The sequence below is a fragment of the Muscardinus avellanarius genome (assembly GCF_963383645.1).
Source record: "Muscardinus avellanarius genome assembly, chromosome: 5".
NCBI classification, from domain to species: Eukaryota; Metazoa; Chordata; class Mammalia; order Rodentia; family Gliridae; genus Muscardinus; species Muscardinus avellanarius.
Window position 1 is genome coordinate 30,252,275 of NC_137790.1, and position 144,179 is coordinate 30,396,453.

Below are 144,179 nucleotides of genomic sequence, written 5' to 3' on the forward strand. Positions count from 1 at the left end.
TGTGTCTTTGTTCATAGCTGCACAATTTACAATTGCAAACTATGGAACCAGCCAAGATATACGTCAACCAATGAATGAATTACAAAACTATGGGATATGTACACAGTGGAATTTTACTCATCCATAAAGAAAAAACACAATCTTGTCATTTACATGTAAATGGGTGAACTGGAGAACATTATGCTAATGGAGTTTAATCAGTAACAAAAAATAAAAAATTGAATGCTCTCAGTAATATGTGGAAGCTAGGGAGAAAATGAGTCAAAGGAGGAACTCTAGATTAAAAAGGAGATACTATAGATAAGCAGATATGGTGACCTAACTGAGGGGGATGGGAAGGGGGAGAAGGAAATTCTGTATGTATATGATGTACATTAACAAACATATCAAAGTCAATCACTAAGCCAAACATGAGAAGGAGGGAGGGGGAGGAAATGGAGAAGGAATTGGGTAAACGCTAATTGGGTCATGTGTGCATGTATGCCTCTACCATCTTGTACTCCATTACAACGGGGAAAACAGGGGTAAGGGGGCACCAAGTACAGTTTAAATGTATACCATTTATTTTCGATAAAAAAATATGTATTAAAAATGTATGACTAGAATGCATCAATAACAGTGTGTGTGTGTGTGTGTGTGTGTGTCTGTGTGTGTGTGTGTGTGTGTGTGTGTGTGTGTGGTTGGTACTGGGGTTCCTGGAAGCCCTTCTAACTCCAGGCTACACTCCCAGACCTATATTTTTATATTTTTATTTGGAAACAGGGTCTCTTAGAGCCAGCATGGCTGGCTTCGAACCTGCGTGGTCCTCCTGTCTCCACCTCCCAAGCGTGGGGATTACAAGCATGCGCCACCATGCCTGGCATCAATAACAATTTTAAAACAAGCATCTTATTTCCATGCATGTCATTCTATGTTAATACTAAAGGGATCTAGGTAAAATTTTAGTCTTTAAGCAGCTTGCTCCACAAGAATTGATGAAAGGTTTCATCTAAATGCATTTTCAGATGTACTTGCATTTATTTTTTTTAAGTTCTTTCAGCCAGGCATGGTGGTGCACGCTTATAATCCCCGTGCTTGGGAGGCGGAGACAGGAGGATCCCACAGGTTTGAAGCCAGCTGCGCTGGCTTAAGAGACCCTGTTTCCAAATAAAATAAAAGTATAAAAAATAGGTTTGGGAGTGTAACCTGGAGGTAGAAGGGTTTCCAGGAACCTCAGTACCACCAAAAATAATTCTTTCAGTGAATATTTTTATGTATCCATAATATTTAGCACCATTGTAGAAAGTAAACATACATCAAAAGCCAGGAAAAGAAAATATATTCCTTGCCTGTTTACTTCTTTATCTTTGCTATTTCTCAAACACACCTTCTAACCAGCAAAAGTGTTGGTCCATTGTAAATAGTGTAATTAGACATAGGAATATTAGGTATGTCATTCATCCACATTCCAGTCCCATTATTAATTAATTATGGCTGTTTTTTCTTGAATTATCTGAGTGTGATCTTAACATTATTTTATCACAGTATTCACATAACCCATAATAATCATTCACAGTTGCCAAACAAGTTAAAATAACTATTTCAACATCAGAGTCCAATGCAAAATGGAGGGGATATGCTATTACCCTCACTGCAACAAATATGGGGAAAAGTGCACACATCCAAAAGTCAAGTGTTCAAAGACATCAACACAGGCAAGAATCACAGTTCTGAATGAACTATCTCCAGAGTTGGAATAGTTCTTAGGAAAGATGAGACTAGCAGTTTTACTTATTTGGAGCAGTTGCCAAGTCTGTACAAATACTAAAGATCTAGATGACTTAAGCAAAATTCCTACCAGAAGAAGGAAAAACTAGCAGAACACTGGGTGGTCACTGGCACTGGAATCTCAAAGTGCCCTGAACATGAATGTGGGAAGGTATAGAGCATCGTGCTTTCCTGTAGTACTTATGAAATATCTTTTTAAAAGTGGTTTGCAAGAACCACAGGACCTGTATCTATGTCTCTCTAATTACCAAGACTAAATTTATCTCAGGCTGGAATCTAGCCCTTACCTAACTAAATTCCCAATTGAACTGAGGTGATTTACTCCCATTCTATCTATATAACAGAAGAAAGGGTAAATCCTATTTGAAAGAAAGTAACATTGACCTTCATATCTCATCCAAAATGGGAAAATGTAAATGAATCTAAAGTGGAAATAAATTAGATAATATAAAGATATTCATAGATGCCTTCAGAATGCCGAATGAAGCTTTAAAATAACAATGAAATTTTTAAATAAAAGAGATATAAGTAAATAAGAGTAATATAAAATAAACGCAAAGAAACTGCATCTGGAAAAAATGTGAACCGCTCACAAACAAAGAGAAAGAGGAATTTTAAAATCAAGAAGTGGAAAAAGACACAAGATCTTCAAAAGGAAGGATGAGATTACAAGACAAATAACAGAAGACATAGGTAATGGAATGGTATCTATTAATTGTAGAAAGAAAGAGAGAAACAAGATTCTCAACCAAAACATTATTATATAATAAAATTATATTTCAAAACAAAAGGTCAAATAAAAATGTTTTCAGGCTCTCACAAAAACACTGAATTTGTTGCCAACAGAAATATTAAAGAAAGTAATTTTGGCTAATATTAAGGGAAGCAATTATCTGGTTGAAGAAAAAATGTAAAAATTGAAATCATGAGAGATATAAAGACCATTTCAAACATTAAATATATAGACAACTTAAATACTGATGTATTAAAACAATAGTACTAATTATTAATACTATTAGAGTGCTGCTGATATATATATAATGCAGTCTAAGTATTAATATATTATATGTGCAATTTATGAGCCCAATGGTTCAAGGGTAGGAGTGGTAAGTGGAACAAAAATTGCTGAGATTCTTACATTATTTAAGACATAATAAAATGACTAAGTATAATACATTAAAGATACATGCTAAAATTCCTAATACAATCACTAGACAATGAATGGGATTTTAATCGGACCTAAAAGAGAAAAAATACATATTGACCGATCTAAAGGAAAGCAGAAAATAAAAAATTGAGTTGAAGGACATTTTTAAAAGCAACTTGTAGATTTCTATCCATTTATTTATCTATACCCACAACTATATTTAATATGAATGGACTAAAAATTCTCAAAATTCTAATCTTATCAAACTGCATTAAAACTCAAGCACAACTACATAGTACTTACAAGAGGTACTGTAAGGACATAATTGGATGAAAAAACAAAGGCTTTAAAAAATGTACTAAGCATAGACTAACAATAGAAAACTATACTAACTATACTAATTATACTAATATCAGTCAAGGCAGAGCTTGAACTAGGTACAGCAAGCAAGTAGACGTGCATGAGGCACTTACATGACAGCGTGAGTTCTAAAGGGTGAGGCTATGACACAAATTTAATGAGATACTTCCTCTCAGTGTTGTGCAAGTGCAGGCAGTGCCAGAGGGTGTTTACCTTCGTTTTTCTCTAGTTCTGGTCTAGGGGAAAAGTGGACTCTACATAATAGTTATTATGAATCATAAACAGAGTATTTAAGGATGACAAAAAGATAATAATCTTAAATTTGTATGTGCTTAAAACTGATCTGCAAAATATATCAAGCCAAAAGTGACATAACTTATACACAGTCAAGTCCATTATCATTGGTACATATTTTTAATATACCACTCGTAGTAACAAATAAAAAAACACTGCAACAAAAACAAAATTATAATATAGAGAGTTTTAAATGACCTCTAAATAGTATTTCTGAAAAATTACATTCAGAAACTGCAGGCTACACTTTTTAGGTAATCATGAATTATTTATCAAAAATATATTCTAGACAATAAATTAAGTCTGAATATATTTAAAAAGATTAAAATATACAGAATATGTTGTCCAGCCACAGCAAAATTATAGTAGAAATATTAACAAAAAAGTGACTAGGAAATCCCTCAATGCTTGCAAATTAAGTAGCATACTTCTAAATAACCAGCGCTCCAAAGAAGAAAAAATGATGGAAATAAGAAAATACAGTAAAACCAATAATAATTTTAAATTAAACTATTAAGTTATGATTGTTATTAAACTACTGTTTTATTTATTTACCCAAAGTTACTGAATTAATATGTTCTATAACTTGATTGATTTTTACTTGATAAGTTGCTTGGAAATATTTCTGACCACAACACAATAAATTTTATGTTTTGTTATAGCTGCATAGTACTGCATTATTTTATTTTATTTTATTTTATATATTTATTATTATTATTATTATTATTATTATTATTATTATTATTATTATTGGTGGTGGTACTGGGGTTCCTGGAAGCCCTTCTACCTCCGGGCTACACTCCCAGACCTATTTTTACATTTTTATTTGGAAACAGGGTCTCCTAAGCCAGCGCGCGTGGCTGGCTTCCAACCTGCGTGATCCTCCTGTCTCTGCCTCCCAAGCGCGGGGATTACAAGCGTGCGCCACCACGCCCGCAGTACTGCATTATTTTATAGAATGGTAATTGTTGATGAGGTAATTCTCAGTTACTTTTTAGGAAATAATTCTACTGTAAGCAATTAAGATGTGAACTTTAATACGAATATATATATATATATATATACATGTATATATATATACATGTATATACATGTATATACATGTATATACATGTATATATACATGTATATATATGTGTGTATATATGTATATATATATGTGTATATATATATATATATATATATATATATATACATCCCCAAGAGTGGAATGTTTAAAATTTCTTGTGTTCTCTATAATAATAACGTATCGAAATAAGTAAATAAATAAATAGGGTTTGAGAAGTGGCTCGGAGTCAAAACACCCGTGGGTTCAATACCAAGTACCACATATAAGTAAATACATAAATAATAAATGAAAATGATATCTAGTTTGTTGTTCATGTTTTGCTTTTAATGGCTGACTTCAGGGCTAGTAATAGAAAAGATACGTCCCTGCATTCTTGGATAAATTGCACTGTTTGAATTGTTTTGTCCCCAAAATAAAAGCAGAAGTCTGGGGGATCCAATTGGAACAGGGACCGAGCTCAGGGTAATGTGTAGAGACACCAACACAGCCTCCTGTGGCCCGCCCTGCAGAAAACTCTTGCAGGGGGCTAAGGCAACAACCTAACATTTTCCATCCTCCCTTCTACCCGCTTCCTCGCTGGAGACCGGCAGACCAGAACTACACTTCCCAGAATGCAAAGCGGAAGAGTGTTTACTTCAAGCTGGCAGGCGTACAGCAACTTCCCCGCTCGCTTCCCGCCCCCGTAGTGTGATTGGTGCAGCAGCCCATACGTGGGCGTGTCCCTCTAAATGTCACGTGAATATGGCGGCTCTGCGCCCCGCGCCCTCACGGTAGTTGTAGTCCTTGCAGGTGTCCGAACAACGGCCGCTTATGCGACGTCAGCGCAGGAGGACTACACTTCCCATATGATAGCGGGGCAGCAGTGCGGCGTGGGGGCGGAGCCTCAAGGCGCGTACAGTCATCCCTAGCCTCTTCGGCGGGACTGTAATGGCCGGAGAGATGACGATCTTAGGTCAGTGTCCAGGGTTTCCCTGTCGCTGCGGTGGGTGTCAAGGCGCGCCGGAGAGGCCGGGGTGGGTAAGGTGGTGGTCTGATTTTCTAGAGTCGGCTGGAGCCGCAGGAGGGAAGCCAGAAAGGTGACTTAGAGGCGATTTGGGGCTCTTCGGAGCAAGTGGGGGTGGGGACGCCTCTAGGAGAGGGCCATTTGTGGCCAGCCGTGTACCTCTCAGACACGTAGCTCTTACGGACCCAGGCTTTCCTACAGAACCTTGGGTTGGGATTTGCTGGCTTTGTTTAGGGCTTTGGGAGGCTGCAAACCTGTACCTCCAGGACCCCTTTGTGGGGGAAGGGGGTGGAGCCTCAGGAGCATCCCGCGACTTAGACCCGGGGACACCGAGCGCCGGTGGCTGGCTGTGGGGGGATTCAGGCCCGATGCTCTTTCACCAGCTCAGGATGGGAATTACTATCCTCTGCCTAGAAGCTGATGAACCGCTTCTGAATTGTGCCTGTGGGTGAAAGAGGGAAGTGGGATTGGCACTTGATTTCATTTGAGTTAGGTATTGATAAGGATGAGCTAACAATTAGCAACACAGTCCTTCTGACTGACGTATGGGGTTGTGTGTAACGTGAGTGTACAGAGATGGATAACACAGCCTCCTGACACCAAGTAAGAGACCGATTCTAAAGTTCAGAGTGATGTCTTCACTCATGGTTACATTTACGCATGGCATTTGTTCCCATGTGTTTGGTTTCTTCAGTATTTGCTGAGCATCTGTTATTTTGGGGGTGGGAGCTACAAAATGGCAAAACTTGCCTTCAAGGAGCTTACATATACGTTGCCATCAGTGTTGCCTGTTTTCATACTTCTTTACTTGTCTAAGATATGTCTTTAATTTTTATTTAAATATAGAAAAAATTAAATATGAATTGTTAGAGTGACAGTACCTAAGCACCTTGGAAAATCATTGTATCTAATTTATCCATTTTATCCTTTTAAAAGGGGAAAAGAGGTATAAGGATAAAATTTTAGCCTTACAATAATAAATATATTGCTGTGAGAATACCAATAATGGAGTTTCTTTTAACAATGACAATTTAAGATTTTTATAAAGCTATAAAATGTAAGTATCAACTGATAAAGACAATTGGGTTATATCTAGTTTTTACCTCAGATGTCATTCCTGTCAATATCAGCACAGTTATTACTGAAATGTTTTTACATTTTATCCCTACACGATTCTTTTAGTGAATTACACAAACATACAATTACAGGGTTTTTTTATTTTTATTTTTAATTATACAGAGCCAGTTTACATTATGAAAAATGTTGTTGTTGTTGTTGTTGTTGTTTGGTGGTACTGGGGTTCCTAGAAACCCTTCTACCTCCAGGCTACACACCCAGACCTATTTTTATATTTTTATTCGGAAACAGGGTCTCTAAAGCCAGCGAGGCTGACTTCAAACCAGGTTGATCCTCCTGTCTCTGCCTTCCAAGTGCGGGGATTACAAGCATGCGCCACCACACCTGGCTATGAAAAATGTTTTAAAGAAGTGATATTATTCTATAAAATAAACATTTTGAGATTTATATATTTAGTCTTGTTTCAAAGAGTGATGTTAAAGGTACTTTGTTATGGTAATTTACATATTAACAATGTTCTGACAGGATATATCTTTCAATTTGCTTGTTTTCAGGATCAGCTGTTCTGACTCTTCTGTTGGCAGGCTATTTGGCACAACAGTATTTACCATTGCCCACTCCTAAAGTTATTGGCATTGACCTGGGCACCACCTATTGTTCTGTTGGAGTATTTTTTCCTGGCACAGGAAAAGTGAAGGTGATTCCAGATGAAAATGGGCATATCAGCATTCCCAGTATGGTGTCTTTTACTGACAAGGATGTATATGTGGGCTATGAAAGCTTAGAGCTGGCAGATTCAAATCCTCAAAACACAATATATGATGCCAAAAGATTTATAGGTAAGATTTTCACCCCAGAAGAACTGGAAGCCGAAGTTGGCAGATACCCATTTAAGGTAAGATATTAATCTAAAATATATTTTCATGTTGGCTTATTTTACTGTTCCAGTTAATGCTTTGGCTTCACGTTACAAGACATTTTATTAAACTGACTTAATCTATATGGAAGTTGTATTATCTCACTTTAGAAATTCCACAGCAGCTCTAGAGTGAGTTATTTCAGTGACTCCTCAGTGCTATTAGGGACTTAAGACCTTAACATGGACTTCCTCTACCATACTCAGAATGCCTCTTTAGCTCTTTTATAGCAGCAGGAAGGTTGATGATTGATACCTCATGGACTGTATGTATATATTCTGTGTGTTCCTATTTTCATACATAAAAAGATCATACTAGGCGTGGTGGTATTTTCCTACTTAAAATCAACGATATGTCATAGACAATTACTTGATATCAACTATATGTCATCGGCAATTACTTATCTTTAGTAGTCCTGTAGAATAACTAAATTGGTTGGCCTCTCTAGCAATGCACCTTTTCTTATTTTCCTGGTATACCACTAATATTGTAGGTTCAGTGAATATTCATATATATGAATTTATATATTTATATATATATGAATATATATATTTTTGAAAATTTTCTGATTTGAATTGTAGAAGTAGAATTGATAGGTCAAAGGTATACATGTCTTTAACCCTTTTGGTTTATATTACCGAATTGTGTACCAGAAAGATTAGGTGCTCTTAACTATAGCTTTTTAATAATACAAATATAGTCTCTAGTTATTATTGTCTTATAATATTTGTCAGTCAGATAAAAATGATATATTGTATTAAGTTTCATCTCTGCTTTCTAGTAATATATCTTTTAGAAATTTGTTTATTGGTGTCATTATTTTTTTTAGTGAATCATTTTTTGTTTTCTTGTCATATTTAAGTGGTGATTTTGGCTGGAAGTTGTCAAAATTTTAAATTCTTAAGTGTTAAAATCATCTTTTAATTTTTTTTAAAGAGGCTTTGGCTTTTACTATGCTTATTGTGGCCTTTCCCATCCTGCTTATTTGTTTTGTTTCACCTTTCATTTTATATGACTATTTGTTGGTTTGTTGCAGGATTTCTTTTGGTTTTTGTTTTCTTTTAAACATTTAATTCTTTTTTCCATGTAGGCTTTTTCTTTTAAGATATGAAGTGAAATTTTAATTAAGTTTAAAATTATTAAAAATTATTTTAAATTATTATTTGTATTCTGCTTATTGAATAACCCCATTCAAAAAAATCCTCATTTTCTTAATCTTTTAAAGGGAAAAAGGTGTTCTAGGTTTATTCTTATTTAGCTTCATTTTGGAGAGATTATTAATTTATAATCTTTAGGTAATGATAACCTAAAAATTAGAGTTTTAAATTATAGCTTTGGGTACATTAATAACTGACCTAAGAGTTATTTTAAGTTACTTTTTTTTTTTTTTTTTTTTTGGTACTGGGGATGGAACCCAGGGGCCTTCTACCTCCGGGCTATACTCCCAGACCTATTTTATATTTTTATTTGGAAACAGAGTCTCTTAAGCTAGTGCGGCTGGCTTTGAACCTACGTGTTCCTCCTGTCTCAGCCTCCCAGGTGCGGGAATTACAAGCGTGCGCCACCACGCCCAGCTTAAATTACTATTTTAAGTTTCTGTTCAGCTGACTTAATCTACATGGAAGTTCTATTATAGGTGGGCCCTGATGGTACTGGCATCTTTTTATATTATAGTATCTGTATAGCTTGTTTTTGTTTTCCCAGACCGGAGAAATACTTTTTAGAAAATTATATTTTTTTATTGATTGAAACCCAATGATTAGGTCTACAGTGAATGAGGAAAAAGTCTTATAATTCTTTAGAACAGAGCCTAGCGTGGTGGCGCACGCTTGTAATCCCAGCATTCGGGTGGCTGAGACCGGAGGATCGCGGACAGCCTCAGCTACCTAGTGAGGACCTCTGCAACTCAGTGAGACCCGGTTTCAAAATAAAGAATAAAAAATAGGGCAGGGGGTGTAGCTTGGAAGTTGAATGCCCCTGGGTTCCACCCCCAGACCCGCAAAAAAAAAAAAAGAACCGGTTACTTTATTATTTTATTATTGCTATTAATTCAGTTTCTTGGTAAAACTAGGATAGTATGTTTAAGAGTTAGTCTAGTTTTTTAAATGTGTGCCCACCTTAGTAGGTATAATGAGGTAATAATACACAATATTTTCATATAAATGATATTTGATTCCTCCATATGAACATAATAAAGTACTGAAACCATTATTCTTAATAAGCAGTAGATAATTATTTCAGGTATAAATAATTTTCGGAGAAAGGGGAAATTCTGAGTTACATACATGTTTCAGCCACTGTTAATCCATACTCATGAGGTTATCCCTTTTATCTATGATTTTGCTTTGATTGGTTTAGCTTTCTATGATTTCAGTCACCTGTGTTCAAGCACTATTCAAAAATATTAAACAGAAAATTTCAGAAATAACTGATTGATAAACTTTAAATTGTACACCATTATGAGAAGCATGATAAAATCTTGGTGGCTGCTTAGTCCCACCCAGAACTTGTATCATCCCTTTGTCCATTATATAGACTGCCTGCCTGTTGGTCACCTGTTAACCATCTGCATCATCAAACTGACTGTCTAGGTCTCTCAGTGTTTCTGTTCAAAGTAACCCTCATTTTTCTAATTAACGGCCCCAAACTACAAGTGTAGTCTAGATACTGGCAGTTTGGATATGCCAAAGAGAAGCCAAAAATTGCTTCCTTTAAGTAAAAAAGCGTCCACTGGGAATATTGCAACACAGCTCTGGTGGATAAAGGGAGATTCCTACATCTCATCATTTATTAAACAAATAATATAGTGAGACTATTCTGTTTTAATTAAATGCTCAGTGATGAAATTTATCCTGCTATTTGAAAATTGTAGTGTACATTTATTTTATTGATTTCAACTTATAACATTTAATAAATTCTAATCTTGCTAAATACACTGGATATATAATAGTGAATTTTGTGACATGGTAAAGGTAAAGGTGCTTTTACTGAATGAACCTAGTATGTATGCATCTATGTGTGTATATATCTGTTACTTTTATACCACCTCTTATTTTATTAGTTTGTTTTTTGTAAATCCTATTCACAGGTTTTAAACAAGAATGGAATGGTTGAGTTTTCTGTGACAAGCAATGAGACTCTTAGTGTTTCCCCAGAGTATGTTGGCTCTCGACTGTTGTTGAAATTAAAGGAAATGGCAGAGGAATATCTTGGAATGCCAGTTGTCAATGCTGTCATTTCTGTACCAGCAGAATTTGACTTAAAACAAAGAAATTCGACAATCGAAGCTGCCACCCTTGCAGGTAACAGCAACCTTGCTTGAGTTGTATTTTTCTCAAAATTGTGCTAGGATTAAAATCTTCCATAGTAAGATTTATCACTTTATAAATTGCTTAATTATAGGCATATAAGCAAATTGCATAGTAGGTAAATTAGGTGAATTTTTTAAAAAATTGGGGAGTGCTAGGGATTGAACTAAGGGACATTCTACCTCTCAGCTACACCCCCAGCCATATTTTATATTTTATTGTGAAACAGGGTCTTGTTAAGTTCCTGACAGGCTCACTGAGTTGCAGCAACTGGTTTCAAACCTGTGATCTTCCTTTTAGCCTCACAAGTACTAGAATTACAGCATACACCACTGCACCCAGATAGATGGATTTTCATATTAGCTTATAAATAATAATTGTGAAAGCTCTGTGATTCAGTGTAAATTGTGTGTATTGGAATAAGAACCAGTCATATACACTCATAACAAAGGTTGAGCGAGAACATAAACACGTATTAGCAGTGAGAGGTTTTTTTCTTTCTAGACTTTCTTTAAAGTTAAGGGAGATATAATGTTTTCAAAAAATATGATGTGAAAGTTTATTTAACACTATGCAACAAATACTGAGTTCCTCCCAAATTGCACAAGTAAGTCCTTGTACTCAGGACTTTATATTCAACTGAAGGAAACACAAGCATAAAATATGTTTAATATGCGGCTTCTTACCCTTACCATTATTGACATTTGAGGCAGGATGGTTCTTTATTGTAGGCAATGGTCCTGGGTATTCCAAAACATTTAGTAGAGTCTCTTGCCTCTGTTCCCTAGGTACTAGTTGCTTCCCCCTCCAAGAAATGACAACCAAAAGATCTTCCATACCTCTTCTGGGGATAAAAGTACATGTTTGGAAAGCACTGATACAGTATTCATCAGAAAGTAACATGCTATGAAAAAAGAATAGGAAAGAGGGACAAGATTGTTGGTGGTCAGAGAAGGGTGGCTCATGGTTTTAAATACGGTGCCAAGTAGGTCTTAATGAGGCAGTAATGTTTAAGCAGATTTGAAAGAAGTGATAGAGTTAGACATGTAGACTCCTAGAGGAGTCTTATAAGGAGACTCTTATGAGGAGAGGAAAAAGCCATTAGAACTGACATAAAGTTGGAATTTGATAGCATAAAGATGATAGGAAATTGGCCAGTGGGATCAGAGTAGAGAGCTAAAGGGAAGAGTACTATGATATTCAGAAGAATGTTTCAGATTTTGAGTGTTGTTATAGTTTCTGAAACGTTATACCATATTACTTTCCAGAGCACTCTTAAGTATAAAATTCAGTTGAAAGTAGGAATTTAGTTCAAGGAAACCTAATCTTTTACCTGCACAAGATAAGATTATCTCATTTTCCACTACAATTAGTTTAGGTATACAATGATTAAAATTTTATTGCTCATTTATTCCTAGTATGAATATTAGTTTTTGAAATTGATTATTAATAAGTAACTTATTTTACTAAATCTGGATTTTTCTTTATATAATAGTCTTCTAGAATAATTTAAATGATACCATTTAGAAGACTATCACTTATTTCTGTTGCTATTTCTTTTGAGTTTGTAGATTTTCTTTTTATTACTTAGTAGTTTGTTTTACAGAAAAAATAAACATGCTATGAGGTTGAGTGGAAAGGGATTTCTTCATAGCATCCTCTCCTGAACTATTCTTCTCTCCAACCAATCTTACAGGACTGAAGATCTTGAGAGTAATAAATGAACCCACAGCGGCAGCTATGGCCTATGGTCTCCACAAGGCTGATGTTGCCCATGTCTTGGTTATAGACTTGGGTGGAGGAACTCTGGATGTGTCATTGCTGAATAAACAAGGAGGAATGTTTCTAACCCGTGCAATGTCTGGTAAGAAAAAACACAAGAGAACTGAAGAGGTTTAAGCAGTTTTCCCTAATATACCTAATGTGTAGTATGTTTCTTTTTAATTTTTTCAGAAATATTAACTTCATTTTACAATCTTCTATGTATATATTATTTATGCCACCATTTATGTATATTTGTAGCAAAAAGTTGAGTCTTAAAGAAATGACTGGGCATCCAGTAAATTGTTAGTTGAGAATACTGAGCTAATAGGGTTTTTATGGTATGGTAAAGGGAATAGAGGGAAGAAATCTTCCTTTAAAATGGAAAATGGTCAGTTTGTTTCATTTCTCGTGTATTATAAAATAGGCATCTTGCTGGGCGTGGTGGTGCACGCTTGTAATCCCCATGCTTGGAAGGCAGAGACAGGTTGTGCAGGTTCAAAGCCAGCCTCTCTGGCTTAAGAGACCCTGTTTCCAAATAAAAAAAAGTATATATATAGTAGGTCTGGGAGTGTAGCCCGGAGGTAGAAGGGTTCCATCTTCAGTACCACCAATAAATAAATAAATAAATAAATAAATAAATAAATAAATAAATAAATAATAGGCATCTTGAGAAAATTTAGTTTTTATGTTTCCTGAGAAATAATAAGATTTTGCATTTTAAATCTATTTTTCTTTTGTAAAAATTTACTTCAGTTTATGTTAAAGAATTAGTCTGTTTGAAAAAGCTGTAGATTAATTTTCTAAGAGCTATATTTTTCTTTCTTTTAACCAGAATCTTGAAATAAGTTAAATGTTTGCATTATCCTTTTGAAATTTTTTCTACTTTTCAGCTCTTAACTATGTAAATAAAAAAATGAAAAAGAAACATAAAATACCCATTGGTATTTTTTAATTCCAAAAAGCACTTTTGTTGAGAATAATATTTAGTGTTTTAAAATAGCTACTTAGGATAGTCTGTGCTTTTAACTTCTATTTTCTGGAAAATTATCTGAAATGACTAATACACTTCCTTTTACATCATTTAAAAATTGTAATGTTTTAACAGTACATAAATATAAACTTTTCTAAATTTTTTACTTAGGAAACAATAAACTTGGAGGACAGGACTTCAATCAGAGATTACTTCAGTACTTATATGAACAAGTCTATCAGACATATGGCTTCTTCCCCTCTAGAAAAGAAGAAATCCATAGATTAAGACAAGCTGTGGAAATGGCCAAATTAAATCTGACTCTTCATCCCTCTGCCCAGATATCCGTATTACTAACAGTGGAGGAAGAGGACAGAAAGGAACCTCAGAGTGGTGACACTGAACTGCCAAAGGGCAGACTGACCCCAGCAGATGGCCACCATATAGACAGTTGCTTTGAATCTGGGCTTTCTAAACAGAAAAGTGTAGAAAGCCAGGTTTTATTTGAAACAGAAATCTCCCGGAAGCTCTTTGATACCCTTAATGAAGATCTCTTTCAGAAAATACTCGTGCCCATTCAGCAAGTATTAAAAGAAGGCCATCTTGACAAGACTGAGATTGATGAGGTGGTCTTAGTAGGGGGCTCTACTCGCATTCCTCGAATCCGCCAAGTCATTCAAGAGTTCTTTGGAAAGGATCCCAACACATCTGTAGATCCCGACCTGGCAGTGGTGACAGGAGTGGCTATCCAAGCAGGGATTGCTGGGGGCTCTTGGCCTCTCCAAGTCAGTGCTTTAGAAATTCCCAATAAGCATTTACAGAAAACCAACTTCAACTGAATTCTGGAGGAATGGTATGTGATCAAATATAGATATGTGATTGTGCGTGATGATCTCTTCCCCTTTATTGGACCACCTCCTCCAAAAGAGAAATTTCTAAAGTATCTCATAGATTTACCTAGAAGATACCATTTAGATACAGGAATATTTTGCATAGCATTTTGCTTTAGGATTGAATGTGACCAGATGGATTCTATTTGGTTGGGGAAAAGGTCTCATCCCAGCATGTACTTCTAAAATGACAGAGTTGAGAAAAAACTCTTTATTAGAGGAGCATAAGTGGCTATATTTTCTGGATTCTGGGAATAGATAACCAATGCACCTAACATTCTGTGAACATTAAATAATGACAAGTATAAGATTTCCAGTTTTTACTAAATTGTATTAGTTGGAGCTAGTAATTTCTTTACTTGGTAATCACATGTAACTCTGTATTTGAAGGACAGTGTTGATGTCAGATATTTAGATTGGCTTGGAGGAAGTAGTATTAGACTGCATATAAGATATTCAATATCGGCCATATAACACATTTACTCTCACAAATTCATTATCCAGTTTTGTGTCATATTCACACAGTCTACATAATCCAGATTCTTTTAATGTATTTAATGGACCAGTATATTTTCTTTTTAAAATAACAATTTATTCAAAATTTTCTATACCAGATTGTAGAAATACCCAGTTTATATTGTAATTCCTTCATCTCCTGTGCATCACTCTCTGCTTGGGTTCCATGATTCTACCTGGTTATAACACAGTAGGAAATTATTAATTGCATTTTGAAAATGTGTTAATGTCACACTAAAGCAATCGTCTCATATTCGTTATCCTGTTTTTTTCCAGTTAAATATTTATTACCTACTGTGTTTGTTTTATGTTTTTATTTCCTTGTTTATATTTTCAGTAAGCCCTGAGTAATACAGCATGGATTTGAGCTATCAAATGTTCCTCGATTCATTTTTACCAAGTTTCTTGCCCCATATTTTGTTCTTTATTAGGAAAATATATTGAACTGTGAAAGCCCTGTTATTATTTTAAATTATTATTATTATTTTTGGTGGTGGTACTGGAGTTCCTGGAAGCCCTTCTACCTCTGGGCTACACTCCCAGACCTATTTTATATTTTTATTTGGAAACAGGGTCTCTTAAGCCAGTGCAGCTGGCTTTGAACCTGTGCGATCCTCCTGTCTCCGCCTCCCAAGTGTGGGGATTACAAGTGTGCGCCACCACACCCGACTCTTAAGTTATTAATTTTTAAGTTAAAAGGTTGGTGTGTGGCAAATCATCATTTGTAAAAATTGTGCATGTGTTTTATTTTGTTTGTTCCTTTAAGAAATGCCACAAAAATCAAGAAAAAAGGCAGTTTGATTTCTGTGGTGCCCATATTATTTGAATATATATGTATTTTTTTCTTAATAGAACAATGCTTCATATAATTATTCAAAAGTATATCCTGCTTATCATTTTTACTGATGTAAAGTGTATTTTGCTTTATCTAGTGTTGAATTTGAAATATTAAATTTTCAATCACTGAAGACTAAAACTAAAGAAATTTGTTTCAAAAACAAAAACATTTCAGCCTTTCATAATAAAAAACTGAATAGTGTTATTTTTATAGATAAAAGTAATGTTAGCATTGAAATTACTTTAAAAACATTTCATTCATAGTTTTGTGTACAGAAAATGTAGTACGTAGATAGAAAAATTTTAAATGTTATATTTCATTTTAGAACTAATAGAGAAATGTCAATGACAAATTCTCCATTGCAGTATGAAAATATTCAGATGTTCTCTTGGACTTTGTATAAATCATTAGTAAATTTTATAATTAAAAAATATCTTTTGAAGGATCTTCAGAAAAATGTTCAGTTTATCTCGGTTTCCATATAAAGTATAAGTTATCAAGCATTCTAAGATTAAAAAACTTGAATCTCTGAACCTGTTAATACTTTTAAAAGAAAATTATACAAAATAAGAAAGTTAATCACTAAATATGAAATTTAAATAATTTGTGTTTGAAAAATAGAATGGCAGTGTTGGAATTTTGGGGCAATAGTTTAGTATATCCTGTGTAGTTAAACTTTTTTAGAAAGGAAGAAATTTCTGTCTTTTTTTCATATTTTAGGGAGCTATATATACATAATTGTCACATCAGTGTCTTTGGTTTAAAAGTCAAGAATATATCCTGACAAGGGTATAACAATCTGAAATCATTTTTTATAAAACAAACTTGAATTGTGCATTTGACTAGTTTTTTTTCCAAGTACATAACTTTTAAAATACTAAGTGTCTTACATGATTAGAATATGTGAATGTGTAATTTATTTTGTATCAGCAATGTTTTGGTACTGTGTTTTCACTCAAACCACTAATGAACGTATCAACAGATCATACTGTACTGAATATTATTGTGCAAAAGAGATTGTGCCTCTTAAATTTGTGTGTGTATAGATAATTTGTGTTTATTGTAAATAAATACCATTTTGCAGTTTGTTTTTTAAACTGTGTACTTTTTTTCTATTCAGGAATAAATTGGAGTACATTTTTGAGACATAAATATAAAAGAGGATAGAGTTGATTTCATGCTCATGGCCCTCACCCTGAGTAGTTATTTTCTAGTTCCAGAAATGTAGTTTCCCTGCATCCTGACCATCTCTGGGATTTCCTGATTACTTTCTACTAATTTCCCTAATTTAGAAGAAAAAGTTCCTGCATCATATGAACACTATTCCTGGAATTCTAAATACCAGTAATATAATTTCCTAATAAAGTTTGTTATTCTTTGGACAAAAAAAATATCTAATTGTTTTTTGTTTTTCAAAATTAATTTGATTAAGCCGGGCGTGGTGGTGCACGCTTATAATCCCTGTGCTAGGGAGGCGGAGACAGAAGAATCGCGCAGGTTGGTAGTCAGCCTCGCTGGCTTAAGAGACCCTGTTTCCAAATAAATAAAAAAGTATAAAATAGGTCTGGGCGTGTGATCTTTTAAAATTACCCATAAAGATGCCAGACTTGATCCCCTTCAGCACTAGTTCTTGGAATTTCATAAACTACCTTGCTGAGAGACATATATATATACATATATATATATATATATATATATATACACACACACACATACATACATATACATATATATGTAAATATAGTAATACTTCCTTTTAAAATTTTACTTTATTATTTTTATTGGTGCACTATATTCTCATATCACAATGTGGATCATATTGACAATGGCATATATTCTCACAGTACATGGTGTTCCCCTCCCCCTGCTTCCCCTTTTCCCTCCTTCTCAATACTGAGTGTCCAGATTAACAATTTTATATTCACATGTATACATATATTTGAATGTAGCTTTTCCATTAATTAACCTGAGCCATCTTTTCCTATCCTTCCTTTCTAGCTTTGTTGAGTTTTCCCCTCCATTATCTGGAGCATCTCTCTTATCCCTAATATCCCCTAGTTTGGGCATATTAGAAAAACATGTCACTTCTCTTTCTGTGCTTGGCTGATCTCAGTGTTCTTCGGGTCTTTCCATCTTCTTGCGAATGACATGATTTTGTTGTGGTTTTTTTTTTATTGCTGAGTAGAATTCTATTGTGTGTATTTCCCATAATTTTGCAATCCATTCATCTGTTAATGGAGACCTAGGTTGGTTCCATATTTTGGCTATTGCGAATTGTGCTGCTATAATATAGTATGCATTGTTACTGTAGTTCTCTGATTTTAACCCCTTTGAAAAGATACCCAGGAGTGGTATAGCTGGATCATATGTGGACCCATTCCCAGTTTTTGAAGGAAACTCCACACTAATCTTAGTGGCTGAACTAGTTTGCACTCCCAGCAACAGTTTAAGAGTACCTCTTTCCCCACATCCTCATCAGCATTTGTCATTATTTGACTTCTTTATGCTTGCCACTCTTAGATGGAATCTCAGCATAGCTATGATTTGCATCTCCCTGATGGCTAATGCTGAACATTTTTTCATGTATCCTAGCCATTTGTATCTCTTCTTTTGTGAAGTGTCTGTTGCCCATTTCTTTTTTTTTTTTTTTTTTTTGTCAGTACTGGGGATGGAACCAAGGGCCATTGTACCTCCAAATGATACCCCCAGTCCTATGTTTTATGTCTTGTTTTTTTGAAACAGGGTCTCACTGAGTTGCAAAGGACCTCGCTATATAGCCGAAACTGAACACGAACAGCAATCCTTTGGTCTCAACCTCCTGAAGGCTGGAATTAAGTTGCCCATTTCTTAATTGGGTTATTTGTTTTGCTAGTGTAGAGTCTTTTGAGCTCTTTGTATATTTAGGATATTAGTCCTCAGAATAGTAGCTGGTAAAGATCTCCCAATCTATAGGCTTTCTCTTTAGATTCTTGATGGTTTCCTTTGATGAGCAGAAACTATAATTTGATGCCATTCTACTCCTTAATTCTTGTTTTAATAAAACAAGCAATAAAAACTAACAATAATATGAGTAAAGCAAAGACAAAAAAAACCCCAAAAATATGTATAAAAAATAAAGTAAAAAAATGAATTAGGATTTGGGGGAGAAAGGGGTCAAAGAAGTTTGCAGAAATGTTTTCTAGGAAACAGGAGGATGGATCCCATTCAATCTTAAATGCCACAGAAACTGAAATAGTTAGAATCCAAGCCATTATTCTTCCTTCAAATTTCACTCCCACCTTCACCCCAACTTGCCTTAGTCTTCATAATTCTACCACTGACCTGCTGATAAATCTTGTTAATTGTGTTGGTAAATGTTTATATCACTAAAAAAAAATAAAAATTAAAACTAGCAACAGTGAGAAATAAAAAGCAGTACTGCTAATTTACACATATAAGGCCTGTATAATGTCTGTCCATTGTAGTAGATTCTGGAGTATGTTCCAGTATCTTCCATTTGCTTCGTAACCTGTTGTCACCTTTTGGACCCACTTTATGAGTGTTTACACCCCCCTCTTGCCTCTGACAGCTTTGTGCTCAGGTGTCAGTGCAATGGGTATCACTGTAAATGAGTTCCATGTAAGCACAGGTTTCTGTGTTTTCTTGCCCTGGGCTTTGCTCTTTCTGGCCCTGGACTCTGCACTCTCCAGCCCTGGGCACTGTGTTCTCTGGCTCTGGGCTCTGCTCTTTCAGGCCCTCAGCTCTGTGCTTTCTGGGCTCTGGGCTCAGAGACTTCTGGTCCCAGACCTGCACCTCTGTACCTGAACCCGTAGAGGGTGTCCAGTGCAATCTCAGAGCGATCCCCCTGTGACCCTGTGTGAGTACTGTACCCTGAGCACTATGGGCCTTTCCTTTGTCTCTGTAGGTTCTAACTCGACTACTTCTGGGGTAGGCCTCCAGATCTTAGCCCACCTGTTTTCCTGGAGCTGCTCTGGGCAGTCCTTAGCTGAGAAACTTGGTTAATTTACTGTCCTGCGGGCCTGGATCTCTGGAAGGCACAGTGCACCACTGTGGGTGCCGGCACATGACTTTGTAAGCTTTTTCTCCATCCCTGAAGTGTGGTGCTGGTCACTTAAGATGTGGGAGCTCTCCTGCTGCTTTCTGCACTTCAAGACCTTGGCTTACTTGCCAGAATTTCTTTGGGCTGCGGAGCTGGCAGTCATGGTTCAGGCCAGTGGCCCCAGATGGTGCCAGCTGCCACACCAGGCCAGTCGCAGGCTCGGACTTTTTGCTGTGGATCTTGTATTCTGAGTATTGGATTTTATTCTGCTGTGATTCCTTTCTTGTGTTTTCGTTCATATGTATCTTTGTTGCTTTGTTTTTTTTGCCAAGGAGCTGTCTCCTCTGTAGTTGATTTTTGTTTATTACTGCTACTGAGATGTGCTAGGTCCCACGCTCTCCATTTATCAGATTTCTCGCCCTTTTTAAATTTTAATAAATACACAGTGTCTCATTTATTGAGGTAATCAGCCTCTGGTTTGGCACCCAGTCATCGTACCTCCTGGTAGCCACCTTCTTGTGTAAGTATTTTCCCCTTGAATTTGGGCAAGATTTAAGGACACTGTTAATGGAAAATACAGCAGAAGTGCTGGGTTGTTTCTTCCAAAATTTGGTTTTAAAAAACAAAAATGCTTCTATCTTGAGTGTTCATTCTTGCCTGCTGGCTCACTCTTGGAGTTCAGCTTCCTTGCGAAAGGCCAGCCTGTTCTAGTAATTGCAGGTGAAGAGAGGCTATACGGCAATCGGAGCCTACCTGGAGGCAGCCCTCAGACAGCCCATACCAACTTCTGCCTTTTTTTTTTTTTTGGTGGTGGTACTAGGGTTTCTGGAAACCCTCCTACCTCCGGGCTACACTCCCAGACCTATTTTTATACTTTTTAATTTGGAAACAGGGTCTCTTAAGCCAGCGCAGCTGGCTTCGAACCTGTGCGATCCTCCTGTCTCCACCTCCCAAGCACAGGGATTACAAGCATGCGCCACCATGCCCGGCAAATTTCTGCCTTCTTAAAACAAACTAGTTATTGTCAAGACTTTGATGTTGTAGCCAGAGTTGGTAACTTGGATGCTAAACTAATGAAAGATCTTAAAACAGAACCAGCCATCGGCGTGACTTCTACATATATGAATGACCACCACACCTCAAACATTTATTTTATTTATTTTACCTATAATGACATTGATTTTAATTTTTCTCCTTCATTCTTAAGATTCTAAGTGTCTCTTCTAGGAATGAGACATCATGGCAAAGAAATAGAATCTTGCGGCTCTAGATTCTAAATCTTACAGCTCAGTGTCCTCTTTCACCAAAACATTTTTGGTGAAGTCGGTAGATAATCTTATATTCTATAGTGAGTATTGATAGTGACAAATGTTTTATAGATTAAGAGCATTATTCTATAAATACCCTTAGGAAATGAAGCAAGGTTGTATGTATAATTTTGCCCAGGATGGAGAAAATGTGTACAAAAAATGTTGATGGGTCTTGAAAAACTTGTAAAAATATTTTACTTAGACGGGTGTGGTGGTGCACACTTGTAATCCCAGCACTTAGGAGGCTGAGACAGAAGAATCAGGGTTTGCGAACAGCCTCAGCTATTTTGTGAGGCCCTTTGCAACTAAGTGAGACCCTGTTTCAAAATAAAGAATAAAAAATAGCTGGGGTGTAGCTTGGAGGTAGAATGCCCCTGGGTTCCATCCCTAGTACTGCAAAAAGTATATATATTTTATTTAAAATATATTGAAAGATTGAAAGAAAAAATGCCATTGAAGTTTGAACAATTCAGATTGGAAAGGCAAATCAGACAGATAATGTTGTTCCTATTACATAAAACCATAAAAATAAAAAATGTTTCCTAAAATATGATTAGTATTACAAATCTACAATTTTCTTATGAATTAACATCTAATACATATTTGACTGAAGTTGATCCAGCCAAATAATATATTCCATAGAAAATACCATTTTTAAACAAAAGCAGAGTAAAAGTATTGCAAAAATTATTTTTAAGTAAAGCACATCATAAAATTTAGTCAATATAGAATTACCAAAAATTTTTTCCAAAAGCAGCTCAACAAATTATTTTTCTGTAATTTACTGATTCATAAAAAATACAGTAACTCAGTACACACACACACACACACACACACACACACACACACACACATATATATATATTACTCTACAATGCATGCTCATTATTCTACAAATATTTGCTGGGAGTCAACAAAGTGAAAGGCTCTATGCTTGGAACTATCACACAAAGATGCTTAAAACTGAGGACTTGCCTTCCAGTAGCTTTTTTTCTAGGAGAAGACAGAATTGAAGTAGAGTTTGGTCCCTTCCATGTTCAAGGCATACATGTTGGCTAAGAGTACAGTTGAGATACATGTAGGTCAGACTGGAGGGCAGAGAAGGGAGACCAGTGACACTTCATTGAGGAAGTAACTGTGGAGATACTTAAAGAAAAAATGGCACTTAGTACTTGGAAGTGCAGAAAAGGCAGGTGTGAAAGGAAATGGGAAGACTGAGACCAGCCCAGTCCAGTTCAGTTCTCTAAAGAGTGTGGGGTGGATAGCCTGGCAAGCTCTGCTCCTAGCAGCTGACTTGAGGTTTTCACCACCCTCCGCAATCTCATGCCATAGCTTCTTGGGGAGTGATTGCACAAACTCTTCTAAGTGACACAATTTCAGCACCTCCCACAGCTCACTATCAGAATACTTGTCTAGGGGATCCAGGTTCATATGAAGGGTTCCAGAAAAGAAAACAAGGTGCTAGAGAATAAAGTAATCCCTTGGTAATATTTCTGTCGCATGAGACATAAATACATTTTTTAAAAATCAGACTCAGAAAATAAACAAGAAAAAAAGCAAAACAAACCCAATATAGTTATCAAATAAATTTTATATTTATGAAGCCAGAGTCAGAATAAACTAGAATCTCTTCTTATCTAGGGTTTTGCTTTTCATGGCTTCAGTTACCTGTGCTCAATTAAGGATTCAAAAATATTAAATAAACATTTCCAGAAATAAGTAATTTGTGAGTACTAAGGTGCACACCATTCTGAGTATTGAGACCAAATCTCTGGCCGCTCTACTCTGTCCTACTTAGGATGTGAATGATCCCTTGCCCAGTGTATTCACACTGTATATTCCACCTACCCATTAGTTATACATGGAAGTCTTAGTTATCCAACTGTCTTGGTATTGCAGGGGTTGTGTTCAAGTAACATCTTATTTTACCTAGTCATGGCTCAAAAGTAATGATGTTGGCTATTCTGATGTAAAAAAAGCACCAAAAATCCTTTTTGCATATCAATGTCCTATATCTCAATGATGTCAATTAACTTAGTGTTATTTTGTTTTTGAAAACCAAAAAAACCAATCAAGCCCACACACACACAAACACACACTTAATTTTGCAAAGTGCTTCCTAACAGGGAAAATGTAGTCTTATGGGCAAAGTGACATTTCTATAGTCCCAGATAATTAGGTGAGGCAAGGAGAGCACAAGTTTGAGGCCAGGCTGGACATCTTAGGGGGACCTTGTGTTATAAAGTGAAACAAACAAAAGGCTGGGGATGTAGCTCAGTAGAAATATGCTTTACCAGCATGCATGTAGCCCTGGGTTAAATCTTCAGTACCATCAAGGAAGAAAGAAAGAAAGAAAGAAAGAAAGAAAGAAAGAAAGAAAGAAAGAAAGAAGAGGGAGAGAAAGAAAGAAAGAAGAAAGAAAATAATAAAAATGTAAAAGTTCTCATATTAGTAAGAAAATAAAAATATTGCATGCTGGCATTACTAAACTCTATAGTATCAGTGAAATGCGACAAAGGAAAAATAAATTTGTGGTAGAAGGTTTTTGTGCTGTTTTTTCAGTTGTGTCTCAAACTGAAAAAAACAAAAAAGCTCATAGCTCATAAAGAAAACCTTAATAAATTTCAATTTTGAGAAAGGCCTCCTACTTTGCCTAATTTATAAATTCAGCTTTCTTAAAAAAAATGTATGGGCAAGACTGAACACAGTATATGAAAGATTTGTTATTAAACTTGGTTTTGGGCAATTACTGTGGTTTTTACAATGTATACCCCATGGATAAAAAACAAAGACTACTATAATTCAGACAAAATTGTCATAAGCTTCCAGATTTTCCTTATCCTCCTTCTATTATTGTCAATATCAATAATTGAAATAATGATGGTGATGATAACTGATATTTATTAAAAGATATAATGAATATGAAATATACTTTGAATATAATATTATCAATCAGCCTACCAGCCAAGAAATATAGGAAATTTCTACTTTATAGATAATGAACTAGGAGTTCCAAAGAGCTTTTGTCCAAGACCAAACAAAAAAAATAAACAGTTAAGTAGAATACAAAATAGATGAAGGTCAGCTTCTTTCCACTACACCAAGACTCTTAATAAAACTATATTTTATTATATTTACATTTAGTTATAAAATACAAAAGATTGATTTTTCCTTTTTACATGAATGTTTTGGAGAGAATTCCAGATTTTATATATAAGCATGTCTCTAAACAACATGACAATGAAATTCTAGATTTTGAGAGATAGTGAAAAGTATTTAATGCATTTTGAAAAAGTAACTTATGATTCCCAAATTCAACTGAATAAACCATTTTTTCCTGAAGGCATATTCCTGAGCCAATCTGGATGCTTATTAATAATTAATCTAATCCCAAAGAAGAAAATGTCAAAGGACTTGAGAAAAAAAGTTCTAAGAGAATTATTTTTAAAATATTTCTAAATTTCAAGTCAAGAGTCAGTCTTTTACACAAACTCAGTAAAAGTCTCAATAATTTATTCTTCTTTAACATACCGGTGCTTTACGGTATGATTTGCTAACTCTAATTTTATTTGCATTATTATAAAGGAAACTTTTAAATTGCTATACTGATTTTTAAATAGATAAATGCTATTAGGAAGAATATTTAGAGTAAGAATATCTAACAGGATTCAATTACTTAGCAAAGTTTTGTAATACATTTAAAATGATCTGGCTTACAAAAATATTTATATATTTGGGATGAGGGAAAGAAAGGAAGAAAAAGGAAGAAAGGAAAGAAGGAAGGCAGACAGGCATTCTATAAAACTGTGCAAAGAAAAAATAAATGTCATTCACTCAGAGTGAGTTAGCATAGATTACCGGCAGAAAAACAATTGAAAAAATCAGGCACCCATTCATGTTAAAACCTCTGAAGCAATTAGGGAAAGAAGGAACTTGCCTTAACATTATAAAGGCTATATATGAAAACCTTAAAACCAACATCATACTGAACAGGAAAAAACTAAAATACTCCCTTGAAAATAAGGCACACATCAAGGATTTCTACTATCACCACTCCAATTCAATATACTACTTCAAATTCAAACTAAAATATTAAATCAGAAGACTTTTAGAGATGGTACATTTAGTAAAGTAGCCAAATACAAAATCAACTTTTCAATATATCAGTAACAAATCTACTGAGAAAAACTCTGAAAACAATTCCATTAATAACAGCCTCAAAAAATCTTAGGACTAAATCAAACCAAGAAGATAAAAAGACCTCTACAATGAAAATTATACAACACAGAAAAAATTAAAGAACATATTAGATAGAAATGGCTTTTTAAAAAAATACATGGCTCCTATCTTCTTGGATCAGCAGAATAAATATTGTCAAAATAGTCATACTGCCAAAATGATAAACAGATTCAATATAATCTATATTAAAATATAAATGACATTTTTCATAGAACTAGAAAAAAATGGTCCCAAAATTTATATAAAAAACAAAAAAGACTAAGGATAGACAAAGTAATTGTGAGAAATAAGAACCATGCTGGAGGTATCACAATAAGTAATTTCAAATTATTTTAAAGAGCTGTAATAACAAAAACAGCATTATATTGACACAAAAATGGACAAATAGAATAACAGAATAGAAGACACAGCAACAAATCTACACAGTTATAGCCATCTAATCCTTTACAAAGATGTCATAAATGTATATTGAAGAAAAGACAACTTTTTCAACAAATAGTTCTGGGAAAACTGTACATCTATGTGTAGAAGAAACTAGACCTCTATCTCTCACAATGCAAAAAAGTTATCTCAAAATAGATCAAAGACCTAGAAATCAGACCATAAACTTTGCAAATTCTATTAAAAACATAGGGCCAAGTCTTCAACATATAGTTATAGGCAAGGAACAAGAATCTATAAATGTGAAGGCATCAAATTAAAAAAAAAATTATTCACAGCAAAAGAAATATTCAAGAGCATGAAGAGAGAGCCCACAGAATGAGAGAAAAACTGCAGATATTTTTCTGACAGAATAGTAAAATTCAGATATCTAAAATAAATAAAGAGCTAAAAAAATTTAACACTCCCTTAAAAAATAAGTAATGAAATCAATAAATGCACAATTGAACTTAATAGATATTTTCAAAAGAAGAAATAAAAATATCCACCAAAAATCTAGAAAATATGTTCAATGCCATAAAAATCAGGGCAGTGTAATTCAAAACTATACTAAGAATACATTTAATTCCAGTTAGAATGGCGATCATATTTGCTGGGCATGTGGTGACACACACTTGTAATCCAGTGCTTGGGAGGCAGATCCCGCAGGTTCAAAGCCAGCCACATTGGCTTAAGAGACCCTGTTTCCAAATAAAACATAAAATAGGTCTGGGAGTGTAGCCGGGAGAAGGGTTCCATCCCCAGTACCACACACACACACACACACACACACACACACACACACACACAATGACGATCATCAACAATACAAACAAAAATAAATGCTGGCAAGGATGTGGGGCCAAAGGAACACTTATACACTGTTGGTAGGATTGTATAGTAGTATAACCAGTATGGATATCAGTATGGAGGTTCCTTAAAAGAATAGGAATGAGCCGGGGTGTGGTGGCGCGCCCTTGTAATCCCTGTGCTTGGGAGGCGGAGACAGGAGGATCGCGCAGGTTCGAAGCCAGCCTCGCAGGCTTAAGAGACCCTGTTTCCAAATAAAAATATAAAAATAGGTCTGGGAGTGTAGCCCGGAGATAGAAGGGCTTCCAGGAATTCCAGTACCATAAAAAAAGAAAAAGAAAAAGAAAGAAAGAAAGAAAAAAAGAATAGGAATGGAACCACCATTTGATTTAGCTATACTAAGTCTTGGTATTTGCCCCAGAGAACTAAAGTCAGCATGCTGTCTTGATAACCTGCATACCCTTATTTATAGCAGTGCAATTCACAGCAGCCAATTTATAAAACTAGCTTAGGTGTTTGTCAACAAATGAATGAATAGAGAAAATGTGATATATAAACACAGTGGAGTTTTACTCAGTTATAAGAACAAAAATACATCATTTGTGGAATAATGGATAGAAGAATATCATGCTAAGTGATATCAGCCAGACTCAGAAAATCAAGGAATGCTCGGCATGTTTGTTTCCCATATGTGGAAGCTAGAAAGAACAAAGAATAAAAAGGGACCTCATGTAAAATAAGAGAAAACCAGTGGAGCATCTGAAGGCGATTGGGGATGGGATGGGAGGAGGGAAGGCAAAAGGTAGGTTTGGGGAAAGAAAGAGACCAAATAATGATATGTAGATATATGAACATATGTCAATATTAATCTCACTATCATGTATAATTATAATATGCCAATATCCCCAATAAAAATATTAAAAAAGAAAGACTACTGGCAAAATAGGCCTCCCCTGTGGAATTATATTAAGTTTACCATGAGGATCATGAAGTCCAACAGCTAATATGTTGATTCTATCAATAATAATTTTGCCTCCTGATCTCTCCACAATTCTGAACAAAGAATTTCGTAAGGTAGGCATGGTGGCGCTTGCTTTTTACCAGCGTTTGGGAGGCTGAGACAGGAGGATTGCGGTTTGAGGACAGCGTCAGTTACTACTTAGGCCCTTTGCAGCTCAGTGAGACCCTGTTTCAAAATAAAGAATAAAAAATAGGTCTGGAGGTGTCGCTCAGAGGTAGAATGTCCCGGGTTCCATCCCCAGTAATGGAAAAAAAAAATTGGTAGTGTTGATTTACCTGCCTCATGCCAATCTGCCATGAATCCAAACTGTAATGAATGATCATAAACACTTTATTCTGTGAATTTTATAAGAGAACAGGGTCTTTTCTCAGGCAACACATAATTTTAGGTATAAGGTCAATGAATTCTAATTTTGCCATCCAGACTAATCTTGACTAGTGTAGAAGATGTGTGTAAGCTAAAGATCATTCCTTAACCAAAAACTATTTTTTAAAATTTTTATTGGTGCACTGTAGTCACCTTAATGGAGTACAAGATGGTGGAGTCATATATATACACACATCACCCAATTAGCCCTTACCCAATTCCTGCCCCATTCCCTCTTCCTCCCTCCTCATTTTTGGCTTAGTGATTAACATTGATATGTTTGTTAAAGTCCAACATGAAGATTAGAGAATTTCCCTCTTCCCCCTCCCATCTTCTCAGTTAGGTCACCTTATTTGCTAATCTACAATATCTCCTTCTTTGCCCAGAGTTCCTCCTATGACCCATTTTCTCCCAGCTTTTGCATATTAGGGAGAGCATCCTATTTCTTATTTTTGTGACTAATCTCATTTATCATAATATTCTCCAGTTCCATCTATTTTTACATAAATGATGCAATTGTGTTTTTTTATGGCTGAGTAAAATTCCATTGTGTATATATCCCATCTATTGCCAAAAACTCTTAACTAGTTGGAAAGACTCTGGGTAAAGCATGTTTTCCCTTGCATTTTCCATAGTTTAGTTATTACTTTACTGGAGAAACCAAGCAGCTCCAGCAAGAGCATATCATTTTTGAACCATTTCTGAACACCAGCCATGTGAGCATCACTGAAGGATAAGGTAGATTGACTGTGACAGTCCAAATAGGACCTTCTCTACTTTTGTTTCCCCAGAATAAACAAGCAAGCCAGTAAATTAACTAAAAAAGAGGACTGAAACTTCTGCTAGATAATCTAAAAAGTACAAATGTCTGTAATTTTCTTTGTTGTATCAAATAAAACATTATATTAAAAGTATCTATAGGAAGCTGGGCATGGTGGCATGCACTTATAATTCCAGTACTTGGGAAGCTGAGACAGGAGGACTGTAGGTTTGTGGTCAGCCTCAGATACTTAGTGAAGCTCTACAAAATTAGTGAGACCCTGTTTCAAATAAAGAACAAAATAAAGGGCTGGAGGTATAGCTCAGAGGTAGAATGCCCCTTGATTCAATCTCCAGTACTGCAATACACACACACACACACACACACACACATATATGAGACACATTATATTTAAGGATGTTTGACTTTTGGCTAAAATAACAAGCTTGATAGTGATTGAATACATTCTTTTTGTCATTCCAATTAAAACAATATTTTCTGGTTATCGACTTCGGTCTTGTTAACAAGAATATTAGGAAAAATATTAATGTGGCTGATTTTCCCAAATAAAGTATTTTAAGTCTGACAAAGTACATCAGAACAAACAGAAGTCTTTTGAATTCATTGTGGTGAGCAAAATTCCAGAATGATTTTACTTGTTTCAAAAATATTTCAGTCTTTGATGTCACTGAAGTGGACTTGGTTTTGAGGCTTAGAACAACAGTTTCTGAGTTGATAAAATATGGATCACATCTGAAAAGGCCAAAATGGGTATTGCTGTTGTTTTCTCTTTTGACTTTCACTTATTTGTAAAATGTCTTCTTTATTATGAAAATAATGTTTTATGAATCACTGTTAAAAGGAAGGAGAAATAGTCAAAATCACATCACCTAGAAAAAAAAATTTTGTTTTATAACTATTCTGCTATTTTTGCTAATGTGCCTCTCTGTTTACTTTCCAAAACATAAAAGTTGTATGCATAATTTGAAGAATCTCAATATGAAATGTAATTATACTACACTTAATAAAAATCTAAAATAATAAACAGAAAATTGATATACAATCAAATGTTTTGTATAATGCTTTTTTTGTGGCAGTGGAGATTAAATCCAGGAGTATTCTACCTTCAAGCCATAACTCCAGCCTTATTCTTTATTTTGAAACAGGGCTTCACTAACTTGCGGAGGGCCTCCCTATGTAGCTGAGGTTGGCCATGAACTTACAACCATCCTGACTCAGCCTCCCAAGTACTGGCATTACAAGTGTGCACCACCATGCCCAGCTTTTATATAGCTTTTTAAAAAATCAACTTCACCTCAAACATTAGAAAAATAATGTCATTGACTATATAATTATCCCATCATATATATTTGCCATGTTTTAGGTAACTACATATTGTTGATATTTGTTTTAAAGAAGTAAAAATAAGGTATAGTAATATTATGTTTTGTAATATGTACAAGCAATTAAAATAGTTTCTCTTAATAGAAGGAAATAATTTACTCTGTACACATACTTCAGCTCTGTACACATCAACTCATATCCACATAGCTTAAGTGTGTGTGTGTGTGTGTGTGTGTGTGTGTGTGTGTGTGTGTATGTGTGTATGTGTGTGTGTGGTGCTGGGGATGGAACCCAGGGATATTCTATCTCCATGCTATACCCTGGCCTAATTATTTTGTTCTTTATTTTGAAACAGGGTCTCACTTAAGTTGCAGAAGGCCTCACTAAGAAGCTGAGGCTGACTGTGAACCGTGATGCTCTTGTCTCTGCCTTCCAAGTACTGGAATTACAAGTGTGTGCCACTACACCTGTCTCCATCTCTAATACTTTTATATAAAACATTTAAGAACATCTTCTGTTTAACATAATATTATAATTAACAACAAATGCAATCAGATAAATGAGAAAATAAAACATATGAGAAATATATGGTACTTTCTTTTCCCCATGAATCCTAAAAGCAGTATCCTGTAATGCTAAACCAAGATCATTTCTGTATCGAGCCTGATAATTAATAAATTTCACTATCCCTTTATTGGAACATTTTAATGGATACCTTCTAGACATTATCCAAGATGCCTTTAAAATAAATATTATTTAGGCTGCAATTAAAATAAAAGATCTTCTTTTACCTAAAAATAATTCTCATGTATGTAAACAAGAGCGAGGAAAACTCATAAAAGACATTTCCAGATATCACTTCCTGAAAATAGTTACTAATACTAACAACATAAAACTTCTCATTTAGTTACAAAAATATTGGAAAAATTTCTTAGGGATAGAAAACTTCCTATCTCCTATCAAGTTATTAAGAAAACCCTTTCATCTGGGCGTGTTGCCACATGCTTGTAATCCCAGCATTCTGGAGGCTGAGATCATAGGATCAAGGTTCGGGGACAGCCTCAACTACTTAGTGACATTAGTGAGGCCCTTCACAACTCAGTGAGAACCTGTTTCAAAAAGTAAAAAGAAGGCCGGGCGTGGTGGCTACGCTTGTAATCCCCGCGCTTGGGAGGCGGAAACAGGAGGATCGTGCAAGTTCGAAGCCAGCCGCTCTGGCTTAAGAAACCCTGTTTCCAAATTAAAACAAAAAAATGTATAAAATAGGTCTGAGAGTGTATCCCAGAAGTAGAAGGGTTTCCAGGAACCCCAATACCACCAAAATAAAAAATAAAAAAAGTAAAAGGAATAAAATATAGGGTGTGGTATAGCTCAGAGGTACAATGCTCCTGAATTCCCTGGTATAGCAAAAACAAAAACAAAAAAACAGAAACCTTTTAAAATCCTATCAAGTGGACAAGGGTGACTTGAAATTTTAGCTGATATGAAGATAATGTTACTCATCCATTCTCCCAAATACTGAGTGTGTATATGTATATATTAGCAATAATTTCTAATTGCTGGTGATTCAGCAGTGAAAAAAACAGATAAAAGAATCTTTCACTTGTGTGGTATATATACTAATGAGGAGAGACAGAAATAATTATATAACATAGGTGGAATTTTAGATGATGATAAAGCTCTGGTGAATAAGAAATAGTCAGGGCTACTAGGAGAATGAATGTCATTTAAGTAGGAGAAAAGATAAATTCAATTCACCTTTATCATCTACTCTGTTAATTAATGTAAACTGAAAATGGAAATAACATGATAAGCAAAATATAGCAATAACGAACATTATATTCTGTCAATAGTCTATTCTTGGCCCTTCCAAATTACACTTAATTAAAAGGAACAACACAGGTTCCTTTAACACAGGATTAAGATTTATTCTCTTCCTTCCAATGCAGATATGCTAATGATGAGTAAATAGAACAGAAGACACAAGCAATATAAATGTAATTAATTAAAAATGATGCATACTGAGTTCGAGCATCAGATCTGCCGTAGACACAGCCAGGCCTCCTGCACGGATTGCAGGCCCAAACAATCCCTGGACCTGACCTGACGGACACCAACTGGCAAAATAACCCAAGAGGGAAAAGTCTTTCGGGGACCCAGAGAGCCAGGGAGCCAAGCCACCTCCACGACAGGCTGCCGCTGCCTGTAAGCCGCCCTGGACCAGAGTAGGCTTGGACTCCACTCTGCCCTGCACCGCCCAGGCCTCTGCCGCCTACTGCCCTAGCCCGCCCCTGAGCTGGAGCCTGAGCCTGCACGTGGTACACACCTATAATTTCTTTACATGGAAGACTGAGACAAGAGGATCACAGGTTGAAGGCCAACCTCGGCAACTTATTCAGCCTCCAGCAACCTAGCAAAAGCATTTCAAAATAATAAAATAAAATAGGTCTAGGGAGCTGGGCATAGTGGCATACCTTTGTAATCCCAGTACTTGGCAGGCTGAGACAGGAAGATGGTAGGTTCATGGCCAGCCTCAGCTATCTAGTGAGGTTCTCTGCAACTTAGTGAGACCCTGTTTCAAAACAGGGAGTGGAAAATAGAGCTAGGAGTGTAGCTCAGAGATAAAAATGCCCCTGGGTTCCATCCCCAGTACTGGAAAAAAAAAATATTTATATAGGGTTTTTTTGCGGGTCTGGGGATGGAACCCAGGGGCATTTGACCTCCGAGTTACACCACACCCCCTGCCCTATTTTTTGTTCTTTATTTTGAAACAGGGTCTCACTGAGTTGCAGAGGGCCTCGCTAAGTAGCTGAGGATGTCCGCGAGATCCTCTGGTCTCAGCCTCCCAAATGCTGGGATTACAAGCATGCGCCACCACGCCTGGCTAATAAGTGGTAACTTTAATACTCCACTTTTGACAGTAGATTATTCACCCAGACATAAAACCAGTAAGAAGAGAGTAGACTAGCACAATACCACAGACGAAATGGGTCTACAGTCAGATTTATGGAGTTCCATTGTACATCACAGTGCCTAAAAGAAGACTTAAAACTATTCTTGTTTGCAGATGACATGATCCTTTAATTGGAAGACCCAAAGAATTCAACCAAGAGAATACTGGAGCTGATTAACAAATTTGGCAAAATTGCAGGATACAAAATTAATATAAAGAAATCAGTTGCTTTTCTATATGCCAACAATGAATCCACAATGAAAGAAATTTAAAAAATTCCATTCACTATAACCTCAAAACCAGTAAAATACCTAGGAATAAACCTAACCAAAAACTGTAAAACACCTCTACAACAAAAACTATAAAATATTAAAGAAAGAAATTGAAGACCTTAGAAGATGGAAAGATCTCCCATGCTCATGGATAGGCAGAATAAATATCATCAAAATGACCACTCTGCCAAAAGCGATCTACAGATTCAATGCAATTCCTATCAAAATACCAATGACATTCTTCATAGACCTAGAAAAATTAGTCATGAACTGTATATGGAGAAAGAAAGGACCCATAACAGCCAAAGCAATTCTCAGCAATAAGAACCAGGCAGGGGGCATCACAATCCCTGACTTCAAATTATACTACAGAGCAATAGTAGTAAAAAAAACAGCATGGTATTGGCACAACAATAGGCATACAGATCAGTGGAACAGAATAGAAGATACAGAAACAAACTCACACACCTATAGTCATTTACTCTTTGACAAAGGGGCCAAACTCATACTCTGGGAAAAGCCTTTTCAACAAATGGTGCTGGGAGATGGGCTACTCATTTGTAGAAAGATGGAACTAAATCTTTACCTTTTACCATGCACAGGAATCAAGTCAAGATAGATCAAAGACTTACAAATTACACCAGAGACTGTGAAATTATTAGAGGAGGGCATAGGTTCAACACTACAACATATTGGCACAGGCAGTAACTTTCTCAACAAAACCTCCAAAGCTCAGGAAATTAGAGCAAGAATTAACAAGTGGGATAGCATCAAATTAAAAAGCTTCTGCTTATCAAAGCAAACCATCAAGAACCTAAAGAGAAAGCCTACAGAATGGAAGAAGATCTTTACCAGCCACCACTCAGACAGAGGGCTAATATCCAGAATATACAAAGAGCTCATAAGACTCTACACTAGCAAAACAAATAACCCAATCAAGAAATGGGCAACTGAATTGAATAGACACTTCACAAAAGGGGAGATACAAATGGCTAAAAGATACATGAAAAGATGTTCTTCATCACTGGCCATCAGGGAGATGCAAATCAAAACTACTCTGAGATTCCATCTAACCCCAGTCAGAGTGGCAAGCATAAAGAAGCAAATAACAACAAATGCTGGTGAGGATGTGGGGAAAGAGGAACTCTTTTACACTGTTGGTAGGAGTGCAAACTAGTTCAGCTGTTATGGGCATCAGTGTGGAGATTCCTGAGAAAGTTGAGAATAGATCCACCATATGATCCAGCTATACCACTCCTGGGTATTTGTCCAAAGGGGTTGAAATCAGAGATCTACAGTAACATATGCATACCCATATTAATAGCAGCACAATTTTTTTTTGGTGGTGGTACTGGGGTTCCTGGAATCCCTTCTACCTCCGGGCTACACTCCCAGACCTATTTTTATATTTTTATTTGGAAACAGGGTCTCTTAAGCCAGCGAGGCTGGCCTCGAACCAGCGCGATCCTCCTGTCTCTGCCTCCCAAGTGCGGGGATTACAAGCATGCGCCACCACGCCCGGCTTAAGCAGCACAATTTGTAATAGGCAAAATATGAAACCAACCTAGATCTCCATCAACAGATGAATGGATTGCAAAATTATGGGAAATACACACAATGGAATTCTACTCAGCTATGGAGAAGAACAAAATCATGTCATTCACACAAAGATGAAAAGACCTGGAGAATATTATGTTAAATGAGATCAGCCAAGCATAACAAGAGAAGAAACATATGTTTTCTCTAATATGCCCAAACTAGAAACGATTAGGAATACCAGAGGGACTCCAAATAATGGAGGGGAAACCTCAGCAAAGCTAAAATGGAAGGGTAGGAGACGAATAAGGCTGAGGTTGATTAATGGAGAAACTACATCTGAACATGTGTAAAAGTATGAATGTAGCATGGTTAACCTGGACACTCATTGTTGGGAGTGGGGGAGGGAAATTTGGGGGTGCACAGTCTGAATGTATGCCATTTTCTTTATGATCGACATAAAAATTAAAAAAAGAAAAAAGAAAAAATAAATAAAATTGATGCACACTATAAATAATTATAATGACCATATTAAGACATTTTACTCAATGTAAAATACCTCAAAATTATAATTGTAATTTCTATATTTTATCCTTATTACTAGAGGACAAATTATTATCTTTTAAAAATAGGTTATCATATTTCATTCTTATAACTCATTGAATAACCTTGCAATTTATGGAGTCCTAATTTAATTAGCAAATTTTCTATTTTTGTTTTAGTAACATATACAAAATAGTGCATTTTATAATAATTTTTTATTTAATGTCATTGAGATGTTAACTATTTATACATTACATAAATCCACATTTGGTATAAGGATGTTTTTAATACCATAATATTTAAGATATATCTCATAAGATGTATATCCTAACATGAATTTGAAATGGAGGCTTTGTTTAAATTTTATTTATTTATTTATTTATTTATTTATTTATTTATTGTGGTATTAGAGATTGAACCCAAAGGCATTCATCCTTCAAGCTACACTCCTAGCCCTACTTTTTATTCATTTTGAAACAAGAAGGGTTTTACTAAGTTGTAGAAGGCCTCATTAAGTAGCTGAGGCTGGCAGTGAACCTGCGATTCTCCTGTCTCAGCCTCCCAAGTACAAAGATTACATCATGAGCCATGATGCCTGGCTAATTTTATTTTTTAAGATGTCAATTCAAGCTACACCACAACATATTTACTGGTTATTTATGAATGTCTACCTCCTTATCCATCTTCATATTCACACATTCTTTCAATGGAAACTGCATTGATTTCAATTTTACATGCTTATCTTACCCCAAAATTTAGAAATTGAGTAATCTGGAAATAAAGAGGGGATGAGAAAGAAATTAAAAGTTTTATTCACATTTTTTTCATCTTCTAGTAATAAAAGCATTGCTTTATTTTTGTAAGGTTTTATTTTCAGAGTTTTTATGTATTTTATCTCTGAATTATTTAACATCAGAAGTGATCATTATACTCATACAAACACATATTTCTTTAAGCATATTAGACTCATCCATATAAATTGAAATAAAATTATTTAGCAGATTACAGAATGATTATGATTTGATATACATTAAATAAATCCACATACATTAAATAAATCCACATTTGGTATAAAATTGTTTTTATACCATGATAGATAAGATATATCTCATAAGATGTATATCCTAGATGAGAAGAAAGATTTTATATGTGGTAGCCTTCTTTACCACATTCTATCAGAAGGAAAATTCTTTCTCACTATTCTATTTCCTCTTTTTTATCATAAACACTAGTTTATTTTTACTCTTCTCCCAAATATAGGTTCTCCAGGTTGTAATTTTAAATATAATTCTGAAAGACAAAAAAATTTGACAAGTCTTTTTCTTCCCCTGAGTTTGGTTCCAACCCATGTGATGGTCTATCTGGCTTGAACAGATACGGATCTCTTTAAAGTGCTTATGTAACCTCTCAAGATCCATATTTCTGTATTTAACCAAAGATATAGTAATGCTTGATTATGGGCTTCTACCCTTATATGTATATGTATAAACACACAGAAATACACACACACACACACACACACACACACACACACACACACACACACACATAGTATTTCCCTTCTAGAAGTCCAAATTCTGAATTCTGAAATGCAACTGGCCTTAAGGGTCTTGGATAAAAGACTAAAATGTAGCCAGGCATGGTGGCGCACACTTATAATCCCCGCGCTTGGGAGGCAGAGACAGGAGGATCGCGCAGGTTCGAAGCCAGCCGCGCGCGCTGGCTTAGGAGACCCTATTTCCAAATAAAAAATGTAAAAATAGGTCTGGGAGTGTAGCCCGGAGGTAGAAGGGCTTCCAGGAACCCCAGTACCACAAAAAAGAGTAAAATGTACCAATAATCTATATATGAAATTATGTTAAGCAATTGAAACAATTAACTCTTTTATCATGGGAGCATGAACACGAACACACTCTTGCCACTAGAACTTTGCAGTGTAATATAAAACAAGTCCTTCTGTTAGTCAGCTTTGCATTTGATGGCAACTGACATGAAGAGGAAATGTTTATTTTGGCTCAGGATTTCAGAGGTTCAGTCCATGGTCAGCCAGCTCCAAGGCAGAAAAATGAGGGCAGGGCATGGCAAAGAAAAGATGCGCAGTTTATGGCAGCCAAAAGGCAGAGAGAAAGGAAAGGATCAGGGATAGATATTACCCAATGCCAAGCCCAGTAATCTACTCCTCCAGACACACCCTGCATTCATACCGATACCATCCAGAGTTCCAAATTATTAATATATCAAATTGTTTAATCCACAGATGAGGCTACAGCTCTCACTATCCAATTAGTTCATACATGAACAACATTGCATTGCTTAACATGGAGGACTTGGGGAGGAACATTTCATATTCAAACTATAACAAGCTCATTAAAGAAAAAATTTACAAGCAGAGGAGAAGCCCTTCATATACTGTCTCTAGAACTAGAATTTATCTCCTTGCTTGGACAAAGGGAACATGCCTTGCAGGGTAGACTGAGGTTCTAAATTATAACACTATAATTTTTAAAAGATAATAAATTAGGAAATTTGTGGATTACTACATAACAACAGAAGGGTCCCGTTCCTCCAGGGTTCAGCCTTGGGCATTAGCCTATTCTATTCTACCTTAAAGCTGCTGAGCCAGCTTCCTGCTGCTACCCAAAGAGAGGAAGAAACGAGCCTCCAGGGTAATCCAGATTTGTCTCTCATTACTTAGTTAATACAATCTATAATTCAGACAGGCAAAGGAGAAGAGTGTTTAATTAATTGGATTATAAATATGCCATGTACCACAAAATGATTATTACTTACATTTAGGGCAGAGGATATAGACAAACCAACTCTTGCTGAATCTATGGAATTGCCAGCCAGCACAGCAAGCAGTGCAGCAAAGAATCCCATTAAGTTGCCAAGAAATTCAAGCCTCACAGACATCCACCTGTAATAAATGGAATGTATTCCTGAGCAACAGAGACACGGAAGTTTTGGTTCACTTAGTACTAACTCTCCTCTGGGAACTTGAGACGTAAGTGGCAATAGCTGTTTTCTTTTATTCTCCCCACTTCCTTGGAACTTAATCAAACATAGGATTGTCAATTGCAATGTTGGTAGTTTAAAGGATTGCTCTGCAAAAAAAAAGTGCACGTTACTTCTGCAAAACTTGACTTAAAAACTTAATCAGAATTTAAAAAAGCAGAAGAAAAGAGCACTAGCTAAAATTATATATTGAATTTAAAAAGTCCTATTGACAAATTACCTCTCCAATTACAAAACACTATAAAATTAGATATATTAATGATTAAATTATTCTCTAAAGCTAAAAATTTGCCGACTACTACTTAATATTTTGTTTTTATCCTTTACCTAAAGTTATAACTTCAAATTAGAAGTGTTTTTTTAATTAATTAATTTACTTTTTTGGTGGTACTGGGGTTCCTGAAAACCCTTCTACCTCCGGGCTACACTCCCAGGCCCATTTTATACTTTTTTTATTTGGAGATAGGGTCTCTTAAGCCAGAGAGGCTGGCTTTGAACCTGCGGGATCCTCCTGTCTCCGTCTCCCAAGCACGGGGATTACAAGCATGCACCACCACACCTGGTGTTAGAAGTGTTTTAAAATAGCACATGCAAACAAAATATACCTTAAAAATATGAAATACAAAACAGAGTCATTTCAAATATTCTATATGTACTTAAAAAACTTGACACCTTTTTTCCTATTTGTTCTCTCTCTCTCTCTCTCTCTCTCTCTCTCTCTCTCTCTCTCTCTCTCTCTCTCTCTCTCCATTATTGGTGATCAAACCCTAGGAGTGCTCTTCCATGAGCTACAAACCCAGCCGCACCCCTTTTTTTGACAAAGGATCTCACTAAGTTACCACTTGCTTGTCTTGAACCTGTGATTCTCCCATCTCAGCCTCTCAAGTCCTCCCATCACAGTCTCTCATCTACTGCCATACCTAGCTTGGGACTTTCTTCTCATATGAAATAGCTTTTATATAACTATATATGACATAATTTTAATTAAATGCATATTAGATGCTAGAAAGCATTCAACATCTTAATATACATATCTTTATTTGTTGAAAAATAAACTTCTGTTTAGAAGTCAAGGAACAAGCTATCTAAAAGGAGACTTATCCTGAACTATGTGTATTGAAGTGACAGGTTACCTGTTTGAAATCATGTTATTATAGAAACAGACCAAGTTGACATTTACCACCTTTTTGTTTTGCTGGATGAACCTCTGTTCCTTCCCAAATGCTCTAATAGTGGACTCTTCAGATAAAGTCTCACTAAAATGGGAGATTACAGGAGAATGACCTCCTCCTGACAACTGCCAAATCTGTTGAGAGCTTGCCACATGGTACCTCTAATCAGAAGACAGAAGGAGATAGTTGGAAAGATGGATGGTTTAAAAACTGCTCCACCCTATGTAGTGAGATAAAGTAACTCCCAAAATACTTGAGACCAAATTCTGAGGCCCAGTACCTGTGAACATGATCTTATTTGGATATGAAATCCTTGCAGACTTAATTCATTTAAGGATTTCAAGATGAGATCATTTTGGATTTAGGGTGTTCTTCAAATCCAATGCTGAGTGTCTTTATAAAGTGATAGAACAGAAAATATAACACAGGAGAAATGTCACATGAGGATGGTGGCAGAACTTAATGTGATGTGTTTAGGAGCCAAAGAAAGTGCAGGTATCGTTGATGGACAAAATAAGCTAGCGCAAAGCACAAAAGGGATTCTCCATTAGAGAAGGAGTCAGCCCTGCCTACGTCTTGATTTTGAACTTTTGGCCTCCAAAATTGTGGGATGGAGAAATTTAAAGCTGACCAATTTGTGTTTTATTAGAAAACTGACATCCCTTAGGTAGCAATAATACAAAGCCCTAATTTTGAACAGCAAAATCAGGACATTTTTGGGTAAAATTTCATTTTGATAGTTCTCAATGATCATTATTGAGTAGCTAATATATAAAAAGCTCTGTGCAATATGTGGAAAACATGATCAGGCATTTAAACCATTAAATGAGGATGCTGGCCGAGGGGACATACACTATTATTTACCTAAATAAAAATTTTAAAAGTATTTTCTTCACACATCACCAGTGCACCCAACATTAAAGTTTTACCACTACCCTTTGGCCCCATGTTGTGGACAATATGTATTAGTGGAGAATGTGGAAAGCTAAAGGGAGAATAATCTGAGTTTAACTGTGTCATAATTAATATGATGCAAAAAATTGCTACATATTGGAGATCAAAAGCAGGGTTTACCAGATCTGGAAATTTCAGAAAAGAAAAAGAAACACTCCTCTAACTTGTAATTTTATGTAAAAATTCCTGATTTAACATGTTATATTATTTGACAAAAACACTGAACAAGCTAAAACTTTTATTATATGTAACCTATTAGCTCATAGTTTATAAGCTCTGCTCTATACTGAGTGTTCTGAAGAATATAAAGATTAAAATACTCTAGGGCTATAAAGAAACTTTGTAATCACCCAGTTTATAGATAATGCTTCTAGGTACACAGACTCTAAAGGGTAAGACACTTTTCCCCCTTCGATACATGTATATGTAAATGCTATGCATACTAAGAACATTAACTACAATTTCAGTCAACTATAGAAGTCTTATAATCGTTCCATAAAAAAAATCCGGGGAATCTGGCTTAAGAACTCGATATTATTTCCCACATTTTAGTAGAAATCACCTGGGACTTTTGTTAAAAGGCAGGCTTTGGGGCCCTGCACTGAGATATCCTAATTCAGTAGGTGTAGAGGAGGACCTATACCACACGTTAAATAGCAGGTATCTAAGTTAAGTCACATTTCATAGGGGGAAGAAATGAACCCCAGAAGGGGAAGGAAGAAAGTGATATGCCTGGCATGTGAGCCAGAAGGGTGACTAGAAATCAAGGCTCCTGAATCCAAATTCAGGGTTTATCCTCAGCTCCCGCTGCTTGAACATGGTTTCTAGACTCCTTTTTACTCCTGGCTCTTGTTTATCAACCATGAAATAATTACATAAAATTTTATTTGAGAGGTATTTTTAAAAGTAAATAGAATTAACCCTTAATACCATTCTTCTGTTTCAAATTAATTTTTTTATTTTTTTATTTTTTTGTGGGTCTGGGGATGGAACCCAGGGGCATTTGACCTCCGAGATACACCCCCTGCCCTATTTTTTATTTCTTATTTTGAAACAGGGTCTCACTAAGTTGTGGAGGGCTTCACTAAATAGCTGAGGCTGTCCACGAACCGCGATCCTCCAGTCTCAGCCTCCCGAATGCTGGGATTACAACAGTGTGCCACCACGCCCGGCTCTCAGATTTATTTTTAAAATATGAAACATGCTTTCTTTTTCCAGGAAATATATAATCTTATTAAAGAGAGAATTTGTGGTATTTTAAGTAAGTAGCTTAGGATGCTAGCAATATAATGAATCCTTAATACATGGGTGAGAAGCCGGGCGTGGTGGCACACACTTGTAATCCCCGCCCTTGGGAGGCTAAGGCAGGAGGATCGCACGGGTTCAAAGCCAGCCTCAGCTACTTAGTGAGACTTTCAGCAACTTAGTGAGACCCTGTTTCCAAATATATATCCTGGAGTATATCCCGGAGGTAGAAAGCCTCTGGGTTCCACCCCCAGTACCACCAAAAAAAAAAAAAAAAAAATACATGGGTGAGTTTGAATTGTTTTGGTAGAGAATTATTCACACAGATAATAAATATAGCCTGGGCCATGAAGAATAAATATTGTTTAGAGACAGACAGACAGAACAGAAACCATGAAGTAGGAGAAATAATAACAGCATGGGCACAGAAATGAAACATGATTAACATTCTGTCTTAAACAAACTAAATTCTAACAGGAATTTAAAGATGGTTTGGGAAAGCATCCAACTATAAGAAAAGCATCCTTTTGTGAAAAAAGCCTCAAAATAATTTGATATTTAATTTTAAAATATGCATTATGACCTAGCACAGTGGTTTATAACTATAATTCCAATACTTGGGAGGTAGAGGCAAAAGAATCACAGATTTGAAGCTAGCACACAGTAACTTAGCAAGAATCTGTTTTAAAATTAAAAAATGAAAAGGTTGGGGATGCAGCTTATGGGTAGAATGCCCCAGGATTCAATCCCCAGTATAAATAAATAAATAAATAAATAAATAAATAAATAAATAAATAAATATTAGGAAAGTCTGTTTATCTATAGTAGCCTCACAATGCCATAACTCTGGAGTTGAAATTGGTTGGCCACATTTTAATATAAAGTATCATGAGAGACATATTTAGCTCTTTTAGCCAAAGTTTATTGATATGTGGGGTGACGGGATGAAAAAGTAACATCTGTTTCTGTCTTGAATATGCAGGCATATTAATTTTCTGCTGAAATATAAACAACATGCTTTTGCAGTGGCCATAAAAAAGAGGGCTCAGCTCTTCTGCAGGAAGCACGGCAGATTGACAGTGCCAGCTGCCATACTCTGGGTCCTCCTCAGGATACACGAGGTGACCTTTTTCATGAGTTGTTCCCAGCCAATCACTAGGCATGGCAGAGAATGCTGAAGCAGGTCCATTCTCCACTGGTTGCTCTTGGTTAAGATCTTCCCAGTGATTTGACCATACATTTTATGCAAATGTATGCAGTTTCAGACATGTCCTACTCATTTCCTCTTGTTGCTTCTTCCCCTTTATGGGGATCAGACCTCCCTTGCTATCTGAGGGTTCTCCCAGCTCAGCACACTCCTCTTTATCTTGGATCTACATTTCCCTTTGTAAATCTATAGTAGATTTCATACCTTCTTGGACACCGCCTCTTAGAGAACTTGGACTAATAGGAGAATTAAATGGGTCTAAAACTATATTTGAATGTAGACCTATGTTATTAATTCAAATACAAATTCAAGTACTTACTTTTATAGTGAAATAGAAAAAATGAGGGAATAACTCGCAGAATGAAGAGTGGCAACCAACAGAGTTCCCATAAAATCCAGTGTACAATTCACCCAGGTCTGTAAATAGTAATCGAAGCATGCATTAACTATAAACATATCCTAAAAAATATTCATATTAAGTTACTTTATTTTTAACTTTTCATGATTTGGGGTGAGAGAAAGAGAAAATATATTGTTTAAAAAATTAAGCTGAGCGTGGTGGTAGTGAGCCCCTTTGCAACTGAAGTGAGACCCTGTTTCAAAGTAAAGAATAAAAAATAGGGCCGGGGGTGGTGCACGCTTGTAATCCCTGCACTTGGGAGGCAGAGACAGGAGGATCGTGCTGGTTCAGAGCCAGCCTTGCTGGCTTAAGAGACCCTGTTTCCAAATAAAAAAATATAAAATAGGTCTGGGAGTGTAGCCCGGAGGTAGAAGGGCTTACAGGAACCCCAGTACCACACACACACACACACACACACACACAAAGAATAAAAAATAGGGCTGGGGATGTAGCTCAGAGGTAGACTGACCCTGGGTTCCATCCCCAGTACTGAAAAAGAAAAAACTTAAAATTAAAAAAAAAGCATTTATTCAAATATGACAAACTGGCAAATAAGTAAGTCTAAATACATGGTCTTTTCCCAACCCTATATAATTTTCTCTTGTAGCCAAATATAGTAACTAAAAGGCTGTTCTATTAACGAGACGCATATGATCAAGCAATTGATGTTCCCAAATGACTATGACATAGCAATTAATTATGTAACCAGAGCCAGGTCCTTCCTAATTTTTTATTTTTTGAAAAGCATCCAAAATCTAGAATTTTAATCACTGGGTTTCAAAATCCAATATTTGGAGGATTGGCCCAATACTATCTGCTAATCAAAAAATATAAAATACTCCTGGGGCTTTGCTGTCCTGCAAGAACAGATCCAATGGCCTTAAGTAGCTGAATCCTATCAATATCAGAACAGGCAGGAAAACAAAAGTAAATTTCCTTTACAAAACCTAAACTAGACACTACAAGATGGAAGTGGACAGTAGAACTTAGAGAAATACAATGGAGAAGTTCTCCATGAATTCTTATTTTTTCATAAAATAGTCAATTTGGGGGGTATATTAAATTTATATTTAAGGTATGACCTAAGAAATCTAACAAATAGGAAAACAAAACACTGAATACTGAAGGGATAAACTACTAAGTTTAGGACAAAATTGGTATAAAAGTAGAAATAGTTTTTATTTTATTTTATTTTATTTTATTTTGGTAGTGGTACTGGGAATGGAATCAGGGGCCTTCTACCTATGAACTGCATATCCAGTCCTATTTTATTTTTATTTTATTTTGAAACAGAGTCTCACTAAGTTGCAAACAGCCTCATGAGTTGCTGAAGCTAGTCATGAACTTGGGATTCTTCTGGCTCAGTCTTCCAAATACTGAGATTACAGGCACATGCTACTGTACCTGGCTTTAAATTTTTATTAATTCAATCTTGTTTTAGAATATCATGATTATCTAATATATCAAATAGTATAACTATGATATTCATATGTAATTCCCTGCTTGCCTTTAGAATTTATCTCCTAATATTCCTCCTGTCTACCCAACATCTAATGATTTGTGTTTACTGTAAAAAGAAAAAAAAAAAACAATTATTCTGTAGGGTCATAGAAAGAAATGTCCACTGGTAGTGATACAGTGCTAATGATCAAGCTCTTCTACAAATTTTCATATAAGAGTACACGCACTGATAAATAAACAACATTTAATACTTCTTCAAAGTATACTATGATTAGAAGCCAGGCATGGTGGCACATGCCTGTGATTCCGGTACTTGGGAGGCTGAGACAGGAGGATCGCAGGTTTGAGAACAGCTTCAGCAACATAGTGAGTCTCTCAGCAACCTAGCAAGATTAATTTTTCAAACAAACAATAAAAAAGAGCTAGAGATATAGCTCAGCGATAGAATGCCCCTGAATTCAATCCCCAATACCACATACACACAAAAAGTATTTTATTATTACTGTTCTCATTTATATTATCATTTTATCTTTTATTCCCCTCATAGACATACCATTTTTAACATATATACACAACTATATTAATATATTTTAAGGTTACAGATATGCCCTAATACAGACACAATGAGAAATATTTGGTTTCTGATTACTTAAAATGTGACCACTGCCAATTGAGATGTACTATAAGTATATAATATAAATTAAACTTTGACAATTTTAATTAATGTTTAATTTTTAAATTGCATATTGATTGCAGTTTGAAATAGTGTTTTGGATAGTGGTGTTGATTAAAATATATTATTATAATTAATTATTTTGCTTATTTTTTACTTTTTCATTGTGGCTACTAGAGCATTTAACATTACAAATGTAACTTATATTCTGACTATTGGGCCATGCAATTATAACTGCTTAATAGTAAACACAATGATACTCTGGTTTAACTTCAGATAGTATAAATATGTCACCTTTTACTAAAGATTTCAGGGGAGAGGAACAATTACGGGTCATTACTCAATTTTTTGAGGCCTCTCATTTTGCAAGTTTAATCAACCAGCTTTTTTTTTTTAACACAATGAGAAAATCCTGTAAGCAAGCTGAAATGCTATGGAAATCTTTTTATGTCCCTCATTCTCCATATGTTCTTTCCCAAGTTTTCTCAAAGGCAGAATATTTTCAAAGTCCAGATAGTATCTCCATGTAAAATTCTATTTTTCCCTTCTTAGACCAAACAAGTGATTGTCAAACTCAATTCATGTGACAATTAGAATTGTAGATACCAAAGCATATGTACTTTTTTTTTTTCAGGACTGGGGATGGAACCCAGGTGCATTTTTACTCCCAAGCAACATCCCCAGCCCCATTTTTTAGTCCTTTTTTACATTTTTGAAACAGGGTCTCACTGAGTTGCTATGTACCTCGCTAAGTAGCTGAGGCTGTCCAGAGCCTCAGTCCTCCAATCTCTGCCTCCTGAATGTTGGGATTACAAGAGTGTGCCAGCCACCACTGAACTCTGTGTGTGTGTGTGTGTGTGTGTGTGTGTGTGTGTGTGTGTGTGTGAGAGAGAGAGAGAGAGAGAGAGAGAGAGAGAGAGAGAGAGAGAGAGAGATATTGAAGCCAGAGGTATTCTAACACTGAGCTACACCCCTATCCCTATTATCCCTATTTAATTTCTTTTAAATTGATATGGGTTCTCACTAAGTACCAAGAACTGGTTTCAAATCTGTGGTTTTCCTGCCTCAACCTCCTAAAGACTGGGATTTCAGGTATACATAACCATGTCCAGCTTCTTAGTTTCTTGAAAAAAAATTTAGGGGGTACTAGGGATTGAACTCAGCGACATTATGACTCTGAGTTACACCCCAGACTCATATTATTTTATGTATTGAAACAGGGCCTCACTAAGTTGCGGAGGGTCTCAGTAAATTGCTGAGACTGGCCTCAAACCTGCAATCCTTCTGTCTCAGTCTTCCAAAAGACCAGTATTACAGATGGGTACCACTATGCCCAGTTCCAGTTTCTTCGTAGAGAATATACACATATTAGTTATTGTAGCTTTAGTGGAAGAAGTGAGAAAAGATTTATCAGTACACATTGAATGTTGTTAGTTGAATATGACAAAATATTTAAAAAGACAAGCTTAGAAAATAGGTACTCAATTTATGGAAAGAAATGAAAGAGTCTTCAAATTAAGGCAAAAGGAAAAATGTTTTTTCACAGTGATTGTTTCAAGAATAGATTTGTGAACCAAATTGTTTCCAGGAGAGTAGTTTCATGGATGTCTATGAAAGAAAGTAATTTGAAAGATACAATTCCATTTTTACATGAGAGCCAAGAGAAGAACCAATTAGAAAAATGAGAGCTGAGGAGAGGGCTATAGACACTTGGTGTGAGTTTCCATGTCACATGCTGCCATTAACTTTATATCTAAAATATTTATATCATTTTCCACCCTCTCTCCTGGATACTTTTTGCCTCTGTTTTCCAAAATAAGTTGCTAGCCTTTTTTCATATAGTTATTCAGTATTTACATTACTACTAACATAGGATTCATGAAGTTCACTACATTTGCAATGCTTATACCAGTATTTTTCCATATGTTTAGTTGTCTATGCAACTAGTACTAGTTTCTTTCTAGACACTTCAATAGAGAAGAATTCTGTTTTGAATATATTCAAAGCCACAGTTACTTGATTGTTTTGTTCATTCTATTTCGTCCCTTCCTCTCGACAACACAAACTATATTCCTGGAGCCCTCTGCCTTACTGCTCTAAACTAGAATGATTGCTGGACCAAGCACTTTTATTTTTCAGTGATGGGAAATGCTTTAGAATATGATAATTTTCTCTTCCACTTACTGAAACTCTTTTTATATGCATATTAAAATTTCTGGGCTGTTCATTTAATCTCTTTTTACCTATCATTTTCCATCTCTGTTTTTGATATTGTACCTTTGGGATAATTCCTTCTAAGTTATCTTCTCACACATGCTTAATCTTTTTAAATGCTTTAAATTGCTTAAGAGTTGTCTTGTTCTTAAATTGAATTTCTTTCATCACATTCTGCACTTACTTTATACATGCAATATTTTAAATCTCTGAAAATATTAATTGGACACTCAAAGTCTAAAACTGTGACTTTTCTGGGCTCTGCTGCTCTATTTGCTACTCTTATTTACACTCTTGTTTTGTTTAAAACACATGACTACTGCCAGGCATGGTGGCGCAAGCTTGTAATCCCAGCACTTGAGAGGCGGAGACAGGAGGATTGCCCAAGTTGGAAGCCAGCAGAGCTGGCTTAAGAGACCCTGTTTCTAAAAAAAAAAAAAAAAAAAAAAAAGTATAAAATAAGTCTGGGAGTGTAGCCTGGAGGTAGAAGGGCTTCCAGGAACCCCAGTACCACCACCAAAATAAATTAAAAATAAATAAATAAATAAATAAATAAATAAAATAAATAAACCAAAAACCCACACATGACTACCCAGTACTATCAGTTGATTAATGTAGATCTGATGTAAATTTCTTGTGCTACTGCACCCATTAACTTCCCGGAACATTTCATCCCTTTGAATGCAAGGGATTGCTTCAAGTTCCACTGAAGTGGGAGAATATGACACCAGAAGGAGACAGGCATGCTGGCTGAGATTTCTCCAAAAGCCACAGTAAGGAAGCTTTCTTCTATGTTTGTCACACACACTAGAAACTCCAGTGTCTTCTTTAAACATCATCTTTCCATCTTTCTAGCTGTCCTTTCTGCTACCAAGTTGTATATTTTGGGAGTGGTGATGGGAGTTGTAGGAGAGGCTGACTGGCTACAAAAGCATGTCCTAGTGATTACTTCATGACTTGCATTCAGCTCTGTTATACTCTCTATAAGAGGAACACCAGTCTAGTGCTTTACAGTGGCTCATCTAAGCACCTCCCTCCTTTGCTATAGCTTCTCCAAGTATTTATAGCTGGCTGCATGTGCTTCTAACTTTGATCTTTCTATCTTTGTAATCACTTATGTAGAAATTTATCACTGAAATCCCCTGCAGCCTTTTCTTTTATATTTATTCACTGTCATCTCAGTAGAATTTTGTGTAGAGAGTAAAGTAAATGACCCACTCAGTCATTTTAAACTAGAGGCAGCAGTATACTCTTTAAATATTACACTTGGAAAATAGGTTTCTCTATTTTATACCTTGGATTGAATGAAGAAAGTTCCTAAGAGTAAGGCATAAAACAAAATAGACTAGGGATGTGCAGAGTAGACCAGCCATACTAAAGCAAATAGCTGAGACCAAGTAAAGCATGTTCAGGGTGATTTCCTTTTTAGAAAATGAAATAAGATTGCCAGGCGTGGTGGCGCACCCTTCTAATCCCTGTGCTTGGGAGGCGGAGACAGGAGGATCGTGCAGGTTAGAATCCAGCTGTGCTGGCTTAAGACCCTGTTTCCAAATAAGATATAAAAAAAATTAGGTCTGGGAGTGTAGCCCGGAGGTAGAAGGGTTCCATCCCCAGTATCACACACACACACACACACACACACACACACACACACACACACACACACACAAAGAAAATTAAGTAAGATCTATATGTTACTATAAAATATATATGTTAAGTTTTCTGCTTGAGTACTCCCCACATAATTTAGTTGCTTTTTCACAATGTACTATGCTTAATTCAATGTGTAAGTTGCTTCTTGGGGTCTTTATTTTTTTTTTTTTAAGTATTCTGTTTCACCAAAGCTTCCATGCAGTAAATTTGGATGCTTTTGTTTTCTGTTAATCGATCTTATCTCGATTTAACTTGCAGAAATAGTAAAAAAGAAACCCTAAATTCTGCTGATACTTCTACATATTATTTTTGTTTATCCTTAATATTCTTAAATGCTATAAGGTCTACAGAGATGTATCCCTTCTTATCTAATTTCATATAACTCTCCCTCAAATTGCCTTTCTTTCTTCTTATAAAAACAAAAAACTGAATCTGTTTCTAATTTTTTCTTTTAAGTATACTATATTTTTGTGTATTTTCCTGTTCTTTCAAATCATCTAACATCTTTGAAGGAGTACACACACACACACACACACACACACACACACACACACATATATATATACCCAAATACACATATATATGTATACATACCTAAAATACACATATACAAATGTATGTATTTGTGTGCATATATATATATGCATATATATTATAATCTAATCCCTAATTTTCAATTTTATAATTTTCCATAATTTGTATTCCTTTCCCAGAACTCTTCCAATTTTTTTTTAACTATAATCAGAAATTTCTCAATGTTCTTTCTCCTTAACATATATGTAGCATTTCAGAGCCCATTGGGAACTTTCTTTAAACACTAACATCTTATTTTTACTTTTGATTTTTGTTACATCATAATTTATGGCCAACTATAAAGGCAGTACATTATCCTTTGATGTTTCCCAAAGTATATCCTATAAAATAAAACTTTCCCAAGATCTTAATAGGAAAGACAATTTTTAAAAAGTTGATGGCCAGATGAATTTGAGAAACCCTGGGATAAATAGAAGTAAACAGGCTAGTTGATTGTAGAATATATCAAAACATCTAGTAAAGGATAGAAAGAAGGATTTCAGATATGCAGGGGAATATAGTTTTCAGTTTCAATAACTTGTTGAAATAAAAAGCCCTGTTTGTAGAACATCTTTACTCTTTAATGCAAAATACAAATCCTGGTTTCAAAATATACTACCACAGAATTTTGATCTTACTTATTTTACTATCACAAAATTTCTAATTACTTATCTCCTCTGATTTTAAAACAGCTAACATTTGTTGCACTCCTGCTATATGTTTGACACTTTTCTCTGAAATACACACATATTATCTACTATCTAATCATGGGAACAATTTTGGTGTGGGAATATTTTCATTTTACAAGTGATAAAACTAAAATTTTAAGTGAGTGACAAGTCCAAGAGTCTTATGATGAATATATGCTAAATGAATTAATACATGCATTTGAAGCATCAAATAGCAAATTTTGTGAATTAGGAAAGGTCAAATTATAGGAAATGTCATTTTGCTTAACCTCTTTAATGAAATAATACAGAAAACATTTTGGGTTCCCAGAAACAGAATAAGCATTCACATTATTGTGATTTTATTATCTCTATCTCACTGACCAGAAACTTATATTTGCTTGGGTGCTATGAAACCAGTCTCCTAAATGGTTCCATGTATATGTTCCTCAAGAATCATCATCCACGCCCATGTCCCTTAATTCTCATTTATAGTGGACACATCTACTCTTATGGTTTAATTGGATGTTTATATAGAATGATTCTAAGTTTAAATAGAACCATAAATGTAAAGGATGTTAAAACTTGAAAAAACATAAAAATTATACCATCTAAGTCCCTATTTTAAAAATTTTATTGGTTTTATTGTAGTCATATACCTTAATGGAGTACAAAACTGTAGAGACATACATACATACATACATCACTCAATTAACCCTTACTCAATTCCTACCCCATTCACTCCCCTCTTTCTTCTTCTCATGTTTGGTTTAGTGATAGACTTTGAAATGTTTGTGAAAGTACATCATGTACATTAGGGAATTTCCCTCTTCCCCCTCCTATCCACATCAGTTAGGTTGCTTTATTTGCTCATCTATTGTATTTCCTTCTTGTCTAGAGCTCCTCCTATGACCATTTTCTCTCTAGCTTCCACATATTAGCGATTGCATTCAATTTCTTGTTTTTCGTGACTGACTAATCTTACTTAGCATAATGTTCTCCAGCTCCATTCATTTTCCTGTAAATGACAACTTTGTTCTTTATGGCTGCATAAAATTCCATTGTGTATATATTCCATAGTTTTGTAATTCATTCATCTGTTGATGGACATCATGGATAGTTTCATAGTTTGGCAATTGTAAATTGTGGGGATATAAACATATTTATTCATGCATTAGTTTGCTAGTTTTGTTTCTATACTTTTGGGTAGATACCCAGAAGTGGTATTGCTGAATCATATGGTAGGCTCATTTCCATTCTTCTGAGGATTCTCCATACTGTTTTCCAAAGTGGTTGCACTAATTTGTAATCCCGCCAACAGTGTATTCGAGTTCCCACTTCTCCACATCATCACCGACATTGCCATTCTAATTGGGGTTAGGTGAAATTTTAGGGTAGTTTTGATTTGCATCTCTCTGATAGCTAATGATGTTGAGCATTTTTTATGCATTTATTGGCCTTTTAAATTTCTTTTTGGAGAAGTGTCTGTTTAGTTCACTTGTCCTCTTTTGATTGTTTTTTTTTGTTTTATTAGTGTTATTTATTGAGTTCTCTGTAGATTCTAGATATTAGTCCTCTATCAGAAGAATAGTTGGCAAAAATATTTTTCTATTCTGTTGGCTCTCTGTTGAGATTCTTGACAGTTTCCTTTGTTTTACAGAAGCTCTTAAGTTTAATGCAATCCCACATATTGATCACCTTTTAGTTTCTTTTGCTTATGGGGTCTTTTTGAAAAAGTTTTTACCTGTACCTATATGTTGTAGTGTTGGAACTAGGACCTCTTCAAAGAGCTGCAAGGTCTTTGGTCTAATTTCCAAGTCATTAATCCATCTTGAATTGACTCTTCTGCAGGGTGAGAAAGTGGGGCTTATTTACATTTTCTTCATATGTTTAACCAGTTTTTCCAGCACCATTTGTTGAAGAAACTATCTTCTCCCCAGTGTAGATTTTTGAATGCTTTGTCAAAAATTAGTTGTCCAAAAGTGTGTAGATTTGTTTCTGAGTCTTCTATTCTGCTCCATTGGTCTATGTATCTGTTTTTGTGCCAGTATCATGTTGTTTTTATTACTATAGCTTTGCAGTATAGTTTAAAGTCAGATATTGTGATTTCTCCTGCATAAATTTGTTGCTGAGAATGACTTTGGCTATTCTGTTTTTGTTGTTATTGTTGTTCCGAATAAATTTAAGAACTAGTTTTTCTGAATCTGTGAGGAATGACCTTGGAAATTTAATGGGTATTGCATTGAATCTGTAAATTACTTTTTGAAGAATGGCCATTTTCTTATATTTATTCAGCCTATCTAAGAACATGGAGGATCTTTCAATCTTCTAAGGTCTTCTTTAATTTCTTTTTTAAATGTTTTATAATTTTTAGAGAATGTTTACCTCCTTCTTAAGTTTATTTCTAAGTATTTTATTTTTTTGTGGAATATCCTGAGTGGAAGTGATTTATGGATATCTTTTTCAATGAATTGAATTTATGGTTAGCAAACAAGAAAGTTTCTTATTTTTTAAGATTAATTTTGTATCCAGCCACTTTGCTAAATTTGTTGATCAGTTATATAAGCCTTTTGGTTGAGTTTGTTGTATATTAAAAATATAGTATCATTTCATATGCAAATAGCAATAGTTTTAGTCCTTTTCCTATTTGTACTCCTTTGATTTTCTTTTCTTGTCTTTTTTCCTCTGGCTAGAGTCTCAAGTACTATATTGAAAAGAAGTAGTGATAATGAACATCCTTGTCATGTTCTTCTTTTTAGGGGGAATTCTCACAGTTTTTCTCCCTTTAATATGATGTTGGCTGTGGGCCTATTGTAGATCATGCTTATGTTGTTGAGGTATAATCCTTCTGTTCTGATTCTCTGCAGTGCTCTTAGCAGAAATAGGTGTTGGATTTTGTCAAATGCTTTTTCAGCATCTATTGAAATGATCATGTGATTTTTGTCTTTGGTTCTGTTTATGTGATGAATTATATGGCTTGCTTTTCATATGTTGAACCAGCCTTGCATTTCTGGGATGAACCCTACTAGGTCATAGTGTATGATTTTCTTGATGTGGATTTGAATGTGTGTTGATAGTATTTTGTTTAACAGGTTTGTGTCTAAGTTCATCAACATTAAAGGCTTGTAGTTTTTTTTCCTTGAGCTTTCTTTATTTGGTTTTGGTATTACTGTGATGTTGCCTTTCTAGAATATATTTGAAATATTTTCTTTCTTTCTATTTCACAAGATAAATTGAGGAGCATTGGGATTAGCTCTTCTATAAAAGTTTTATAAAATTCACTTGGGAAACCATCTCTTCCTGGGATTTTGTTTGATGATAGGTTCTTTATTGCTGTTTTTAATCTCTGATTGCTATTGATTGGTTTAAATCATTTTATATCTTCTTTACTCAGTTTAGGAAGGTTGTATTTATCTAGAAAGGTGTCAATTTCTTCTAGATTTTCCATTTTGTTGAAGTGTAGTTTTTCAAAATAGTTTCTGATAATCCTCTGGATTTCTACACGATCGGTGGTAATATCTCATTTTCATCTCTTATATTTGTGATTTGAATGAATTTTCTCTTGTTTTTTGGTTAAGTTGGCTGGTGGTTTATCTATCCTGTTAATTTTTTTTGAGAAACCAGATTTTGGTTTTGTTGATTTTCTGTATTTTTATTGTCAATTTTATTGATTTCTACTCTGATTTTTTAATAATTTTCTGTCTTCTACTGGCTTTGAGGTTAGATTGTTCCTGTTTTTCAAAGGCTTTGAGGTTTTTCATTAGGTTATTTATTTGGTGATTTTCTGTAATTCATAGGTGGGCACTCAATTCTTAGGTGGGCACTCAGTGCTCACCTAAGAATTTTCTTCTTAATACTGCCTTCAAGGTGTCCCACAGTTTTTTACATGTTATATCTCTATTGTGTGTGTGAGTGTGTGTGTGTGTGTGTGTGTGTGTGTGTGTGTGTGTTACTAGGGATGGAACCCAGGGGCATTCTACCCCTAAACTACACCCCAGCCTTATTTTTGGTTCTTTATTTTGAAACAGGATCTCACTGAGTTGCAAAGAGCCTCACTAAGTAGCTTAGACTGCCCACAAACTGTGATCCTCCTGTCTCATCCTCCCAAATGCTGGGTTTACAAGCATGTGCCACCACACCCAGCTTCTAGGGATTTCTTGATTTCAACCCTTACTTCTTCTATGACCCACTCTTTGTTCAACATTTTGGTGTTCAATCTCCACATGTTTATGTGGTTTTCTGGATCTTATTATAGTTGATTTCTAGTTTTATTTAATTGTGGTATGAAAAGGCATACTGTAGTACATCACACACCTACTTTGTGGCCTACGATGTGATTCATTTTGGAGAAGTTTTCATGAGCAACTGAGAAAAATGTGAATCCTGCAGTAGTTGAGTGGAATATTCTGTATGTGTCTAATAGGTTCACTTGGTTTATGGTATTCTTTAGGTCTGAGACATCTTTACTCATCTTTTGTCTAGTTTGGTCTAACAGCGTGTTAATGTCTCCCAGTATCTTTGTATTGGGATTTATGTGTGACTTAATCTCACAAAGAGTTTGTTTTATGAAAGTAGCTGCACCTAGGTTTGGGGCATAAATGTTGACTATTGTTATTTCCTCTTGTTGGATTGTTCCTTTTACTAGTAAAAAAAAATGACTTGCTTTGTCTCTTCTGATAAACTTGGGCTTAAAGTCCAACTTGTTTAATATCATAGTTGCTACTCCTGCTTGTCTCTGAGTTTTGTTGGCATGGATTACCTTGCTCAGCCCTTCACCTTAAGTTTGTTACTATCTTTACTTGTTGGGCGTATTTCTTGCAGGAAGCAGATAGATGGACTCTGGTGTTTAATTCATTTACCAACTTATGTGTTTTTATTTTTTTATTTTTTAAATTTTTTTTGGTGGTACTGGTGTTCATGGAAACCCTTCTACCTCCAGGATACACTCTCAGACCTGTTTTTTTATATTTTTATTTGGAAATAGGGTCTCTTAAGCCAGCGAGGCTGACTTCAAACCTGCCTGATCCTCCTGTCTCCCCCTCCCAAGCGCGGGGATTACAAGCGTGTGCCACCACGCCTGGCTATTTTTTAATTTTTTTTATTGGTGCATTGTATTCATACATCATAATGGGTTAAAAACTTCTGTAGACATACATGCACACATCACCCAGTTAGCACCTACCCAATCCCCACCCCATTCTTTCCCCATCTTTCCTTCCCATGCTTGGCTTAGTGGTTGACTTCTATATGTTTAAGTACATTGTGTGCTTTAGAGAGTTTCCTTCTTCCCCCCTCCCATCCCTTCAGTTAGATTGTCTTATTTGCTCCTCTATAAGATGTCCTTTTTCATCTAGATTTCTTCCTTTGACCTATTTCTCCTTAGCTTTTGCATATTAATCCAAAAATCCATAGATGCTAAGTTTATTGCTGCTTATTTGTTTCTATTCTGTAAAATATTTCAAATGTCTCATTTCTTTTATCCAAGCACTAAGCCACAGATTCTGTGCAAAGCTCACCAAATTTAATGTTATGTAAGTGACCATAGCAGCCATACCCGGAGCCAGCCAAAGGCTTAGAGATACTTGAAAATAATTGAGAACTTCACCTAAGGCAAAAGTGTTCTAAAATTAGGTTACTGAGGAATACTAAAATGTGTCATGCCATTTCTAAGTATTTTATTGCTGAACATTTTTATTAGTATTAATTAAATAGTATAATATAGGTTTTTAAAGCTATACTTTAAATTCAGACAAGCTACAATTAAATTATATCTTGACAGTTTTTGAGCTTTATTTTTATTATTAAGTAACTAATTTATTAATTCATTCATTTTGTGGTACTAAAACTTGAATCCAGGAGCATTGCTGAGCTACACCCTCAGTTCTATTTGCTATTACTTTAAAAAAAAAACAGGGTCTCATTAAATTGTGGAGGGCCTCACTAAGTAGCTGAGGCTGGCCATGAACCTGAGATCCTTTTGTTTCAGCCTCCCAAGCACTGGGATTATAAGCATGCACCACCATGCCCAGTCCTTTATGATGATAGTAAATTTACTAATTCCATTGTTGCCCAGAGTACTTTTCTGTAAATTAGAATAAAAAAATAATTACTCTAAAGTACAGGTTAATTGTGAAGCATGGTAGTGCACACTTAATCAATTCATGTCACTTACTATTATTAGTAACATACATAACTAAATAACATGTGATTCTCACTAAAAACTACTATGGTACCCTACAATTCCTTTTAATTTAATTTCTTTAAACTATTATATACAACCTTCCTCAAGTTAAATGAGAAGTGTATAAAATTTATTAATGGTAGATTATAACATTTTTATTAGGTTGCTTATTAACAAATAACATTAGTTCTTCTGGTCCTCATCCTACCAACAGAGATCTTTTCTTTTTTCATTGAGAACATTTTTTTCTTGGTCCAATAAAGGCCTGATAAAGCAAGAAAATGTTCAAATTTTAGATAAACTAAACATATTTTTCAGTACTAGGGATTGAATCCAGCAGCATTCTACCTCTGAGCTACACTTGTAGAAGTATTTTTATTCCTTATTTTAAAACAGGGTCTTACTAGGTTGTGGAGGACCTCACTAAGTAGCTGAGGCTGGCCGTGAACCTGTGATTCTCTTGTCTCAGCCTCCCAAGTACTGGGGTTATAAGCCTGTGCCACCACACCCAGATTTAAGTAAAACATTTTTTAAGAGACACACTCACAACTATTTTGCTGATGTTCCTCTGTTCCCTTAGATGGACAGCAAGCCAACTTGCCCTGATGATAATGCATTGCTTCTTCAGTCTAATCAAAGGGAAATTATCTAGTCTCTTATAAGCCCACATAATGTAGTGCCCAGACAGTCTTAATTTCATTGCCTCTAAATAATTACCTTTAAAATTTAATTCAAGGCTATAAATCACTTCAGTTAATGCCACCTGGCTGTACCCCACCCCTTCCTCGTTTGCTCATTTTATGGTGCATGAAAGGACTCATCAAGCCCATTGTTTCCACTTGATCCTCAGCCCAAGTAAAGTGATCATTTCCATGGATAACTCCATCAAACTCAGCCTCTTCCCAACCTCTTGACCTTCAGAGCTCCAGGTCCTTCATTTTTGCTTTGGTCATTAATCATGAACCTTATTGGCTAGATTGAACTCACCTCTAAAGGCCCAACAGTAAATATTTCAATTTCTGAGTATAACCTCTTCTATTTCTAATTGTATAGTTAGTTACTACTACTACACCTAGATTCCCAGTTTCCACATCCAACTTTCTATTATAATATCTCTTGAATGATTAATGATCCTGGTTTATTTTGGGTTTTCATGATATACCATAGATTATTCTACATTTAGAGCAATTCTTCAGTCAAAAGTAAACCTATGTCCTTTTTCTGTGCCCTTCATTATCTTATCATCTTTAATTGTATTTAATTCAAACTGTGGTAATATTCTGAACTCTCAGACCCTGCTTTCCTTTTCTTGTTAACACGGTGTGGTGGCACATGCTTGTAATCCCAGTACTTAGTAGGCTGAGACAGGAGGATTATATGTTCAAGGACAATCTCCTACCAACCTATTGAGACCCTGTTTCAAAATACAACACAATAAATAAATAAAATATAAAACAGAGTTAGGGTGTATCATAAACGTAGAATGCCCCTTAGTTCCATCTCCATTACCGCAAGATACATACATACATATATACATACATACCTACATATGTACTAATACATACACTTCCTTGTTAGAATTCATGTATCAGTTATTTTCAAACCTGCTCCTGAAGAGTGCTGCTTCAAAAAGTTATGAACTGAAAACTGGTTCCACCATAAACTGTTTTCCTTCCACTCAGCTCTTAATTATGCCTAAAAATTTTTGTACTACTCTCCGGAGGGGGAAAATGGAGGCAGAAAGAAAAGGCAGTCACCAGGTCTTTATATGTATCTACATTTCTTCTGTCTTTTACACTTTTCTTTGGTTACAAACACAGATAGTTCCCTCCTTAGATCTAAGGATAGCCTAATGACCTGAATCCTATTCTGTACCACTTTTTCAAAACACATTTATTAATTATAGTGTTTCTACATTTCCTGCTAATGAATCTCTTGGTAGTGCTTGTTAAAAACACAGATTATGACATTTACCCTCTAGAATTCTGTCATTTAAAACAAATGATTCAAGGGATTCTAATCTCAAGGCAAGCCTGAAAAACATTGTATTGTTTTCCCCTTTTTCTTTTCTTTTTTTTTCTTTCTTTTGTTTTGGAGAGGAGATTTAAATTTCTTTTTTTATTGGTGCATTGTAGTCATACATCTTAATGAGGCACAAGATGGTAAGGGCATACATGCACACATCACTCATTTAGCCTTTCCCCCACTCCCACCCCAGTCCCTCTCTCCTCCTTTCTTCTCATGTTTGGCTTAGCGATTGACTTAGGGTCATAGGAAGAACTTTAGAACAAGAAGGAGAAAACATAGATGAGCAAATTAGGCAACCTGAGGGGGATAGGAGGGAGGGAGAGGGAAATTCCCTAATGTTCCCCCTCTTTTCCAATCTTGATCTTCTTCCTTTCTACTGACCCCATTCCATCACTCTAAGGAGGACAGCTTCCATTTTGCAAGTAGTACTGATACCACAAACAGCATCTTCCCCTTTCAACACTGTTGCTCTTAACTTAGATATCTACTTCTTGCCTTGCTTTTGTTGCTAAACCGTTCTCTGCGAAACCACTTTTACTTCCTCAAACTTTCTGGTACCTAGCTAAAACTATGATGATGAAGGGAACATCAACTACTTATCACTGTATCTATTAGATAGTTTTGAACATCACTTTGAAGAGTTGTTATTTTGCTTAAAGGACTCTTTCTTTTACCACATACTTTGGTGTTTTCCTCCCTTCTCTCTGGCCTTCTATTAATTTATCTTTAGGCTTCTTTCTCTGTTTAATGTCTATGTTTCCTGGTGCTCAGTTCTAGTCATTATTTCCTTTGTATGATTTATATCTCCTGAGAAATCTCATTTACTTGAATAGTTTCAATAATCTTTTCTTTGTGGATGACTCTCAAATTGATATCTCTGGTCCATATCACTTCTCTGAGCTCCAGATCTATATGTCAAACTTCTACTTGCAATTTAATTTATTTCTCTGTCTCTCATGTACATTTTAAAATGAACAAGTTATTTTTCCACATGCTCCAAAATTTTTTTTTCTGGCTTTGCAAAGAATTATAATCCATTCTTTGTCTTGGAAATTGCACCTTTTAACTTTTTCTAGACCTATATTGTTGAAGAAGTATTTGAAAATCCCAAAAAGTATAAAGAAAAGTAGAAAGAAAAGGTGTGAGGGAGAAAAAGGAGAATAAAAGAAGGATAAAGGGGAAAAAGAAGACATGGGAAAAGGAGAAAAGATAGATGAGGAAGGAAGCTAGAGAAGAAAAAAGACTCATAGCCCTATGTTTTAAGGAAAATATCTGCGATAAAGTGCTTGTAAATATTGTTGTTTTTTATATATGTGTGGTATTAAAATACAAATAATATTCTATGGTTCTTTAATGTCTTAAAAATTTTATACATGATCTTTATAGCTCAATATATAATGAGTATCACATATTCTTCTATAACAGATCTATATTTTATGATATAACATTATGTTTTATCATTTTACTATAACATAGCTTAATAAATTTAATATTTATGCTGGCTGCAGTCTTTTTCTGCTTTAATAATTTTTATAGATATTTTTGTCCTTTGTAATAAATCTCCATGCACAGAAGCATAGGCATGTTAAATTATGAATTCATTTGAAACAAAGTCATGTAGAAATACTCAACGGTGTTCACATCCCTCAGTAGATCAGTAGAATCTCCAATTCCTCTATGTTTTCATTGTATTTAACAGAATAAGAAATGCCTTATTTGATCAGCCTCGTAGCTCTCCTTTCCTGCCTCTGATGCTTAATTGAGAATCATTCTGTGGGAGACTGTAGTGCATGTCCTCTGTAGGACCAGTTTTAGCATCAGAGAAAGATACACTATTTTACAGACATTTTCTTTGGAAGAGGTCCTAGCATATGATTTGGGTTAATTACTGTCATCATCCTTCAAACCCTTGGCATAGCTTCTGTTTGGATAAGCAAATTTAGCATTGGTGTCAAGCCAGAAAATTAATTCTTAATGTAGCTGGACATAAAATGCTATGAAATCCAACTGTTAAAAGGGAATTAAAACTTCCTAATTAGACATAACTAACAAAGACAAATAATTTATTGCACTCTATATAGAAGGAATTGATTCTCCAAACTAAAATGTTATCTGTTCTTTTTCCACAAAACATCTCCACTAGTAGTTCTTACTACTTTCTTATAAATAATAGATTTTGCATCCCTAAAAAGAGCAATTTGTGTTGAAAAAGAAGTTTTAAAGATTTGTCTCATTCTTTCATGAACCATCAGGAAAACTGGCACAATATCCAATTATGTATTTCTGTGGAAAAGATACAAAACTAACATCGCAAAACCTCTATTCCTTATCTGAGTTCACAATTGCGAAGTATAGGATATATATGTGAGAACTAAAATGACCAAGAATAGGCAGAGAAGCCAGAGGGGACAGGATAAATACTGAGTTGTTATCCCAATTTATTTTATCCAGGAAAAATCATACTACAAATTTCATAATTAAAATGCACCATATAGTGAGGCATGGTGGTACATGCCTGTAATCCCAGTATTTGGGAGGCTGAGAGAAGAGTATTACAGGTTTGAGGACAGGCTCAGCAAGTAGTGAGACTTACATTAACCTAGTGAGACCCTGTTTTAAAATAAAAATAAAATAGGACTGGTGGTATAACTCAGAGGTAGAATGCCCATGGGTTCAATCCCCACACCAAATGCACCATATAAATTTAGACAGAAAAAGAAAAAAACTGTACAATAAAGTTAGATATTTAAGTCCTGATTAGAAAACTAAACCAAAGTAGTTGAACTAACTCAATCTTTAATGTTAAAGAGATTAATTTTTGAAAATTAGCCTATCAACCCTTTTCCACTTAATAGGTAGTCAGCCAGATTCCCCATGAATCCTTCCATGTGGAAGACTTATTTTTTTCAATACATCCCACTGTTCAGATGTTGTAACTGTTGACATTTTCCTGCCTGCTTGTGCCTTTCAACCCCTAGTTCATCTTAATTATGCACAACTGAAAATAATTGACTAATTCTAGGAAAGAGAAAATTAGGTTGAAAAGTCAGGGAAACTTTATACATGTAATTTTTATCTTCCTAAAGAGTAAAGCAGGTTTAAAAAAATAAAAGGGAGAATAGAAAGTAACACAGAAAGCAATAGACTAGGGAGCTAAATAATAAAAAGGAGATTTCTTAAACAGAAAAAAAATTTACTTGTTTGAAATTTCTTGGTTGAAAACATAAGAAGAGATCAAGCAAGAGAAAACTCATCATTAACTCATTATTGATTTTTCTATAAGATTTAGAAAAAAATATTTTTAATTAAAATCTTTAAAAAGTAAGTTTGACTCTGGGTGCTATTTAGAACAAGATATATTGGAACCGATGTAATATTTTTAATGTGTTCCTCATTGAAATAGATTTGGAAGTCAATTCCAAAAGGCTGACACCAGTTTGAGCCTCAGCAACTAAGAAATTCAAAGAAGCGCCCCCAACCTGTAAACAAATCACTATAGGAGTTGGTGTTCTTTTTTCAAGGAGAAAAAGGGGGAGGGTTTCCCATAAGCAGTTAAAGTAAACTTCAAGTGGTTAAATTTATATATTATTATTAACAATAATTTTACAATAAAGGGCAATTGATTTTTAGTACAGGAAAAGGGTAGGATTAAATTTACAACAATATTTATAAATTTTAAGTTTCAAACTTTTATTAAATTTTTTACCGAGTGCATGGTAAGAGTATACTGTTGAGAAGTCTATAATTTAGAGACATGTATACACCCTAGAACAAAGCTTCCAAAGTCTCTTTAAATGTTTCTGCATTGACTTTTTTTGGATACCTTTAAAAATAATTCTCAGCTACTTAGTGAGGCCCTTTGCAACTCAGTGAACCCTGTTTTAAAAATAGAAAGACTAACAATTAGGGCTGGGGCGGTAGCTCAGAAGTAGAATGCCACTGGGTTCCATCCCCAGTACCGCAAAATAAATAAATAGATAAATAAATAAAGCAATTTAACAGTAAATTCAAAACAGTTTTATATCTGTCATTCTTACCTTATCAAATATTTGATGCCATTATAAAAAAAAAGCTTGGTCTACATTATCGCTTGTTTCTTTTTAAAATATTTCACATTATTTTGCAAATATAAGCACAGGTGAATGAAAAATGTTTAATCTTGGTTTTATCTCGATAAATCAATACATTTGTATATATTTTACATATATATATATATATATATATACATACAAATATATGTATTAAAATTCTATACATTTTTCCCAAAGTACTCAAGATTAACAAATCTATAAACACATTATCTAGGAATAAGTGTGGTTTTATGCCCAGACAGACTTTTAAGTATCTTTACCATTCTTAGATTTAGAAACCTATATAGGTTATTTATTTATTTATTTATTTTGATGGTACCGGGGTTCCTGGAAGCCCTTCTACCTCCGGGCTACACTCCCAGACCTATTTTATGTTTTTGAAACTGGGTCTCTTATGCCAGCGCGGCTGGCTTGGAACCTGCGCGATCCTCCTGTCTCCGCCTCCCAAGCACGGGGATTACAAGCGTGAGCCACCAAACCCGGCTATATAGGTTATTTTTAAAACTGAGTTTTTCATATGGAAAATAGAAATGATGGCAGTGTCCAGCTTAGAGATTTGCCACGAGAACTAAAGAAAATAATTCAAAGGATCAACATGGCATGCACTAAGTATATATTCATTTCCATCTTGTTGGCTATTCACAAAACAGTTGAATCTAGCCTGGAGTGCTGGTGCAAGCTTGTAACCCTAGTACTTGGGAGGCTGAGACAGGAGGATCTCAAGTTCAAGGACAACCTCAGAAATTTCGTGAGACTAAACAACCTAATGAGAACCTATTTTCAAATAAATAAAATTGGTCTGGGGGTATAACTTGGAGGTAGAATGCCTCTGGGTTCAACCCCCAGTACCATGCGCGCGCGCACACACACACACACACACACACACACACACACACACGATGCACACACACATGAGATGAATTATTATTGTTATATTAATAATGCAAAACCAAGTTCTAATCAATAAAATAATTTTACTTTTTGAAAAAGTAGCATGTACCATCGTATCATTTTTCAAAGAAAATGAACTAAACTAAAAATAACACATTGTGTTACATAAACCTCTTTAGAATATGGTTATTAGCTGATGATTAATATACATACTTACCACCAGCATAAATTTATAAAATACCTTTAAAAATGCTCATTGAAATTCATCCCAAAAAGAGCAATAAAAGCATCTTATCGTTTTCATATGAAATCTGACTATTTTGCTTAAACAAACAAAAAAGGTAACTGGAATTTTAGGCACATCGATATGCAGATTATTTTCCCGACCCTCGCTCCCAAGAAAATACAAATGGCATTCGATACCTTTTTCTGTCAAAAAGCATGGAAAATAACTGGGTGTGGTGGCACGTGCTTGTAATCCCAGTACTTGGGAGGCTGAGACAGGAGGATTGCAGGTTTGCAGCCCACCTCAGCTACTTAGTGAGGCCCTGTTTCAAAATAAAGAATACAAAATAGGGCTGAGGATGTAGCTTGAAGGTAGAATGTCCCTAGGTTCTATCCCTAGTACAAACACCACCACCACCAACAACAACAACAAAGCCCAAGGAAGTTATCACTCTTTAAAAGCTGCTTTCAGACATGAACATCAACAAACAGACAGGGTATCATCCACAAATTAAATGTCTACCCTGCTATAGACAGTTCAGGCCAGGTTTACATGGTGCTTCTAGTCCCCACTTATAGTCACACCCTGAATGCAGAACAGGAGAAAAATAACACCCAAGGAATAGTAACAAAATGCTCTCTTAGAACATGGGCAGATGACAAGTCAGGATGAACACTTCCTTTACCCATGATTGCCTATCGCTAACTCCATCTTTTTTTTTTTTTTTTTTTTTTTTTTAGTTCTTCTGACTTGAAAAAATTAACAGGTAAATTTGCTTTCCTTTAGCTGCTTATTCTCAAAAGAATACGCTATCAATTAAGGAGAAAAAGAATTTTCAAAGCTCTATTTCTGAGAAGTTATGCCAGTGGAATATGAGTCATGATTTTTGGCTGCCAACTTATACAGAAACTAGTGATCATTTTTAAATTGACACATGGGAAACTGAGAATAATAGCTAAATTACCAAAGCAGTAACCAACATGTCTTATTTTCTCTTGTAGAAAGATTAGTATAAGTCTTGTTGGCAAAAGCACAGATCTAAGAAGACACAGTGAGGAGTATACATCACTATGTGAGAATTAAAGTTGATGTGTACAGCGATGTATGGAGAGTTATGGGGTCAGGCCCAATTTACTTGATTCATTTTACATTGAGTGTTTACAGAACCTTATTTTAAAGCACTCAGTGAAGCACAGAACATATCGAGAGACCTATAATTGTAAAATGACAATGCTTTTTTGCATTTCTCTTTCTTCTCTGCAAACATCTCTTTAATATGATTATATTCAAGGTGCTATGCTAAAACTTTCATGAGTCAAAAATAAATGAAGCAGAGACTCCATTTTGAGGGTGACAGTGTAATGAAGGAGAGAGGCATGCAAGAGTAAATATCAGAGCCGGGTGTGGTGGCGCACGCTTATAATCCCAGCATTTGGGAGTCTGAGATAGGAGGATCATGGTTCACAACCTCTGCTATTTAATGAGGCCCTTTGCAACTCAGTGAGACCCTGCTTCAAAATACAGAATAAAAAATAATGCTGGGGATGAAGCTCGGAGGTAGAAGACCAGGTTCCATCCCCAGTACTGCAAAAAAAGAAAGCATATATCAAGCTAGGTGATATACCTGTGTGTGATGGTGCACTTTTTAAATACATGATTATGATAGTCCTGAACTCATAAGTTGATGGGGAACATTCAATTAAGTGCATATAAAAATACTTAGAATAAATCCAACACAAGTATGGACATAGTTATCATTAGTTATCACCCAGTCTCTCCTTTCTCCAGTTCATTCTCTCTTGTCTACATGTATTCTATAATTATATCTCTGTCTTAAGCAGAGATATATCTTAGATCTCCACATCACCTATAAGCAGTAGCATCTTCTTTAGCATATGTCTAAGGTGTTAATTTAATATTCTGGTCTGAATTCCTTCTTTGACCACTCTCTCAATGGTGCTTTCCAGCGACTGGTTTCCCAATCAGAACTACCCACTGTTGCATACTCATCAAGAGGCTGGCTGCTCATTCTGCTTGGGATCCCACATTCTCCTTTTTAGATTTAAAGGGCCAGTAATCTCAGTACTTGGGGGGCTGACATGAGAGAATCACAGGTCAGAGGCCAGCCTCAGCAACTAGCAAGATTTTTTCCAAAATAAAAAAAAAATAAAAATGGCTGGGGCTGTAGTTTGAAGGTAAAATGCCCTTTGTTTCAGCTTCTAGTACCAAAACCCAAACCAAAACCAAACCAAGCCACCCCCCCCCAAAAAAAAAAAAACTATAGAAGTCCTTTATAAAGCCACTTCTGGGTATTTATACAAAAGAATGGAAACAAAACTATTAAACAAATGCATTCATATCTATGTTCATACCTGCACATTTCACAATTGCCAGACAATGCAATCAGCCAAGATGTCCATCAACAGATAAATGGATTACAAAACTGTGAGATATATACACAATGAAATTTTATGCAGCCATAAAGAAGAAAAATGTCATTTACACAAGGAAATGAATGGAACTGGAGAACAAAAAGGAAGAAATCAGATAGTTCCCCTAATATGCGGAAGCTGGGGAGAAAAAAGTTCCTAGGAGGAACTCTAGATGAAGAAGTAAAAACCATAAATGAGCAAATAAGGCCTAATTGGGGGTGAGGGGGGGAGGGAAGAGGGAAATTTCCTAATGTACTGATGTACATTCATAAACATATCAAAGTCAATCACTAAACCAACCACGAAAAGGAGGGAGAGGGGAGGGAATCGAGTAGGAACTAGTAAAGGGCTAAATGAGTGATGTGGCATGTATGTCTCTACCATCTTGGACCCCATTAAGGTATATAACTACAACGTACCAATAAAAATTTCATAAAATATAAAATTTAAAATAAATAAATAAGTAAAAGGTAGCCATTCCTTCCAGTGTCTCAAGAGAAGTAATGTGTTCCTTGCCTTCCTGTCCTGCAGTAATTTGTTTATGCCTTCCATTGTCATGTCTGTCTCACCTGCTAGCCTAGGGGCCCTACTGTCTTCATTCTTTTATTTATTTTATTTATTTTTATTTATTATTTTTTTGCAGGTCTGGGGATGGAACTTAGGGGCATTTGACCTCTGAGCTACACCCCCTACCCTATTTTTTATTCTTTATTTTGAAACGGGGTCTCACTGAGTTGCAGAGGGCCTCATTAAGTAGCTGAGGCTGTCCGCGAACCATGATCCTCCAGGTCTCAGCCTCCCGGATGCTGGGATTACAAGCGTGCACCACCACACCCGGCTTGTCTTCATCCTTTTATTCCCAACACTTCCTGTACTACACTAGATGATTTATCAATATTGATAAAGACAGTTGATAGAAATAACTGGCAGAGTTTCATTGGAATGCAAATGTCAAAAAGGCAAGGTGATAGCTCTTTTGTGCACCATTATGTTCCCCAAAGCAGAACAAGAACATTTCAGCAATTCATGACTGGTTGTGGTCCACGAAAGAATGTCAGATGAAAAGATCAGTAAAGTAGAGGAAAACTACATTCAGTGTCACTATTGATTCATAAACAGCTATAAACAGGTTTCCCCTTGAAATATCCAATCCCATGTTTGTTTTAAAGTATATCATCACACTGAGAGAAATCTAATGATAGAAAGTAGAAATTATAAATAGCGGCAGCATCAAGTTTCTACACTAAATCTGTATTTCCATTTGTGAATTTTTTCTTTTTTTAAATTCTCTCTTCTATAAGATATTTCATATTCTTAGTGATATTTTTAGCATACTGTTCAGGATATATTGAAAAGTTTGAAGAATTATATTTCTGGGTGATTTCAGCTATGGCATCATTTTGCTCAGGGACAGTGAAGATGCCAGAAAATACAGGGGTTGGTAAAATAAGCCCATTTAATGTTATTGAAAAATTACATCTGCTAGCCAGGTGTGGCACACTTGTAATCCCGCCTTGGGGAGGCTGAGACCCGAGGATCTCCGCAGATAGCAGCATCTACTTAGAGAATTCATTCTCAACTCAGTGAAACCCTATCTCAAAAACAAAAAGACCAAAAAAATAGGGCTGGGGGTATAGCTCAGAGGTAGAATGCTCCTGGATTCTGCACCCAGTACAACAACAACAAAAAAAAAAAAAAGAAGAAAAGAAAAATGAAAAAATTACATCTGTTAAGTAGCAGAGTATGAATGAATGAGTCCAGATACAAGGCAAATTTTAGCTCGTACTAGATTTTATATATTTCTAGTTCCAATAATTTTGTTAAATGTGTATTTTATTGCCCAACTTATAAAATAGGCGCGAACCATGCCTTTACAGAAATTTAAAGTACTCAGTACAAATTCCTTACTCATCTCCATAGCACGTATGGATTGTAGGCAGAGAGCACTTGCTTTCCAACTTGTTTAATGAAGATTTTAGTCATGGGTTGGGGATAACCTTTAGGGGTTCATACTTCTGCTCACAATATGTTTTTTTTCCTTTAAAATATTGAGCAGCATAGTGACTACTCATTAATAAACATAAATAAAATGGAACAAAGAGTGAGATGATTGGGAAGTACATCCCTTGTAAGCAGAAATGAGCCAATGTGAATAGGCCCATTAGCAAAAATATCATCTCAGAGCCTCTACAGAATCGGGACTTAGTGTTCGGATGCTCCTTTGTGTTCTGGTCTTGATTTTGTGCAAGAAGCTACTGAAAAGCAAAAACAGAACAAATCATTTACTCTTTAAGAGAAAGTGAACATAATTGTGTCAGCAATTAAAACAAAAATGGTAGCCAGGCGTGGTGGCGCACGCTTGTAATCCCAGCATTTGGGAGGCTGAGACTGGAGGATCTTGCTTCGCGGACAGCCTCAGCTACTTAGTGAGGCCCTCCGCAACTCAGTGAGACCCTGTTTCAAAATAAAAAATAAAAAATAGGGCAGGAGGTGTAGGTCGGAGATCAAATGTCCCTGGGTTCCATCCCCATATCCACACACACACACAAAAAAAAATGGTGATGATTTAACTGGTGGATTTTTATCCCTTCCTGTGGAAAGTAAGAACAGAATTTTTTAATGTTTGGTAGATAGATGATTATAAATAATTTTGGTCCTTAATACTGTAATTTCTTCATAGGAATTCCATAATAGTTAAAGAAAAAGTCGAGTCTTACAGACCTTCAGATCCTCAGTAAGAACACTATTAACATTTTATTAGCATAGCTGAATGTTACTTTTTTCTGCATATTATAAATTATATTTTTCTTACTCTTTCTCCAATCTCAGTTTGATCTTCATTGGGTAACTGCTCCAAATCAGAAAGGAGAGCATAGGCTTCCAATGCTTGCTCATAAAACTGCTTCTGCATGATAGAGCCAAAGAGAATGTTTTCTTGCAAAATATAATTCTGAATCCAGGCCTACTGGGAAACATATGCCACAGCACCCTGAAGAAAAAAAAAAAAACAGGAATGTTCTTAATAGGGGAAAAGGAGAAGTTGCATGCACCACATTAAAATAATACATATAAACCAGGCGTGGTGGCGCACGCTTGTAATCCTTGTGCTTGGGAGGCGGAGACAGGAGGATCACGCAGGTTTGAAGCCAGCCGTGCTGGCTTAAGAGACCCTGTTTCCAAATAAAAATATAAAATAGGTCTGGGAGTGTAGCCCTGAGGTCGAGGTAGAAGGGCTTCCAGGAACCCCAGTACCACCAAAAAATAAATTATATATATATATATATATATATATATATATATATATATATTCCATTGTGTGGTGTGTGTGTGTGTGTGTGTGTGTGTGTGTGTGTGTGTAGTCTAGGTTTTGCATACATGTTTTTATCTAGGCCATTTCCTTATATATAAATATATAGATCATGGAATCATATGTATGTATACACATGTTTATTAGCATTCCCTTCAAATGAGTTTTTTTTTTTATTACTTTCACTATAGTTTCAAAGTTATCTGTTTCTGGTAGGATTCTCTGGAATAGATGATGAGAGTACTAGTTTTCTATGGCCACCATAACGAGGTACAACCAACTATGTGGCTGAAACAATAGAAATTCATTTTCTCACAATTTTGGATGCTAAAAACTTAAATTGGAAATGTCAGCATGTTGGTTCCTTCAGACCTCTCTCCTTGGGCTGCAGGTGGCTGCTTCCTACCTGAGCTTTACATGGTATGATTTTGTGTATCCGCAATCTAATGTCCTCCTCTCTTTAGGATTCCAGTCGTAATGGATTAGGATCCACCTAAATGAGATTATCTTTAATCTACTCAACTTTTCAAGAACCTATCTTCAAATACAGTTACATTTGGAATTACTGGGAATCAAAACTTCAACATATGAATTTTGGGAGAACACAGTTTGCTTTATAGCACCAAGGCACAGTTTAGGGTACACATTGTATATTGGGGAACCACCCACTTTGGAAGGAAAGGAAGAAGGAAAGTTAGGCAGAGAGTAAAGTCATATTGCAATGTAGACATCAGATGTAACATGTAAGGCTGAACAAGAGTGGGAACCTGGGCTAGGCTACTCCCTGCAGCCAGGGCACGGGTCCATGTCTTGGAAATTGGTCATTGCTCCTGAATTCATGTTTTTTAGAAATTATTTATGGTTTGAAATTATTCCTAAACATATAACAGTCTGCTGCATAAAATAGCCTCTTAACAGCCCCCCACTCTTTCTCTCTCTCCTTTCTCTCTCTCTCTCTCTCTCTCTCTCTCTCTCTCTCTCTCTCTCTCTCTCTCTCTCTCTCTCTCTTGTGGTGCTGGGGGTTGAACCAAGGGACATTATATTTCTAAGCTATACCCTCAGCCCTATTTTATTTCTTGTTTGGAAATAAGGTCCCACTAAGTTGCTTAGGCTATTTTTGAACCTGTGATTCTCCTATCTCAGCCTCCCAAGGCACTGGGATTACAGGCATGTACCACCATGCCCAGGCTAACCTTTCTTTTTCTTTTGAAAGAATCTATAGTATTTGAATTAGAACTACCTTTCAGTCTGCTCCTGGATTCTATCCAAATGTTAACTTTGGAATATATTGACTGCAGTACACTCTAAAATAATAGTAGAAGTTTAAAATCTTTTCTGATATGGGCATATATGTACCTATTAGCCTTTTGATTTCTACCAACTACTTTAAAGGTCAAAGATGAACACAATGTTTTTTTGTTCAGCATGTAAGACAAATAATGGCTTTTTTAATATAAAAACCGATATAATACTTTTTTTCTTTTTTTATTGGTGCATTATAGTCATATATCTTAATGGGGTACAAGAGTGAGGAACGGATAAAAATGATATAATTCTGATTTGACCTGATCTTGAACACAAAAGAAATTGCACTTAAATTGCCTTGTGAAGTGAATTATCTAACCTTTGATTATTCAGCCTATGAAATTAGTTCAAAGGTAAAAAATATTTTTAATATTTGTGACACATGAAGTATATTAAGCTGAAAAGAGAGCAAGTTAAAGAACACAGGAGAAAAGATTGAAGAACAAAAAGTGACATAAAACAGAATAAATGCTACATCTTGTAGTACAGAACTTGAAAGCCAGATGATAAATTTTCACAAAGATGTAAATTTTTCCTTTTAATATTGCCATAGATACGATTTTCCTCCTGCATACAAAGGAAAACACATTTTTCTCCATTCATAATGAGATTGCATTAGAAAAACTTCTAAATATAGTTTCTGATATTTTATCAAAGAATACTAAATATTGAATGCTCTGCAAGAAAAGTACCTGGTGTAAGCCTTTCAAGATTTTATTATTATTATTATTATTATTATTATTATTAATTATTATTATTAGTGGTACTGGGGTTTCTGGAAACCCTTCTACTGCTGGGCTACACTCCCAGACCTATTTTATATTTTTTAATTTGGAAACAGTGTCTCTTAAGCCAGCGCGGCTGGCTCCGAACCAGTGTGATGCTCCTGTCTCCGCTTCCCAAGCGCGGGGATTACAAGCGTGCGCCACCACGCCCGGCGGTCAAGATGTTTTAAAAAATTTCAGTGGTGTATACTGGTTATACACAACAGTGAGATGCATTGTGATAGATTTGTACGTATGCATAACATGCTGTGTACATAGCCTCCAATACTGATAGAAATAGGGGATCTTAGAGAGAAACGGCAGTCTTACAGTTTGAATGCTGTGAGACAAAGTAGTCCTCAAAAATTGATCGCCTGAAACTCAAAACAAGAAAGCTGTACAAAAAGCACATTTGAAACTCTAAATGTGAAATCGGCAAGCCATTATAATAACCATTTTACTTAAGATTATTAGGATTAATTCAGAGTGCAGTTATTCAAACAATGCCATCGATTCTGATCAAATGCTTCCTAAAGGCCAAAGAAATCAGAGATAAAAAAAATCTTCTAATTTGGACATCCGTAATTTAAATAAACAAATAGTATCCCCTCTGCTTTACCATTTACCATGGCAATGTTTTGGGTTCTTTCATCAAAGTGAATATCTTCTTCATTACAAACACTCAAAGATACCAGAAAAAAAAAATCTCCAAATTGTCCCATAAGATCCTCAGTAACAAATAATGAAAATAATGGTAATAAAAAGTATTTATAGGGAGCTAGCTGACTCCATCCCATGAACTTTCTAGTTCCATGCACGTCATCTTGTTCAAGCTTGCTCATTTTATCCCTTAATAGTCCTTTAATCATCCCTTCGATTAGGTGAAATCTAAAATTGTTACCATTTTTATCTTTATTGACTTCTAATTATTTTCCAAGACCAAATAAAGGCTACCTAGTTTCTGATTTTTTCTTTTTACTCTTAAAAGTAAAATTTGAGCCTGGCATGGTGGTACATGCTTGTAATCCCAGTACTTGAAATGCTGAGATGGGAGGATCACAGGTTTGTGGCCAGCCTCAGCTATTGTGAAGCCCTCTTCAATAGATGAAGGTGAGATGCTATTTCAAATAAAAATAATAAAAAATGGGGCTGGGGTATAGCTCAGAGGTAGAACTTCCCCAAGTTCCCCTGAGCATAATTCCCAGTACCACAAAAGTAAAATTTGTTGTTCTTTAATGCATTCATTCATTTTAATAGCTTAAACATTTTTCATAATTGACTTTAGTATTTACCCCACTAGACTGTGAATTCTAAAAAGAGGAACATATCATATGTTTACTTCCCTGATATTATGTATGGATGCACGCTGTGTGCTCAATAATATTTTCTATGAAAATAGCTGAAAAATATAAATGAAAGGCAAAATTAATATGATATTTATTATGTTTGTAAAGAGCACTCACTTGTCTAGGGAAAAGTTTTAGGTTTTTTGTACTAACAAAAGGCTGCTTGTAATCAATCATTATGAAAAGCACAACATAAAAAATGGCTTTTTTCTTTCCCAGCATTGTTAATTGAACCTCATGCTTTCTACCTCTGAGCTACACCCCTAATCCTATTTTAGTTGTTAGTTTTTAAAAGGATATAAGTTGCCAAGGGTCTCACTAAATTGCTGAGGATGGTTCCAAACCTGCAATCTTCTGTTTCAGCCTCCCAAATATTGGGATTTCAAGCATGCACCAATGAGCCCACCTAAAAGATAGCATTCTTAAGGTTAAAAAGTAGTGGTTTAGTGATTGATATGTTTGTGAATGTATATAATATACATGAGAAAGAGGGAGGAGGGAATGAGGTGAGATTGGAGAAGGGCTAAATAAGTGATATGTAAATGTATTCCTTTACCATCTTGTACCCCATTAAGACATATGACTACAATGCACCAATAAAATAAAAAGAAAAAAAGTCATAGCATGGATAAGAAGTTTGTGATAATATCTATAATAAAATTTGTTTTCTCATAAAGAATTATGATCTATTATCAAAATTTAAAAAAATAAATGAAATACTGTTGTTAAAAGGTAGTGGTGTTCATTGAGTGCAATTTTATCAGAAAGTCATAGGAATCATAGTTGATCTTAGACTAGTGATCAGTGAGTCTTGAAAGAAAAATAAATTATAAAAACTTTTATAAATAAGATTAATATCAAGATAAATATAAGGACAGGAGGAGGAATATAATATGAGGAAAGATAAAAATAGAGCTGATTTTTTCCCAGAAAGAATGAATACAAATTTTGGGTATGATAAACTGACCCCAGCTTATCTAATTTTTCCATCTTGTTAGAGGTGAAAGGAGAGATTGGACTAGTATTCTACCTAAGAGTTAATAGGTATTAAAGAAAAACCCTTTGAATAATCTAATATTTCAAAACAAAAACACAGCTGAAGAAAAAATTACTGAAATATTATCAAACTTTAAAAGTAGAACAAATGAGCCGGGTGTGGTGGACACACTTGTAATCCCAATAGTTAGTAGACTGAAACAAGAAGATTGTGGTTTGCAGCCAGCCTCAGCTACTCAGTGAGGCCCTTTGCAAATTAGTGAGACCTTTTTTTCAAAATAAAGAATAAAAAATAGGGCTGGGGTTGTAGCTCAGAAGTAGAATGCCCCTAGGTTCCAGTCCAGGTATCAACAACAAAGAAAAGAAAAGAAATAAAGGATTGAACAAATGGCTGAGAGTAGATCTATCTCTCTACAATTCAATAACTAAATCTTCAATGTAAGCTATTAATATGATTATTTTTCTGAGGTTTCTTTTAGGTCAAATATTCTATTCCTGCTACTAAAAGACTTCCTAGAAATGGAATGACCTTAATTACTTAGGGAACCTTGTAATGAATGGTAATTGGAAAACTGATCAAATTATAATATAAATCACATTCATTTCCCTTTAATTGGTTGCAATTCAGTTATCATCATCAAAAGAGATTACTATAAACATTCATAAATGATTTGCCAAAGAACTTGGAGGACAGTATTCTGTCACTAATCCATCCATAATTAATCAATTTCTATGGACATTGAAATGTTTCTATGAACTAGAAATGCCCATTAAAGTACTTGGATCTTTTGATCCAGTACTTAATTCCATCAACCCAAATTGATAAATTCTTATTGACATTGATGACAAATTGTCCATAGCCTTTTTCACTAAGAGATGGTGAAAGAATCTCTGGTGCTACTTTGATTTGGACAACTCCTTTAAGTTTCTTCATTTCCCCCAAAATGGCAGACAGCACAAATGACTTTTCAGACCCAACCTGCCTTACAATAGTCATGAAAGCTCCTTCTGGAATCTTCATGTTCAAGCTACAGGACAAGAGAAGGAGGGGCATGGTCTAGAAACTTCTTGTTACAGTTGCTTTTAATATAGTCCTCTGGATAAGTCATTGTGCACAGCACTGTAATTGTTACTTTTCACATATTTCTATGAACCCTTACCCTTCCAAAATGTAGATGACAAGTGAAAAATCAAGGGCTGCAGAGACAGAAAATAAACATAAATAGGGATATTAAAGTCACTATATAGATGAAAGGTACAATGGGAGGTTAAAACATTAATTTCAATATATTAAACTTGTTAAACTCTAAGATATAAAATTTGTAATTGTAGAATCGCATACTGATTTTTAAAAATGTTTTGCAGATCAAGACTTAAATTTAGAACTGGAATCCCTGTCTCATCCCAGGACAATGAGGCATTAGTAAACCCAATGGGATGATCAAGAAAGAAAAACAAATGCAAAGATGCATTTTAGAATCAAGCCCTTTACTTTTAACCCAACAATTTAACAAATTTTGTATTCAATGAATGAACACTGACCTCCTGTGTAGTTGGTTTCAGTATTTGTGTGTGTGTGTGTGTGTGTGTGTGTGTGTGTGTGTTACTGTGGATGGAACCCAGGGGCTTTTCTACCTCCAGGCTATACTCCCAGACCTATTTTATACTTTATTTGGAAACAGGGTCTCACTAAGTTGCTGAGAGCCTCACTAAGTAGCTGAGGCTGGCTTTGAACCTGTGTGATTCTCCTGTCTTAACCTCCCAAGCGCTGGGATTACAAGCGTGCACCACCACGCCCAGCTGGTTTCGATATCTTGAGGAAGAATCTCTTCAGAGTTGGGAAAGTCTTCCAGACAACCCAATGATACTTTTGTTTACCAAAATAAACACACATAAATTATATCTGGGATTTAAATACTTAAACTAAAAAAGCTCTTATTGTGATATACATGCTGGTTAAATGTTCTTATGCAAGTTGAAAATGATTATAAATATAGCAAGTATAATTAGAATTGTTTTAATCCTATGTAATGGTTTAGATTTAGAATGTCCCTCTAGCCCTCATAAAAACAAGGCAACAATTTCTGTATCCTAGCTTGGTTACTAAGGAGGAGTCCTTAGGCGTGTGGCCTGGGGAACTATATGAGGTGTCTTCTCTTTCTGTTCTGTCTTCTCTGTTCTTCCAACCTATGTGATATGAGGAGCAGAGCCTTCTCTCTCTCTCTCTCTCTCTCTCTCTCTCTCTCTCTCTCTCTCTCTCTCTCTCTCAAATATATATATATATATATACATAGGAAGAAATGGAGAGATGTTGACCAAAAGATAGATGTTGAACAAAAGATATCTATCTATCTATCTATCTGATTACATATATAGAGAGAAAGAGACTGAGAGATTTTATATATATTTATAATCTCTCTCTCTCCTTCCTGCAGCCAAGCTCTGAGTTCCACAGACCTGGCCTAACATGGACTGACCTCTGAAATCGTCAAAAACTGCGAGCAAATAAATCTTTCTTCCTCTAAGTTGTGTGATAAGTGTTGGCGATTACAGCAGTTAGAGTGTTGACTGAGGCATGTTTTAAACAAGTTCATCTGTAAAGAAAACAATTTCAGGGATCAGAGCTCAAAACCAATGTTATCAATGCAGAAAGACATGCAAAGCAGCAAGAAAATGTCTCCTTATTTTTCTATATAAAGCTATAATAGCTGTAATCAGTAATTATAGCAAGATTACTTTTGAAATTTATTAAAATATAATTGACAAAATCACACAAATTTAAGATGTATACCATGATTAATAACTCTATCCATTTTTAATTAATTTATTTACTTATTATGCTACTAGGAATGGACCCAGAGGCATTCTACTTTTAAGCTACAATCCCAAAATGATTTCATTTCTTATTTGAAAACAAGGTTTTACTAGGTTGCTGAGTCCTCATTAAATGAATGAGGCTGTCTTTGAAACTGTGATCCTCCTGTCACAGCCTCAAATATTAAGATTACAGGATGTGCCTCCATGTTTGGCCTCTATGCAGTTTTATAGCTATTTTCCCCCTATGGAATGAGAATATTAACATCGACTTTCTTCTTCAAGTATACAATACATAGTCAATCATAGTCTTCATGCCAAACATTAAATCTCTAGAACTTATTCATCTCATTAGTAAACAATTATCTTTTGGTCAAATCTCATTTCTTTCCTTCCTTCCACTTCCAGACTTCTTGCCACCACCTTTCTACTCTCAGCTTCTATAACATTTTTTTAGATTCCATATTTAAAGAAGATTATACAGCATTTGTCATTTTGAATCTGACTTAGCATAATTTCACATTGTTGCAAAAAGCAGGATATACATTTTTAGGGATGAATAGTATTTCTCTCTCTCTTTCTCTCTCTCTCTCTCTCTCTCTCTCTCTCTCTCTCTCTCTCTCTCTGTGTGTGTGTGTGTGTGTGTGTGTATACACATTCTTACCACATTTTTTTAAATCCATGCATTTGCCAGTGGACACTTAGGTGGTTTCTAGATCATGTCTACTATATATAATATATATAATGCTATAAGCAACATGATGAGAGTGCAGACATCTTTTCAAGATAGTAACTCTATTTCCTTTGGCTACATATACACATATGTATGTACTCAAAGGAAGGATTGCTGGATCATATAGTAGTTTTTAATTTTTTGAGAAACTTCCATGCTGCTTTCCATAAAGGCTGTAATAATTTGCTTCCCCACCAAAAGTGTGCATGTATTCCCTTTTTTTTTTCATATCTGTGTCCGCCAGCACTTGTTATCTCTTGACATTCTGATAATAGTCATTCTAACAGGTATAAAGTGATATATCATGATGAGTTAGGATAGATTAGAATTATAAAGCAACTTCAAGATTGGTGAATCAATTCCTCCTACAATAAACAAAATCATGGTTTTGACAATAATAGCATTCAACTCTAGTAAGATAGCTCTAAAATATTTAGCTATTGTTAGGATAAAGAAATTCACATTTTTTCAAACTGACATGAAATCTGTAGTATATTTTTATTTTATTGTTAAGACTTCTATTGTTAATAGATAAGATGTAATTGGGCTGTTATTTTCTTTATCATATCACAACAAACAGATGGTGCTTTTTTCTTTTTCCTTTTAGACAATTGTTTTCTTAATTTATTAAGTGAAGGCAGCTGTAACATTTTGAGATACCAGACCTTTAGCTAGATTCTAATTTCAGATGCAAAACAAAACTGTCGCTCTAGGATTTGACATTTTCTTCAAGAGAGGTGAGCTGTGAAAACAGGTGTTAGAAGAAGCACATCCATGGTACTTCTCTGCCCTCTGTTGGTTGTAAGAAAATAAGAAAAAGATACAGAAAAAAAATGCTTCATTGGTACTTACTATCTATTTAAGTTAGTTTTTATTCAAGCAATAAAATATAAGAAAGGCAAAGTTTTTAGACCAAAGATCTGATTCCAATAAGCAAGGACTCACTTTGTAAACCTAAACCTGAAAAGCTTTCAGTGAATTATGCCTAGAGAACACAAATGCAACATCTAAATAATTTAACTGAATAACTTTTAGCTCAGGGCAAAGGACTAAGGAACTGTCCTTTTAAATTTTTATATAAAAAATTTCTGTGGTTTTTGCAGCCTTTTGTTCACTGGAAACAGGGTCTCGCTAAATAGCCTCTATGGAATGGAGATTAGAACTAAAAGCAGGCTGAACCTGATACTGCGCCTGTAGTTTGCGGGCAGCCTGATGATATCAGTGTACTTTTCTCCATTTATTCTGCTCATTCATTCAGTATTGATGAAATCCTGTCAGACCCTGGGAAAACTCGCATATCTAAGTTCACACAAAACAGCTAATTACCAATTTTCAATTGAAAACAGAAAATGAACCCGGTGATGGCATAGTATCTAATTTTAACCTTCAAAAACCTAGGTAAAATAAACTAACACTTAACAATGAAAATAAAACAATACACTGAAATATTAACAAGTGTCTTCTATGAGAGAGAAGTATAAGTAAGAAAGACATACTATCTTCAATTTTATAGTGATTACTATTCATTAATTCAAAGAGATTAATTTTGAATTTAGTTTTAAATAATCATAAAAAGGGAAATATGATTTTAAGAAGACCAACAAATGTACAAAAGCTTACATTCCAGTAGAAAAGTAATTCTTAATTTAAGGATATTCTGAATGGACCTGGACCGTAACAGAGATCATCGTTGTAAGTCAGAGGAATCCACAAAATATTGAACAAAGTCATAGAGATGGAAATTTTAGCGGTTGTTAAAATGTTTCCCTCATTCACTAAGAAACAGAATGCAAAGATGGCCAGAGACACCTAAAATAAATATATACTCTTTTTAAAAAGATCCAATTCTTATAACGTTATGAGTTAAAGTATTAAAAATTAGGGGAAGTGCTTTTTTTCTTTATTAAAACTTAGTTCTAAGCCAGGCATGGTGGTGCACACCTGTAATCCCAATTATTGGGAGACTGAGACAGGAGAATCACAGGTTTGTGGCCAGCCTCAGCAATTTAGTGAGATCCTGTTTCAAAATAAAAATAAAATATGACTGAGGTGTAGCTTAGAGGTAGAATGTCCCTGGGTTCAATTCCTAGTAACACACACACACACACGCACGCAGACACACACACACACACACACACACACACACACACACACACAGCACGCCTGCACACATGCACATCCAATTTCTGAAGAATACTTGTACATACTGGAGAGCATGTAGTCTAGATCTTCCTTCAGACATGTAATATTCTTACTAGAATTACTATTCCCATTCAAAATGTATACTAAAGTGGGCATGGTGGCACATACCTGTAATCCCAGTACTTGGGAGGCTGGGACAGAAGAATTGCAGGTTCAAGGCTAGCCCAAGCAATTCGCCAAGACCCTCAGCAACTGAGAGTGATCCCATTTCTAAATAAAAAATAAAATAGAGATGCAAGTGTAGCTCAGTAGTAAAATACCTTTGAATTCAACCTTCCTAACCAATAACATAAAATAAGATAAAATAAGATAAAATGTATACTATTTCATGTTTTCTTTAACATGGAGTTTTATATAAACAACTTTCTATTTCCCTGTGCATACATTGTGACTAATATATAATAATTACACTTTCCTTACACAAAACTGATGAAAATATGAATAAATTATAGCTGGAAAATTTTATATTTTATCTTATAAAATTTATTTAAAAAGCTAGAGAAGTTCACTTATGAATAAAAATGTCTGCACTATCATGTACATGTTACTCACTTAAGCAAATGCTTCTTGAAAATTTTTACTAAAGTATTCTAAATGCACACATTGCTTTAATTTTCATAATATCTATATCTTTGTTTAAATTGTAAAAACCATTTAAATTATTAACAAGGAAGACATATAGGGCTTCTCATGACTCCCATCACTGCCCGCAAATTTTACTTTATATGTTTTAATTTCTAGTAATTTGGAAGAAAATCTATAAATCAAAATTAAAATTTACATCAGGAAAGGTATACATTCACCACAAATGGAATTCAAGTTAATGTTAGCATAGAATTTACAGCGAGATATCTTGCTGAATTTTTAAATTTCAGTTTCTGATCTTGAATTTAAATGATCTAATTTTTGAGGAAGAATATTGAGTGTTATTAAAATATAATTCACATCCTATAAAATCACCCATTTAAAATCTAGAGGTCGATGGCTTTTAATTTATACAAAGATGCATATGTCATCACAGTTTTAGAACTGTTATAGAGCTCAATAATCTTATTTTTATAGGCAGTTTCCCTGCATAAATCTTGAGGATCTGTAAAGGAGTAAGACAATAAATATTTGGCAATGAATACATAACAAAAATGCACACATACCAACAAAAACCACACATTTGCATATGTACACACACACATACCTGCAAGGGTAAAATAGATCATATCTTCTAATGAAAGTAAAGGGATCTAATTTTTTTTTTTTGGTAATGGGTATTGAACTCGGGAATATTCCTCTGAGCTGGGGGGAGGGCACCAAGTACTGTGTGAATGTATGCCATTGTCAATATGACCCACATTATGATGTAAATATATAGTGCACTAATAAAAAATGTAAACTACAGGAAACACAAAGCAAAAGTAAACAATTGAGATTACATCAAGCTAAAAAGTTTCTCCACAGCAAATGTTATCTTCAGCAGAATAAAGAAACAGCCTACAAAATGGGAGAAAAATTTTTGTAAACTCTACATCTCACAGCAAGTGCTGGTAAGGATAGGGAGAAAAGGGAACCCTTGTACACACTTAGGAATAGAAAATTGTACACTAATTGCAGAAAAATGGAGGTTTCTCAAAAAATTAAAAAATTGAAATGTCATATGGTCCAGAAATTCTATCACTGAGTATCTACCCAGTAAAAATAAAATTAGCATGTCAAGGAGACAACTATTCTTACAATTTCAATGCAGATGGATCACAGTATACAAAACATCAAAATAACCTCATTGTCCAGCTATGGATAAGGTATTTTATGAATAAAAAAAGTGATATATATATATATATATTATATATATATATATATATATTTAGCCATAAAAGAATGAAATACTATTATTTGTGAAAATAATGGAAGTAGTCAAAGTCATTATGTAAGATGAAATAAGTCAGGCAAAGAAAAACACACATAATCTCACTTCGGTGCAGAACCTAACAAATTAGAAGTTGAGAGAGGAATGATGGTTACCAGAAGACAAGAGTCAGGGAGAGAGAAGAATGGGGAAAGATTTACTGATAGCACTATGTTACATATTGAGAGACAAGGAGTTCTGGTGTGCTATTGCAAAGCAGGGTGACTACAGATAACAAGAATGTACTTTATATTTTAAAAAAAACTAGTAGAAAAATGTTTGAATGTTTTTACCATAAAATAATGTTTGAGGGGATGTATATATTTTGCCTGATTTACCCATTCCACAGTGTATACATATATCAAAATATCACATGGCATCCTATTAAATATGCATACTTTTATGTGTTTATACATCAGCTAAAATAAGCTTAATTTACACTTTTAAAAATAGATGCACCAGAGAGGAATATGTGATTGTCAAGGCCAGAAAGAAATTCCATGTAGGTTATGTAAATTTTATCCCTCAGAAACTTTTACTAAATCATAACCTCGATGCAACATAATTAGAAATTTTATATATATACATATATGTATATAATACAAACTAATATATATGCATATATATACAGGTTCATAAGGCATCACTAATTTTTACTGTGGAGGAAATATTAGTGGCATGAGTGAAGTCGTTTTCTATAAAAATCAATTTGCAATATATCTTGTAGAATAACACATGATCATTTCTATTCCACATAAAAATGTCTGAATGACACCTCAGCCCTTTCCCCATGTAAATCTGCATTGACATTAATAGGGATGTAATTGACATTCTTTCCTGACTCTGCATGTACAGTAGCACCTTTCGTTTTCCTATCACCTTTTCTTTAAATGATATTTCTGTGTATACCAATTACCTTCAGGTACCACACAGTGTGTCTATTTATATACTTACTTGATGCCTGTTTCTCACACTAGCCTCATGAGGGCTGGAACTTGTCAGTTCTTACAGCAGTCAGTCCTTCCTGTGCCTACAGGAGTGACTGGCATCGAATAGAATAGATGTTTAATCAGTGTCGGTTAAATGAATGAGTGAGTGAATGATAAATTTTGATGGTCTCTACTTACTACCTCTAATTTCCATAAGTGGAGAATTAGCTAGATTACTGTTGTCAACTCAAGTAAAAGGAACTTCGCATCTGTTTGGCACATGTATCATGAGGCAATGATTTTTTTATCTTTAGCTTTTTTTCCATAACTGCAACTAACACATTTAGTGGTAAAACCAACAGAAGGACTGCCATTCCTGCTAACAGGGCTGGACCCAGCCCTTGCAAAGGAGTGAGATGCCCATCAAAATTTGGAAAGGGGCCAATCAGAGGAGACTGAGGTTGGCTGTCAACTACATAAGCTGTTGGGCATCTGCTGACATCAAGTTAATAATTTCCCCAGTGGAAAACTTGTTCCAAGAACCATTTGGTAAAATTAGAGCCTGGAAAAAGAGAAGTTAACTATTTTAGAATTCTGTAAATTATGGGGTGTCTTTATTGTCAAGCAATGGTAAATTTTATTATTAGTTAATATCTTTAGAAAAAATAAGGTTATATAATATCAAGAGGCATCATTTTAGGTGAAGAATTACAATTCTTGAACAAGGTACACAGTTTGGAATTTACTGCATAATGATAGAGAATAGCATTTTATTTCCAAGCAGATAAGAACCCTCCATAGACAGGCATGGCAGTGCATGCCTGTAATCCCAGTGTTTTGGAGGCTGAGACAGGAAGATTATAGTTTCTAAGCCAGATTTAGTAACTTGGTGAGGCTCTCAGCAACTTGGTGAGACCCTATTTCCAAATAAAATTAAAATAGAGATGGAGGTATAACTTGAAGGTAGAATGCCCTGATTTCAATTCTCAGCAACACACGCACACTCACACACACACACACACACACACACACACACACACAAAGAACCTCTATAACTTTGTTCATTGAAAAACTACAAAATAATTCTATTCTAAATACATTGAGGCTTTCCTCCATTTGGTGGCAACCCCTTAATGCTAAATGTTATTAATGAAAAGTATACACAAATCAATAAAAATCTAATTAATACTAAAGAAAAATCTAGTTCTTGAAGTTGTGGAATATTAAAAAAGAACACCGTTCCAATTTTCAATGTTATTATAGTTGCTCTGTAGAGCTATGCATACAGACATACATTCACAGAGCAAAATTTAAGTGTCAAAATACCTAATAAAGGTAATTGGAGGGTATAGAGAAAAGGTAATTGGAAAGAGTTCATGAAACTTGTAGCTATTCATCATTTTTCCAAGGCCTGATTTTATCTGTATATACTCTTTAATATTGATAATTGAATGAAGTAATTGTTAATATATTAAGAATGTTAGTAGCCTTTATTTATTTATTTATTTACTTACTTACTTACTTACTTACTTACTTACTTACTTACTTACTTACTGAAGTACTGGGGATCAAAACAGGGGCATTCTACCTCTGAGCTATACCCCACTAAGTTGCAGAGGGCCTAAGTAGCTGAGGCTGGCCTCAAACTTGCAATCTTGTCGAGCTTCCCTATTATTGGGATTATAAGCATGTGCTTGGCTGACATTTATTTATTTAAATTCTCCAATCATCTACAATTCTCAGTGATATGTATAAAGAACTAAAAGTGGTAAGAGATTTGTATTTGTATGGGAAATCAAATGCCTATTTTGCATACCATTTTGTGGAATTTTCTTTACATTGATAGACATAATTGAGAAATGAGGCTGCCAAGCGTACATTTTTCCTGTTCTTCTACAAATATTTACTTTGTATTTATGAAAATACTAAAAGTTGAGTAGTTCAAAATAAATAAAAGATATAAGGAATTAAATAAATGTTCTCATATTGGAAAGTAGTATTTCAAGAAATATGAGAAAATATTTTTAAATGTCCTTGTAAACTTTGGAGAAAAAGAATAGAATACCAAATAAAAATGAATAAAATTATGTAATTTTCAAATTCAAAACACAACTGTCAAAATTTAAATGCCACAACCAAGCCTTTGAAATAGAATTTGTAAACTGTTAGATAAACTCAAAAGCTTTTTTCAGAAGTTAGAGAAACAATATTTCAAAAAATTAAATAATGAAGGAAATTATTTAAAGAATGGAGAAGATATCAGATAGTTACACACAAATATGAATATTAATATAGGCATAGGTCATAGTTATATTTAAAATTTCATTACATTTTTTATGGGGCTAGGGATAGAACCCAGGGGCATTCGACTTCCAAGCTATACCCCTTACCCTATGTTGTATTCTTTATTTTGAAACAGCATCTCACTAAGTTGCAGAGGGCCGCACTAAGTAGCTGAGGCTCTCTGCGAACCGCAATCCTCCAGTCTCAGCCTCCCTAATGCTGGGATTACTAATGCTGGGATTACAAGTGTGCACCACCATGTCTGGCAGTTAACATTTAGAGTAATAAAAATGCAATCTCTAGATCAGAATGTCTGGGTTCAAAACCTGGGTCCTCCATTTAATAACTTTGACTGTGGGTAAGTTACCCAGTTGTCCTGAATTTAAGTTTTATATATATATATATATATATATATATGTATTATATCTACATCTATGTCTGCAGCTGAATATCCATTACTAAATTATTTTTTAAAACTGGATGCAAAAACACTCTTATTTGTGTGGTGATGCACACTTGTAATCTCAGTACTTGAGAGGCTGAGACAAGAGTATTGCAGGTTCACAGCCAGCCTCAGCTACTTAGTGTGACCTTGTTTCAAAATAAAGAACAAATAATAGTGCTGGCGTGTAGCTCAGAGAATGTCAGTGAATTCAAACTTCATTACTGCAAAAAAAACCTCTATTATTAAATAAAGAAAGAGAAGAAACAAAGGGGAAGCATATTCCTGAGGAAAATATTTCAAATGAAAAGCAATCAAAATATACTAGACAAATTAATTAGAAAATAGCACCTCTTCTTATCTTGGTAAAACTTGTGAACTCTAAAGACAAAGGAAATCCTGGTAAATACCTAGATGGGGAAACATCAAAACAAAACCTGTAATCCTAAACTTGTGGGTGCAGAGATGAAGGATTGGCAGATGTTCTCTGTTGTCATGGTTACCCAGAGTATATGAAGAAGGTACTTTGATATCTTTTCTTTGGAAACATAAATTGCCCCAGATTTTCGAAGAAACACTTGGAATCCTCATTAAACTATGTTCATCTATCTATCTCTGTGTATGTGTGTGTCCTAATCATACATCAGGATGAAGTTCAAAGTGATAGAGACATTACCTGTTCACAGCACTTGGTGATCTTCCGCTGGCTCCCACCCTCCCCTTCCCAGTGCATGATGGGATTGGCATTGATAATTTTGTATGTGTACATCATGCCCAACTGAAGCGTTTCTTTCTTCACATCTCTCTCCTATTACCTGCCTCCCTCCTCTAGAACCCCTTCCTCATTCTATTAGAAATTTTCCTCCTTTGTCTGGAGTCCCTTTTGTGTCCCAGTGTCTCTCTAGCTTCCACATATGAGGGGAAACATATGCCTCTGTGTGTGTGTGTGTGTGTGTGTGTGTGTGTGTGTGTGTGTGTGTGAATGTGTGTGTGCGTGTGTCTAACTGGCCTTACTTAACATAATATTCTCTATTTCTATCTATTATCCTGCAAATGTCATCTATCTTTAAAGCCAGAAATCCACTGGATATGGTGGCACATGCTTTTAATCCCAGTATTTTGGAGGCTGAGAGAAGAGTATTGCAGGTTCTAGGATAGCCTCACAATATAGCAAGACTCTCCAAATCCTAGAAAGAACCTGTTTTGAAAACAAATATTAAAAAGGGTTGAGAGTGTAGCTCGGAAGTAAAATGCCTGTGGGTCCAATCTTTTGTATTTCACCCCTACACAAGCCAGAAATTCCACTCCCTCCAAAGACAAAAATACACATATCCTCACATGGTAGGATTTTAGTTTTTGTAATATTTATTAGATTAGTTGAAAACAGTATGGCTGTACTTTTTACAGTATAAAAAGTGTAATTAGCTATAAAAAGTATAATTAGCTGGGAGTATAATTAGCTGGGAGTGGCAGAGTGTCCCCTAGCATGTTTGAGACCCTGGGTTCAATGTTCAGCAGTTCAAAAAAAGTATAGAGTTATACTAGTAATATGGCCATTTTTTAACAGAAAAAGCAAAATAATTAGTAAATAGCAATGGCTCCTCAAAAAGAAAAAAAAGAAGGATGAAGATGGGCAGCAAAGGAAAAGAGTAAAACTAAAAAGGAGTAAAAATAGCAATAGTAGGAAAAAAGCACGACACAATAGAATAGTTGCAGCTATGCATTTATTTAAATATATTTGTATGACAATAAAATTATATTTAAATAAAATAAAAATATTAAATATGAAAATGAATTTCAAAGAAATAATATTGAGAATGTATTTTATCAATTTTATTAAATAAATAATAGATTGTCAAATCGTTTATACCAAATATGTATGTGTGCCCACAAAATTAAATATTAAAAATATATCAGTGATCATTTTTGGGAGTCTACAATTATGAATAGTTTCTATTTTCTTTCATATTTGATTAACTGTAGGCATTTTCTTCGATGAACAAGAGAAAATAGTCCTTAAAATTAGCTGTCAAATAATATTCCACTGTATTTCTATATCATACTTTCTTCATCTTTTATCTGTTGTTTCATTTAGGTTGTCTCAACATGTTAGTGATAGTGAATAATGATTCAATGAACATTGGTGTGTAGATAGCTCTTTGAGACGCTGAATTCAATACTTTTGAATACAGATGCCGAAACAGGATCCAGATTGCTGGAATTTTCCACAGTTGCTGAGCCATTCTGCATTCCTATCGACAAGAAGCAATGATTTCATTCCATATCCTCCACATCCTTACCAGCACTCCCTCGACCTTCTTGTTGTAACTGTCATTCTGGAAGGTATCAATAATATGGCTTTGATTTGTTTACTTCCTGGTGGTTAGCAATGATGAACATTTTTGATACAGTCATTGGCCATTGTATGTCTTCTTACTAAAGAAGTTTTGTGACAACATAGATGCATCTTGAGGACATCATGTTAAGTGAAATAAGCCAGATACAGAAAGACAACTATTGATTGTACTTATATGTGGTACCACCAATGACCACATTCAAGAAATGAAAGACTGGCAGTTACCAGAGGCAGAGGAGAGGGAAAACTGGGAAATAATTGGCCAACAGGTATAAAGTTTGAGTCATCTAAGAGGAGGAGAGCTGCTGTGCAGTATTGTAGCTGCTGACAACAATAATGGATTTTACACTTAAAATGTGTTGCTATGAACAATAATGCATTTTATACTTACAATGTGTTAAGTGATAGATTTCCTAATAAATGTGCATACAGAACAATTGCTTTCAATATTAAAAATGACTAAAGAGCAACATATAATTGAATGTTGCTTGCATGACATTTCTAACCCCAGGAGAACTCATTTTTCTTTCAATATCTTTTTCTGACAAATAAAGCTTTACCTTTCTGTAAGGGCCAAAATTCACAAGCCATGAAGGGCAATTTAGTCTCCATTCATTGTTAGATTATACAGTGTGTGCTGCCCTTGTGCTATATAAAACAATTTGAAAGAATGCTGCAATCTACACCACAATTACAGTAGATTGGGCGACAATTCTAACACTGGCTGGTAGAAAGAATTTAATCTAAGCTAATTGGTTAATTTTTTATTTTAATTAAATAATAATTAAATAATATTTATAAATGCTACAACTTCTTACACTAAAGTTTGTTTTTGTTTTGTTTTGTTTTGTTTTTGGTGGTACTGGGGTTCCTGAAAGCCCTTCTACCTCCGGGCTACACTCCCAGACCTATTTTTACATTTTTTATTTGGAAACAGGGTCTCCTAAGCCAGCGAGCGTGGCTGGCTTCGAACCTGCACGATCCTCCTGTCTCTGCCTCCCAAGCGCGGGGATTACAAGCATGTGCCACCAGGCCCGGCAACTTCTTACACTAAAGTTTTTTTTTTTTTTTTTTTTGAGTTTTAGGTTGCTTTTTTATTTTTAGAGTAAATGATTAAACATCAGAGGTATGGACAACCTCACCTCGGGGAGTACATTCTTCCTGGCCAGGTTCTCTGATGTGCAGGACATGCAGATCTTACATGCCACCATCTTTCTGATGGTTTACCTGGCAGCCCTCCTTGGGAATCTCCTCATCATCACACTCACCACCAAGGACCACCAGCTGCACACTCCCATGTATTTCTTCCTGAAGAACTTATCCTTTCTGGATCTTTGCCTCATTTCCATCACCGTCCCCAAATCCATTACAAACTCTCTGACATATCGAAACACCATTTCATTCCTTGGCTGTGTCTCCCAGGTTTTCTTCTTATTCCTCCTGGCCACTACGGAGATCGCTCTACTCACAGTCATGTCCTATGACCGCTATATGGCCATCTGCCATCCACTCAGATACGAGCTCATCATGAGCCATGAAGCCTGTGTGCAGATGGCGGCCTCCTCATGGGTCAGCGGAGGTCTCAACACAGTCCTGCACACTGCGACTACCTTTTCTGTGCCCCTGTGTGGCTCTCTAGATGTCCACCAGTTCTTCTGTGATGTCCCACAGCTCCTCTCTCTTGCCTGTTCTTACAATGTGGGAGAACTGGTTGTCATTGGACTCAGCCTGGTGCTGGACTTTGGCTGTTTTGTGTTCATTGATATCTCTTACATCCGTATATTCTGCACTGTGCTGAAGATGCCCTCCAGAGAAGGCAAGTCTAAAGCTTTCTCTACATGTCTGCCTCACCTCATTGTTGTGACTCTCTTCCTCTCTTCTGGGTTTTTTGCCTATTTACGACCCCTGCCCAAGTCTCTGTCAAAGACGGATTTGTTTGTCTCAGTATTCTATACTGTGGTGCCCCCCACCCTGAATCCCCTTATCTACAGTCTTAGAAATAAGGACATGAAGGTAGCACTGAAGAATCTGCTAATGGGCAGATGTCACCTTTCAAATTAGAAGTCAGTTGCATACACATCCTGATCTTGTTGTTCACTGACTTGATCATTTGAACAATGAGGTGATATAGTCTTGCAATAATATTAGTGATATATACTAGGAATTCTCACAGAAACTCTTGAATTGTGCTCATTAAACTGATATTAAGAAGTATCCTCCATGTCCAGACCAAGCTGGTGGTAAAACCAGTAGGATTTAATATGTGATCAGGCAGATATATGCTGGTTTTATATGTCATCCCAGTGGTAGCTCCTTTGTCTGCGGCAAGTGGTAAACTCAATGGGATGCGTGAGTTTGAGATAAACTTGGTCCTAACCAGACAAATAAAATGCATGATCATTCTCAGTAAAGGTGAGATCCAAAATATCATGGAGCTGACTTGTGTAATTTATTATCATATTAGAAGAATTGAGAGAAAGAGAGAGAGAGAGAGAGAGAGAGAGAGAGAGAGAGAGAGAGAGAGAACACAACCTTGTAAATGTATTAAATGTCAAAAAATTGTGCAAACTAAAACATCTCATTTTATGTTATGTAAGTTTCACTAGGGAAACAAAAATGAACACAATTTTATAGCCTACAGTCTGTATTTCTTCCTCTCTCATTTCCCAGCCCTAGTCTGGTGGTTTTTAAAGATGAGTTCCTTTTTCATTTTATCTCAAATTTTCTTTCTTTTATTAGATTAAATTCTTTTTTTTTTTTGGTACTGGAGGTGGAACCCAGGACATTCTACCTCCAAGCTACACTCCCAACCCTTTTATTTATACTTTATTTTGAAACAGGGTCTAATTGAATTGCAAAAATCCTCACTGAGTAGCTGAGGCTGTCTGTGAACCATGATCCTCCTGTCTCAGCCTCTCAAATGCTGGGATTACAAGCCTGGGCCACCATACCCGGCTGTAGTTTATATCTTTATTTCCTAAACTATTACAATAGCTCTTAATTTTTCTTCTTTCTAATCTCATTTGACTTTATGTTTTCCTTGATTATTTTACATATGGTTCAATAAAGCCCCAATATTCTGTGTAATTATAGTACATTTTTACTATATTATTCAAAAATCTTTTAAAAAGAAATCTCTTCTTTATTATTTTTTTTATTATTTCTCTCCTCCATCCTATGCAGGAAACATGGTATTTACCCAAATTATCTACTCACTATATTCTAAGATGTGTGTTTGTGTTTGTGTGTGTGTGTGTGTGTGTGTGTGTGTGTGTGTGTGTGAGTGCATAAGCATGCAGTGCTGGAAATTGAATTCTAGGTATTCTACCTCTGAACCAGACCCCTAGCCCTATTTTTTATTTTTACTTTTGAAACAGTCTCACTAAATTGCTGAGATTTTTGCTAATTTGCCTAGGCTGGCCTCAAACCTTCAATCCTTCTGTCTCACCATTCCATGTACTGGGATGATAGCCATGCACCACCATGCCTTGCTGACCCATAGACTCTTAAAGTGACCACTGAAAGAAGGCATAATTCTTCCTTGCAAGCTTAAATTTATAATCCCTGATCTTTATACCAAACGAGCAATAGTTAAGTAAATAGTACATAGCAGGCAAGTTCTGATACTTCCACTCCCAGCAAAGAAAAGGATCTAAGACTAGCTTTATCAAACTCTGTGATGATGTAGCATCAATTTCAGATTAATATAGGCCCCATTTGTTGCCAACTAAGAGAGTCTCTTAGAATTCTGAATGCACCTAAATATGATACAAATCAGAATCCCAAAGCCTATAAATAAGAAGGGAATTTCCTACTCAACTGTAATCACTAATGGAGGCTCCATTGAATAGACATGATGGTTGTTTTCCTTTTATCCTTCCAGACCTTTGTTCTTAGACAATCTCTAAAGAACCACAGATATCTCCAATGCAGTCACCGTTGCCATTTACTTTATGAGACTCTGTCCTTAAAATGGACTCACTCAGGACACTTTATTTCTCTTTTTATTCCAGAAGGCTTAATCTAATTTATATTTCAGTCACTCCCCTTTCTTATGTAGAGATTAATTTTAAAGAAATTTTAGGTCCACAACAAAACTAAAAGAAAAATAGTTTCCATATATTTCCTGTCCCCATAAATGCATGGTCTTCCCATCATCAACATTCCCAGAATGGTACATTGGTCACAACTGATTAACCTACTTTGACACATCATTATTCTCCACAGCCCATAGTTTCCATTAGGTTTCACTATTGGTATTTTACATGTTATAGGCTAGGACAAATACATAATGACATAGATTTACCATTATAGTATCATACAGAGTAGTTTCATTGCTCTAAACTTTATGCTTGTAAATCCACCATATTATGCTTTTACTCTTTCATGATGGTAGATTCTTTTATGCTCATAAATCCACCCACATTCTATGCCCAAACTCCAATGCTTCAGTTATTGAATGCAATCCTGTTCCACAGGGACTACATATAAAAAGATAGGGGTTAGCATTTAAACTGGCCCCTAGCTTCTTTCAGGTCTTTATTCCACATTTGGAGTCTGCAGCATTCATGCATGTGGAGTGATGACTAGACAGGGTCTCTGAACCTGTCTGGGGGTTATACTTTATAAATCTGCTGCAAGTTCATTTATCATTTACTTGTTCCATTGGTCCTGAGTCATTACAGAATCCCTAAAACCATTCCACGTCCTGATTTTGGCCCAGGATATGGAAGAGCCTACCATGCCTCCTGTCCAGCTTAGTACTTCTATTAACATGAATTCTATAGGTCACTTGAAGACCCCTTTATTTTGGTGGTACTGGGGTTCCTGGAAGCCCTTCTATCTCCGGGCTACACTCCCAGACCTATATTATATTTTTTATTTGGAAACAGGGTCTCTTAAGCCAGCAAGGCTGGCTCTGAACCAGCGCGATCCTCCTGTCTCCGCCTCCCAAGCGCAGGGATTACAAGTGTGCGCCACCACGTCCAGCCAGAAGACCCCTTTAAGAAATTATATGAAAATTTCCATAACTGTATACAACTCTTATAGATTTCCTGCTCATCTGCCCTACAAAATCCACATTTAATTCCACACATGTATTACATGTGCTAACACTTCCCTCCAATTTCTTGAAGGCATGGGCTCATTTTTGCATTCATTTTCTGAGTCATCTGATATCTATACAAATGTATAAAAGTCAGTATATTAATGATAAGAATACAACAAAGAGATACTTTCAATTCTAGATCTTGAAGGCCAACTATTTTTCAGGAGAGAAGAAAGGAAGAACAAAACACACCAATGGATACAATGACTGATTGATAATTAGAGGAGGGATAAAACTCTTTGTAAATAATTATGATGTAAATAATAGGTCTTTCTGGGCATGGTGGGGCACACCTCAAATCCCAGTACTTGGGAGGATGAGATAGAAGGATCGGGGTTCAACGGCCTCAGCAACTTATCAGGGACCTCAGTAACTTAGCAAGATGTTTTTTAAAAATATAAAAAATTAGTGTTGGGGTTATAGCTCAGAGGCAGAATGTCTCTGAGTTCAATCCTCAGTAACACACACACACACACACACACACACACACACACACAACACACACACACGCACACATAAATGAATAAAATAAATGAATAAATAAATAGTAGGCCTTGTAAAGAGATGGTATTTTAAATTATATTCATATACAAAGGATAAATTAAACTTCAAAGTTGTGCCAAAAATAAAGATTAGGCAAGTGAGGGGTAGGGATTAGGATATAGAGGAGACAACTACTGTACAGAGAAGAAAGAAATTGTTACATAAAAAATAAAGGAAGAAGCTGGTAAACTGTAGGGAATGAATGAGCACTATGTATTAGTGAAATAGGTTATCATGCTGGGACAGAGTCCTCTGTATACTAGCAACGCAGCCGGTTGTCATATTGGGCATCAGAGTCCTGTGACACAGAAGAGAAGAGAAGCTTCAGTTTACACAAGAAGAGCTGAGAGGAAAGTCAAGAAAACAAGATTAAAAAAAAACAACAGAGCAAACAGATAGAAGGCTACAGTTTGCCAGCTTCTCAAAATTTGAAAAATATTAAAACAAGCTAAACTGTTTAAAGTTTGGCAATATAATGTTTCATTCATATGAAAATATAATACATTTACATGTAAATTCTATTAATACACTGACTGGTTTGTTTGAACTATAATGAAACCTAATGATTTTGTGAGAAAATCAAATTACAATTCATGTGTTTCCTGTTCCATAAGCTAATGAGTAATTTTACATTGTATAAGGTTTAAAAAAAAATATCACAAACCATAAATATAAGGTTTGCACATAAAAAAAATAAAGTAAGCAGAGGAGTCACACACACACAAAGGTGTTACATAAAATGTGGATAATTATGAATAAAAGAAATTTTAGCATGCACAAATATAAATAATGAAAACATGAAAGTCCATTTACTTTCTTAGAAGTTAAGTGACTTAGAGAAGACAAGAATCATTATGTAATTTTATGAATTAAATAAATAACTATTTAATTTCATGAAAATAAAATTTTATTTTGGTCTGGAAATTTTAGGAACTTCAGAGTTCCCATAGAGTAATTTATGCAGCCAAAAGTGATGAGTCAATATACTTTTGAAGAAAGATAAATGCATATGTAAAGAATACCTTAAGAACTTTAAAAATACTGCTTTTCTAATTCTCTTATTTTAAAGCATGTAAAAGAGCAGTCAAATTAGAAATTAGGCTAAATTAGTGATGTGTGCACATATGCTTCTACCATCTTGTACCCCATTAAGATTTATGACTACTCTGAGATTTTACCTAGTTCCAGCTAGAATGGCAATCATTTAAAACACAAACAACAACAAATGCTGGCGAGGATGTGGAGAAATGGGAACTCTAATAGATTGTTGGTGAGATTGCAAATTAGTGCAACCACTTTGGAAAACAGTATGAAGAATCCTCAAAAGAATGGGAACAAACTTACCATATGACCCAGCAATATCACTTCTGGGTATCTACCCAAAAGAATAAAAATTAAACTATCAAACTAATGTATGTATCTATGTTTATATCCCCACAATTTACAATTGCCAAACTATGGAACCAGCCAAGATGTCTTTCAACAGATGAATGGATTACAAAAGTAAGGGATATGTACACAATGAAATTTTGCTCAGCCATAAAGAAAAACAAAATTATGTCATATACAGGACAATTGATGGAACTAGAGTACATTATGCTAAGTGAGATTAGTCAGTCACAAAAAGTAAGAAATTGGATGCTCTCCCTAACATATGGAAGTTAGAGAGAAAAATGGTCATAGAATGAACTCTAGAAGAAGGAGGAGAAACCATAGATGAACAAATAAGGAGGCCTAACTGGGGGCAATGGAAGGGGGAAGAGAGAAACTCCATAATGTGCATGATGTACATTCACAAGCATATCAATGTCAATCACTAAGCCAAATATGAGAAGAAGGATGGGAGGAGGGAAGGAGGTGGGAATTGGGTAAGGGCTAAAACGATGTGTGCACATATGCCTCTAACATCTTGTACTTTCTTAAGATGTATGATTACAATGCACCAGTAAACAAAAAAGATGTATGACTTCAATGTCCCAATAACAAAATAATAAAAGAAAGAAATTGGGAATTCCTTGAATTATTTACTTTTTTGTAGATCAGTCCAGTTACAGCTGTTTTAATGTTTTCTAAGGTGAGCATGTTAAAATCTAGATATTATGCACCAATAAAAGTATAAAAATATAGATATTGCTGAAGGATCAGGGTTTGAGATAAGACTATAATAATAAGTACCACTGCATAACCAGTCCACTCAAAATCTGAGCTGTGTTTACAGAAAATGATCATTTGCCTGAATGTCACAAATTTTTAGAAAGGGGAAGACATGTTAAATATCTGAAGTAGTCAAATGCTTATGCAAGTTAAGCATTGTTAGAATATCCTACACATGTGGACACACACACACACACACACACACACACACACACACACACACACTGTATATTCTCCATTTGCTTGCTTGGTCTGGCTCTTTTTTCCTGCCCTCTTCTTAAATTCTCTTTTCTTTCTATAACCTGAGCATTAGATAATACAGTAGATATAACTGACCATTATTTTCATAGGCTTTTGGTGAGGTTATTTTCTAGTGTTCATATGGTAATCTCATCAAATCATTAACTCCTATTGTCTAACTTCAAGAGAAACATTAAGACAGAGACATAACTTTTCCCAAAATGACACATCTTGTCAAATATAGGAAAACATGATAATCAAAATATAAGTAGGAGATATTTAGAATTACACACAAATGACTTGTTTAAAGGCTTGATGTGTATCTCACCCTTTATTGTTATTTTTATCCATATTCAACTTCTCTTTCCTCCACGTTTCCTCATCTCTTCAAGTGATGAAAGCACGGCCATGTTTAGGTCCAATGCTCAAGTACAAAAAAAAAAAAAAAAAAAAAACATTGGGGAGGCTCTAACCATAACTATCTTGGCTGTTTATTGTTTCCCAATTATAAACATTGATTAAAATTTAGAAGCCGGGAATGGTGGTGCCTGCTTGTAATCTTAGCATTTGGCAGGCTGAGATAGGAGGATCACAGTTCGTGGAAAGCCTCATCTACTTAAGTGAGGCTCTCTGCAACTCAGTGAGACCCTGTTTCAAAATAAAGAATAAAATAAAAAGTAAGGTCAAGGGTGATGCTTCGAAGTAGAATACCCCTGGGTTCCATCCCAAGTTCTGCAAAAAAAAAAAAAAAAAAAAAAATCAGAGTATCTGATTCCATTGGTAGAAAACTTTTCTAGGTAGACTTCCCTTTTTAAAAACTACATGCATAAGAATGATAATAGTAATTTTAAAAGAGTACATGTACTCTGTGTAATGGTGAAAATTTTGTCATGTACTCCGAGATAGTATAAATTACTATGTCATTTATTTTTGCAGGCTCACAGTTCATGGTTTATTTAACTAATCCTTTTTATTGTGTAGGTAAAAGGTATAATCATAGATGTTTTATACATATGAACTCTGGAAATATAAAAGAGGTTTGTTACCATAAATAGTAATTTTGAGTGAATTTGCAGGTTACTATGACCAGAAGGGAATGATATGTAATTAAGTAAGAATATACAAACATTTCCCAAAGAAACTAAATTAAAAACTCATTCTCTACATAGCTTAACATTTTAAAGAGCTAAATAAAAATAAACTTCTAAGTTTTTATCTATTGTATTGGTAGCTTGAACTGCTACCACTCTAATGTTCAAATTGCTTTATAACACAAGTATATTGAAAAAATAACTTCATTAAAATCAACCATTAGAATAAAATATATGCCAGTACCTATAAAACTAATATTAAAACATTCAGTTATTGAAAACTATTTGGAATATCATATATTTTCACTGACACTATTAAATTATTCCATATCTCATATGGGCATATAATAACAGAATATTCTATATTTCTTGATTGATCTTTATCAGGTGCCATTCATTGGGTTATTAAATTATTTTTAAAGGCAAATTAAATAAATACCTTCTTTGTTTCTGAAAAAAAATCCTGAATGAAGAGTACACTTCTCTTTCTCTCATGTATATATCTATCATTAGCCTTTTTATTTTTTCATGAAAATAAAAAACTAAACGTCTATACCATAGGTACCATAGGAGTTCTACACATATTAAGCATGAAATGTTAAAAACAATCTATATCAGGTATAGTAAAGGCCATAAAATAAGCTCATGATATAAGATATGAATATTTATTTTTGTTTGGCTAGTATTAGAATACAATCCATAAAAAGTGAAAAAGAGAAAGCACAATAATCAATACAAAACCTATCTCTTCTACTAGTAAATTAATGAAAGCATTATTTTATAAGCTTAACTATACAAATGACTCAATAATATTCCAGGATATTCTCATTCTTAAAGATAATCCTTTCTAGCAACTATTTCTTATTAAAAGAATAATACATATGTTTTTCAAAAATTTCTTTTAATTTTAGCTATGTCAGGCCTAAATTATGATTATAAAAACTCATAAAATTCTTTCTGATCACTCAATTGTTTCTCAATACAGAAATTTCAATTTTATTAAATTATTCTAGGATAAAGGTCTCAGTGAAAAGGATAAATTTGGACAAATCCCTTTATTCAGTGCCGTATTCAGGAAATATGTTCAGGTCCTCTGTACCAGCTTTGTGGCAAGAGCTAAGTATTGAATAAGAGAGAATTAATTACCTGGAAGAGTCTGCTGTTTAGACAGGGAAAAAGGCTGACTCATTCCAGTAAAAAAAAAAAAATCCTATTTTAAAAGTATATTCAAGCCAACTTTCTGTAAAAGTGTGTCACAAAACCAAGAAGATCATCCTGTCAGGCATTCTTTGGTACCCCAGATAGTACAACTTTGGTGAAAACATGCAGACATTAATTTGTTATGACATACTGTTATTTTAGGAAAGACAGTGGCAACAGTGAGTTTCTCTAATGAATAGGAATCATTAGCAAATGGGCAAGAACCATGATTAAAAGTGGCTAGGAATCTCTTGCTGCTCCTCCCACAAAGAAGTTGAATTCCATTTCCCCTAACTCCCCTCCATTTGGATCTGGGCTGACTTAGGTAGGGATTTGCTTGAATAGAATCATGTGGTGAAAGTGACATTCTGGAATTTTCATGCCTAGATCATAAAAAAGACTTGTCTAAGCCTCTTGGGATGTTCACTGGCAAAATCTACCTACTAAGTAAGATGTCAACTACCAGAACCTTGTGTTTCCAGGCTAACCATTCAGAAAGACTGTGGAGAGAAGAGGAGACAGACACAGAGGCACAGATAGAGACAGACAGATACACATATTTTCAAGGGGGGAGGGAAGAGAGATAGACACAGAGAGATAGACACAGACATACAATGTGGAGGAAAGAGAGATAGACAGACAGGGACAAAGATACTAAGACAAACAGATACAGATAGAGCAATAGAAACAGACACATACAGAATGAATGTGTATGTGGGAGAGACAGATAAAGTTAGGCACAAACACAGAGATAGAACATGGAATGAGAGAGAAATGCAGAATGTAAAAAGAGAGAAGAGGAAAGAGAAAAGGAGAAGAGAGGAAAGGAGATGGGAGGGGGGATTAAATTAGAGATCTGGACATTTCCAGCCATCTTTTTTTTCCATTTTTTTTATTAATTTATTTTTTAAATTGGTGCATTGTAGTCATATATCAATCACATTGGAGTACAAGACTTGAGAGGATATACAAGCACACATCATCCAATTAGCCCTCCTCCAGCCCCCATCCCATTCCCTCCCCCTCCCTCCATCCCACACTTCTTTGGTGATTTACTTTGATACATTTGTTTATGTACCTCCTGCGTTTTAAAGAGGCTCTGTCCTCCAGTATTACATACCCTCTGATTGGTCACATTAGTTGCTTCACTATAGGGCCCTTTCTATAGCTCAACCTCTTCCTGTTGCCCTTTTCCTCCAAGTTATTGCTGATTAAGAGAAGCATCTGATTTATGTTTTCTGCGATATTTCTCTGTGCATGCTGTGTTGCAAGTACCGATCCCACTCTTGATGGTCCCAGTAGTGGCCTGGCTACTCAGTGGACTGATCCAGACCTCGCTGGCTCAAGCAGCGGCCTTGCCTCATGGGAGGCCCCAGTTCTGGTCTCGCTGGCCCCTGCACCAATCTAACCCCTAAGCTGGCTTTGGTCCTGGCCTTGGAGGCCGCAGGAGTGAACTTGCCTCACGCCAGGCTCCGATGCTGGCCATTGGCCCCTGCACTGGCCTAACCCCTCGGCAGGAATCCAATCATGCCTCGGAAGCCCCAGCACCAGCCTAGCCTCACGGCAGGCTCCAATTCCGGCCTCGTTGGCCCCAGCACCGGCCTAACCCCTCAGCAGGTTCCATTCCTGGGTTAGGAGGCCCCAGCACTGGCCATGTCTCACGGCAGGCTCCGATGCCGGCCTTGCTGGCCCCAGTACCGGTCTAGCCTTTTGGCAGGTTGTTATCCTGGCCTCGGAGGCCCCAGTACCAGCCTTGCCTCATGGCAGGCTCCAATGCCGGCCTCACTGGCCCCAGCACCGGCCTAACCCCTCGGCAGGCTCTTATCCTGGCCTCGGAGGCCCCAGTACCTGCCTTGCCTCAAGGCAGGCTCCAATCCAGGCCTCGGAGGCCTCAGCACCGGCCTTGCCTCACGGCAGGCTCCAATGCCAGCCTCTCTGGCCCCAGCATTTGCCTCACCCCTCGGCAGGCTCGAATCCCGGCCTCGGAGGCCCCAGTACCGGCCTTGCCTCATGGCAGGCTCCAGTGCCGGCCTCGCTGGCCCTAGCACCAGCCTAACCCCTCGGCCAGCTCCGATACTGGCCTCGGAGGTCCCAGCACTGGCCATGCCTCACGGCAGGCTGCAATGCTGGCCTCGCTGGCCCCAGCACCGCCCTAACCCCTTGGCAGGCTCTTATCCTGGCCTCGGGGGCCCCAGTACCGGCCTTGCCTCAAGGAAGGCTCCGATGCCGGCCTCACTGGCCCCAGCACCGGCCTAACCCCTCGGCAGGCTCCGATCCCGGCCTCAGAGGCCCCAGCACTGGTCATGCCTCACGGCAGGCTCCAATGCCGGCCTCGCTGGCCCCAGCACCGGCCTAACCCCTCGGCAGGCTCTTATCCTGGCCTCAGAGGCCCCAGTACCGGCCTTGCCTCAAGGCAGGCTCCGATGCCGGCCTCACTGGCCCCAGCACCGGCCTAATCCCTCGGCAGGCTCTTATCCTGGCCTCGGAGGCCCCAGTACCGGCCTTGCCTCAAGGCAGGCTCCGATGCCGGCCTCGCTGGCCCCAGCACCGGCCTAACCCCTCGGCAGGCTCTTATCCTGGCCTCGGATGCCCCAGTACTGGCCTTGCCTCAAGGCAGGCTGATGCCGGCCTCGGAGGCCCCAGCACCGGCTTTGCCTTACGGCAGGCTCCGATGCCGGCCTTGCTGGCCCCAGCACCGGCCTAACCCCTCAGCAGGCTCCGATCCTGGCCTCGGAGGCCCCAGCACTGGTCATGCCTCACGGCAGACTCCAATGCCAGCCTCGTCCAGCCATCTTATCCAAGGTGCCTAAGCTAAGAAGGTGTGACACTATTATCTGGGGTAGTCTGGCATTAGAATACAGGGAGAAGAACCAAAGTCACCCAACCAACAGCCAGAATCCAACCACCAAACATGTCTCCATTCCTGCTACTTCAGCTGTTTCCAGCTGCTCAAGATACTTAACTACAGCTTCTATCACCATAGAGCCAATTGGCATATAAAAGCAATGTCTGCCTCCTCAAATCATGGACTTAATAAAATGTTGTTGGCTCATGCCACAAGTTTTGACATGATGATTAAGGAAGCAGAACAGGGCATGAGAGTAAGATGATGCTGGCCAATGCTGTCTCCTCACATATGATAACCCCGAGGTGACTGTACAGAAGACAGGGGCAAGAACAGAGAAAGTGATCACTCTGCTATCTTATCTGGAGGGGAAGTTTAATCCAAGGGACATTTAACTTATACTTTTATAAACAAGGGAGTCAAACAGAAAAAAACGAGTAGAAAGTTCACAGGAGCAATTCTGTTAACAGCAATAAATACCTTCTTACCTTCAGTTTTCTGGCAGGTTTCCTGACAGAATTTTTTCTTGGATTTCCCCTTCCCACATTAACTACTCCTAAATACCCTTTGATAGGTTTCCCCATCCTCATCAACTGTACACTTTGGAAAGGCTGATGGTCTTGTCTTTTTCTCACTTCTACTAAAATGGTCTCATCCAGAACAATGGTTTCATGCATCCAGTCCAATTGCAAACAGTTTCAATTTATCAGTGCTGCCTACATCTTTTCTAAATCCAGACTTATACAGACAATTGCTTACTCAACCTTTTTGTCCAAATTGCTTTGTCAGGAATCCTCAAGACCATTCAATGATTCATTAGGGGAACTTATGAGACTTGGCATATAGTCATACTCAGGGTTATGATTTATTGTGTTGAAAAAATACAAAGTAGAATCTGTGGTGAGAAAATGTGCATGGATTGAAGTCAGAGAAAATAGCACAAGCTTTCAAAATTCCTCTCCCTCTTTCAGTAGAGTCACAAAGAATACACTTGATTCCCCCAGAAAATAGGTATGACAGTATGTATAAAATATTGTGTACCAAACAAACTTATTAGAAATTCAACATATGGGTTTATTATTGGTTGTTGATCAAATGAGTACCCTTGTCTTAACACAACTCAGCATTCCAGACTCCCAGAAAGAAATCAGGGGTTCAGCATTATTGATTATGGTAACGGGTTGGATATATTGAGCCACTTTTCTCAGAAAGACTAGTAGGAACCCTCTTGAATTTAAGGTCCAGATGTCAACCGAAGAAGACTCTCATATGTAGGTTGTGGAAACTCTGCAGTCAGGTCTGCTAAGTCAGTTCTTTATTTGCACAGTTCTTAAGAGACATTTTGAATTTATAAAATCCAAAAGTGAACCATAGTCTATGGTTTGATTTTTCTTGAGTTTAATATCTCAATAGACAGTGTCTCTATTTTCTATTGACTTAAGCAGAAACCTTTGAAGGCATTCTTCCATCTACCCATCCTCTCTCAGTCTACATTCCATCCATCAGTATATTCTGTTGACTCCACCTTCAAGCCCTAGCTAGAATGAGAACATTTTTTATCACGTTCATCACAACAATCTGGTGGAAGCCACCATAGACGTTTGCTTGGATTATCTTAGTAGACATCTAGCTGGTATTCCTTCTTATACTGTTGCTCTTTTTTCATTCTCCACAGAATAGCCAGTCTAATCATAATATCTCATCTAAACATTTCAAAAGTTTTTCTTTTAACTCATAATAATAGCTAATATTCCCATCATATTTCCATAAGGCTCTTCAAAATCTTGTTCATCCATGAACCTTTCTGACCTCAATCTTACCACTTTCCTTCTTAGCCTTTCTACTCTGACCTCCAGCACCACTTTTTAGGCCCTCAAAAATACCATTGAAGTTCCTAGATCCTAACTTTTGCTCTTTCTGTTCCCACTAATTATAACAGTTATCAATTGGGTGCCCTTTTAACTTCTTTCAGGGTTTTGCTCTAGTACCACTTTATCTCCAATGTCTCCTCTAATCACCTTATGTCAAACAACAACTTCCAGTCCATTGCTTTGCTTTGCTTCTTCACTTCCTAAGAATCAATTATTTCTTCATATTGTTCACATGAATTCATATTTATTCTTTAGCTCTTTCCTCTAATTGTTCATCTGAGCAGGGACTTTAGTTTGACTTTTGCTCTATACCCACAGTCTGCGTAGATCAGTGTTTGGCATATAGTAAGTGCTTAATCAATATTGGATAAATATAATTCTAAAATTTATGTGGGGTTTAGGTAACTCATAATTATATCATAATGAATAAATGATTAAATGATTCTTAACAACTTGGAAGCATTTTTAGTATTAAAATATAATCACAGGTTAATAAAAATACATTTATTTGTGTTTTCTTGAGGCAATGGCGCCTTAAAAAAGGAGTTGGCTTTAAATTCTTGCAGATAGATATTATAGAAATGCATATATATATATTTTTTTTGAGTGTATGTGTGTATATACACACAAAGACATATATATATTTGTTAACTGGTAGTTACATATATTTTTGTATATGTATATGTGTGTGTGTGAGTGTGTGTGTTTTAATATCTTGGCTGATGAAGTCCAATTCTAAAAAGGCTACAGCTAGTAAACATCCTAAACTTATTTTTTAAATACACATTAAATAAAATATTCTAGTATTTATTCATTACTCTATTACTTTTTAGCTATATGAACTTGGCAAATTAAACATTTCTATTTCTACATTGTAATCATGGGTATAATAATACATTCTATTTCATTACTGATTGCTATAAATGTTAAATAAGATGATTTATGTGACAGTTTATGTTTCAACCTGATTGGATTAGGAAATTCTCATATAGCTGATAAAATATATTTTCTCTTAGTATATTTCTCAAAGAGATTAGCATTTTATTTAGACGTCTGACTAACGATTGGTGGGCATAATCTGTTATCCAGTCAGTTGAAAGCCTAGATCACCCCACAAAAAAAAAAGTTAAGAAAGGGAAAATTTGATCTCTCTTCTGGAGTTAGGACATCCATCTCCTATCTTTGAATTTCATAGGTCCTGGTTTTCAGGCCTTCAGACTTCGACTGGATTATACCACTATCTTTCCTGGATCTCCAGGTTATAGATAGCAGTTGGCGTGATTTCTTGGTCTCCATAATTGCATGAGCCAATTCTCACAATAAATTCCCCTCTCATGAATATATCTATCCTATCTATCTATCTATCTATCCTTTATCAATATGTTTGTATGTGTCATATATATGATGCATACATATATATTATATATACATATATAATATATATTATATATATATTATATATACATATATTATATTATATATGTGTTTGTGTGTGTGTGTGTGTGTGTGTGTGTGTGTTCTTCTCTGTCGAATCCTGACAACACAATTAATACAAGGACTTTGGAGCAATGCTCAGATATTATTGGCTTCAGTAAAAAGTAACTATAGTATCATAATTGGTATTCATATCACATACAGCCCTAATAGAATGTCCATGTCCTAAATGAAATTAACAAAAGTAACTTTACTACTCTTTTACAGAACTATTATAATAGAATATTTGCTTATCATTTATTTGTGAGAATGAAAAAGCAATAAACCTTCCACTTACTTTATTATCATTGGGATAGTGAAGGAAAAACATCAGCAAACACTTTGAATAAAGCCACTTGAATCAGGATAGACTTAAATGTTTTCCATAATTCACAAAGTAGAGATGATTTCCTGGTATGGGACTTTTTATGATAAGGTATCTACATAATTAAAGATAATGGAAGTGATGAGAAAATTGAACATAATTAATATGAGTAAAAATGAAACCTATATAAACTAAACATAAAATTAGAATGCACTTCAAAGATCATAAGTCAATAAGAAAAGAATAAATTCAGTCAAATTTGAAAATGTGAATCCTATCATTGGTCTGATACATATCCAGATGAGTTAGTATTATTTATACTACATGGTCTAAAAGGACCAGAGCAATATGTGTATCTCTTTTGTAAGTTCAATAATTATTTCAAGCTGAGAATGGTGGTACATGCTTGTAATCACAGTACCTGGGAGAATGAGACAGGAGGAACACAGGTCTGTGGCCATCCTCAGCAACTTATTAAGGCCTTTTGCAACTTAATGAGACCCTCTTTCAAAATAAAAAATAAAATAGGGCTGGGGTGTAGATCAGAGGTACAGTGCCCTAAGTTCAGTATCCAGTGCCACATAAAAGAATTATTTCACTAATGTAAATACTGACTTTATTTCCAAGTTATATTTTCTTTGGGGAACATCTAAAAAGAATTTATATGTCATATATATGATGCTAGATATGGAGAATTTTCCCCATAAACTTTGGCCTTGACCACCATATGATTTACTTTGATTAATAGACATATATTCTGAGATAAAAAAACATCTTTACCAACATGACTGAGATACCAAATATATATATGTAAATAAATATATATATATATGCATATATATCATAGATAATTCTAACACAATATCCATAAATTAAATAAAATTAGCCAAAAACCACGTGCGCGCGCGTGTGTATGTGTGTGTGTGTGTGTGTGTGAACACATTTTCTCCTGAACATTAAATCAGTCATGGCGATCCCACTGCACTTTGCTTTGGATTAACAACACCATTAGTTATAGTTTGTGATATTTAAATAAAAATATACTAGGGGAAAATTTTCATTTCAAAAGAACATACCAAACTTTAAGCAGAGATATTTTTTGCCTCACATGTTCTTCCACAACCATTTTGTGCATGTTCTGAAGAAATGAAGCTCTGAAATATAGAAACCTTCTAATATGGTTTGAATGTCGCTTCCAAAACTCATGTTGAAATTTAATTTCTATTGCAATAGCATTAAAAGGAGGGGCTTTAAAGAGGTGATTAGGCCCTGGGAATCGACCATCCTCATGAATTAATTAATGCCACTCTTCAGGGAGTGGGGCACTTTATGAAAGAGTGGATTTCTGATCAGGATGAGTCCTGCTGATTCACTCTTTGTCTCCTGTGTGCTCGCTTGTACTCCTACCCTGCCTGATGCAGCATGAAAGCTCTCAACAGTGCTTTGGAATTTCCCAACTTTCAAAATTATAACAAATAAATATTTTTTCTCTAAATTCAGTTTGAAGTGTTTTGTTATAGCAGTAGAAAATGGAAGAAGCCAGGCATGGTGGCACATTTTTGTAATCCCAGTACTTGGGAGTCTGAGACAGGAGAATCTCAGGTTTGAGGCCACCCTCAGCAACTTAATGAGGGTCTGTTTCAAAATCAGGAAATAAAAATGGCTAGGTGTATAACCTGGAGGTAGAGTACCCATGAGTTCAATACCTAGGATTAAAGAAAGAATAAAAAAGAAAGTTAACATGGACATTCCGTATTGAGAGGAAGGGAAAAGGAAAAGCAGGGGAGGGGAGGGCACCAAGTACATGTGAATATATGCCATTGTCAACATGATCCACATTATAATGTGAGACTATAGTATACCCCAAAAAATAAATAAATAAAATGCCAATCAAAAGAAACATATAAATAAATAAATAAATAAATAAATAAATAAATAAATAAAATACTATCTTTAGCTGGGTGTGGTGGCACACACTTGTAATCCCAATACTCGGACGACTGAGACAGGAAAATAGCAGATTCTCAGCCAGGGTCAGTTACTTAGTGAGGCCCTTCAAAACTCAGATCCTGTTTCAAAGTAAAGAATAAAATATAGGGCTGGGGTTGTAGCTCAGAGTTAAAATGACCCTGGATTCAATCCCCAGTACCACAAACATATATAAACAAATAATAAAATAAGATAATAAAATACTATCTTTTGCATTAGTGGTGCAAAATAAAGCAATAAAGATGTTGAGTAGAAACACAGAAAAGGCCTAGCTCTTTCATATTTCTGAAGTAGTTTACCAGCCTACCTAGTCCATATCTTTTTCTCAGTAACATAAAATAAATACAATTACCAATTAATGAAAGACGCACATTCTGAAAAGTGTATTATTAGGACTTTGTGTTATGAAAATATCACAAAGTATGACTGTAGCAAACTAGGTGGTACAGGTCAGTCACTGGATGTGGACTATTGATGCCATCAAGAGATCTGGTAAACAGACTCTTGTTGGAATTTCCCACCATGCTGCTTTACAGTATATATATAAAATTATCAATAAAGGATCATGCTCTAAAAGAATGATAAGAAATAGAATACAGGTGAGTATATGAAGTAGTAACATAGTCGTTTATTATTATTATCAAGTATTAGGCTTTATATATAATCAGATGTGCTATACTTTCATAAATTGACATTGCAATTGGTTTTTTACACCAGCACCACCACAATTTTAATGCATTGAGCTGACATTATGATCATCATGTTATTATAACAATACATAGGCATGACTGTTGGGGTCTGCACAACCGCCTGACAGAACTTTCGATGAATCAGCAACATGTAGTGCCGAGCGGATATGGAGGGCATAACTACTCCCCTTGGCCCCGCTAGCCCAATTTGGTAATGTTGAACCTTATTGGCTCAAATAATGCTTCCATGCTTGTGAACCCTTCGTACATTGGATAATGATTGGCTGCAAGTTATGTACTTTGCACATGCAAGAGTGACCTTTAGCTTGATAGGTTAAAATAGTTTCCTGTTGGAAATCCTCCTTGTGGTTTTTTGCTTTAAATTGGGTTGCCTGAGAGAAATAAACGAGATCCTGCTTGACTCGACTCCTGGCTTGTCGTGTGCTCCTGTTCGGGCCATGGCACTCTCTCCTTCTCAGCCCCACCACTGACGGGCTGGACCCGTCACATGACTACCTATTTATTTAAGCTCTTGAACCCAAAACTATCCTAAGTGATAAAATTCAGATATACTCTGAGGTTTGGTGGCATGCTTTACTCAGTAAAAATTAAGCTCATATTTTTTTTGGCTTTTATTACATTTATTAAAGGTTTTTGAAAGTTCTAGCCAGGTGTTATGGTTTAGATCCAGAATGTCCCCTTAAAATTCATGTACTTATTGATTTATTATATATTTATTTATTTATCTGTTTTACATGTACTTATTCACATGTACTTGGTGCCCTCCCCTCCCCTGCTTTTCCTTTTCCCTCCCTCTCAATACTGCATGTCCATGTTAACTATGTTATCTTCACATCTATATACATATTCAAATGTAGTTTTTCCTTTAATTAACCTTTTCTTTCTGGCTTTGCTGAGATTTCCCGTCCATTATCTGAAGTCCCTCTAGTATCCCTAATGCTCCCTAGTTTAAGCATATTAAAGAAAACATATGTCCCTTCTCTTTCTATACTTGGTAATCTCACTTTACATAATGTTCTCCAGGTCTTTCCATCTTCTTGTGAATGACATGATTTTGTTCTTCTTTATTGCTGAGTAGAATTCCATTGTGTGTCTTTCCCATACTTTTGCAATCCATTCATCTACTGATGAAGACTAAAGAGAAAGCCTACAGAATGGGAGAAGAGCTTTACTAGCTACCACTCTAATAGAGGGTTAATATCCAGAATATACAAAGAGCTCAAAAGACTCTACACTAGCAAAACAAACCACCCAATTAAGAAGTGAGCAACTGAATTGAATAGACATCTCACAAAAGTAGAGATACAAATGACCAATAGATAGATGAAAATATGTTCAATATCATTGTCCATCAGGGAGATGCAAATCAAAACTACACTGAGATTCCATCTAACTCCAATCAGGGTGGCAAGCATAAAGAAATCAAATAACAACAAATGCTGGTGAGGATATGGCAAAATAGGATCTCTTTTACATTTTTGGTGGGAGTGCAAACTAGTTCAGCCACTATGGAGATCAGTGTGGATATTCCTTAGAAAACTGGGAATGGGTCCACCATGTGATGCAGCTCTACCACTCCTGGGTATCTTTCCAAAGGGGTTGAAATCAGAGAACTACAGTAACATATGCATACCCATGTTCATAGCAGCACAATTAAGTTTGTATTTTAACTCGATTCTTTCTAGCCTCAATTCTTCCCATTATAAAATGCATTATTCCAAGAGACCAATAGCAAAGTATTACACTTCTTCAAATTGGGACTTTTTGCCGGGCATGGTGGCACACGCTTGTAATCCCCGCACTTGTGAGGTGGAGGCAGGAGGATCGTGCAGGTTCAAAGCCAGCCGTGTTGGCTTAAGAGACTCTGTTCCCAAATAAAAATAAAAATAAAATAGGTCTGGGAGTATAGCCCAGAGGCAGAAGGGCTTCCAAGAACCCCATTACCACCAAATTGGGACTGTTTCATTTTCATTGTTACTGAATAATCTCAATTGATTTACCTGGGATGGATGTAAGCCCTGTGGTAACCAGAGTCATTACTAGATTCAATTTTACTGTTTATTTTAATATACCACAATTCATATTTAACAAAAAGGCTTGAATATAATAAGAAAGTATCTTTATTAATCATGTTTCTGTTGGCTCAATTATTCTGGACATTTTCCTATAGTGCACTTTTAAAAACACATTAAGCAATAAACTCCTTTCATGTCATATTAAGTTCTTCTATTCCATTCCATAAAATAAATATTCATTTTCAAAATAAGATTGCATCGATTTTTCACAAAAGTATTTTAATAACATTTACTGTGTCAGCATTTTGAGTTAGTACTGTGCAAAACTCAGCGGTTTTGGTTCAGGGAAAAGTGACCCCAGGCTTTCATGCTGAGTCTCCAAATAATGTAGCATCTAGCAATGACACTTCAGCCAAATTGATTGTAATTTTCATAGCTCTGTTGGTTAACTACCCCGATTTCCCTTTTCTCTGGTATGTGTTCTTTTTCCGTCTTTTGTTCTCTGGGACAAACTTTAATATTCTCATCACATGAGGCAGTCTTACATTTCCACATAAGAGCTTGGGAAAAGAGGAAGCCAAGAAGTGATATTTCTTTAAATTAAATCTTGAGGTGGCTTTGTGAGAGCACCTGGGATCAATAGTTCTCTGAATGAGTGAAATAATGCATGCACCAGGACCCCTCAATTTGAGAACTTTATTCATAAAGCTATTATAAGATTTCTACATACATCCAGTATTTTTAGAATGCTATTTCTTTGTAAAGGATATTCACTTCAATTAACTTGATCTTCACAATTCTCTAAAGCAGGCAGGGAAGTATTCATATTTTTCATTTTTTACAGATGGTTAAGCCTGTAAAAATGTTACAACTCCAGAGCCATGGTGTAGCTTTTTTCTTCTGTAAGAAATAAAACCACCTCTAATTTAACAAAAGGCAGCGCTTTGAAATGTAATAGCTCCACTCTATTTTTAATTTTGTCATTATAGAGAAATATTAAAATATATTTAACACTATCAAGTGGAATTTAGCTAAAAAGAAAAGGTGAAACGTAACTTTAGTAGATGAATATACTTGAATACTTGGAAAACATGACTATATAGTAACACTATCAGTTATGTTATGATTAATCACCTTTTAAAAGATATCTCAAAAAAAGTGATCATAAATTTTGAGAAGATTGGAAAAGGAATGAAATCAATCTGTTCAAAAGTTACAGAATGGGACAAAGCCAGTTAGTGATCACATTTTATTAATGTGTAAGGAAAAAGTAGGACATATTCGAAAGTGCATTCCCAGTTAAAATAACGAAACAACTGTGACCTATAAAAACATTAACTACATTTTTCCACATATATCAATAAAATTATTTCATAAAAATTATTATTACATACCAATGACAAATTATATTTTCTAATAAAGGCTTGGAAATTATTTAATCCTCAAAATGATCTAGACAGCTACTGCTTTAGGAATTAAAATTCTTAAGCATATGATTTCCTAACTTCTATATCAACTGAACACATTTAAAAATTGAATTATTCATATAATTTTGTACTCTTGAAGTTGGCTTAGAAAGTTATTTCTGAATTTATTCTGTAACTCAAAAGAAGACCTGAGCCTGGCATGGTAGTGCACGTTTGTAATCCTCGTGCTTGGGAGGCTGAGACAGGAGGATCACGCAGGTTCGAAGCCAGCCTCAGAAATATATAATAGGTCTTGGAGTATAGCCCAAAGGTAGAAGGCTCCTGGGTCCCATTCCCAGTACCAAAAAAAAAAAAAAGCAGACCTGACAATACAATTAACTACTGTTTTCAAAAGGACATTCTCTTGAATAGTTATTTTTCAAATATAATTCTATAATTACCACATAAGGAATAAAATTAGATTCATGCCAGTGATAATTCCAAATAACAGGAAGCTATGAAAATATCTCTTATCTATTTCTGAGATGGTAACTTTAAGCCAAATAAATACAATAGTGGACAATTATATCTTGGTGCTTTGTGTGACTGAAAAGATATCAATTTTAAGATACTAAGTGGCTATATTTTTAAATTTGTTCTACTTTATCTTGCTACTTACATTTAATTATAGCTTATTAGTTTAGGAATCCACAAATGATATTTTATAATATTAAACATGAATACATATAATTTTATATTTTGATAACAAGTTTTAAATTTTAATTTCTTCAATTAATTTTGTTTGTATTATTTAAATTTTATGAAAGTTATTACACTGACATTTTTAAAACCAAGGAAGATAGTACTATTACTCTCAATTCAGAGAGAAAACAAAATCCAGGTTTATCTTTATTTTTATGTAGAACATATTGAAAATGGCATACATTCAGACTATGCTTGGTACCCTCCTCCCTTCTCCTTAACCCCTCCCAACAATGTGTGTCTAGATTAACCATGCTATATTTATATTTTAATAAAAATTCAATTGTAGCTCCTTCATTAATCAACCTCAGCCTTCTTCCTTTCCTGTCCTTCCTTTCTAGCTTTGATGAGGTTTCTCCTCCATTATCTGGAGTCCCTCCAGTATCCCTAATACTCCCTAGTTTAGGCATATTAGAGAAAACATAAGTCCCTTCTCTTTCTGTGCTTGGCTGATCTCACTTAACATAATGTTCTCCAAGTCTTTCTATCTTTCTGCAAATGACATGATTTTGTTCTTTTTTTATAGCAAAGTAGAATTCCATTGTGTATATTTACCAAAATTTTACAGTCCATTCATGTTTATGGAGACCTGGGTTGGTTCCATATTTTGGCTATTACAAACTGTGCTGCTATGAACATGTGTATGTATATGTTACTGTAGTTCTCTGATTTCAACCCCTTTGGAAGGATACTCAGGAGAGGTAAAGCCTGATCATATGGTGGATTCATTCTCAGTTTTCTAAGGAATCTCCACTCTGATCTCCATAGTGGCTGAACTAGTTTGCACTCCCACCAACAGTGTAAAAGAGTTCCTCTTTCCCTATATCCTTGCCAGCATTTGTTGTTATTTGAGTTCTTTATGCTTGGCACTCTGATTGGGGTTCGATGGAATCTCAATGTAGTTTTGATTTGGATCTCCCTGAAGGTTAACGATGTTGAACATGTTGATGATATTAATTCTGCCTATTCATGAGCAAGGGAGATCTTTTCACCTTGCAAGGTCTTCTTCAATTTCTTTCTTTAATGTTTTATAGTTTTTGTTGTCGAGGTCTTTTACATCTTTGGTTAGGTTTATTCCTTGGTATTTTATTGGTTTTGAGGTTATAGTGAATGGAATTGTTTTCTTTATTTATTTCATTGTGGATTCATTGCTGGCATAAAGAAAAGCAACTGATTTCTTTATCAGGATAGTTTTAATTCTTCTCTTTCTATTCAAATCCCTTTGATTTTCTTCTTTTTTCTTATTGCTGTGGCAAGAGTCTCAAGGACTATATTGAAAAGGAGTGGTGATAATGGGCATCCTTGTCTTGTCCCTGATTTTAGAGGAAATTCTTGCAGTTTTTCCCCAATCAATATGATGTTGGCTTTGGGTTTATTGTATATTACCTTAATGATGTTGAAATACATTCCTTCTATTCGAATTTTCTTCAGTGTTTTTAACATAAATGGCTGTTGAATTTTGTCAAATGCTTTTTTAGCATCTATTGATATGATCATGTGGTTTTTGTTCTCAGTTCTATTGATGTGGTGAAAAATGTGTATTGATTTGCATGTATTGAACCAGCATTGATTTTCTGAGTTTTTCTTTGATGGCAGAATTTTTATGGCTATTTCTATTTCTTTGCTTTCCTTGCTTGCTATTGGTTGGTTTAGGTTTGCTATGTCCTCTTGGTTCTATTTAGGGAGGTTATATGTGCTTAGAAATATGTTGCTTTCTTCCATGTTTTCCAGTCTATTGAAGTATAAATTTTCAAAATAGATTCTGAAAATCATTTGAATTTCCTTACTGTCTGTGGTGATGACTCCCTTTTCATTTCTGGTTTTAATAATTTGAGTTGATTATCTTCTTCTTTTGGTTAGGTTGGCCAGGGGTTTTTCAATCTTATTAATCTTTTCAAAGAACCAGCGTTTTGTTGATTCTTTGAATTGCTTTGTTGTTCTCTGTTTCATTTATTTCTGCTCTGATTTTAATAATTTCCTGCCTCCTACTGGCTTTGGGATTACACTATTGCAGTTTTTCAAGGTCCTTAAGATGTGTTGTATAGGTTGTATACTTGGTGACCCTCTGTTCTTCTTATGTGGGCACTCAATGCTATAAACTTTTCTCTTAACACTGCCTTCAAAGTGTCCCATAAATTTTGGCAAGTTGTTTCTCTATTTTCATTTAATTCCAGAAATTTCTCTATTTCTCCTCTGCCCATTTTTGGTATCCATTAGCATGGTATATCTTTTTATATCTTTTCACTTTCAGTCTGTGAATGTCTTTGGCTGTAAGGTGAGTTTCTTGCAAATATCATATATTTATGTTATGTTTTTTAATCCACATTGCCAGTCTATGTCTTTTGATTGGTGAGGTAAGTCCTTTGATGTTCAGAGTTATTATTGAAATATAAGTTTTGTTTCCTGTCATTTTGTGTTCTGTCTTCTGTTTGATGTTCTGTTATTTCTTCTTTACTTAGATGCCTCACTGATCACTTTCTCTTCCTCTCTGGTTCTGAAGTGTGCCTCTTTTTTCTTCTTTATAGTTTATTTCTTTAAGTATTTTCTCTAGTGTTGGCTCTGAATTCATGATTTTTTTTGAGGTTCTGCTTATCTTGAAACACTTTAGTTTCTCCATAAATTTTGAATAATAGTTTTCTGGATATAGCAATTTTGGTTGAAAGTTGTTTTTTCCAGGGTCTGGATCACATCATACCTGTCTCTCCAGGCATTCATGACTTGAGTTGTATAGTCTGGGGTGATTTTTATTGCTTTTGTCTCTATGTCACCTGTCCTTTTGCTCTTACTGCTTTTAAGAATTTTTTCTTGGCCTCTATGTTGGTCATTTTGATTATTACATGGCATGAGGAGGTCCTTTTTTATCTTGTCTTAATGGTGTTCTGTATGTCTCCTGGATGTGAAGATCCAAGTCTCTTTCCATGTTTGGAAATTCTCTGAAATTATTTCTCTGAAGGGATTACAAATGCCCTTGGTCTGTACCTCTATTTCTTCTTCAATGCCTTTTATCTGTAAGTTAGGACACTTCATATTGTCCCATTGTTGATGAATGTTTAGGGTTTGTTGCTGTAATGACATCTCCATGCTGTTGACAGTGTTTGCAGTTTTGAATGAACTGTCTTCTAACAGTGATATTCTACTTTCCATTTTATCTAATCTTCCAGAATTTCTTTCTACTGCTGTCTTTATTTAATCTATTAACTCTTTCATTTCATTCCAGACCACTTTCTGATTCTTTCTTAGTATTTCTATTTCCTTGTTCATTTTTTGTAGACCTGTTTTAAAGCCTTTCGTCATATTGTAGATCAAGATTTAGAATTTCCCTTTTTGCATTTCTTGTAGGTCATTATTCATGATTTCTGTTGTCTCTTCACTATTCCTAGTTCTCATATTTTCAAGGTTCTTGGGCCCGTTTTTCTGTGTCTTCCCATTGTTTCTGTGTATTATGTTTAATCCAATCTTAGTAGTAGTGCTTTTTCTAATGGTAAGGGTTGAGTATTGGGGAAGGAGCTGGGTTGATGGGTACAGAATTTGGGTAATGTAGAGGATATGATTAGGTTGAGTATGAATTTAATAATAATAAGTTAGTTTGCAGATGAGAATGAGAGAAGTTTAGATAACAGGACTCTTGTAGTTAGTAGAATATTTAAATTTAAGTGTAAAGATATGAAATACCATGAGTATTAAACATGGAGAAACAGTAAGAGAAAATAAAGTTTTGAGAGAAGAGAGTAGATAGGCTAGTATGAGGAAGTTTATAAAAGGAATGGGGAGGAGGAGCAAACAAACATGAGCAAAGTAACAAAGCAAGATACAAAAGCTTACAATTATACTTTGAGGAATAAAACAAAAGAAGAAAAGGAATAAGAAAGAGAATAGAAGAGGAAGAAAGAAAAGAAAGAGCAAAAATGAAATAAAATAAGAACTAGTGATCGTGTGAGACAACAAAGCAAAACAACCAACCAAACCAGCAAGAAACCCAAATAAAAAAAAGAGAAGGAAAAAGAAGAAAAAAAGAAAACAGAACAACAATAAATAAATAAATAAAATGTCCTACAAATTTATAAATATGGGGCTGGGCCCATATAATATTTGTATGTCTAATCACTGGTAGGTTCTGTATTATATCCCTTTGTCTCTTATTTGCTCTGTGCCCTATTGTCAGCTTTTGACACAGTCTCTGTGTTATCTCTTCATTCCCCCCTGACAGCTTTGTGCAGAGGGCATCCAACATAGACTTGGCATGCCCTCTGTGACTTTGTGCAGGTACCACCTTGAGCACCTTTTTTTGTGTATCTGGATGTTCTAACTGGATTAGCCTGCTGGATCCCTTCTCTGGGCATACACTATTATGTGGGCGCTGTGTTCCAGGTCACTGGAAGGCTCACTGTGCTTCTAGATCCCGAGGCTTTCCTGTGCACACACATTTCCTCCCCTGGGGCCTCTGGGGCCCTGTGCCACTGCAGGTACACCTTTGGTGAGCACACGGGATTTGCCACTCATCACATAGGATGTTGGAGGTCTGTGGCCACTTTCAAGCACTTGGATTATTTATCTGAGTTTCTTGAGGCTGCGGCACTGGGGCTCATGATTTGGGCCAGTTGCCTGCAATGGTGTCAGTGTCTGCTCTGCTCCAGATCAGTCACAAACTCAGGCCTTTTGCAGTGGATCCCACAGTTCAGAGTCATTGGATTACTCCCATCATGGTTCCTGTTTCTGTTTCTGTACACGAGTTGTATTTATTTTGCTTGTCTAAACACTGCCTTTTGTTAAACTTTTTTTGTTTCACCTACTGAGATGTGGTGTGTCCTGTGGTTGCCATTTTTAATCTCCCCCCATCAATATATATATCTTTACATATATATTTTTCATATATTTATTTATATATACATATATACACACATATATACATATGTATATACATATATATGCATATATGTGTATGTACATATATACATATATACATATATATACATACATATATACATGCATATACCTATATATATACATATAGGTATATACATATATATATGTATATACATATATATTTTCATATATACATATGTATACCCATATATGTTTTTCATATATATATATTTTTTAAAGATAAAAATTATTAGCTATAAATATCACACATTAACACAATTTTTATATTTTGATCTGACTTCTTTTTTTTCTAATGTGTAGTTTACTATTAGGTATTGGTGTAAGATTTTTTTTGCCTTCTTCTTTTAAGTAATTCCTAGATTTGTATAACTTAGAATTCTTATAATAATTCATTTTTACCTATCAAGACTTTTAATCAAAAATATATACATTTCTCACTTAAGCTGCTTTCATAAAAATGAAAGTGAATTTTCAAGTTGCCAAAGTAAATGTTAAATATCTAGCTATTATTTTAACTTACACTTTTACAAAACTTAGCTGTATATAACACTTAATTTTCTGTGTTTTTTTTTTCCATTTTGGTTCTGGGAATTGAATCTAAGACCTTGTGATGTTAAGTACATGCTCTACCACTGAGCTTCTCCTCCAGCCCTAATTTTTCTGTTTTGTGATAATTTTTTTCCTTAGTTGTCTATCACACTTTTTCCATCGATATTTCTCTTATATTCTGAATATCTGTACTTAGTTTTGTTTTTGTAGACTGATTACCCCCTGTCCCCCATTTAAATTCTGAGGATTCCTAGTGTGCAATTTGTTAATCTTATTCAGTGGGCTTTCTTTCTGGGTGATCTCATTCATAGTTATGGCTTAAATTACTGATATAAAGTCAATTATTCTCAAATCTATACTTTGGTACATATCTGTAGGTCAAAAGTCTATCCTAAACCCATAAACTTCATGCCCAAACACCTGTTCATGTGATGCTTTATAGATATATCAGATTAAAATTCTCAAGATTGAACTATCACTTTTTTGACCGTCACAAACCACACAGTTATCTGAACTAGAAACTGGCATTTAACCTACACTTTTCCCAGTTCCTTAATTTCCTCATTCCATTAACACTTTCCTAAGTAGTTATTCTAATTAGTTCCTTCTTATTTATCATCTTTATCATTTTTGTAGTTCAGAATGTGACCATGAATCCTAAGAATGCCCCAAAAGACCTCCTAATGATTCACCCTGTCTTCATTTCTGTCTCCCACATATCATGTCTACACAATCTATCAAAAATGTTATGTTCTGAGATGCACACAGGATGATACTACTCTTGTATTTGAGAATCTTCCATGGTTTCTCATTGCTTCAGGATTTCTCAAAGAAGCCTTCACCCTCTCCTTTTTTCTCCAGGTTAATCTCCTGTTTCTCTAACACTAAGTAATATGAGAAGGGCCAGTTCTCTCCATTTCTGTGGTTTGCACTTGACATTTGCTCAATTTTTAATGCCCCCTGACTAGTTCCTATATATCTGTAAATACTAGGTTAAAGCATTAGTATTTGTGAAACATTCTCTATTTTTGAAAACTTGCTTAGATGACATTGTTTAAGGTTTGTGTTTATTAGTCTTGCTTGTGGTAATTTGTACCTTTTAAAAATTTGATGTGCCTTTTATCGGTGCACTGTAATCTCACATCATAATGTAAATCACATTGACAATAACATGCATGAAAATAGCAGTTGGTACCCTCCTCCATCTCCCCATTTCCCTTCCTCTCAGTACAGAGTACCAAGATTGATGGTTTATTCACATGCATACACATAGTGCATGGTAGTATTTCCATTAATGAACCTCAGTCTTCCTTCTTCCCTACTCAGATTTTCTTCCTGGCTCCACTGAGGTTTCTCTTCCATCATCTAGAGTCCTTTTGTATTCTAATTACTCCCTATCCTACACATATTAAAGAAAACATATGCCTCTTTACTTTCTGTGATTAGCTAATCTTACTTAACATAATGTTTTCTAGATCCTTCCATCTTTTTGCAAATGACATAATTTTGTTCTTTTTTATTGCTGAGATATAAAAACATTTAAAGATAAGTAAATACATAAAAATTCATAACTATCAAGCCAGCACTAGAGAAAATACTTTAAAAAAATCACAAAGAAGAAAAAAAAAAGAAGCAAAATCCAGAACCAGAGAAGAGGTGAATTCCACCAGGTGGGCAACAAAGGAAACATAACACTACACCAAACGGAATATAGAACACACAATGACAGAAAACAAAAATCATATTTCAGTAATAACTCTGAATGTCAAAGGGCTTAAATCCCCAATTAAAAGGCATAGACTATAAATGTAGATTAAAAAACATAATCCAACTATATACTGCTTGCAAGAAACTTGTATCTTTTTAGATAACTGATGGTATACTTTATAATCTTTCAAATTCCACCATGAATTTCTAGAAGAAAGAAACTAAATCATTTACTTCTGCATTTTAAAGGTTAACAGAATTCAGGTCATCTCGTGCCCATGGTTTTTTAAGGATTCATCTATTCTTGAGAATATATCAGTAGATTAAATTGGGCAATTTTGTTTCTACTGAATATAATACAAGGGGCATGGAGTTTAGAAGACAGACTTAATTTCATATTATCAGGAACTTTCTGTAATAACTATAAAAGAAATACATTTTTAAAGAAATCTAAATTTACAAAATAAAAAAGTCAACTCTTCTTATTTAGCATGATTTAACTCTGATATTAAAGTCAGAGATTGCACTGTTATCTCCTACAGTACTTTAAGCCTTCACTGCATTCTTATGTAAAATAAAACAGAATATATATCTTAAAAATTACTTATGTTTGTATGGGTTTTGGAGGATGACTATATAGGCAGAGATAAAATATTCCTAGTAAGGAATACAATGGCACAGGTGAAAAAAAAGAGCATGAAAAAATTACTAAAAAAAAACCCTCACTTATAATACATATTTGGTACTACCTAGGTATCAATAACCAAGTTCTTTTTCTTGAGCCTCAGTTTTCTTCCCTGAAAAATGCCTATTTCTTAGGTCTTGGAGTGGAGAGTTAAGTGAAATAATATATGTAAAGTGAGTAGCACTTACTTGAAGTTTAAAAGGTTTATTTTTCCATCCAGCCTTAGTGTTAATTCAAATCCAAAAAGAGGAAGCCATATTGAAAATATTAATATTCATACCTGTAGGAAAATTTAATGTTCTTATCTGTGATTTATGTGTAATAAGTAATATGAAAAATCTTTACAATTTCTTCATATAAAAACATTCATACTGATATTAAATGAATAACATTTGGGTATAATTTCCCATGGGATCTTCCTTATCCTGGCATGCTACAGGGAATTAGTATAATTCCTACCTGCTAAACCAGGAGTATGCCACCTTACTGAAGAATGAAGCACTTTTCTCTGGATTGCATTTCTAAAATATAGAAAGTAGAGTATGTAGTTAATGCCTTTATATTACATTGTTTTATTAAATTGATGCATTGTAGTTATATATCTTAATGTAATACAAGATGATATAGGCATACATGCACACATCACCCAATTAGCCCTTAGCAGAAGAGAATGCCCCTTATCCAAAATGCTTGAGATTATATTAAGTTTTTGCATAGACATAATGGTGATATTTTGGGGTTGGAACTGATATTTAAACATGAAATTCATCTTGAAATTTATTTATGCTTCTTAAAAAGGTAATTTTATCAAAACTTTCTAATGTGCCTGCATTTTCACTGCAATACATACAGGAGGTCAGGTGTGGAATTTTTTACTGTAGCATTAAGTTGATGCTCAAAATGTTTTGAATTTTAGAGCATTTCAGATTTCAGATACTCTGATTAGGATCTTCAACTTGTATATTTGTCAGTAGGTAGAACAGTAAACATTAAATAGTTTATTTTACTGACAGTAATGAATATGTTGATTTCACAATATTTAAAACATCCAGTTAAGTAAAGATTTTCTTGGGTGATAATTGGACTAAAGAAATTTTAAATTTTCTCTCAACATTATGAACATTTACATAGTAATAAAACATGTTGGAAAGAAATACCATTTCTAAAAATATATTTCTCTGTATATAAACACATATGTGCATAATAATATTCCTTATAGGATTTCTGCAAGAAGTAAATACAATGATAAATATGAAACATTTGCTTTGGCCCCCAAAACTACTCAAATATGTAAATTATAATATTTTCATCACTATCTTCATTGAAAATATTATTTAGAAAACAAGTACACAAATAACTGAGGGAAATGTTTTTGAAAATCCTCGAATTAAACTGTATTTCATATTTGTGACACATGTTCTAATTTTGCAAGGAGTTGATAATTTGCTAACAATAAAAGGTTGTTATTCACATCCCAAATATATAAATATACATCTGTGGAAGATTGTAAAAGGTCAAAAACTCATTGTAGCTTTTCCATCAAGAAGTAGAAGCTATTTCCAATTTGCTGAATTTTGACAGGCATTGTGTCTTCGTTCAATCATGAAAATATAACAGGAATGATGTTGGAAATGTTCCAATTCTAAGCCTCAAAAACCTTAACACTTTCATCTTGCTCTGCTTGTAGCCCTGACCGTGCCATGCAACTGAGCCCTAGCTAGCCTTCTGGAGGATGGAGACCATGCAGAGGAGAGCTGAACCCTCATCTGACAGTCTGTCAGTCTGGCCAAGACCTGAAAGCTGCTAGGTAATGAGTAAGGTGGTCCTAGATTATCCAGCCACCAATGAGCTGGTAGCTGATTATGACTGCATAAGCAAGTTCAGCCATTACCAGTCAAGCTGATCAAAAGCAGGACAAAACCCAGACAATGTAGAAAGCCACTAGCTAAAATGAAACGGCTGGTGTTTTAAGCAGGCAAGTCCTATACGGCTCCAAAGGTTACTTTAGTACACCAAAAACCCAGTACTTGACTCAATATTTTCTCTAGGACAATTTTCCAGATGAAAGTCTCTTACATGAGGCCCTTTTGGTCCTCTGGTAAAATAGGGGGCCTTGTTATCCCTTTTATTGGTATGCTACAAGTGCTTCTGTCATGGCATCCTTTTTAGATGGAGGCCAGATAGCTTATTCCGCATTTATCACAGGAATTTGCAAGAATATTTTGTCTCTCAGGAGAAACAGACAGGTAACAAGAATCTGGGAAACATAATTAATGCTTACCAAACACCAGGAATGTAGAAATAATTTCTCAGTTAATAAGTAATTATTGAATTCATATTATGGGTTTCACTGAATTTATTGTTAGTATATTGCTGCATAGCAATATCTATGTAGAAAAATAGAACAGGACAATTCTGAGAGTATCCTCAGTCTTCTCCATTAAATATTTTTCATTTCTTCTAGTTCACCTCTCTTCAGTCTAACAGCCCTTGTATTCTGCAGATCTAATTGACCCCAATGAGTGTCTCATTTTCTTTGTCATCCTAAACCTGCCAGAAGAATGGTTTTCTTTTCTTTTTATTTTTTTATTGGTGCATTGTAGTCATAAATCTTAATAGGATAAAAGACTTGTGGAGATATACATCACCCAATTAGCCCTCACCCAATTCCCACTCCATTCCTTCCCAGCCCTCCTTCCCATGCTTGGCCTAATGATTGACTTTGATATTATAAGTACATCATGTGCTTTAGAAAGTTTCCCTCTTCCCCATTCCCATCCCCTCAGTTAGATCACCTTATTTTCTCCTCTACAGGATCTCCTTCTTCATCTGTGATAAATGCAGAATAAGCTATCTGGCCTCCATCTAAGGAGGATGTCATGACAGAAGCACTCATTGCATACCATTAAAGGGGATAACAAGACCCCCTATTTTGCCAGAGGACCAAAAGGGCCTCATGTAAGAGACTTTCATCTGGACGGTTGTCCTAGGGAAAATATTAAGTCGAGTACTGGGTTTTTGGTGTACTAAAGTAACCATTTATGGTAGCCATATAGGACTTGCCTGCTTAAAACACCAGCCATTTTATTTTAGCTATTATTCATTTCTCCCTAGCTTTTGCATATTAGGGAAAGAATCTGATATCTTATTTCTTGTGTGTGTGACTGACTATCTCAATTAGCATGATGTCCTCCAGTTCCATCCATTTCTCTGTAAATGATGTAATTGTGTTTTTCTTTATGGCGGGGTAAAATTCTATTGTGTACATATCTCATAGCTTTGTAATCCATTGTGGATGGACATCTTGGCTGGTTCCATAGTTTGGCAATGGTGAATTGTACAGATATGAACATATAGATATGCATGCATTAGTTTGGTAGTTTGTTTCCCTTTCTTTTGAGAAGATAATCAGAAGTGGTATTGCTGGATCAATGGTAAGTTCGTTCCCATTCTTCTGAGGATCATCCATGCTGTTTTCCAAAGTGGTTATCTGCTTATAGACTACTAGGTTTATAATACACATTCCATAAAATACCTTAACATTGCATATTCAGGGCAATTTTTACTTTAATAGAGGTCCTGTTATTTCTGGACTTTGGCAGGAGTACAAGTAGCATGCTAATTTGAATATTGACTGACCCTACAATGCCATTATGTTAAAAATTTAGTCCCCAGCTTGGCGTTATTGAGAGGTAGTGGAAGCTTTTAAGAGATAGGACATAATATGAGCACTTGTAGTTTACCATAAAAGGGGACAACAAGACCCTCATATCCTTCCTCCTTTTCACTTTTGCACCCCACCATTAAATAAAATTCCTCCTCCTCCATAGGCTCCTGCCATGACATCCTGTACTGCCACAGATCCAAAACACTGAAGCCAATCTGTCATACTGAAATCTCAAAAGCAGTGAGCCAAAATACAACTTTTATCTTTTTTTTTTTTTTTTTGGTGGTGGTACTGGGGTTCCTGGAAGCCCTTCTACCTCCGGGCTACACTCCCAGACCTATTTTTACATTTTCATTTTGGAAACAGGGTCTCCTAAGCCAGCGCGCGCGGCTGGCTTCGAACCTGCGCGATCCTCCTGTCTCCGCCTCCCAAGCGCGGGGATTACAAGCGTGCACCACCACGCCCGGCTACTTTTATCTTTTAAAGTTTATTAATCACAGGCATTTGTCACACTACTAGAAAACTGACATATGGAAAATACTTAGACCACTGAACTACAGAAGAGCCAGGATCTAGAAATTTGTGAAATAAGTTGCTTTTCATCTCTGGATTCAGACTTGAGATTTTACTTCATGGAGATAGGGTTTGTGTGACTAATTGCAATGTGTAATGTCTTATAATCCTTAACTTTCTTTAAGGATGTAAGAGTGCTCTGGGAAGAGTGGAGAAAGTTATGGGAATATTATGGAAAGTGTGCACTCATAGAGAAGGAAACAACTAGAAATAAATAATAATAATAATAATAATAATAATAATAATAATAATATAATAAATAATAATTTGTTTTTAATTAGATAGTATTAGATTCTGTACTAAATGCATCATCTCATTTAAATGTAGCATACTTTTGTGATAGAAAAATTTTTGTCATCTTAATTTTATACTCAAGTAAACTGAGGCACAGATTTTAAGAAACCTGCTCAGGATGTTCTAAGAGCTGTAACCCTCTTCTGATTCACCACTTCAAGCTCTTGTGCTTCATCCCCTTACTGATTTGTTGGCTGCCTTTGGTCTTCCTCTCCTCCCACTACAACTTCACAGCTCAGACAGTGGTTCTGGGTCACCAAAGCGCTGGTAGCATGTACCTGAACGTACACTTGAGGCTCCTTCAGATCTGCTCAGTGGATTAAACCTCACTTATCCAGGACATGTCATCATTTCTCACAGATGCTTTTTCCTGTTAAACTTGGTGTCTCTCCATGATAGACACTACACTGGATTCAACTCTGTAACCCCAGTTTTATCTCAGAGCTTAACTCATAATGAAATATTTAGAAGCCATCCACTCATAGGTCAGCATGTCAGCCCTAGCCCTAAAAACTCAGTCAAAAAGGTGTGTGTTTTTGGCTTCTAGGTTAGATAGAGATTTTTACCTGAGATTATGTATGTGTGTGTGTGTGTGTGTGTGTGTGTGTGTGTGTGTATACATATATATATTACAGATTAATATATTATATTCTACTAATAGGTTATTAATATATTCATATTATATTAATGTATTAAATATATTTAAATGTAGGCTCAATCATAAAATGCAATTAAACAGGCTTTAAATATGGTATAAAGCTATTAATCACTTTTAAAATTTAGTGTCATAGAAACAACACTAGAAAATACAATTAAAATAGACATGGATATTTTCAGTTCTAAATAGATTTCAGATTTACAAAGACTATCAAAGTTGAATACTAACCAAGAAAGTAAACATTATTTGAATTCTAGAAGAAAAGCCCACTAGAATTTGGGGTGAGGAAATTGCTTCAGTTTGATAATTCCCCATTCCATAAGTTTTTACTTTATTGCTTTTGTGGTTACACAATAGCATTAAACCAGTGTGACTAATTGACCCTGTCATTTCTACTGTACAATAAAAAAGCATATTTCCTAAGAGGGCTTTTTCACATTTTCAAGGGTTTTTGTGATACCCTCAATTTTACAGATTTAAAAAGAATACTATATATGCAAGTTATTTTGCTTTTTAAAATGTGCTTTAATTTAATTGTATATTATGACAAGAGCCAGGATTAAACAAGGTCCCCAGAATCTGATATATGAATGTCTGTATGCAACTATGCGTGCCTGCCTAGGGCTGTAAAACTACTTGTTTAATGGGCTAAATTGTTTTTGATTAAATGCATAAATTCTATGTTTAAAACAATTTGGTTTTCTTAAGATATTGATCTGACTTTGGCAAAATTTTATAAAAACAAACCTAGAGAGCAAAACTTACATCTTGTAAAGATATAAACACAAGATAGTTTCTTGTGTTTCCTGCTGTACATTGACAATAATATTTTAGTTATTTGTATTCTCAAAATGCATAGGACTTCTAAGTTACAAAATGTAAGATTACTAAGCTAATGACATCTAAACAAAAAAAAATGGTGATAGCCTTTCCAGGTTTTTATATGTTCCTAATTTGCATTATGACTATCTTCATTGTATAAAGATACAAATGAGATTTGGCTTATTCCTGATAATTCTCTTTTGTGGTTTTTTTTAAAATAAAACTGCATTACTGTTGATTTTTATTTATTCATGTATTTAAATTTTTTATTGAACATAAATGGTATACATTTAAACTATACTTGATGCTCGCTCCCCAGCAATGATTGTCCTGGGTAAACATGCCATATTCATGATTTTACACATATTTGGATGTGGATCCTCGTTAATCAAGTTCAGCCTTCCTCCTCCTCTATCTTTCCATTCTAGCTTTGCTGGTATTTCCCCTCCATTATCTGGAGTACCACTGGTATCCTCTAGGTTCCTTAGTTGGGCATATTAGAGGAAACATATGTATCTTCTCCTTCTGTGCTTGGCTGCTCTCACTTAACATAAGGCTCTCCAGGACTTTCCATCTTCTTGCAAATGGTATGATTTTGTTCTTCTTTATGGCTGAGTAGAATTCCATTGTGTGTATTTCCCAGAGTTTTGCAATCCATTCATCTGTTGATGGGGACCTGGGTTGGTTCCATATTTTGACTATTACGAATTGTGCTGCTATGAACATAGGTATGCATATGTTGCTATAGTTCTCTGAATTCAACCCTTTTGGAAAAATACCCTGTATAACTGTATAACTGTTGATTTTTAACATTAAAAATTTAAAGGACTCTTTTAAATTTTTGCAGTACTGGGGATGGAACCCAGGGACATTCTATCTCCGAGCTACACCTCCAGTCCTATTTTTTATTCTTTATTTTGAAACAGGGTCTCACTGAGTTGCAAAGGGCCTCACTAAGTAGCTGAGGCTGTTTGTGAACCGTAAGCGTGCGCCACCACGCCCGGCTTAAAGGACTATTTTTAAGCCCATGTGATAAGTTAGCCAAATGGAATTTTTGTGGGGGAAATGGTTCCCGTCCCATAACTGATGGGCTCATTTCTCTGGCTACGGCCTTGGTACATAACTCTCCTTGTGAGACATTCTGGAGCAGAGCAAAGCTGAGCGTCCACAGTTTCTGGATTGCTCCAGCTCTTAAGTGTCCCTCTAGTGCTCTTGAGTATCTGCGGTTTCAGTGGTGTTCTAATCCTTCTAATCCTTCAGCAATGGCAAGCCCCTTCTTTTTTTTTTTTTACACGCAGGTGTCTGTTTAAGGAGCAGTTACTTAAAGATGCCTCTTTCTTCTCTTCTAGCCCCCCGGGAAGACAGATCCTGATGGCTCAGGTTTCACACCAACCTGGAACTAATCAGGCCTCTTAGGGTTGAGGGTAGGTGTGTCTGTCCCTGTGTGTGATTAGCACCTGACCAGGCACTGAGGCTTCAGTCTAGTCCAGGGTCCCAGGAGCCAGCTCTCCCCTCTGCCACTCCTTCGCCAGAGTGGCCTAAGACTTCTCCACCTTCTTCCCAGAACCAAAGAGCTTTACCTGTACACTGGGCAGGGGACCTGGTGGTAGGAACTGCAGGCGCTTCACCCCCGCAGGCTGGAAAACACAGTCCTCAGGGCTTTTGCAGTGGAAAACAGTGCTGAGGCTGACACATGCTTTTTCCAAGGCACTAATGATGCAGTGGCGATGGGAAACTGGGAGGGCCTGTGCTGATGTTGCTGTTGGTTCTCCAGCAACCCACTGGAGCTGCTTGGTCTACTGGCCTGGGGCTGGGAAAGGATGGCACCCTGCCGTGCCTGGAGAAAGGAGAGGGAGAGAAGGAAGAGGGACACTCTATATGAGGATCTCTGGCATCTGACTACTTCTCAATTTTCCCATTTCCTAAGTTACAGTTAGAAAGCCTGAGTTCCCCTTATAACAGAAACACAAGGCTGGTTTCTCCCAGGGATGACTTAAGTAACTGCCAACAGAATGTTTTACTCTCTCTCTCCCTCTCCCTCTCCCTCTCCCTCTCCCTCTCCCTCTCCCTCTCCCTCTCCCTCTCCCTCTCCTCTCTCTCTCTCTCTCTCTCTCTCTCTCTCTCTCTCTCTCTCTCTCTCCCTCTCTTCTCTGTCCTCTCTTCTCTCTCTCTCTCTCTCTCTCTCTCTCTCTCTCTCTCTCTCTCCCTCTCTTCTCTGTCCTCTCTTCTCTCTCTCTCTCTCTCTCTCTCTCTCTCTCTCTCTCTCTCTCCCTCTCTTCTCTGTCCTCTCTTCTCTCTCTCTCCCTCTCTTTCTTCTCTCTCTCCTTTCTTCTCTCTCTCTCCTCTCTCTCTTTTACCTCTCTTACTTATCTCAGCAAAACCTCACTGGAGTTGGCTTTCTGACTTATTGATTTCTCATGCTAGCTGGATTGTGAAATAAATACTTTACTTTTCTAAAACAAAGAAAATCGAGGGAAGGTGGAACAAAAGTTACAGATTTATAGGAAAGTCTTAGGACAGTATCAGTAGAATTGGGAGAAGGGGAGCAAACTCATTGCAATGGTCTTAACATTAAAAATAAATGAAATGCATGCCCCCCTTAGTACTAGAAAATGGTTGTATTATTTGCATCTAAATGACACTCTTATTATTAATTATAAAGCAAGATAAATGACACATCTCATATCAAAGTAACTGGGTGTGGTGGCTCATATCTATAATCCCAGTACTTTGGAGGCTGAGATAGGAGGACTGCTGGCTGGTTCAAGGGCAGCTTCAGTAACTTGGTGAGATTCATAGAAATTTAGCAAGATCCTGTTTTAAAATAAAAAGGGCTGGGGGTGTAGCTCAGAGGCAGAATGCCCTGGGTTCAGTCCCTAGTACCAGTGGGGGAAAAAAAAGATGATGATGAAGAAGATCAAAGAACAGGGATAAATGAGGCAGTATAGTGTTTTACATGGATGGACATTGTGTCTCAGGATTAAAGAACCTCTGTTTGTTTATTGGGATTAATATTATATATAGATAGAGAGTATTAAGAATTAAAGACAAGGCTGGCTACTTGAATAAAGGGGTCCAAAGGAGGTACAGGGACTTGTTCGTGGAATGGGTTTAAACTTGGTCATACAATGGGTCAAACTGTAAAAACCGACAACTTTTACATAAGAATAAGACCAAATGATACTTCATGGACTCCACATCCTAGAGAGAATTCAGAACATTCTTTGTTTTTCACTCTTGAGACCATGTTTCTGGCCCTATGCAAGGTTGAAGGCACAAATAGAACTTGAAAATTAATACATCTGTGAAGAATCAGAGCCTGCAACTGAGGACTGAGAAACTCTGCCCTATTTCTTTCCAAAATTTTTCAGACTATATATATATATATATATATATATATATATATATATATAGACTATATATATATATATATATATAGACTATATATATATATATATATATATATATATATATATATATATATCTCAGGAATATCTTATACCCACTCAGAAGCCCCAGCTGGAGGGATCCTTACATCAAAGTGGGCAATACAAGACTTTGAAGATATGGCCCTTGCTTTTTCAGATTCAATCACAAAGAAAGAAGAAATTCTGTACACGTGCCATAGAAAGGAAAGCCAAGAAGAGGACAAAGCCTAAAAATAATTCCATCTCTAAACAATTTATCTTCCTCTTCTAAGAAACTGTCCTTTCAGAAAAGTCTGTTTCTAGCAACTGGAAGCAGAAATATTTCTTCAATTTAGTAAGAAATATTGATTATTCAGTTCTGCAAACATAATGATAGGCAGGAAGACGGAGGGGTGGCAAAATTATTCAGAAGTCAAGGAAAATGATAAGCACTTGAACTGGAGTGATGGGGCTGTACACACAGGGATTGGAAGAAAATCCTCAGGAACCTTTCAAAATGTTATGGAAAACATCACATTGTCATGTCAAATGTCTCCATTTTGTAAGGAATGAAAGAAACGACTCCAAATGAGAGGTAAAGCATATGAAAATGCAGAATTTTCAGCTTATAAAGAAATCCAAAGCCAGGCATGATGGTGCACACTTGTAATCTCCGCGCTTGGGAGGCGGAGACAGGAGGATCGCGCAGGTTCGAAGCCATATGAGCTGGCTTAAGAGACCCTGTTTCCAAATAAAAAAAATATATAAAATAGGTCTGGGAATGTAGCCCGGAGGTAGAAGGGTTTCCATGAACCCCAGTACCACCAAAAAGAAAGAAAGAAAGAAAGAAAGAAAGAAAGAAAGAAAGAAAGAAAGAAAGAAAGAAAGAAAGAAAGAATCCAGGTAAATATTCAGAATTACAGAATTATGTGCAAAATAGAAAGTATAAAATAAATGGACCCAATATAAGCCAAACCTCACTGAGAAGTTAGCATTCTGACTCACTGATTTCTCATGCAAGCTGGATTCTGAAATAAATACTTTGCTTTTTAGCCCAAAGAAAATCATGTGAAGGTAGAATTAAAGTTATGGATTTAGTGATGAATGAATGGAGCATATTTCATGTCACCTTATTCAATTTATTCAATTTTTTAGTTGGTTAGAAAGATTCTTTATGCCTTCTAGAGATTCTGAGATCCTTTCTAAATTTTGCAGGCATCAATTCAGCCCTTTCTGTAGAGGAGAGACTTGTCTATTGGAAAAAAGAGCTGACAGCTAAGTGAGTAGTTGTCCATCATGGCTGGGAGGAAAGACTTTATTTCTTTAAAATAATTGTGAGTTGTGTTTTAATAAAGAAAACTGAGTAGATGTTATTTGTATTGTTCTTGTTTAACTCAGGTATAAAAGTTGTAGCTTACCAAATTATTCGGTTCCTGGCATACTATCAATATCATTTCATGAAGGTATTTTTACATTTTATTTTGCTTTATTTACATTTCCCTGCCTACTTATTTTTTAATCCGTTTCCCTCATCCTAAATCAGCTAATTACAATCTTTCCAATTCAACTTTTATACACTTACTGAGATACTTGTTTATTCATAAAAATATCTAGTGCCATTTTGTAGTTTAAAATGGTGTGTAAGGTCATTGTGATCCAGCTCTTTCCCGTCATGTAGCATTTAATTTATTTTAAACACTTAAATAGTTTGCTCTTACTACCTACTCCTATCATATAGGCGTTGCTGTGCTAGGAACTTGGAGGATATTCCTTCTCCCCTTGGGAATATGACACCATGCCCTAACAGGTCTCCCTGTGAGTTACTGACCTCAACTACTAGATTTCAAGATACATACAAACTCAAGAGTATGAGGGACAATCAGAGAGCACAGGCCATAGCAGGCTACTTTCTGTCAGCTGCCTCTGATGAAAGGCTAGACTGTTAGTACTTTCCCTGAAGACTGAGAGCTCAAACAGTGACAGGTCCATCCCTGTGAGCCTTCAGCTCACCCCTGAAGCCCGTTCTTCAATCCTGGCACTCACTAATGTATCATCAAAGACCTCTACTGTGTGCATCTGGCCAGCCTCTTTCTGAGAACCAGTCATATACATATATATCTCCAAGATGAGCACAGTGGAACGTTCCTATAATCCCAGTACTTGGTGGCTGAGACAGGAGGATTGCAGGTTTGCAGCCAGCCCAAGTAACTTAGGCGGATCCTGTTTAAAAATAAAATAAAGCAGGGCATGGTGGCGCACCCTTGTAATACCAGCATTTGGGAGGCTGAGACCAGAGGATCATATAGATATATAGATAACAACAGTAAACTCATTACATTTAAATTAATATGTATATAAACCACATGATGAAATATTTTATTATAAAATATTTATTGTAAACATTAACAACTGAAAAGGTTAATAGTATAATGATATAATGTTAAAAAGATATGGCTTTTATGTATGATACATCAATTGTGTAAATATACATAATTATTTTTGTTTAAAATGTTAAATTATTTAATATCACAAATAATTAGATGTTGACAGTGGTGGTCTCCACTGAATAGTAATAGTTAAATTTCAAATTATTTTTATTTTTTTATATTTTATGTAGTTTTCAAACGTTTCTACAGCAATTACGCATTAGCTTTAAAAGTAGAAATAGCATGTAATGAGATTTCTTCCTCAGGCTGATGTGGGTTTTTTGGTTTTGTTTTGTTTTGGTTTTTTGGAACTGGGGATGAAAACCAAGGGCATTCTACCTCTGAGGTAACCCCCAGCCCTATTTTTTATTATTTATTTTGAAACAGGTTTCACTAAGTTGCAGAGAGCTTCACTAAGTAGCTAAGGCTGGCCATGAACCTGCAATCCTCCTGTCTTACCCTCTCAAGTACTGGTATTATAAGCGTGCACCACCATGTTCAGCTGATGTGTTTTTAAGTAAATAATTTTCCAATATGTGCTTTAAAACTTCTTTGCCAGTACCTTCATACCCCACGCTTTGCCAGACTTTTATCAGCATTGAGAGAACAGCTGCTTGAGAGTGTGGTTGAAGGTGGGCATTATTTGCATTTGGCTTGATTTGCATCTGGCTTTTGCTGTGTGAACCCAGAAAAATTACTTAACCTTATGTTTCTTAGCCTTAGTCTCCTCAGTATCATTTCTGCTTCACAGATACTAACTTAGACACTGGATATAAAATGCTGGGTAAGACCGTGGCATGTTGCAAACACTCAGGTGTTATGGATTGGATCCAGAATGTTCCCCAAAGGCTCCTGTGTTGAAAGGATGGTCTCCAATGCAGCCAGGTTCAGAGGTGGGGCTTTAGGAAGTGATTAGTTCATCAGGGCTCTGACATCCACAGTGGATTTATCCCATGATGGCTGGATACATTATTGGGAGGCAGGATCTAGTTTGAGGAAGGAGGCCATTGGAGAAAGTGAGCCCTGGAAGGGTTTATCCTGTCCTCCTTCCATTCTCCCCTTTCCCCTATTTCTTCTCCTCTATTCCCTTTCCCCTCTCCCTCCACCCCTCACCTCTACCTCTATCTCTATCTCTCCCATCTGCCAATCTTTCTTCTGCTATACCCTGCCACGATGATGTGTCTGCCCTAGAACAGGCTGACCATGAACTGACCTCTGAAACTGTGGTCCAAAATAAACCTTTCCTCCTCTAAGTTGTTCTTATCAGGTACTTTGGTCACAGCAATGCAAAACTGACTAACATGCCCAATAAATATTGCCATCATTATTACATTTAGAGCCATACCTAAAATGTCTGAAGGTTGAGGTCCAGAAAAGGTTGGAAACCACAAATGTGAAGTACAGCCCATGAGCTTAACTGGGGCTTTCTTAGATCTGTGCATAATTATGGGAACTGGAGTAATAAAAGGAATGATTTGTACCTACTCAACAGAGACTCTGAAAATTTTAAAAGATGTACAAATCAAGAGTGCTGGTGAGGTGTCACTGAGAAGAATGAGTTTTGATTGAGAAAAGAGGGAAACTCTGAAAAGCTTTGGGAATTGGAGACCATGGCTCAAAGTACTGAACATCTCAGAGGATAAACTTTATGAGTTATATTTTAAACAACCAGTAACCAGACTGCAATTCTAGTTATGGCCTTGGACTGGTAGGACAATATGCTGCTTTCTTTGCCAATGCTGTTCTGCCTAAGGAAAGTGAACTTGTCTTTCTTTTGCTGGACATAAAGACATTCTTAAGGGAAATCCACATGCAGTTCTGTAATTTGGGGTTGACAGCTTTATTATCTATTGGACATTACTACCAATATTTCCCAGTAGTGAGCATGGCCATATCTCTTTAGAACTTGCAGACTGATCTGAGAGGAAAGGCACTGATTTCCACAGAGAATAAAATGTTTTAAAAGTCAGAACTTCTTGGGTTATTTCTATTAAACGTACACAGGCTTCTTTGTAAAGTGCAGACCTCAGGATCTGGCAGAATTGGGGAAACTGCCAACTCACTCCTTCATTCCTGCAAAGCTCCCTTCATTCCTTTGAAGATGAGAGCTGATAGGAAAATGGGTTAGGAAAACATTAACTCATGCAGCCAAGCCATTTGCTAGTTCCATTTATAAGAAGTTAGTGCAAGTTGCACTGCATTACAAAAGCTAAGAACCAGCAGTTGGAAACATTTAAATAGAAAAGATCAAGAAGTTCTCAGGTATTATTCCAAATCCATCTTGTCACAAAGGTTAAGACTAAATCAATAGAAAGTTTAATGACATTTCCATTATTATAGTCAGAAGAAAAATCCAAAGAAAGACATCAGATTTCCTTGAACTCAATAAATTTTTGTGCTTATTTTTCTACTATACTAATCCAAACCCCCTCTTTTTCCCTCAATTATCTATTTAAAAAGTGACTAATTTTTTTTTATTCAAAGGGTAACACAATTTATGATAGTTTTGTTGTGACTCCAAAGTTATATGCACATAATTTAACTAAAAGAAAGTTCCAAATGTTTTCCGAAGAATTTCTTTAATCTCTATTTTACTGGATGCTATTCTTTAAGTAATTCATTTAGCCGGGCATAGTGGCACATGCTTGTAATCCCTGCGCTTTGGAGGCAGAGACAGGAGGATCAAAGCCAGCCTCTCTGGCTTAAGAGACCCTGTTTAAAAAAAAATATATATATATATATATATATATATATATATATATATATATATATATATATATATGATAGGTCTGGGAGTATAGCCCAGAGGTAAAAGGTTTCCAGGAACCCCAGTATCACCAATAAATAAATAAATAAATAAATAATTCATTTAACAACTATAAACCAACAGTCTTTATTGTGCTAGGTAGATGCCAGGAATGGAGTGATTTGTTCTTGCCCACACTGGATTATACATTAGTGGGAGAGAATAGGAAGGGATAAATACATACCCAAAAATAAAGCAAAACATTGTGAAATACATTTTAGAAGAAAGATTCTTACTAATTAAAGAAAATAATCAGAATATGATGTTAGAGCTTAATCTATGGAAATTGGTGTCACCTTCCAGATTATTTCAGAAAGGTTCACTAAGGAGGTTATATTTTTTGTACTTTTATTGGTGCATTAGAGTCTCAGGTCATGATGTAATCATGTTGACAGTGACACACATGCACGCTCTTGGTGCTTCCTCCTTGTTTCCTTCCCTCTCAATAAATACCCAGATTGACATTTGTCAGTATTCACATGTACGTACATAGATTATTGTAGTATTTCTATGTATGAACCTGTCTTCCTCCACCCTTGGTTTCTTCTCATCATCTGGAGTCTCTCTTATTTCCCCAATACTCCCTATCCTACAAATATATAATTTGACAAATAGATTATAGCAAGTCACAGGAACAGCTGGAGGAAAGCATTCCATTTCAGGCACAGAAATAATATTTTTTGGAGCCCAAACACTTCTCTTTAGATATATTTTTCCAATGTAAGTTACTGGAATTCATCAAATATATCCACGATTAAACATTGTTAAACCTTTGGCAGGACTGTATTCTTTGTTTTTCTACTTACCTTTCTCTACCACCTACTGAATCCTGATTTGCTTCCTAGGGAGATGTATCTAAGGTAAAGTCCACATTTGTCCTATTTCAATGAACATTTTTGAGACATGTTTTATAAATCTGCACGTGCTCCTTTCTGTACATAATGCATTTCAAATAGATTTGAATATCTTTGATCAAATGAATGCAGTTTATTATTACAAGACCCTAGGTACTTAAAGATAGAAATAATAAAAGCTAATATTTACAGTAAATTTAGTATGTGTCAGATGGTGTGATAAGCTACTTGCAGTTAGTATCTAGTTGAGTCCATACAACACAATCAAACCCATGAGTATTTGAGAAGTTTATTAACATAAGATGACTCATATGGCTGCTATTCCACGTGCTGACCAAGAGCAGGTTTTTCAAGCTATTCATATTGGAAGGAGATGGTGGAACTATTGTTCAAGAGATGTGACAGCCCATCTGCATATTAGTATTAACACAGCTGTGCAAAAATTAAATAAACTAGAATTGGCATTAGCATAGGAAAAGAGTCAGAGGAAAATGTATGTTCTCAGGGTGACTACTCTGACTTTAAAAGGAGGGAAAGGACTTTGCACAAGAAATATTTTTCTGAATTTTCCGCAGCTAATGTGAATAGTCATTTGTTCATTCATTCATCGAGTTATTTATAAATTATAATTATGGGGTAGGCACTTTGCAAGGTTCTGGGGCAAAAAAAAAGGAAGAAAATCCTGCCCCAAATAGATCTTAACAGTCTAGTGTGTAGACTATACATATATAAAAAATGAAGTGTGTTGATGTTGGATGAAAATAAGTGCTATTAGAAAAATAATGAGGGCAGGGGACTAGAAATATGGTGATGCTGCAATTGCATATGGTAGCCAGGGAAGGACTCATGAAAAAAGGACTGTAGGAAAGGGAAGACTAGCCCATTACCTTCCTGGGTTCTAAATTTAAGTCTATGAAATGAATTTGCACTCGACAGAATTACATAAGGATATATAGTATGTGTGTTTGTATACACACACACACACACACACACACACACACACACACACACACACACACACACATATATATAAAATTTTAGTATTATGTGCATAGAGCTATCACAGGGGAAAAAGTGAATATTCTGCCCTCTCCAAAAATGCAGTGACGTTTTGGAGCTTACATAATATGTAAATAGGAGAAGGGAAGGCAGGATGTAGGCAATTTATGGGAGAGGGAATGATTTTTAGGAAAGATGAGACTTAAGAATAGATAGGCTATATGATAGTTTGTTACAAAGTCTGAATGTGGTGACAACTTCTAGTCTCCTCTGCTGTGATGAGTCAGTATTTGCTAATTGGTGAAATTCCCAGGGAGTAAACTGATGGCTACGGAATTCCTCATTCAGAATGTCTATAAGCAGGTAAAAAGATTGGGGGAAAGCTTCTCTGTACACTTTCAAGAGACTTTTGTGAAAAACAATCAATATATTGATGTGTATTTTGGGGTGGCATGTCCTGAATTCCTTCAGCTTCTTTATGAAAATATCTGAAAGAAGAGAAGAAGGAAATGTTTTTTATCTGATAATATTTAAGAAAACCATGGTAGCAAACCTTGAAGAACAAGTGTCAGCAATTTGGGAGAATCCTAGAATAATAGCCATGGGCACTTCTGCTCTCTCTCTCTCCAGGATTATTCACAGTGTTATGTGAACAAAGACAACACAGATAACTCTAATTCAGAAAGAAAGTCATAAAATTTTATCTGAATGCAAAGACATTTTTAGAAGTTATTAATTCGTTTTGCTTGTATTTGTCTATCTTTTTATGTAGGTACAAGAGTGAAATAATAAAACTTCTATCTAAAGTCTTAAATAATCACCCTAAATAAGTATACAATAACATATCTCAAAGATAATAAAATTTTGTTTTAAACCAGGTATGGTAGTACGCATCTATTATCCTACTTGGGAGGCTGAGACAGGAAGATCCCTGGTTCGAGGACAGCCTTGGCAATGGAGCCACACATTTAACTTAAAAGACCCCATTACAAAACAAAAACTAAACAGTACTGAGAGTATATATTGGAGTTATAATGTTCCTTGGTTCAATCTCCAGGACTCCCCACTCCTTCAAAAAAAGAGAAGATATCATGGTTTCATAATTTAGTTTATGACAGATCTTTTAGTGGTCCACAAAACAATGGCAAGATTACAATCACTGACATCTTAGATCCAGTGAGTAGAATTCAGTAAGGACAAAGATTTCCACATAAACTTTTACATTAGAAATCACTTTTAAATAAAGCTAATATCCTTTTACTAACTAGTTGACAAAATAAAATAATAGGAATTTAAAAACTTCAAAGAGCTTATAGCAGGTTGGTACACAATTTCTACCTCCTTCCTACCCTATATGGTAGCTAGAATCATCATCAATCCTTATCTATTAAATAATGGGTAGTGGATATGACACATGAATAAAGTCATTATCTTTCCATTAACATTAACTGAGATGAATTTATGGAATAAAGATGAGTTTTAGAAGAAAGAGCCTTATTAATTTGATTTTAAATTGGCACACTAATGAACAGAGAAGTCAGAAAAGCCTTTAGAGTCCTCAAAGACTATCAAAGTGATAATCTAGCTTTAATCATGGTCAATTACTATAAAATGCAGATATGATTTCTCCTCCCAATGATTATTAATTAAAAATTAAGAAATAAAGTAGAAAGAATTCTTCATAAACTTGTACAAAAAGGAAGAAAAATATAAAAACACTTAATGTGTAATTTTCTCTTCCTGATAACTAAAATGATCTAATTAAAGCTCATATTATATCAATTTTTAAATAATCATACTTATGTTTATATTTAGAAATAATGCATATATCCATTAGTATACTAAACAAATCACCTAAGTGAATTAACCTCCATTTTTATGAATTGAACATAAAGATGTTTTTTAAAAGAACAAAGAAAAATATCACTTAGACTCAATTCCTGCCCCATCCCACAATGACAATTCTAAGTAAGATTTTCTATGCTCCATTTTGTTCAATAAGACCTATCTTTGTATTTAATTGCTATTTTGACAAGATTACCTTTATTATTTTCTTCTTTTATATTTTATAAATGTTTCCATTTGGTATACTATATTCATAATTAGCATTTAAAGCAACTACCTAATATGAGTTTGCACTAATGTAGCATAGTTTAATTAATGAGGTGACGTTGATTCTTCAACATTTTATTATTTCATACTTTTTACTGTCACATAAACCTCTGTGAAGCAAGTGTTTTTTCCACTTTATTTTATTACTTTGAAATGAATCACCAAGAACTGGTTCAGGAGGTTTAATCATTTTGATGACTCTACCCCAACTTTTGGCAACATTATCCAAAGTTACCCTATAAATTCCATTGTCCCCAAAATGTATTTATCAATCGATTTACTTACTTCACCAGTTCTACAACTGTCCTCTTATGCTATGGATAATAACAACAGTGATGATGGAATCAATGTCAAAAAGGATAAACTAAGGCAGGTGGGCGCTATTCATAATAATTTATGTAGCATTTCAATGGACAATTAAAGTCTGCATTCAAATAAACTCACATTTGCTTCCTTGCTTTTCTACTAATTAACACAGTGATATTAGGCAGGATACTTAACCTCTATCAGATGACCTTTCTCATCCATCTATATAACTTATATGAAAAATATTGTAGGATTTTTAGATGATTTTTATAACATTTGAATTTTTACTTACCCCTTTACTAGAATCTTATTTTTATATGTTAAAATCTGTGCACCTAGTTATCTAAATTGTTCATTTATCACAGCATTACTTATTAAGTATCCTGTTCACCAATATTTAGTGATGTGTATCTTTTCTTATATTCTAAATTACCATAATTTTATCTACTTCTGAAACTTTTATTCTTTTGCATCAATGCATTTTAAGCCAATGTAATGAATAATACCTTAATGATTACTGAATCAAAATATGTTTCATTCTTTGGAAAAACATACTTTTTTTTTTTTTACTAAACTAATGTTTTGGGGTGTTTGTTTCAAAATATTATTCCAAAGTCTTGAAAATTTATTTTTATCCAAATATCTAGATTTGAGTTGCAAAATAAGTGAACAGTTTGGGGTTATGTTAAATATAGATTCATTTCAGAAGCTTTGACATATTTGATCAGTGTAATTAAAGTCAAGTGGTAAAGGCTCTTGTTCATGTGGCTTCAATGAAGTAGATGTACAGCAGCCTCCATAAATGATACTGAGGGAAAGAGAAGATTTCTGTACAGTGGTCCGATCAAAGTTGATGCTAAAAATATTTTATAACTAGAATAAAATATGTTTGTCAATTTAGTTACAGAATCAACTGAGCTATATTAAGTTAGATACCTATTTTAAATATTTGTTATGTGGATTTTAAGAGATCTATTACATCTAAATATAAAATTTCAATTGTATTTTAATTATCAAGAATATAAATATCAATCTATTTAACCAGACTGTGTTGCTCATAGAAAATGAATGAGTAACTTAAATCTGATTAATTAATTAAATCCTGATTTAATTGAAACCATTTAAAATCAATTAAATATGCCCTGTGTGGTATGTTATTTAACAATGAAAGGTAACACCAAATTTTATATTTAAAATTATTTACATAGTGTATGTGTGTGTGTGTGTGTGTGTGTGTGTGTGTGTTGCTGTAATTGAGTCCAGGGCCATTCTACCTTTGAGCTATACTTTTAGACCTACTTTATTTGCTTATTTTTATTTTGAAGCAGTATATCCTAAATTGCTGAGGCCTCCATAAGCTGCTGAGGCTGGCTTCACACCTTTGATCCTCCTATCTCAATATCCCAAGTACTGGGATTACAGGCGTGTACCACCATGCCTGGCTACATAAATATTTAAATGAGAAAAAGGACAAGTTTACCCCCAATAAATGGCCCAAATTTACAGAAAAAATTCAATACTTCAGACATGAGTTCAAAAAATTAAACATTTGCTAATTAATAATGGTAGTTAATATTGTTAACATTTTATCACTTCCTATATTTTTTATTCCCATATAACAGCTAAGGAAACTATTAAAGAAATTTGAAGAAATCTATTCCAAATCGTACAGAGCATGTGTCTAAGCCGAGGTTTTCATCTCGAGAATCTATGCTCTCAACCACTTTGCCCAAAATAATTAAATCCTCTTATATTCAACTTTTATCAATTGTGCTTAGCAAATGCTTTGGATTATCTAATGACTTTGTAAATTTAAATTGAAACCCTTTGTAGTATCATGACTATTCATGTTAGTGGAGAGGGAATTCCCTGTAAAAGATCAAACAAGGCTTAACCAGTGTTCTTGTTTAGGATTAAAAGCTAAGCTTAGAACAAAACAGAGTGCATAGTAAAGACAGATTAAAACAGAGCACGCTTTCCAAATATGACCTTTCAAAAAAAGTATGATTCATGATTAACCATTATTGCCCTTCTGTTCACAACACTTTCTGACTTAATTTTAAAAACATTAGTTATGATTCCATAAAAATCTATCTATAAAGGTCTATAAAAGCAGTAAGATAATAGTTTGACTATTTGTCTTTTCAACATGAAGCATAAAATAAGCAATAAAATCCAGCACCAATATAGAACCAATGTGCTTTTCAGCTACCATTAACAATTGGGAACACCAATTTACCAAGGTGAACAAATCCTAGCTTGGCGACGGAGTTCCCAAACATGTTACTTCAGCGCCATCTGCTGGGCATTTTTAAGTAACAGCCAATTCATTGGATTTGGAAATAGTGAAGAAAGTCCTCCATTCAGGATCTATTTCTTAGGACATAGGCCCATTGTGTAGAAGTATTCTACATAGTCTACCTAAAATTATTGTATAACCAGAAATTTACCACCTTCTTTGCCTGATAACTTACTGTCATGAGGAGCTCCAACCGGCCAGAAGTGGCCTCAACTTCTTGTTTAATGAAACCACATTACTGTGTCCCTGGTGGACTTAGTCCTTGCCTATGAACCAAGATCACGAAATTATCAGGTTCCCAAATCTTGAAAGCCATGAGGTCTCTGACATAGCCTCTAACTCTGCCACTCTAATATGAAGGAATCTAAAGATAATAAAGAAAGCAGTGTGTGGCTATATTATTAAGGTGAGAGTTCATTCAAAGAACAATCTAGAGATGTCTGTGTTGTTTTCCTTTAACCAACCCCTGATATATATGAAAATTGTAAAAATATAACTCATATGTATGTATGTATGTATGTATGTATGTATGTATGTATAGATTTACAATTTTATATCTTTAAAAGAATTATATAAGCTCTTTTGATATATTTACAAGTTTTAGTGATATTTATGACCTAATATCAGTTTAGATCACCAACTTTTTAGTATTCTCTTTTGTATGTTGGAAGATCTATATTTTTATCTATTTTATTAATCTACCTATCTATCATAGTCAAATTAGATAATTATTTTGTTAAATTTGTCCAAATCCTTTATGGAATTCTGTATTTGCTTGTTTTTTCTATTAAAGATTTATAAAATCTTTCACTTTGAGAATTTGTCAATTTCTCTTTATGTTCTTGGCTTTTTTTTTTGCTTTGTGTGTTTTGACGATATGGCATTAAGTTCATACATAATACATGACAAAATAAAATATAAATCAGGAGCAAAAACAATATTCAAACTTTCCTCTCATTGTTTGATTAAATATGTATCAAACTAGTTAATTGAACCTGTTCTTTGCTTGAATGTCTCTATTTCTTGATAGTATGAAAGTTACAATAAGTTTTTCTTTAGTTGTCTTATTTACATTTCCATGATAGAGAATTTTCTAGTGCTTTCAACATTTCATTAGCTGGTTTTTTTTCCATTAGCTGGTTTAGATTAAATAACATATAGTTGGATTTTTTAAAATTCCATTGTGAAAATGTAACTTTTATCTGATACTTTTACATTTCATATCATTGTTGATACATTTGTGAATAAATCCTAATTTCTACATAAAATTTTTTTGTATTTTAAAAATAATGTCACTTACTATAGAGTCTAAACTACCTTCACAATAAAACTGCTGACTTCATTTATCCAATTAGAACATTACTCAAAGTGAAGGAAGGCTTTAGAATTTTTACCCTAGAAACGAGTCAGACTTAAGGGGGCTCGACGCATAAAAAGTTTTGTAGCATAAACAGCTAAACATTTGTAGTTAACCAGAATTTGTTCAACTTTAAAAAAAAAGATTTCTTAAACATTCTAATGAGGGGCAAATTTTCTTTCATAATACTGCTGATTTTAAGAACTGCTACATACACCAGTAGCCAATTTTCATGATCAGAAGTGGCATGGTGTCAGCACAAAGGCTGGGCTGGACAGGCCAGCTTCCAACAGGAGAATCATCACCGTGGTGTCTAAAGGCAGCACTGAGTCTCCTAAATCAACTAATGGCTACTTTTCCACAAAAAAATTAGCACAATCTTTATGAACTGACTAGATACGACTTCCTTCCATTTGATCATCAACTTTGATTATGCCCAAAGCATGACCATAGCAACGAGGTTCATGTTACTTTCCTTGCCAAAGTTCATTTTGTATAAACCAGTTGCATCAGCATTTGTTCTCAAACTATGAGGTTCTGTAAGAACTAAGGACATATAGTTGTGGTTACTCCTCCATTATCTGCAAACTATTTCCCGACACTAATACATATAACTTAGCAATGACAACACTTGATACAAGTGACCTAGATGCAGGAGCTCCAGCAAGTTACACAACAGAACCATAGCTGCCTCAAACTGGAGCCATTTTCCCACCTGCGGCAGGTGGAAAGACCCACTGACTTAACATCGAATCTCGTGTCTATAGCTCCATCCAGACTTTTATCATCGCTTGTGCTGGCAGCTAAAAGCGTCGTTACTGGGGACCCTGTGGCATTAGTGACACTGGTGCTGGTACTAGCGTTACGCACAGCAATGCTAGTCACATTTATCCCCAAAGTGAGCCTGGTCTGCTCCAAGGCCTTTTCTGGCACGGCAAATGCCTCCAGCTTCTTCTCCCCATTGGCCATATAGGAGTTGTTCTTAACAAGACGAAATTTTTATTGTGAATGTGGTCAGTATTTGTTTAATTACCTGTTAGCTCTTTTCTTTATTTGAGTTTAGAAATTTTTTTTCAAGAATCACATGTTGAATTGTTTAACAATTCATGGAACAAAAAATAAGACTGAGTTTAGAACAAGTATATATGTTATTTTTGAACTTAAGAGTTAGTTTATAGTCTCAGTCCTTTAAGCCACTGAAGTCCTAATCGAAGATCCGTCCACAAATTTCAGAAATTATGTATAAAAAGCAAGCTCCTTATGGCCAGCCAAAAAGTCTCTGCTCTGCAAAGTTAAATTACTGCATTCAGGATTCTGGCAGCCATTTCACCTGTGTAAATTGGCATAAGCCAGAAAAGATAATATTTCTAGCCAGATTCTCTCAGGCACCTATCTGAAAAGCAAATAAAGAACCCAGGCATTGGAATCACATCTGTAATCCCAGTACTTGAGAGGTGAGGCAGGAGAAATGCAGAGGCTAGCTTCAGCAACTCCTTGGCAATTCAGCGAGATCTTGTTTCAAAAATAAAAATAAAATAAAATAGGGCTGTGGGTGTGGCTAGAAGGTAGAACACTCCTGGTTCAATTCCCAATACCAAGTAACAAAAACAACTATAAAAATCAAGTAAAGAATCAAATAATACAAACTAAAATTTCAGTTAAGAAAAAAATTCTAACTTCAAAAAGTAGTGAACTGAGACAGGTGTGGTGGTGCACACTTGAAATCCCAGCATTTGGCAGGCTGAGACAGGAGGATGGCAGTTCACAGTCAGCCTCAACATTTTAGTGAGACCCTTTGCAACTCAGTGAGATCCTGTTTCAAAATGAAGAATAAAAAATAGGGCTAGGGGTGTAGCTTAGAGGTAGAATGTCCCTGGGTTCCATCCCCAGTACTGCATAAAAAAAATTATTGAACTATTTTGACACCACTTTTACATTACTGTTATTTTCAAAATTGAAATTAAAACAACACAATATTGTAATGCTTAAGCTTGCATGATGTTTACTCAACTACATTTTTTTAGATCTCTGTAACTGAACATATGCATTAAG

At 35.4% G+C, this 144,179-nt stretch overlaps 2 protein-coding genes and 1 pseudogene across 3 annotated transcripts; 2 read left to right on the plus strand and 1 right to left on the minus strand.

Annotated features, from left to right (window-relative positions):
* Nucleotides 1–5,564: 5,564 nt before the first annotated feature.
* Nucleotides 5,565–14,515, plus strand: HSPA13 (heat shock protein family A (Hsp70) member 13; the record flags this gene model as incomplete). The annotated part of the gene is made up of 5 exons (XM_080696214.1): nt 5,565–5,589; nt 7,272–7,612; nt 10,723–10,936; nt 12,639–12,806; nt 13,848–14,515. 5 exons carry the CDS (start codon nt 5,565–5,567, stop codon nt 14,513–14,515), a joined length of 1,416 nt encoding a protein of 471 aa, XP_080552340.1.
* Nucleotides 14,516–20,448: 5,933 nt separating this feature from the next.
* Nucleotides 20,449–86,404, minus strand: LOC308263456 (multidrug resistance-associated protein 1-like; annotated as a pseudogene). The gene is made up of 7 exons: nt 86,312–86,404; nt 69,430–69,522; nt 43,446–43,515; nt 39,682–39,881; nt 38,324–38,450; nt 36,205–36,304; nt 20,449–20,493 (listed from the first exon to the last, which is right to left on the minus strand). The product of its transcript is annotated as a multidrug resistance-associated protein 1-like (transcript).
* A 2,715-nt stretch (nt 86,405–89,119) lies between these two features.
* On the plus strand, nt 89,120–90,052 carry LOC308263457 (olfactory receptor 14A16-like; the record flags this gene model as incomplete). The annotated part of the gene is made up of 1 exon (XM_080696484.1): nt 89,120–90,052. The coding sequence occupies one exon, from the start codon at nt 89,120–89,122 to the stop codon at nt 90,050–90,052; it is 933 nt and encodes a 310-aa protein (XP_080552610.1).
* Nucleotides 90,053–144,179: the final 54,127 nt, after the last annotated feature.